At 31.9% G+C, this 144,179-nt stretch overlaps 3 protein-coding genes across 3 annotated transcripts; 2 read left to right on the forward strand and 1 right to left on the reverse strand.

Annotated features, from left to right (window-relative positions):
• The first annotated feature begins 12,965 nt into the window (after positions 1–12,965).
• On the forward strand, positions 12,966–74,550 carry LOC145327459 (hemicentin-1-like). Its single transcript, XM_080171007.1, has 37 exons — positions 12,966–13,025; positions 13,310–13,389; positions 18,161–18,285; positions 18,618–18,731; positions 21,213–21,275; positions 21,796–21,839; positions 23,554–23,593; positions 29,150–29,205; positions 29,617–29,669; positions 31,062–31,127; positions 32,102–32,127; positions 32,565–32,622; positions 33,252–33,331; positions 33,976–34,098; positions 39,212–39,361; positions 39,771–39,845; positions 40,288–40,338; positions 42,187–42,279; positions 44,178–44,277; positions 55,335–55,473; positions 55,823–55,948; positions 56,172–56,226; positions 56,611–56,661; positions 57,170–57,209; positions 57,583–57,701; positions 61,200–61,322; positions 61,787–61,891; positions 62,706–62,773; positions 65,956–66,031; positions 66,347–66,480; positions 68,478–68,571; positions 68,798–68,886; positions 69,412–69,476; positions 69,717–69,789; positions 70,383–70,450; positions 73,765–73,874; positions 74,407–74,550. Exons 2-37 carry the CDS (start codon positions 13,338–13,340, stop codon positions 74,548–74,550), a joined length of 3,048 nt encoding a protein of 1,015 aa, XP_080027133.1. The 5' UTR covers positions 12,966–13,025; positions 13,310–13,337.
• Positions 74,551–78,875: 4,325 nt separating this feature from the next.
• On the reverse strand, positions 78,876–85,480 carry LOC145327460 (uncharacterized). The gene is made up of 3 exons (XM_080171008.1): positions 85,181–85,480; positions 80,078–84,792; positions 78,876–79,982 (listed from the first exon to the last, which is right to left on the reverse strand). Exons 2-3 carry the CDS (start codon positions 84,539–84,541, stop codon positions 78,876–78,878), a joined length of 5,571 nt encoding a protein of 1,856 aa, XP_080027134.1. The 5' UTR covers positions 84,542–84,792; positions 85,181–85,480.
• A 655-nt stretch (positions 85,481–86,135) lies between these two features.
• On the forward strand, positions 86,136–87,798 carry LOC145327793 (uncharacterized). Its single transcript, XM_080171346.1, has 3 exons — positions 86,136–86,159; positions 86,786–86,822; positions 86,905–87,798. The coding sequence occupies exon 3, from the start codon at positions 87,028–87,030 to the stop codon at positions 87,460–87,462; it is 435 nt and encodes a 144-aa protein (XP_080027472.1). The 5' UTR covers positions 86,136–86,159; positions 86,786–86,822; positions 86,905–87,027; the 3' UTR covers positions 87,463–87,798.
• Positions 87,799–144,179: the final 56,381 nt, after the last annotated feature.

The raw sequence follows: 144,179 nt of genomic DNA on the forward strand, positions 1-144,179 counted from the left end.
AAAAATGTTATGCATATCGTTAGAATCGTCATAAGCTCTGTTTTTTTAATATATAAAAACCATTCCTGTGCTACGTATAGTATAGGAGCTACGAGGTAAAGTGTTCCAATTACTTAAAACTTTTCAACCTTTTTCTCACATTTTTCAATATAACTCCTAAACTACAAATAGCACAAAAACGGGTCTTATATTTTCAAAAACTAGAGCTTATGACGATTCCAACGGTATGCGCAACATTTTTCTACTATTAACGCAATTTGAAAATTAAAAATGTGTGTATTTTTTGCACAACCTTTAAATCCATAAATCTTCGAAAAAAAGGTCTTTGGAAAAACCGGTTTTTTGGGCATAATTTGTTGAAATAATAATTTTTTTATATTTGTAACATAAATGTCTCATAACAGGTTTTCCAAATATAAAAAGCATTTTACATAATTGTTTTATTTTCTATGCATGATTAAGTTTTTAAAAAAATCATTTCTCTTGAATGACCCTGTACAAATGTCATATACGAGGATTAATTATATATTCTTATGATCCTCCCCCTGGGTACGCTACTGGTCAGTCCTTAATAGAAAGATTTAACTAACAGCCTTTATCCTCTTGTTAATTATCCCAAAAATTGGCTCCACCAACATATAATCCTTCTTTACAGCTTTGCCTCTCTTTCATTCCCGCCTCTTTTCTATATTTATAAGATCTTTTATATTTCTATATTTTACTTTTATCTTTTTCTATCTTTCGTAAAATCTTTTTCAATGCCAAATTTCGAGCGTTTTAAAATTTTAATCTAATCTAGTCTGATGAAATCTTGTCTTTTAGAAAAGAAATTTATTGCAACGCTTCTCTATAATTAACCTTGTCTTTCCGTCATCCAGTATACAACTTATTTAGTCGGTCAATGTATCGGTTATGCTGTATGAAACACTAGCGATTGCCCCCAAATCACCTAGAGGCTTTGTATTAGACGGGTGCAGAAAAAAAGCTTTAAGCCATCCAGGGCGGATATGAAGCTTTTCTGATTTATCAGCATTTCTTAGTACTTGAGGCTAAGTCTGTAATTTCTAAGGGAAGAGCTGAAAATAAACCTTACTACTTTATATAATAGGATATGCATATATTTAATACATATAAATAGGTGGCAAGTAAAAGTTTTACTTTATGCACTTATGGTTGCATGTTATCAAAATCAATTTCAAACTTAAATCCTTAACTTTAGATGTCCTCTTCTTTGTTGAGTAAAGTGATAAGGAATAATGGGATATCAAATATTCAAAAAGAAAAATCATAAAATAAACGCATAAAATATTACATAATTTTTAAATTAAAGACAGAATCGTAGAAAAACAAGGATAACAACATTTATAAAAAAAAATCAACATGGTGTTTTTTTTAATGGAACAAAAGTATTGCTTAATTCAACCCACTTGCCATTGACAGAAATTAATAATCTATATCTTATTTCTTTATTGGGTTGGGGCAATAAAAAAACACCCTGTATAAAAATTGATTTTCAAAAAAAACTTTAAAAAAGTAAATATGGACTTGTGTTAATGATTGTAGAGTTGCTATGTTTTATAAATAGTATCTAACTTGGAAAGGAATCATCATAAAGTTTAAACTCAACAGGATAATTATATCATGCATAACTTAATGATAACGGTAACAGATGGACGTACGGACCAACCTCGAAAGTAGGAAGATTACCTTAAAAAAATAATATATGATTCTCCAATATCCTTTTTTAAGAACCCGCCTTAGGATATAGATATTTAATTTTATTTAGTTTGATTTTACTATCCCTGTATCCCAAACATTGACACCAATTTGTATTTAGAGAGTAAAGAAAGAAGATTTACAGTGTACTACACTGGGAGAGTAAATAAAATTTTGGCATCTAGTCTCCAGTATTTATATACATACTGTATTTAGGCTGACAAAAAGTTTTTAGTTTCGGAAACAGGTCAAGCCACAAGGTTTTTAAAATTTAAAATGATGGACCCAACATTTTTTCATAAAACTATAAGTAGCGAAAAAAATTATGAATGAACTAACGGTCTAAGTTAGTTATAGAGCAGATGTTGAATAGTTTTACCTTTTGTAGCATAACCAATAGATAGACATTCCTTGTGAGCAAGCTAGAAATTCTTTAGAGAGGGGTACCTACACACAAAAATAGCTATATATCTAAAATAGCATTTCCCCCTGAGTGTCCACTGTCCAGAAGCGATGGACAAACAAAGTGAATCATAGAGTTGCTTCAAGAATCAATACTTACAGAGAAATTTCGTTACTAAAGTTGTAATGTTTCATATTCATTTAAACTGAAATATTTAGAAGTTGTTGCTTAAAGTTAAAATAAAACTTATGTCATGCATTCATTCAAGAATAAACTTAAATATTCTAAGATTATCAGGGATTTATAAGGGATAAGACAATTAAAAAAAAGTTTTAAATCTCTTCTAGAACTGTAAGAAACTTAACTTTAAATCGAACCATATCGATTCAGCGGTTAAAGAGATCCTTTGGTACAAACACATCCCATTTCTTTATATCTATGATATTACATTTTAACAAATAAATTCAGTTTGTATGTTTAAATATTATTTTAATTTCATCAAAAGCGTTGTTAAAATCTAAAATCACATAATAACAAAGTACATAATGGTATATGCAACAAACTAATAATTGAGTGTTTAATTATATAAACTCAAACCCTATATATTTCTAGATAATCTTCCGACGTGAATAGCTCTTATCTAATAGTTATAAATGTTAGAATCGTCATATATTTTTTTTCACTTTACATGAGGATGTCTATAACACTTAGACAGATTTTATGATAGTAGAAAGCTAATTTTTAACTTTCTTCATAGTTATTGCGAAAACCTTTTTCTTAGGAAAGATATACAATTAACTTACTTTGAAATTGTAAATCCTAGAATAATTACGCATTTTAATAATAGCGAAGCATCTTTGTAATTTTGTCTTAGATATAGATACATACAAATTTTGAGTCCTGTATTTTACAACAGATTTAAAGACTAACCTACTTATTAACGTTCGCTTTTAGGACTGTCTTATTTGTTAAGCTTCGCTTTTATGGATTTTGTGATCCTTGTTGTGTTTATATTAGTTAGATATAAATGTATTTTCTTTATTTATCTTCATACCTCAGATGTTAAGTTGGTATAATTGAATTATTTATTGCAATACATATTGTAAGATAAAAGTTAGAGTACAAAAATAGACTCTAATAATAATCTTAGAGCTTTTCTATAATTAGGGTCGATCGTAAGTTCGGGACAGTTATCTTTTTTCGTTGATTTAAACAGGTTAGAATTATCCTATCAATTTCAAATATTTATGATGATTTCTAAAACAAATAGGTACGATTTAAGAGGCGTAGCAACTTAATAATCTTTACCATAAAGTCCGCACGTCCGTTTGAAAAATGCTGACTTTTTACTTTTTTTGACAAATTTATCTGATTTTTGGAATAGTGATTTCCATTACAACAAGTTAGAGTGTTAAAAGCGAAGCATCTCTACAACCAAGTCCTTAAAATGTAAGTATGTACAGTATCCTTTATTTAAGAAGTTTTGGAAGAAATTTACTTAAAATTTTGTTTCGAATTTTATGCCTTATTATTCTGCTTATTCAGTTCTGACACTCTGCAAGTGTTAATGTTTATTTGTTTTACCGTTTTAGGGCTTCACTTTTATGGATGTTGTCATCCTTGTTTCATAATCCATAGCCAAGCTTATTTATAAAATGGTCTTAATAGCGAGGGAACGGAACAATGTACTTTAACTAATAAGAAATGTTTTATAAACATGGTCTAGCATTCGTTGGCTTACAAACGTTGAGTACTTTTGTTAAACCTTGCTTGGGGGTTTCAAACTAGCAATGTCCTAACCAATAATTTCAATTTAAAATGGGGGTCATTTTGTTTATTATCATTAATTTGATGTACTATAAATAAGTCATGAAAAGTTGGGATTTTCATTACTGCGTTACTCATGAATGAAGATAGCAGCATTCACTTATTCATAATTAAATGCATATCTTCTTTATATGTTGCATAAATTATAATATAACAAGTAAGTTTTGTATTATTCATATTTTCTAGGAAATATATATTACTTTTTTCTTAATTATAAAGAATAATTATCTTAAAATAATTCTATAAAATAATTAGAATGATTGCTTATATGATATGTCTGTTACAAAAATATCTCGTTAATTACAGAAAGCTTACTATATGTCATCGGAAGTTTTATTCTCTATCCGTGGTAAAGCTATGTAAATCCTACTAAGAAAAAATATCTGAGTAAACTGTGTTAAATTGTTATGATACTGTTAAAAATGGTTTAATTTTTTAAGTATGAAAATTAGAATTATTATTTTTATGATTTTTTGCGTTAGTTAAATAAATATATCAATTGTCATATTACTTTACTTCGTGACTATTAGTTTTAGAATGTAATTAACCTTTTGGGGGGCGAAGCTTCAATTCACTTTGTCTGTCCGTCAATGGGGGAAATGTTATTTAATGGCTGTTATTTCATATTTTTGTAAAGATTCCATAAGCATCCAGTATATTTTACTTGGTTCGTCGATAATGCTTTAAAACCACTTTTTCCGTCTGTCCATTGATGATTTATTGATCGTCGCTAGTTCTGGATGTTGTCATCCTTGTTTATAAGACAAGTTGCTGATTAAAGGATTTATACAATTTATACCCTTTCTCATTTTTACAAACTATTTTATTCTCTTTCCTCTCACTCAATTTTAAGTGATTCCATTCAATGGAGTTAAAAGAAATTTTAGTAAAAGAAAGACAGAAAAACAGCATAATGATAAATTTATGAGTTAAGCTTTATATTTAACTGCATAGCAGCAATAAGAAGCTAAGACGATTTGATAAATTAAGAACAGTAAAGTGTTAACAGATAAGAAGAGAGAAATATTAATAAAATATAATCTACCAGTAGCTACGCCCTTCCCTAGAAGTCTTCCAGGGCACTTAAGGTATTATGGGAAAAAACGACTCACCTCTCAATATTCAATTTAAGTCTTAAAAGAAAGAGCAAAACTGAATTTTAGGGGAGGTTTTTTATTTTGGGGGAGGGTGAAGACACCAAACCCCAAATTGGTTAAACCTAAGAGGAACCATATCGGTTCAACGATTAGCGAGATCCTTCGCTACAGACATCAATAGGATAAAAATGATAGAACTAAAATCTACTTATGAGAAAATTCATACATAGATTAAAAATAGTCTTAAATTCTAAAGTAGAGAGAGTACTTAATATAAAAGTTTTGCTAACCAAATTTTCTGTTGAAATAGGAAACAATCCGCTTTTTAGGTCCTTATCAATCTCAATTACTCTAAAATGTGCGAGTATTTTGACGGAAAGGAGGGGGAGAGATATCCAAGTGAACGGATAATGCCGCGTTATTAGTCTGTTGCTCTTTATTCAGTTTCCCGCTAATTTGTCAACTATCTCCCCCCGCCCTCTCCCCTTTTCCATATCCTGATGTTTTAATTAACCCTTCCCCCAAATGTAATTCCCCCCATTTGTCTCCCATGAGAAATTATTAGCCATGAATATTACCCTACCCCATACCCCTTCTCTCTTTCATTTCTTTTCTTTCCCCCTCTCTATTTCTCTTTCTCTCTCTTCATATGTTACTTTATGTCTTCTATGACTATTTCTTTCTCTCTTCTCATTTTTTCTTCCATTTTCTTTTACCCTCTATGTCTCTTTCTCTATTCATGGCTCTCCATATCTCTCTCTCTCTTCCTCTCTCTTTCCCTCTCTTTTTCCGTTTCTCTCTCTTGTGATGAGCCCCATGTTCATGGTGAAGTTATTGTGCAAGTGTCTAGTGGTCTAAACCTTGATTGGTCCGTACTAACAGTGGTCTGTACTTCTTATAGTGTATAATTTAAAAACTCATATCATTAAAAACATCATTATTTATCACAAGTTTTATTTATTTATTTATTGTGAAAATGACACTTTTTAGGAGGTTCAGCTGCTCTATATATTTTATAACTTCATCCGTCCGATATACCGTCAAAAAATGTTATTTCTAGTCTAGAAAAGTTATAAACATCTTATTTTAAACTCTAAGATTTCTTTTTTGGTGATTGTACGTCGGTGCCTTACATAATATAAACTTGTATTTTTGTCCTGTCAATTTGATCATAACATATTAGTCCTTTTAAACCTCGCATGATTCCCGTACTGTATTGACAACATAATATTAAGGTATTTTGGCACCAAATATGTATCTTACAGAATTATGCTATTATTTAGCAGAGCAAAAGTGCTATAAGCAAAGCATCTCTATTATCAAGTCTATAAATAAAATTTGTTTTATTTAATCTTTCTTTTTCTGTATGGTATGTTTTTTTTTCAAAGGAGTTTTTGGTGGAGGAAATCTAATGAAGTAAATATTGTAAACATTTTTCTGATTTCAAAACTTGAGGAAAATTAAGAATTAATCAAATTACCTTGTTATGAAAGTTTTATAATCTAATGTTTACAGCAAGCAAGGATATGTGAATAGAAAATAAATAAACACAGAATTATAATTTATCTGTCATCCTTCCTATTTTGATAGTATTTAGAACGCTATCTTGTGAATAAATAAAAATAGTAATAAACATTGTTAAATGCTTTGTTAAGTTCAAACTGTTATTAAATTCAAGAAAATTACATTAGTCGGTGTGTGAGTTCCTACATACAATGCTTCATTTTTTTTATGAATAAAATCAAATATTGTTGGAATCCCTTTACTTCATTAGGCAAAGCCTGATTGAGTCATAAAGCGGCCAGCCGCTAAATTTTAAAACGGCTGTAGAGCGGCCAATTTTCTGTTTATTGTTGCTCAAGGATTTACCAAAAAAAAAGCTTTATAGGTCTCTAGCTGTAATAGAAGCCACGATATTTATGATATATGTCTATAGTAAAAGCCGGACAAAAAATCGGTCATAAATTCGGTCAGGGAGCGGTCAAACCGTCATAACACCACTTTTCTCAGAAGGTCATTGATATCCAAGTATTCACCAAAAAAATTTTAGGTTTCTACCTTATAAACAAAAGTCATAATGTAGAAATTAAGATTTATTTAGAATTTTTTCTAATTTTGGTGCTACCCAACCGACTTTGACCGGACACCACGACCGACACAGACCAGATATCGTAATAAAACCAACTCTTGCCGACGTATAATTACTAAACTTAAAAAGTCATGAAGTTACAGCTCTCCATCTTACATACAAAAAAAATGAGATTGAAAAAACTAGAGGGGGGGGGAGCCCCCCCCTGATATGTAAGGGTTAATTTTTTGTCTTTAAATCTCATTACCACTGAACCGTCAGTTTTCTCTTTTTTAAGTAAGATCCACAAAGATCCTTTTTCAGATTGTTTGGGATGATTTAAGCTTTTTTAGCCCCTCTCTTCCCTTACGAATACAAAGCTCCTGATTATTATACAAAGGGGTGTAGCAACTTGTTAAATAAAAACGCAAATTACAACACAGATCAGTAGGAGGGATGTGATAATTAGTTTTATAAAAAAGTTTTTTGTTTAAATTGGATTTCATCTTAACAAACTTTCTTTAAACTATTTCATTCTTGTTTTCTCTGGAATTCTCAGGGAGTAAGGGGATGTTCGGCTGTAAATCATTCTGGTACCTAATCTTTATAATGTAATTTGGCTTTTTTTTTATTTTAAATAGTTGGTTTTAAACTTTACACAATAATTGGATATACAGCAAGGGTAATTATATCATCATTGGGAATGTCCATCAATTTATCATAAATTATTTTAGTCCTTGAGTTCCCTGGAAATTCTAGTTAATCTAAATTTGTTTAAACAAAACTATAGTTGAGAGTCAAAGCTGTAATTTGTGACAACTTGCTAAAACTTTTTTCCAGTTTTTTGTCTAGTTTTCATAAAATTGTTGTTTTTTATTTGTTAAATACCTAAATGAATTCTAAAATGTTTATTTTGTGTTTCCTTTTTTCTGTTAAAAAATGTAGACATTCTAACCATTCAGAAACTAGCCTAAAACCTTCGCGTTTGATAAAAAAGACCAAAACAGTAAAAAATCTGAATAATTTAAAGCGGCCAGTCCAATCATTCAAGATATTTTAGTACAGAAAAACAAAATATATTAACATAAATTGGATTCAGCAGACAGACAAAATTGCCATAAAAAATGATTCCTATTAAGGTTCACATACATGTAATTCTACTCCAATTAGCCAATCACTTCAAAAAATCTTTAGACACAGATAAACAAACATGATTAGTAAAATAAAATAGAAATATTCCTGTTAAAATAGTCCATACTTGGTATAAAAACTATAATATTTAATAATCCTTGTATTGATTAGATTATAGATAAACTATAATATTATATTAATCAGGCACTATTCATTCAAAAATGCTAAATTTATCATTACAAGGTTAAGAAAGAGTTTATAAAAAAAATCTTTATGTTCATTACTACATATTAATATCAAAGTGTCTTCTTAAGTGACTTTATGTTTGACTATCACTACTTTGTTGTTTTAGAATTATTTTATTTTAAATTTATATTTGAAACTTATAAATAAATTTGGCAGTAACTTTAAAATTTTTAATGATTATCATGTTCTCAAAATAATATTTTTGCAATAATATGAGGACGTCTAATCAGACATTATGGTGCACTCTCTAAAGGTCAATTGTCAACCTTATATAGTAGACATTAGACAATTAGACAAGTTTGGTCTAAAAAATGCTTAATTTGATAGTCAGGAATTTAGTAAAGAAAAAATCGCAGTAAACAATAATACAAATTAGAACGATGTCTGTCCGTTTATCTGTATGCCCGTCCGGATGTAGTTTAAGTTCTTATTTATTACCGTGATTATTAGAAGTTATTATCACTGGTCTTAATATGGTTTTAGGCTATCTTTTTAGATTGTGTAAAAACACACCTTCCCTCTATATATTACAATTTTTACATATTATAAAAATAGAAACTAGGGATTTCCTACTAGTTGTCACTGAAAAAAGGTAAAAGATTAAATTAAAAACCTAATTACAGAAAAGTCTACATTAACTCTAATACCTATATAAGCATAAACCTATTCATAATTATTGGTTAAAAATATTAAGAAGCTGTAGCTTACTAAATGTTTCATTGTTGCAAGGGTTATTTGAAAAGACACATGACTAAACCATGACTTGTTATCAACAAATATTAATCTATTTTTTATTACGTATATTTTATTTACCTTTTAACATTTAGATAAGTGATCATTGCTGACATTTAATTGGCATCCAGTTATAAAGACAAGTTGTTTTAAATTTAATTTTCTAATTATGTATGTATAATAAAAATCTAAATATTCCAGAACCCTTATTGGAAGGATTTATAGGCTTCAACTATTCTAATAATGAAGCATTACTATAGTTGTATGTTGATATAATTACAGCAATACAATTCGATAGAAAATGACATCCGACGATAAATTTTTTGGATATGTTTCCATTTCCTAATATCACATGACCTTAATCAATTTTATTTGCTTATTAGTATAGAAAAACTTTTCTATTAATATTTTTAAAGGTTTTTTATTGTATAATTTTAGGTTCTATATATTAAGTAAAAAATCTCATGATCTTTCATATCCAAAATCATCAGAAGCTTGTTAAGTCTTACCTTTGCTGAGGTAATATGTTAAAACTAAAAGACTAGCCCGGGTTAGGGCAAAGCAATTTATATTGGTAATGGTAACAATGTGTATATTTGCATATATATTTTGCCAATTTATTTTAGATTCATGATAAAACTATATAAGCTTTAAAAATAACGTCATACCTAATCATAATTTTAGTATCGTATATCGTTATCCTTTTGACGTAAATAATAATATCTAATAACTGTAGGTTTTACATAGAAATAAAGGTCAGCATTGAAATAAAAATTAATTATATATTACCTTTATAAATCTTAAATTATAAGCTGTTAAGTTTTTAAAAAATAATTTTATTTTTACATTTGGTTATCCTTAGTTGAATAAAGATGTTTTAAGGTCTCGAAGAAAACAAAATGTATAAAAGTCTGAAATTCAGAATTTACAACCAAAAACAATGTTACAATATGCATGACTAAAACAAAACATAAGTTATCCTTATAGATAGATTTTTAGTTGGACATACATTTGTATTCTGAAAAAAAATAGAAGCTTTACTGTTATTAAAAGCTAATTAAGCCTATAATTTTTTCGGAGTCAAATGTGACATATATCTTTTATTAAAGCACTTTTATAAAACTTTTGGTCTATAATTGTATAATAGTATAAATTTTTATATTTTACTATACATACATTTAAGCCACACAGCCAGGCATACATCCAACTACTTTAGCATACACAATACTATCAGTGTCCAATATAGTTATGATGTTATTTTTTGTTTCTACTCTAGTAATTAAAAGTTGTAGTCTAGTGGTAACCACAAATAGTTTTTTTTTAGTTAGATACCATGTTATTATTTTGTCCTTATATATAAATTAAAAGCTTCGCCCTTAATATTTAGGGGAATCTCATAACACTCCAACAGCCTGTAATTTTTACAAAAAAAAATCTAACAAGGATGACAACATTTATAACTAGCGAAGCACCAAAAATCATGAATTTACGAATAACTTTGTAGCCGACTGATAGGCAAAGTAAGTTACTTACTGGATGCTATTTGGTCAGGGATATCTTCACCATAAATTCTAATTTATGTATAAAATGGCAGCCTAGAGAAACAAATTTTCCCGTTAAGAAAACAATGATTAGCGAACATTCATTTTGATTCCAGTCATGGCCTTTAAAATTGTTTAAATTTTGTTTATTTTTCAAAGCTCTAGAAAGCATATATTTAATTTTAAAATCATTATTATCATTTCTGTCAAATTTGTAAACTATATTTTCATAATTTTTTTAAAAAAATTAAAAACACACGCTAACCTATTTGTTAACTTAATTAATTGTGAGATGACAACATCCATGATAGCAAAGATTGAGACAGATTAATATAACTTTTGAAAGATAATAATACAAATGTTAATAAAGAAATAATGAAAAATAATTTGTCAAAAAATCTAAAATTAGCCAGAAACCATTTGGAGCTAGGGGTTTCTCAGCCTTACAAAGTACAAAGGAATTAATTTTATGTATATATTGACAAAACGATAATTACAGTCTAGAGATACCATGCTTCCTAGATTACTACGACAGGAATCCAACTACGCACGGACGAATAAAAGTATAGAAAAGCTTCACTTATCAACATTGAAAAATCATATAATAACAAGGATACTTGATAGGAAATCTAAGAGCTCTTACTTGAAAAATATTTTTCATTTATTATGAGAGATGTTATTCAATAAGAGAAATTATTACTTTTTTCAGGTTTCTTACTAAAGACTATGTGTTTGTATAAAAGGTATCTACATCATTCTCGTTTATTTTCAATTTATTTGTGTTTTTTTATTTACTTAAGATATGTAAAGTTGCCATGCTAAAATTACTTTTTGTAAAATCAAACATAAATTAAAAAAACAAAATTTAGAATTTTACATTGATCATAGGTAAATTATTTTATTATGGTGTACATTAAAATATTTTTAAAAATCTTATCGTAAATTTGAATGAAATGAAAATGGAAAATAAGATGAAATAATATAGGTTCTTTTGAACCATATTTTTTCTCTTTTTCTACCCACCTTGAACATATCAGGGAGGACATGGGAAATATTAGTTAAATTATTATACTGAGCTGGATCTTTAAATCATTTTAGTGGTGAGCCAGATCGAGTTGAGCGGAACCGATCTGGCTCAACCCTCGGCTCACCCCGATCTGGCTCATGACTAAAATGATTTAAAGATCCAGCTCTGAACACAACAGTATATGCGGTACTTTCACTCAACCAATTTCTTAACCACTGATCCCTCACCCAAAAACTTATTTTTATGTTTTGAAAAAATCTAATTCCCAGCCCATGCGGTGGGACCATATCATATAAGGCTCTAGCCCTTTGAGAAACCTTTACATAACTTATACAAACCTAACTTAATCTTCATAAATATTTTTTTCCCAAAATCCGAATTGGAAGATGAATTCACTATCACTTGTACTATCTCTGTATCATTGGTATTAAAAAGTACAGAAAAATTATTTTTCATTGTCCTTTCCCTAATACCCTGCATATAACTGAGTTCTCTTTTATGGATTGTTGACAATATAACTTGATATTTGTGAATGGGTTGTGATATTTACCAAGAAAAATAGATAGATAATAGGGCGCGTTGAAAATCCTCCAATGAAAAAATATATAAGTCTCATACTCAATTAATTTTAAAAAATCACTTCACATTTGTAAATAGTTTTTACACTTTACCTTAACTGTTACTGGAATCACCATGTCCAGTTTGAAATCAAAAGCACAATTCTAACATGCCTAAATAAACGGACGGACGAACAGACCATATTTGTGAAAGATATTTTCAACAAGGTAAACATAATGGAGGACGCATCAAAAACTTTTGCAACCCAAATAAAAAATTCGTTGTCAAACTAGAAAACTAAATTTACTGGCATAAATGTCGACAGCATATAATTAATTTGTCAATTTTTTAAAGAAACCGGACAATTCTAGGATTTTCAGCTCATTTACTTACCCTACATGCGAGGATATTTGGTGTAGATTATTTTCCCTTTTTATATAATTGGTTTATTCTAGAAGTATTTATGTTTATCAATACTTATGTAGACATGTATTAGCTAAAATTTTTGTATAGCACTGCAACTCTATATACCTTTATAAAAAAAACAGGTTAAAAGTGGGTTCAGTGCTCGATAGGCAATTTGAGGAAAAGAACCAAATTTTCAATCTCATCTATTTTCAGATAAAATGTGACACAAAGTTAAATTAATATCATGTTGTTATTGTTCAAATTTATTTTGGTGAGTATCATTTTATTTTAAATTATCAATGGATTTTTAATCACGGCTCTATTTAAATATATCTGAAATAATTCTGTTATATAATGGTTTTATGGAAAATGAAAAAAAAACGTTCGTAAAATTACCTAATCGTAGACAAGTGTCCATAAAATCATAAGATAAATTTATAATCTATTACTTTTGTGATAGAGTCTCATAGTTTATTTTCGTTTAGAGTAAAACCATATGCAAAGATTCATATATCAATTTTAATTACAAATTAAAAATATTTATTTCATTTTTAGAAATGAATTTGAAAGAAAGTGATAAAGAATGAATTGGTTAATTTGTCTTTTTTTGCTGATCGTCCCAATCTGCTCAAGAGGTTAGTAATCCTTATATAAAAGTAATATATATATATGTGTATGTCTGTACCAAAGGATCTTGCTAACCGCTGAACCCATATGGACGGTTTTCCATTACAATAGAACTACTCATAGATCCGTGGAAGATTTATATCTATTTTTTGGGAGGGTACCTAGAAAAAATAATCCCCTTCCAATACAAAATAAATAGCATAAAATTAATCATAAATTCTAATTGCAAATTTTCAGAATCTTTACTGCTACTACGTTATACTACATTATATAAACTTTCGCTTTAGCGGTGCAATGATATTTTGATTAATAAAAGATTAATAAGTAGTTTCTTAAATTTTAGATTTTTTTTCTATAAATAAAGAAATTCGATTGGAACCGTAAAAAGAAACGCCAACTTATTGTGTCATTTTAATTAAAGTAGGGGTTAAAAGAGCATCAGAGTTATAATATCCCTTACATCTTCAAAGAACTTCTCAAAAATAATGTGTTTTTAGTAAGTCTTTAAATTGGTTACCAAAATATACTAAATTTCTTTTCCATCTATTCATAAAAAATTAAATGAGATACGGATAAAACATACTCTTACCTAAAATCCTAATCTAAAGAATTAAAATCAGTGTTAAAGAAGTGTGTTAAATCTTTCCATTGCTTTATACATAGTTAAATCCCATAAAGTATTTTTTATTTATAAGTTTATTATTTTTTAAAACAAGATTTTTATATAATTGTTTTAAGTAGGTCTTTAATTGATTAGATATAAAAAAAATATAGTTTACGTACTTCATAGCCACCAAAGACTTTAAGACAAACGTCCTCAAAATTGGTCATCTTTAAAATGTCTATCTTAGACAACATCTATTGGTGATATTCCCTTGAGTTTCCAGCGATCACAAAACGCCCCCCCCCCCCGCGTTATTTTTTAAAAAATAAGGAGTAGGGATCCTTTTTTATGCCGAACCACTACGGACCTCAATCCTACAGGCTACTCTGTACCAAAAATAACTCAACCGAACAAAAACCTAAAGTTATTATACACAAACACACGAAAAACTACTTTGTTTTAAATAAGGATTTCTGTGCTCGACTAGGCATTTTAAGGGAACCAACCAACCTTACGAAAACGTCTGTCTTTAGAAACGCTTATCTTAAAAATGTCTTGGACTGAGTTTTGTCTTAGAAGGAAAAAATATTTATTTCAGACAAAAATTCGGTTTTAATATTCGCATATGAAGTTTCTTTGGTCTTCTTTGACTGACGATCAATTTCATGCAGTTTGAACTAAGTAAAACATTTGATAGGCGACAGATGCGTGGACCAAAGTTTATTATTAAAACACATTTTCGAAAAGGGGTCTGTTTATCTTTTCCTAATGGATTTCTGTGATTGCAAGCTAGAAGGCATATAAGAATCATCCTACAGATTAAAAGCTATGCATGGAGATCTAAGTAGCGATAAGGTATAATTATAAAATCGAACAATCATTATAAAAAAGTCAGTAAAATTGTAACGTAATTGTTTAGCTCTTTTTAGTAACAACTTTAATTTTATGTTTATCCCTTAAGTCTTGAATTATTCGAAGTAAGCATTGAATTTCTATTACTAAATACTTTCAAGAATCTTTCTTCAATTGTAATATCACCAACACTATATAGTTCTGTTAGCTGTTTTTTATTGCTCTAACTTTAGTTTATTGTTTTGCTATATTCTCTTTTATTGTTGATCATTTTGATTTTGAAAATAAGATCAAAATTCATATTTTTAAAAATCGTATTCTGAAGAAAAATTCTCCATCCTTGCAATTCAAGTCATCTATTTATAAACATCTTAAGATTTTTATCATTCTTATTTATATCATATTATTTTTTTTTATAAATATGAATGTTTTCATTTATTTCCTATGCACAATATTTCCATGATAGATTGATTAAAGGAAAATTATACCTAGACTTCTCAGGCATTTTAAGGAATAAAGCAATGGACGATAAATTGATGTACATTCGCAAACAAATATGATAAACATTATTGCTGTATATTAAATTTATTGGTGGAAAAATATGGGCACTGCTGATTTGTACATCCCAATCAGATTATGTTTTCCTGGTTTTATGAGCAGGTTTTTATATATTTTTGAGTGATCGATATGATTTACTATTCCCTTACATGACCCCTTACTCCCGGAGATTATGCTATTAATAAATTTATCATTTTTGTTGTCTTGGGAGTTGAACTAAAACAATATATTTAAATACAAGGATGACAATATTCATAAAAGTGTCGATAAAAAAAGTTTTGTAATAATAATATTCTACCTTATCTTCAAGGAAATCACCATTAAACAAACTAATAGGATAGAGCTTATATCATTAGGATTATTATGTCATATAATTTTTTTTGTCCAAATAGTTGTTGATAAATTAGGATGTTTAAATGGGTCTTAGTTAAACTTACTTTCTGATAATGACTATAAAATTGATTAGCTTTATAAAATATCTCAATTCTATTACTTACAGGTTCCACCATACTAAGTTTGACATCGATAGGACAATTATAACATGCCTAAATTAACGACAAGAAGTACCTGTTACCAAAAAATACAATTACTTTTTTAATTACAAAATTAGACAGGGGGGAGGGGCACACCCACCTCCCAATGGAGCGAAATCGTAAGAAAAAATAACCATTCTAATAATATAAATTTTTTCTCTTGGGTAGAAAATTGTCTAAAAGTCAATAAGTCACTTTTGTTAAATGCATCCTTAAACGAATAATAAAACTTAATTCTTATATTCATAAAATCTTTTTAAAAACAAATGAAATGCTATAATCACTTTACATAACTGTCAACCAAGGGTGGTTAACCAGGCCATGATGATGCACGTCCATATTTCTTATTGTAGAGTACCAGAACCTTAAAAGAAACATTTTAAAACTTTCTGAGTATTCAATTGTTATAGAACATTATTATTTTACAAAACTCATTAGAAAGGATATTTTAGCTTAACGGCTATTTTAATTTTTAGCAACTTAATGACTTAAGCATTCTTTCCTATTAAAAATGGTTGTAAGGATACTAATGAACCAGCAATTGACCTTACCCAAGGCATAGATAACAATAATTATTTTCTAATTATTCTCTAGCACTACACTGTATAGAAAAAGATATTTAGTATTTAGTAACTTTTAGTAGCGATGCTATCCTATAACTAGAAATATCCGTCCGTTAAAAACAAAATGTTGGACACGGACTTTCTCGGCTTTTATCCAAGATAGACAACTGAAACCCTTTGTAAACATTTTTTGTGCTTCAGTACTTATAGATGTGTTATCATCCTTGTTTATTCAATAATATCATGTTGGGCTTAATTAACTACTTATCTTTGTTTTGTTTACTATAACCTTTATATATTTGGAGCACACAAATTAGAAACTAACTTATTTCTGTCTATTCTTATTTTTCATTAGATAAACATGAAAAGATGTTTTTAAAAACATAACTTTCTGACTAGCTAAAAAGGCTTGCAAATAGTGCGCGCGCCACCATTGTGGTGTGCACAGATTTGCACTTAATATATGTTACAAATGATATTTGCAACAAACCTTACCATTAAGTTATCATATCTACATGCTGCATAGAAAATCTTATTTCAATGAAATTTTTTTATTTTTTTTCCTATAAGGAACTTGATTCTTTACCTTGCAATTGTTTGTCAAAACTCTTTGAGATGTTACTTAAATTTAAAGGTAGCCTCTTACAGTAGATGAAAATAAGTTTTTGAGAAGCTATAAATGCCTAAATAAATGGTTTTTATTTGTAAAATGTGTCTAAAGTTTTTGTTTATACATTTCAAAATTAAACACCAGGAAATATTCAAAGATGGTGAATTATTACATTGCACTGTGGGAAAAAAACAATACAAAAAAGGATTAACCTATTTAATTTTACAGGCTTCTTTTAGGATGAGTGTTCAAAACAAAATTAGGCTTTCAGTAAAGGGTTTTCAAGACTCTAAACACCTCTATAAATCACTTTTTTCTGTAAATTTAAAAAAAGCTGTAAATCATATTTTATCAATTGTAAATAAATAATGATCAAGTTCCTAGTCTAAGGCGAGTTGGAAATCTGTACTTTAATCATACCTTTGACCCACTCTGCAATGTTATCAAATTCAAAACACTTTAAATAAAAATTAGAAGTTGTATAATTTTATTTATCCATATGAATGCAGAATTTAACAAAATATTCCGCTTCAAAGAATTACATGTCAAAAAACAGGAGAATTCTTAAAATTACATGGAAATTGACATTTACATTTGTGTATCTTATATTTTATAATGTTATGACTTCATATTTCATAATTTCCTGACCAGAAATTTAAATTTTAAATATCAACATAAATTCAAAAACTTTAAAACTAAAAATAAATAGATAAAGTCCTTTGATATTTTAATTGGATGTTATATAGAAAAACACTTTTTAATTATTTTTGTTTGTGTGCATGTAATGATGTATCATTTTTAAGAAAAATACAATAATAAAGTAAACAACAAAATTTGATTATACCATCATCAACAAAGTATTAGGAAACGTAAAGGTATTCGTTTCTAGGTACTTTATTAATAGGAGAAGGTTGAGATAACCTAATATCTTATCATAAGAAATACAAAGTTTTTCTGCAAATGGTAGTCCAATAAAATAAAAGATTTAAATAAACATATTGACAGACAGACAAAAATTAATTTAGTTACTTAAAAGTTATAAATGTCTTATTTATTTAGATCATGATGAGCAGAGAGGGATGAGACGGAGAACAGTTGCCGCGTCTTATTCTATGACAGATCTAAGTCGTCTTCCAACAAACATCACGGCTATGGCGGGAGTTGGTATCTCTCTATCATGCAATGTGAGTAGAAAACTTTTTTAAAACTCTTATCTTAGTACGCAAGTAGTTTTTCATGCAAAAATCAATACTTCAAGGATCAAAGAAAAAATGGTAACATGGGGGAAGGAGTAAAGGGGTGATTACCCCCCCCCCAAATGAATTTTAAAATCCCCCCCCAAAAAAAAAAAATTTGAAAAGCTTGGACGTCCTTGCCTATATGACATAAAGATTTCCCCCACCCTCTAAAATTTTGAATTTCAAATTTCTCCCCCCCCCCCCTTCCAAAATGAAAAAGTTTAAAAACAACTAAGATTTCTATTTAATTTCCTATAGATGAATCCATTTAATTTCAGATTCGAGTGCATGAATGTGGAAATTTTTACTCAGTAGTGCTTTACAAGGAAAACTCTAGAGAACAATTTTCAGACAGAGTTTACATATACAGACACAACTCTGGAGTTTCTAAGGTATTAGAAGCTGTTTTAATTTTATTAATATCCTATTATATAAAGTAGTAAGCTTTTTTGTCTATAGCGAAGGTCCAAGGATCGAATAACCTTCCACCTTTGGTGCCCCTAGAGGCTTCTAGGAGCGAACCCGCTAGTATTGATATATCATAGAGATATGTAAGTTTTAAAAAAAAAACTATAAAGAATAGTTTCACAAAACAGTGTTGTGTTGTTTTATTGCTGTTAACAACAGTTTTAGCAGTTTTCTTATTTGTATTAAAATTCTGAATAAAATCCCATATTTTGACATGATTTATAACATGGGTAATATACAATTCAAAGCACAATCTAACTAATATAAGTAAGTTTTAAGTAAGTATAATTCCTTACATATTGACTTAAGTTCTTATAGAATGTTGAAAAAGTTTTTGTTAACTTTATATAATTTCTGATCAAAGTAGACAATTTTGATGTAATATAAACATAATGAACAAATTTTGTATCATATTTGGTTTAATTATACAACTAATTAACATATTATATATTTTTATCATAATTAATAATGTATTGAGATATATTTAGTCTGGAGTAAAGAATAACTTTATGCTAATATTAATACAACATAGAAGAAAATATCTATTTAAAAATGTAATATGAAATCAATTGTAATACTGTGCAAGGCTTACATAAGGACTTTGTCTGCTACAATTGTGATATTGTAGCTGTTTTTCAAAGAAAAATAAGAAATAAAAGCAATATGGTGGATTACCCGGATTTTTGAACATAAAACATGAAAAATAAAAAAAATTACAAAGGTACTATATCATAATAAGCTAAAATTATGAAAGAATATCAAAGAAAAAATGGTAGAATTTTATGATTCTAAAAAATAGGGAAAAAAGTAAAATGTTATTTAAGTTACAGAGTACCTTTGCGTCTACTTATAGTTTAACTTTGTGAAATAAAAGATATACATTTAAAAAATATCATACACACGCATAAATAACTAGTGAAAACAAATGTAAACCCAGTAAAATCATACCTCTCTTTAATTCCATAAAAGCAGAAAGTTATTTAGTTAAATTGTACTCATGATGCAGATGATACTTAATATACAAACAGTTTTTAATTCAAATACTAAATACTACATCTAGATGACAGTAATTGAAATAAACATTTTAGATTCCTTAATTTTGGGATTGATTGATGTAAGATGAAAGGTATAAAGTAGTAAGATAGGACTGGATGTATGATGACCTAGGTATTGCTGAAATATTTTGCATTTATTAATCAAATCACTTTCAATCAATCTTACTTTCTCATATTTTAGTAGCGCATGTACTCTACAACTTCAAGTATTTCCAAATGGAAATCTTTCCTTTCTCTGTAAAAATTGCAAGCATGCAAATGCAGTAGAGAAACAAACACACCAATATTAAAAATACTTTTTTTGTTTCAGAGTTATATTTTCTCTATAAGCTTTTATGCAAATATTGTATGCGTTTTGTAGTTGTGTGAGTTATAGACATAATTGTCCCTAAAAAATCAAAAACTTTAAAGTCTTTTTTTTTATTTTCTACTACCACTAAACTATTCTAAAAACCTAACTTTTTATAGTCTTCTAAAGATTTTATATACATTATACCTTAGTGAACAATTGGGTAAATATAACTTACTCATTTACAGCCTGCTTTCTTCTTATTAGATTTATTAAAGTTAAGTGTCAAGATAGAAAGTATAATTATTTCAAATCTCATTTCTTATTAACATAATCTCTGATATTCATATTTTTCTTCTAACCTAGCAACAAAAGCAAGATTTTATTTCTATTTGTTATATCATTTCTATAACTACAGAAAATTATATTTTGAATATTCTTAATTTGACAATTATCATTTAATTAAGATCTATATTTTATAGTTTTTTTCTTCGTGGATCCTTATAGGTCAAATTAAGCTTTATAACTATTCTTTTAGAGAGAAAAATTTGAAATGAAGTGTTGACTTGTTAATAATTGTTTTTATGACAAAAAAACAACATCTACAAAAAAATTTTAAAACATTTTTTTTATTGGTATTTTAAAATAAAAAAAATAGTGAAAGTGTATAAAAAGTAGGACACCTGCCACACTGAGGTATATTATAGTACTAATTTCGGGTCTCAATGTTATGTGTTAAATTATACATAGGATAATAGGACGGTGCTTTCACACAAATATGAACACTGATATTAACCCCCCCCCCCCCCCTACATTTTCTTAATGAATATAAAATAAGAGATGATTATAGTTTTATGTTCTGCCAAACCCTTGTGGAGGGCTCTAACCCAGCGGCGCCTATACTTATAATGCCCTAACCCTAGGTTACTTTCAATTTATCTGAAAAATAAGGCAGAAAGGGTGGGTTATCAATGCTCAATAGGATACTTTAAGTGAAAGCACCAATAACGATATGAGAATAAATAACAAACAGTTTTATCTACACCATATTCATATTTTAGGCTGAAGGTCCTTGGGCAGGAAGAGCAAGCCATGTTTATCAAACTAAAACATTCACTATGAAGGTAAAATAATATGACAAGAACAATTAAATCATGGAAAGAAAACGAAGTTGCCGGTTTCATCGTATTTTCACAGTAGCTTTTGAAGGGTTATTTTAGGTTAGGTTAGATTAAGTAAATGTTAATGATTGCCCCGCAGGGCTAGAGCCCCATGCAAGGGCTAGAAATAGGAGAACGGCTACTGTGAAAAAACGACGAAACCGGCAACTTCGTTTTCTTTCCATGATCCGAACAATCATTTTATATAATAGCAATTATGACAATTGAGTTGGTTTGAAGAATACTTCTAAAGATTGGAACAGTTATTCATTGCAACGTACTCTATTCAGCTTTCCGCGGATAATAATATGGAAAATTAAAATGCTATTACCAGTTTAGTTGGATTATGAAAAAGAAGAATATAATAACAAAAGATAAAACTTATGTATGTTACCAATAAATAAATGTAACACAAAGGCTTTTTCGTTTTCCTAATATTTGAAATTTAGATTTATAGTTTTATTGAATTAAAATGAATTTTTAGGTCCTGATATCTCCATTGTTACTTGAAGATCAAGGCAGTTACAGGTAAAAATTATACATTAGTAATGATAAATATAATACAATTAGATTTTTAACATATAAGCTGCTACGCCCCTATGGGTAATTAAGGGAAAAGGAGAGGGGTGAGCAGGTTTAGACATCTTTTCACTCAATTTTTTAAAAGGGACGGATTACTAGTGAGAGAAAGGGTTACCTCAGCCAAAATAGTTTTAAACATTTCCTGGAGATGTAAGAAGATTTAAAGGACGCCTGCAAGAAATACCACGCTTTCACTGCTGAAAGACTGCCACAAATAGACCCAATACCCCAAATTTAAAGGCTTCAGCTTTAATAACAAAAAAGTTCTAGGCATTTCAAAATAGCATTTTATGTACAATGAAGTTTTTGAAAGATTTCCAATGCTTATAAAAGAAAAAACAATATTAAATTACGTCGCCTAGACACAAAATTATAACCTTATCTTTGTCAGAAACTTAGATTGCCCGTAACTGATTACATTTTTACAATAAAAACACCACATTTCATAGTCAAAATCTATGAAAAAAATTCGATTTAAATTGCATTTTTAAACGAAAATCATAGCGGAAACAAAGGGGGAAACTAATACAATCTTAGCTGTGATTGGTTGTTAAGCTGATTCAGCCTTCTGATTGGCTACAGTACACTCGGTACAATACAAGTTAAACTTATTTTTTTTTTTACTGATTTTGACTATAAAATGGGTATTTTTATTGTAAAAATATAATTAGTTACTGGAAACCTAAATTTGTGACAAAAATAAGCTTATAATTTTGTTTCTAGACTACGTAGTTTAATTTCAAAGTTTTCAACATGAGCATTGCAATTCTTTCAAAATTTTCATTGTACATAAAATGTCATTTTAAAATGCCTAGAACTTTTTTGTTATAGAAGCTGAAGGCTTCAAATTTGGGGTATTTGGTCTACTTGTGGCAGTCTTTCAGCAGTTAAAGCGTGGTATTTCTTGCAGGCTTCCTTTAAAGGACAACGATATCGGTTATCACACACTTACAGACATCCTGTTACTTTTATATAAGAATACTAGTGGCTACTCCCTAAGCGGCCTCTAGGGGTGATTTCTCTTAAAATAGTGGAAGTACCCTTCCCAAAAATATTTATGAACCAGGGGCGTCCAAGCTTTTTTTTTGGGGGGGGGGTAATTCGTTTTAAGGGGGGGGGGGTAAAATGGCGCGCGAAGCGCGCCGCAAATTTATTTTACCCCCCCCAAAATTTTTACCCCGGGGGTAAAATTTGCTTGGGGGGGGGGTGTTAATTACCCCCCCCTGAAATCTGTTGGCAGGGGTAAATTTAGTTTACCCCCCCCAATTTTTTTTTATTAGAGATTTTCTATTTTGGGGGGGGTAAATTTTAAATGTGGGGGGGGGGGTAATCGCCCCATTACCCCCCCCCCCCCCCCTTGGACGTCAATGTTATGAACTTTACCTGAACCTATCAGAACCTATCACTTCACTAGTTAGAAAGATCCTTCGCTACACACACAGACAGACATTCTGTTATTTCATAAAAGGACATAATATGAATCGTACAGTTCTCGTCAATAATAATAAAAATCTAAACGTATAGTCTGCTCTCTTCGTAGGGTAGGTTGGGGTACTTTTAGGAGCGTTTTAATTAGGGAGGATGGAGGTACCCTTCTCTGAGAGAAGCTAAGCTAATAAAAAAATATTTAATGTAATGTTTCTAAGTTTCCTTATTAAAGGTGTGAGATTACTTATGAAGAGCCTGGTAGATGGTTTAAGGTAAGGAATTTCCAGTATCGCTTCGAAACCGATAAATATTGGAACCGGTTCTAAGCCATACTAAAAAATCATTTATCGTATCGTATTGTATCCAGTTTCTTAAGAATATAAAAATGTACAATTATAAGATTAAGAACAGTTTTGATATCCGTGCTTAGCATCTATAGGCTAACAAAACTGGTTTTAATCTTATAATTGTACATTTGTACATTGTAATTGTAAGTCCTTTGTTCTTCATAAATATGTGCATTGAAATGTAATACAATATGTGTAAATTTTTTCTGTAGAATTCCAAAAACTAAGAAGTATCAAAGTAGACTACAAATTTTCTGTAGGATTTTTGAAATGATAGATCAGTATAAAATACAACTTATTTATAAGTAAACAAGAAAAGTAAATTACAATACAGAAGATGATTTTCTCGTTTTTTTGGATGAATAATTGTAATTTTTGTGTTAGGCCGGAAGAGATTTAAGTTTTTACAAACATTCCTTTACAATAAAAAAAATATTTAATATTGATTGAGTTGTTTGAACAAAAATTTAAGATAGATTTATATTTCATTTTATTTTACGTTTATGTTACGAATACAGACTTATATTTTAATTATAGAGAAGCTGATATAATTTTTATTAAATCTTTTTATTAGTATTGTTGACATATTTTGACAATAAAAAGAAAGAAAGTATCACTTATTCATTTGATCATTTTACATCTTATTGTCAAGTGTACTAAAACTTATTCTAACACCCTCTTTAAATTTATCAATAGCACAGAAATTCTATATATACCAACAGTCCGTATGTCCGATAAATTAAATTTCTACTTTCAAAACTAAGATGACATATAGTTTTAATGTAAAATGTATAACAATAATAAATTTAGTCAGACTATAAGTTTTTAGACTTTGGTCTTTGATATCAGAAGTTTTTTTTTCAATTGTTTTATTTAAGTAACAAAAACTACCCCTTTTAAATTTTGTTCGTTTGTTATTGCTGTTTGCTGTGCTGTTTATGAACATAGGTAGCCCTTTTATTCATTTTCATAAACTAGAATTTACTCCACTCAAGTGTTATTAAGAAAATGAATAATTAGTAAGAAATCTGCTTTATATTTAATACTGTGATATACGTAATACACATTACACATTAATTAGGAAAATAAAATATGTATTATATGTTAAATGTTTTTTAAAGTCTGATTCACCCAAATTGTAACTTATAAAATAGAAATTTTTACAGAAGCTTTATATCATTTAGCCACCTTATTGTATTTGTATTTGCTGGTTCGAATTGCTGGTTAATTATGCCATTGGGGTTGTACATCAATTTTTCGTCTGTTACAATTTAGACTTTAAAACAAGTACGTTCATTAAAAACCCCCAATTATAAATGTTTTTATAATATTGTGTCAAAAAAAGATGCTACAAAAAGATCCCGGAAATACAGTACATATAAAATAAAAAACAAATATTATACAAAATTGTTTTTTCCAAAATAATTTTCATTATTTGTTGGTTTAATACATATTTGTAAATTTGTTAAATGGGTACAATCTCTTATTATTATTACAGGAATATATATATCCCAAATTTTATGTTAATAAAACTTTCTAAAACAATCAGATTTACTATAATTGCTCTAATTCCATAACAAATGATTTTTTTGTCAGACCAAACCAAAAACATATTACAAGAGCATTTTTTAACATAATAATTAAAATTACGTTCGTTAACCCTCCAGTCCCCTTATCTTTAATATGAATGGGAAAAAATAATTTTATTCTCTATGCAGAATCATTGCACGGAGCCATGTTGGGACCTATACCAAAAGTAAAAGTTCTGTGCTCAATTTTGCACTTTGAACCGCCAATAATATGAAAATTTTGGGAAGAAAAATAGAGATTCCTATCTTTGGGAAGGGTAGGAATATGCTACTGGAGAATTAAGGATTTTATCGTATAATCCTTGCATTTAGGTTTCTATAAAAGTTGAACAAGTTTATAATCCTTATTTAAACCCACCAAATACAAACAGGAAAATATACCCATATTAAACTTTGTACCATTTTGTAAACATACTAATATATCCAAACCTGTTAAAAAACATCTATTTTTTTCATTGAAAGACACAGATGATTTATCAAGAATTTTAAGGAATAACACTATGTTATGTAATCCTTCATTTATGATAAACAAAATTAAGCCTTATGTAGATTTAAGTTATGGAATGGGTTGAAATGTTTGAGAACTGGTTAACTCAATATCCAATGAAAAATTAGTAAAAGCCCCCAAATTTTTATTAAACATGTGTGATGGATTTAGAATGTTGTAAGGGCGTGGGGTTCTAGGGGTTTGTGGACCTCTTAAACACCCACCTTATTTTTAACATTAAGAAATAACACATTTACCTTCGCACGCCTCTGTTTTAAGACTTTTATCAGCGAAATACTCTAAAATTAACCTTGTCGGACCCGGTACGTACGTCCTTGACTCTATATAGGAAATGTTCTATTTATGATAGATTGCTTATTTTTGTATGATGATACCCCTTATTAAAAAGCACAGGAAAACAATTTACTTGGTCCGTCAGCCTGTCGGTTTTGCTACAAAGGACAATTATATTATCTTTTAGAAAGATTTCGTGATATTTACATACTTCATCACACTTTCTCTCTTTTTCAATTTATTCTTTTGACCACTGAACATCTACTCTATATGCCCTATTTTTAATTTGATCACAGCGAAATATAATTAGGCATATTTTGAGTTTAACCTAATAAACTTAGTTTTAAAATGTTTACCGGAAAATGCAAAATTGTAAATTATTTTGAATATTATATGTATATGTATATGTTACTATATAATATTGCTTTAAATTGTATGTATAAGTTTTGCCAATAATTGGGGGAAAAATCTTTAAATTCTGAATTCACGACGTGTCAGTACGTCCTAAATAAGCTTGTTAATGAGTTGTGCTGTTCACGGTCTAGGTCATTCCCCCTCTCATTATTTGTGTCATTCGCCAGGCATGACAGCAAGGCACGCAATATTTTACGCTAATATATTAAAAGAAAATATGATTTTATACTAATTTCATACTCCCACTATCTGTAATACAGAGTAGCTTGATGTCTGTCCGTCTGAAGCTTGAGATCTCGGTAACAACTAAACTGATTGTATTCTACTGGTCATGTGGTGGTTTTGAGCTATTTTCTTGGGGGTGGGACACCCCCCCCCCCTATCAAAAAAAACCCTACCCCTAAATTTTTAGGCTGGTAATTAAAAATTTGTTGGTCGCACCAACACCGGTACTTTTTTTAATTATCTCTTGGGGCAAAGCCCATAGAGGCTAGGGGAGAATCTGCTAGTAATGAATATAGTAGTATAAATAAAATAGAGAAAATGTGTGAGACTAAGCTTCTTAAAACTTTTAATGATGAATTTTATTTCCAGTGTGGCGTTGGATCCGATTAATAACCGCTGGATTTAAACTGGTTTTAAATCATACAGAAAAATCATCGTATAATAGAGAAATTTCTAGTATAAAACTGGAATAAATCTTTAAATCATCTAAAAAAAAACTGTTCAAAAGCAGAATCAAAGCCGTTTTTAGACCTTAGAATAAACGGTCAGAGGTATTCCTGGAAAAAGAAGTACCTAGTACATTGAGCGACTATGTATATTTACTTCTTGAACCATACATTCCATAAAGTCTCGTATATATTATATATTTATAGCAAGTATTTTAATTTGTTGTGAGTATTTGATGTCCCATAATACTATATATCTATTATTAGTTTTTGTCTAACTATACATGAATTTTCTGAGATGGTTTTAGGCTATTTTATTTTTTATAGATAAGTCTGGGTATGGTTTTAGGCTATTTTTCTGTCCTTCCATATCCCTTCGAATATAGAGCCCCTAGAAGCTAGGGCGCAGCTGCTAGTGAATCTTTAATGTATCTATTTGACAATGTATGGATGTATCTATCTATCTGTGGGTGTGACTCTTGTGATGTCCCATAACATCGGATTAATCAATCTCACCCTAATTCACGAATTTAGGGGAAATTAAGAAGAAACCTTTTTATAAAACCTTAGGCTTGTCAATATTTACATTTTTAACACACATTCGCATATCTACATTATTATACATCAAAGTTATAAAATGGGCACCTCCCCACCCCCTTATAATGGAGTTTTGTACTCAACAAGGCATTTTGCGGAAAACACCAGAAATATTCAAAAAGAAGTTTTAAATTTTGTATATACCATTGTAGGTTACTTAAAAAAAAGACTTTATAGTACTAAAACAGGAAATTTAATCTTAAAATCTTTAGTTAAATATAATCCCTATATCTCTGAATTTTATCACATGTATGCAAGATTGTTTACACTCTAAGGTTATGTGTGGTATGTGTGTGTGTGTCTGTGTGTGTGTAAGTTATAAGGGAATATATATAATTACCCAGATTGAATCCTTGCCTTTTTGCCCATATTCCTCCTTTCTGTAGCAGCGAACTAACCTTGGAATTATATGCTGTGCACAGTTAGGACTTCTCAGACAAAGGTCGTGTAATCAAAGGGTTGGTTGTCTGATGGGCAAATGGACACTTTACATCGCAATCATAGGGCTTAGGGCTGACAACCCTATTCTATACCCATAAAAAAGCCACATTGTTACAGAGACACTGACAAATTGTCAGCGGCCTATGCTTCCCTGTAGAGTGAAAACGGCTGGTTACTATTTTATGTTTTTAGTCAAAAATATTTTAACGATACCAATAGCTTTTCATTAGAAAAATGCACAAATATATTTATAATCTGATTTGTTTGTATTTGAGAAACCTTAAAGTTAATAAAATATAAGATGAAAATTACCTAAAAATTGACGTATTTATGATGGAAAAAACATAACATCCTTTGATAATTTTATAGTCCAACTAAATCTAATTTTTGAGAAAATTATATTTGAAAATTTTAAGCTAAATTTTCATCCCCTAGGAGTTACCGAACAATCACGATAAGATCAAATTTTAAGGATTTTTTTATAAAATTCGTTTTTTGTATAATTCTTTATCTAAAAGCGGAAATACAAATTAAGTTAATTAATTTTGGCATCTGTAATTGGTGGATTTAAAAAATCTGCGCTCTGATTGGATGTCGTACATCATTCAACCAATTAGAGAGCAGGTAGTTTAAAATCCACTTATCCTATTGGTCAAAATTAATTAACTTAAAATGTATTTTCGCTTTTAGATAAATAATTTTACAAAAAACGAATTTTATAAAAAATCCTTAAAATTTGATGCAGATTTCAAATCTACTCCCTACATTAAAATTCCGGAAAACTTATATCTCTTACTAGACATCCACTCCCATGACAATAAAATATCAACCATCTTGCTGTCTGTATTACATCTCCAAAAAGCTCACATCCCCATCAGTTTCAGTGGGGTATCAATATTTTCGTATGCGCTTCGCACAACTCTCTTGCGAAAACAAGGGCCAAATAATACTGTATCTACATGCTTTACATAAAAAAATTTAATTTCAGGACAGCTGTCTGGCCGGTCAAATATCCCACCTCACTGTGCTTGGAAAACCTGATCAAGGAATTTCATATTATACATATTTTTTAATTGGAATATTAACTACTTTTATCGATTTTATCAAGGTTTTTAATAAATTGATAAAAGAATAATTTTTATTAATTTCAATACGCCTGTAAGGCAATTTTTTGCTTAAAGCATTGTTATTTTTTGAAAGGAGGTAAAGTTTGGTAAAATATATTTCTTTGGATTAAATATGTTTCAAAAATTAATTTTGATATTACAATTTAGAATATCAGTATCATAACAAAATATCAACATTCTCCTACCATTTTATCTATCTCTTTTAAACAAAGAATTTCTCATCTTATAAAAGTTTTTATCTGATAGTTTATACCTGTCCAGGATGCTTACTAGTGGTTTTATTGTTTCCAAATTGTATGAAAGTATGAATAATATGAAAACCTTGTTTAGTACTGGTTTCCCTTGAGAATGGGACTACTGTTGCCAACAATACCAGAATAGGTAATAGTTTGTATTATGTTGGGGTTTCAAGGATTTTAAATTAAAAATAGAATCAACCATTTTATTTAATTATCAAAGTTTAGCTAGAAGTTGACTATTAAGAGTCATGAAGTGTAATAGGTCGTATTAGTAGGTCATTCATAAAAAACATCAAATAATTTTAAGATCTTAATGAAACTTTTTAAATTGTTCGTACTACAGTTAATTTGTGCATTGAAGGTTTTCTATAAGTATGATTTAAATGTATTTTTTATTTTAATAAATTTTTGGTATATTTCATAAAAGTGTTAACTGCCTAAATTTTTAAATCAATATAACAAGAAAACAGTTCTTCTATTGAAAACTGCGAAGTTTAAAATAAAATATGTCTAGCATTTTATCAATGCAAGAAAAAGCTGGATTATTTAAAATTCCTGTCTATAAAGAAAAAAATATGTAGTAAACCTTTCCAAATTCTTTTCAACACACAATAACATTAACTAAAGTAAATTTCCACATGTATACATAATATTTTACCTCAAATACTTGTTGATATTCCAAACAATATTGCGCACATTTTTGTATTGTTTTGGACAAATAAGAAATAAAAGAATGAAAACAATAATTTCATTGATGTAAAGTGCATTAGAATGTGTACTACAGAAAATCTGATTTTTTTATTTAATTTTAGAACAACTTGAATATTATTATAAAATAGCAATGTATGTCAAGTATTCTCCTAGAAAAAGTGTAATCACACATATCCAAAAAGAACAAAAGCTTTTTGCTTTGAATAAATTTTTAGAATCAAAATTAAATGTCACCATTGGTTTTACTTCTAAATTCAGAAGCAAATCTTATTAAATCTTTTCATAGTTTACATTTTTTTATTGTTATAAGTGTCTGCAGATAAGATATTTCTTATGTACTTGAGTTGCATCACTAACTTTTCAATGAGTTTTATCTCGTACTAATAATTGCGTTTTCTATTAGAAAATAATTATATAAAAAATAAACTAGTACTCAATTTATCTATATTACAAAGTAGAACGATGTCTGTCTGTTTGTTTGTCTGTTAAATACCCCCCCCCCCCCAATTTTTTTTAAACTAAAATTAAAATAGTGGGATCGACTTCCCCCCACCAAAAAAAAAATTCCTCTCCCCCCCTAAAGAAAACAAATTTTTCTTTAATTCTAAAATAAGAAAAATTGATTTGATCAAACCTCTTGGGGCAAAGCCCCCAGAGGCTAAGGGCGAAGCCGCAAGTAACTTTATAAGGAGCCAAACTATTATTATTTTTAAAAAAATAAATGGTTTCTCAACCCTAGAAATCTAAACACTAGAATATTCCTGTCAATAATAAAATAAATTTTTTTCTACATAAACTTTGACACTTAAAAATTATATTTTAGGACCGTACTTACCTGGAGATGTGATATCCTTGAGTTGCCTCGCTAAAGGTGGAAGACCCGTGCCTCAGGAATGTGCACTTTTTAAATATTTCAACAAAAATTATTACGTTATATATGACAGCTAACCTTTTTCAAATATACGTTAAATTTTTAAAGTAAACCAATCCTTATAAAAAAGTAAAAGGATCTCTGTCTGTGGGTTTATAAATATTTTTGGGGGGGTTACCACCACCCTCCCATTATAAATCGCCCCTAGAAAAATATGATATTCCCCAAATTTTATTTTCATATTTATATAGTACAAAGTTTTTTTATATTTATAATTTACTACTAAAAATAGAAATTAATTAAATTCAGTTTTTAATTGGAAGCAATCATTCATCTTGATATCAGTTTGAGATAAACAGCAAAATAAATATAAATTTTTATTGAGTAAAAGTCTTGGCGAATATTTAAAATTTGTTGAATAACTCTTTAGATATTTTAATTAGATGGTAATTAAATCTTTAGTGTTATATTTTATTTTATTAAATTTCTGAAATTTATATAACAAAATTTTATAACCATCCTTTCAATAAACACAAATTCTAACCAGGGATTTTAAGCATATTGAAATGAATATTTATTTTCCATTTTCCAAAAATATGAAGTTCAGACTAGTCATTAAGTTTCCCTAAAAATATCTCGCCAATTACCAGAAACGGGCAAGGATGTTGTCCATGGCACTTTTTAGTAGGTCCTACATCCTAAGATAATTAAAGAGAGCCAATTTCCCCTTTCCTATCCAAACACCCAAGGTATTAGGTTAAGCAACACCCAACAGAAAATCTTTTTAAATTCCCAACCTTTGTCTAAAAGTCTTACTGCTTTCCTTTGTGCCAAGGTATTTCCCCAACCAATCTTTAAAACTAATTGAGTTATGAGGCGAATTTTAGCCAAGATTAGAACCCATCGCCTCACCAACTATGAGCGGATGTATTTACTTTCGATTAGAGTATTTGCACTACAAAAATTATGATAAAAGTGTACTTGATTGGTCTAGGTTACATGGTTCAATGGGACAAAGGTAAACTTTTAAAAAGAGTTCTATAATCAGGTAGGGTCTGTACGTCCGTCCGTTACGAATAGCTATTATCATTATATAGGAATGTCAAATGGTACAATTTAAAAACCACATCAACTCTATAAGCAATTTGGTTTAATACATAAATATATTTTCCATTACTATAACCTTAAGATCCTTAACATAAGTTATTTCTTGGCGGACTATTAACTATTACCTATTTCTCAGAGTATGATAGCAGAACTAGATGGGTGGACTATTAACTATTACCTATTTCTCAGAGTATGATAGCAGAACTAGATGGGCGGACTATTAACTATTACCTATTTCTCAGAGTATGATAGCAGAACTAGATGGGCGGACTATTAACAGTTACCTATTTCTAAGAGTATGATAGCAGAACTAGATGGGTGGACTATTAACTATTACCTATTTTTAAGAGTATGATAGCAGAACGAGATGGGCGGACTGAACGAGAAAATGGAACTGGAAGCGCTGAGGAAAGACAATTATTTTTAATATAATCAAAATATGAAGAAAAAAAATGCTAAGAATCCTTCGAAGATAAGGGTTCCAAAATTCCTCAACATTTATTTCTGTTTCTAATTTCATATTTGTAATTATTTCATAAGGCTAATAAAAGTCTTGTGATAATTAGATCATAAAAGGCAATTCTACTAGATATTGATAATCTAATGGTTTAGAACAAAATAAGGTTTATGCACTATACTGCATACTGTATGTTATTCAAATTTGAATGAATTCCTACTTTAATGTTCTTTGTGAACTTTTTATTATTATTTTACATAAATGTAAAATAGGTTTCAACTGGAAATATAATTATAAAACTTAAAACTTTTAATTTTAAAGTAAATGATATGTTCAGTAAATGTACAATGTTCTTATTATAAAGTTAATCTTTCTAATTAGTAAAAGATTATCAACAAAAACGATAGCTTTGGTTAATATTATTTTTGGAGATTTAGTTTTGTTGCTATTGTGATCTTTTAGAAAATCACTCGACAATGAAAGGTTGATTTCCTTTAGGCTTACAGGCGGCTGACGCGCGGCTGCCGATCCCTGAATTTAAGACTCATACTTTAAAAATTATTGTTTTTTTATTTGACAGAGTATAATTCGTGTAGTTTTAAGTCGTCATGATTTGGGGAAAAGTTTGGACTGCATAGTCAACAGTACAGCTACTCAGGTCAAAATTCATTTTGAAAGCTGTGCTAATTTTAACACCTAAATTTTTAAAAGCGGTTCGTCTGTACGTCCGTCTGTCCGTAACGGATAGCTCTTTTCTTTAATTTAGACATGTTATAATTGAGCTATAGATTTAAACTTTGAATGGTGATTCCTATAACAATTAGGTACGAATTAAAAAGCTAAGCAACTCTATAATAGATGTTATATTATAAACTAGACTTCCATATAATCAAATCCTAAAAATAAAAGTATATCCTTTTAAAGTTTACTGCATACTATTTTACGCAATTTCGCAACAAATTATGTACAATTACCAAGCTCGTCAACCATCCAAGCTTTCTAAATTCGCGTTTTGTCCCTTGAAAAGCCGTAGAAAGATATATTTGTCATCTAGAGTATCCGCTATCTAAATACTTTAAATGTTCAATAATGGCCGCACTCCTAGCATATAAGGGCTCTGTATTAGAAAGGAGAGAAATATTGCTGAAAACCATCTAATGACTTATATATGAAAACAAAGTAGCCTAAAACCATCCCGTTACTTATGTGAAGATTCCCAGAGTAGGGTTAATGAATACATTCAGAATACTGGAGATCTGATGTGTTTTCATCTGAACAAATGCAATTTTGTTTTGTCTGTAGGTTCCTGTGATTTCTCGAGTGATTTTGGACGTACACACACCCCCTGAACAGTTGATAATGGACCCAATAAACAACCATCTATCTGAGGGGGGAGATGTTAAAGTTACGTGTAGAGCTTTACAGGTTAGATTTTAGATATTTCTTTACATCTATTTATCTATCTATCCATCAGAATATCCATCTATACCCAAATCTACCTATTCATTCAATATCTAGCTAACTATCTATCCATCAATCTGTCCATCTATATAACAATCTATGTATCTATCCAATTTATATCTATCCATCTATCTATCCATTTTTATCCATCTATCTATCCATTTATCTATCCATCTATAAATCCATCTATCTATCCATCTGTCTATCTATCTACCAATCTATAAATCTATCCATATATGTATATATCCAGGTTTTAGATCAATCCATCTATTTTCTCTATCCATCGGACTATCCATCTATATTTAAATCTACCTTTTCATTTAAAATCTAGCTAACCATCTATCCATCTTTCTATCCATCTATCTATCTATCCATTTATCTATCCATCTTTATATCCATCTATCTATCCATCTATCTATCCATCTATCTATCCATCTATCTATCCATCTATCTATCCATCTATCTATCTATCTATCTGTCCACCTATCTTAATACATCTATATATCTATCCATCTACTTGTCCATATATGTTTGTATCCTACCCCTTTATAAATTTTCTCTTTCTTTATCTATTTCCCTATCTATTCAATTATCTCCTTTTTGCAGGGAGAAAGGGATAGATCAATAGGAAATAAATTTTAAAACTTTTAGATTTTCTCTTGATTTATTACAGATTTACATTTTTTTTGGATATGGCGAATGTTAATTTATCTTTTATTATGCTATCCCTATGTCCCAAGATTTTGTGAGAGAAATAGTCTCCACAAATCTTTTCCAATTACTAATATTTGGCATGAAAACAAGAGACCCAAATTTGGCATTGTCAGAAAAATATGCTGTCATCCAATGATTGGGCTACGAACTTGTTATATTTATAAAAACGCCAATTAATAAATCCATTGACGTTATGATAATCTTTCCTTGTTTTCGTAGATTTTGTCTCTACCTTCCTGTCTCTTCTTCATATGTACTCTCTATACATACGGCTATAAATATATATCTCTTTTTTTCCTAGCTATTTCTACCCATTTTCATCTTTCTCTCTCTACCTTATTTTTACTATCTTTTTTTTTCTCTCTTTACCTATATATCAATTTGTATCTCATATTGTATTCCTTCATATTGTCTTTTTTTCCTTTTTTCTTTTTTATAAATTGTGATTTTTACTCCTTTGTAGTTTTGTATTCTCATCCAACCAAAAAACAAGACCATTAGGATATATTTAGTAGGATGTAATAATTTACAAGTAGGGATTCTTAGCCCACAAATGGTAGAAACATTTAGATGTCTATAATCGTTACATACAATTGTTCCATTCAATTAGAATTGCTAAATTTTAGAAAAGCTATCTTATGATTGGCTTTGTCTGTCCGTCTGTTCGTACTAGAGAACATCTATTTACTATTTACTTGGACCGTCGGTCATGTTAAAAATACATATTAAGGTTTCGTAGTTTTAACATTTACATATTTTGACCTAATTGATGAAAGCAATATAGTTATTATGCTAAAAGGTACAATAAATGTACTTGCAATATATTTTGCTAATTACATTATTAATTATTTTTATCTGTATAATTGATAATTTCGTGACTAACAGTTTTATCGTTTCCTAGTTTTTTTTGTGCATTAATACATACGTATTACATAATTGTGTTTTGTTAATATTTAAACTTGTAATGATTAAATATGATAAACTGTTACTAAATGATTATTAAAACAATAATTATACAATAAATTAAATATTTTACTAAAAATCTTTACATGAATTTCATTTAAATATTATTTAAGTAAATTAAATGTTATCCTTAGTACCAAAATTTGACGGTGTGGTTTCCATCACAGTGTTCCTTCTCTTTATTTTGAAATAAATTTAAAAAGGGTGGGGGTGTTTTTTCGTGTATTAGTATTTCATTTTCAGGAACTTTCAGAAAAGCACCGAATGGACAAGATAAGTTGCTCGTTGGTTAAATAAATCTTCACAAAAATAGGCCTTCTATGTTATAAAACAAACCTAAAAGTTTGTTGCCCCAAATGTTACTTACATAAAGAAATGTCACTGTCGATTCGATACTTTTAATCCTTCTTTGTTATTTTGTCAAGAAATTACCAAAACCTCTTTTACTGAGTTATCATTTAATATCATTTATCAGATAAAACACAGGAAAAAATATTTTTAAATCGAGTAACTAAAACCATAGGCTAAATTTTACAAATCTGTCCGACAGTTTTCCCAAAGTCTGTGTTGGCTATCACAAACGGAATGGAACCCAATACAACCGTGCATTACAAAAATAAACCTTTAATTTTCTAAATTAAAAAAATATATATCTATTTCCTTTTATTTTAGAACATTTTTAAATCAAATTTGGAAAATTTAATTTTTGAAAAAAAATTAGGACGTTTTACTTAAGAGATGTCGCATTAGGACGTTTGTCGTTTAGGATGTTTGTCGTTTAGGAGGTTTGTCGCATTAGGACGTTTGTCATATTAGGACGTTTGTCGGTGTACCTGTATATTTTACATATAGACAATATTTCTTTTTTAAATGACAAAAAAATAAGTTTTAATTTTATTTAACATTTGTCAATCAAAAAATGTAAATATGTATTAAATAATTCCCGATATTAATAATTTAAGACAGTTTGACTTAAATGTAGCCTTTGATTTTTATTATTTTTAAAGATTAAGTGATCAGAATTCAAACATTTATCTGTATTGTTCATATATCATCTTTTGTTTTCTGTATTACCATATGATTTCGTTCTCCTGGTGCTTTCCCTCAAAGTGCCTAGCAAGCACTGAACCTTCCCTATTTTTTAAAGTAAAATAAAAAATGGTGGTAATTTGGTTACCAAACGTCGGAGTGGAAAAACGTTGGAGTGGACAAACGCAGGAGTCCCAAACGTCGGAATGGAACCAAAGCAGGAGTGGGAAAACGTCGAAGTGGAAAAACGCAGGAATTTTGGGACAAACGCCGGAGTGGACATTATATAAGTAAAACGCAGGAGTCTCTATAACAAAATGCAGGATTGTCTATGATATTAAAAAGTTGAGGTTTCAACATTTGTTTAAGTATTTCTACACAAGTTAGGTCAGGTTAACCCTTACAGATCGGGGGGGGGGGGGGGGGGCTTAAAGAGCCCCCCCCCCCCTCTAGTTTTTTCAATCTCATTTTTTTTGTAGGTAAGATGGAGAGCTGTAACTTCATGACTTTTTAAGTTTAGTAATTATACGTCGGCAAGAGTTGATTTTATTAGGATATCTGGTCTGTGTCGGTCGTAGTGTCCGGTCAAAGTCGGTTGGGTAGCAAAAAAAATTAGAAAAAATTATAAATAAATCTTAATTTCTACATTATGACTTTTGTGTATAAGGTAGAAACCTAAAATTTTTTGGTGAATACTTAGATATCAATGACCTTCTGAGAAAAGTGGTGTTATGACCGTTTGACCGCTCCATGACCGACTTTATGACCGATTTTTGTCCGGCTTTTACTACAGACATATATCATGAATATCGTGGCTTCTATTACAGCTAGAGACCTATAATTTTTTTTGGTAAATCCTTGAGCAATAATATACAGATAAATATATTAATTTGCGCCGCCAACCGCAGTTTTACCGCCGTAACCGCCGAAAATGGCGGTTTCCGTTATTTGCCGTTTTTCGGCGATGATCAGAAAAAGTAATTTTTTTGTCATGAAAAATAAAAGTTCGTCCTAAAATTTGGTCATCCTAGCTGCAAAATTGGCCGCTCTACAGCTGTTTTAAAATTTAGCGGCTAGCCGCTAAAAAGCGGCTAAGGAGCGGTCTGACTGCTATGACTAGAAAAAGTAATTTTCTCTAAAAATACACATGAACCACCAGAAAAAATTTTTACGTCTTTATCTGTACCAGGAGCCGAGATAGAGGGGGGGGGCTCTTTGAGCCCCCCCCCCCCCCCCGATCTATTAAGGTGGGAATTGGGGCCCGATCTGTAAGGGTTAAGATATGAATAAACAAATAAGCCCCCTGCAGTTGTTAGGCATTTAGAAAACCTATAAGATGGTTTACAATAGGTTAGGTTAGGTTAAGATATGAATAAACAATTAAGCACCCTCTAGAGGTTAGGCATTAAAAAACCTATAAGTTTGTTTACAGTAGGTTAGGTTAGGAGAGGGACAATAAAGATTAGCAGGTGTTAGGCATTTGAAAAATATTTAAGATATATGGTTTACAATAGGTTAGGTTAGGTTAAGAAAGGGACAATAAAAATAAGGCCCAAGCAGAGGTTAGACATTTAATAAACCTACTTATATTGTTTTACAATAGGTTATAATCATTACAATATAAAAAAAAACATTTACATTTCAACTTTTTTCATTTTTATTAAACAACCATGTTAGAACAACAGGTCACTGTCATGAGAATAGGAACAATTTAGCTGAACAAGCATGTATGTTTTCTTATCTACAGAAGCAGTTGCGTGTCAGTTATGCATTTTTGCAATCACATTTGTAGAAACGCCTGCACTGAAAGTTGTTCGCATCATGGTGGTTCTTTTCAACTGCTTTGCCTGGGTATAGTTGGCAGGATACGGCGGCTGCATGGCTATCTGCTCACAACAAAATCTCTACACGTCTGATTGTTACCAAAGCCAAAACATGAATAAGATGTAATTAAAAATTACAAGATTTTTATGAAATATTTGGAAGATTTTTTGTTATACAATTAAAATAGCTGAAACTCCGACGTTTGTCCCACTCATGCGTTTGTCCCTTCCGACGTTTGGGACTCCTGAGTTTGTCCACTCTGACTTTTGGGACTCCTATGTTTGTCGTAGGAACGGTATTTTTTTTCCTGTGCCTAAAAGTGCCTGGCTACCTTGTTCACAGTATAACATAACCTAACTTCAACTTAAGTAAAATACAATTACAAAATAGCAACCCATTCTTTTTAAAATTCTTTTTTAAAAACGAGGTGGAGGGGGTTCTATGCTGTATTAGTCAATTTTAGGGAAAACAAACTTATTTTGCAACTAATAAATTACATTTTAAGTTTCGTAGCTGCTCTATAGCTATTCATTTTTCATGTGTTTAGAGTCGGCCTGCCGCGTATATTTACTGGAACTCAGACCCTGGCCTGGAGGACCTGGAATCTGCCAACCAAACTGTCCTAGCGGACATTTCAGACGCCCAGAATGGACAGACGGATGAGATATATAATTCAACGTTTACTACAATCAGTACGGTAAAAAAATATTTTTAAGACTGCATGTAAAAACTATTTTTAAAAGGAGAAACTTTCTAAAATCATGATAGTTCCTTAAAAACTTTACATAAACTTTTAATCATTACAATATTTAGTCTTTAAAACAATTTTATGTGTTTAAACTATCATATTCAATTTGTTTCTTAGATATTTATATATTTAGATATTTGACAATTAGGCATGTTGTTATATAGTAAAGTTTCTTTTATTCAAGCCTTAAAATGTAAGTAAGTCAATAATAAACATTTTTAGGATATATTTAAACGGATTTTGTTCAAACTTTAAAATAATACTTTTAAATATGTTGTTACTCACTTTTTGCATTATATTTTTAAAGATTAGTTTGTCTGACCGTCTGATTCGGATGTAATCATATTTGTTTACCTAGGTAACCATCAAAGCTACAAGAAAACTGACAAGTATATCCTGCTTTGCTGCTAATCAAGTTATTGACAATAAAAAGGTAATCTTATTTTAACTTGTGCTTTATCTTCATTTTTTTCGGTCTTAAGGCCCTACAAATCAGTAGTCTCTATAAAGTATTTTAATATGTGTCTCACTTTTTTTTTATAGTGAGCTATTCCTTTGCCATATATTGTGTTTAGTATGTTATTTTAATGTAATAAATACTTATATATGTTTTAGACTTAATATGGTGTAAGATATTATACCTACCTATGTATGATATCATTATTGTTGTAGAATTAGATAGAAATTAGAGCGTATATTTTAACCAATATAAATATTTTTCTGGCATATAAATTAAAGACGAAACTATTTATCATTACAGCATATCCAGGTATGTCAAGGAAATTAGAACTAATCAATAGACGGACGGACATAATACAGAGTATATTTTCATTATGTAAAAACAATTGCAATAATTCTTCTAAAAATAATTTTAGATGGCTCACTTATCAAAATCAGCTAACCTCAATGTCAAATTTCGCCCAGAGGTAAATTTTAAACATATTTCGATTAATATTCATTAATAATTTTGTAATTTTTCTTGTAAAGGGTGAGCAAAAAAAAATGCGTACCTTTTTAAAATTGAAATTGCGCGGCTTGTGTTAATAATAGAAAAATGTTATGCATATCGTTAGAACCGCTATGAAGTCTATTTTTAGGAAATATAAAAACGATTCCTGTGCTACGCATAGTTTAGGAGCTACGTGTTAAAATGTCCCACCTGACTTAAAACTTGACTTGCGAGTAAATTTTGGGACATTTTACTATCTGGCTCCTAAACTATGCGTAGCACAGGAACCGTTCTTATATTTTCAAAAAATACAGTTCATAGCGGTTCTAACGGTATGCGTAACATTTTTCTACTATTAACACAAGCTGCGCAATTTAAAATTAAAAAATGTAGGAATCTCTTTTGGCAAAATATCTTCTCTAATTTTTAGTTATATTTTAAAATTTACTCGCAAGTCAAGTTTTACATCAGTTGGGACATTTTAACACGTAACTCCCTAACTATACGTAGCAGAGGAATCGTTCTTATATTTCAAAAAAAATAGAGTTCATAGCGGTTCTAACGATATGCATAACATTTTTCTACTATTAACACAAGCCGTGCAATTTAAATTTTAAAAAGGTACGCATTTTTTTGCTCACCCTTTAAAATAATGAAAATCAAGAATAATATTAAGCATGGTAAGTAACAAGATACCATTCTTTATATAACAGTATGGTTTCTGTCTTTGTGCAGCTTAAGATCTCACAAACCGCTGAACCGATACTGTTATCCTTGTAGTGAAGGTAGGGTATTTCCACCTTCCTTTAAAACTAAAATTGAAGCTGGAGGTTTGATTTACACCCGTTGTCTCCGCCCCCGCATACTTCAAGTTCAATTGAAGCGCTGGAAAGTGTCATATGTGACGTCATAAAAATACGCCTAAATCCATCTATTTTAGGGTTTCCTTTCCCACTTGTCCTCTCATCCCTCCTTTTTAGTCGTATTATATGACGTTGCACATTACACTTTCCAGTGCTCACTTAGAGGCAGTAACTGTTAGTATTTTTATAAAGCAAAGCTTTGACAGACATTGTCGATAAACAGGGATCGGAAGCCTCACGTAAGCCGCGTGTAAGCCTCAGTGAAATCGTGATTTTATCACTATAAAATTCAGCTGGATGTATAAAACGGCTCTTTAGCAGACAATCCTTCTTTCTTAAATTTTTTTTCTGCTCACAAGCAGGTTTAAAACTGAGGCTTATGCGCGGCTTACGTGAGGCTTCCGATCCCTGTCGATAAATTACTAACTTTGTATAATACCGAGAAAGATTTTTTAAATATCCTGCATTTTAAACCAGGATCCTTTTTTACTCACAAGGATATGTCAGTTTGCATTGAACTTGAATTTACACTGAAAGGGGATTCTAATTGATAAAAGACATATTGGATTTAGACTGATTTAAATTGTTCTATTGGCTATTTTCTTTTATAAAATTTAGATTAGTGATTTTTTAAAGGTATGTGTCTTCAGGAATAAGGTATAATCAACAAGCGAAATAAATCTAAAATAATATTTGGGGGGGGGGGCAGATCAAGGTCACCAATTCTACGATGTGTTGGCCCCCAATGACAGCTGAAATCATGTATAGGTTCCGTGATTTTTTTTCCGAATTAATTTCGTTGTTGGTATAAGCTGATATGATTTTATTCGCTCTAGATCAAAACAAAATTATCTTTGTTTTGGTTTTTTATCTTCTTTAGCTAAATCAAGCACCTTATACTCCAGCTGAGCCTAAAATTAAAATTTATTTGTTTCTCTAATCGTATCTCTTTTTTTCTTTAGATATTCCGTGCAACCAATGAGTTACAAACAGAATATAAAGTAGTGGACGATAATATTTCACTTACCTGTCCTTATGTGGCAAATCCAACACAGGTTTGAATGCTTTTTTAAAGGGTTAAATAAACAGTGGCAGTGTTACTCATAGTGCCAAGGCGATTACAGAACCCCCTTCGCCCACCCACTTTAGGTAAGGTTAGGTATTTTAAAAATACAGGAGGAGTTCTTTGCTTGCCAGGTACTTTGAGAATAAGTGCCTAAACAGCTAAACAATATTTCAAGAAAATCACAACAAATATATCATGAATAGAATATTAAATAGTCGGTTGTAATATAAGCGGCTGTAAACAGCTAGGTTTAAATAATTTTAATTTGATTATTAAACTTGAGATATGGTTATTGATGTTGAAATGACATGATAAACTGAAAAGAAATTGTGTAGTAGTTTTAAAAACTATTATTTAAATAAAATGAATATCTGAAATATTAATTGTTCTTAGATTTATAAAAATGAAGGTTCTTCCGAAAGCTTAATAGGTTAATCGGTTAAATTTTTTCATAATCCTTAAATAATTGAAAATTTTGTAAATCAAAAGTTTTGGTGCATTCCCTCAAAACGCCTGTTTAACACTAAAATCAACCTTTTACTTTAAAACAAATAAAAAACAAGGTGACAACTGGGTTGGGTTACCTTTTTTTCTTATGCCTAACCCCAGCAGTGGACCCTATCCCTGAAGGCCATATAATAGCGATGACGTAGCTCTGCGGGGCTACCAAGCACCCATTATAAACTAACTTAACCTGCCCTATTTAAAAAAGGAATTACTACACATCATAAAGAGTTAATTTCAAAACTTTTATAATATAATCTTTAGTTTTTTTTTGTTGGTAAATGAATTTATCATTAGATATTGATAGTTTATTATATAAGGTGAAGTAACTGTTTTGTAAGAAAATGTGAAAATCTCCTTTATTAATTTTAGGATTAACATAGTGTTTACTAAAAATAGTAAAAAGTAGCTGTCTTTAGTGCCCTATCAAAATGACTAGATGTCACCGCGTTTGGCTTACGTGTTCTATTGACGTCATAGTAAAAGGAAACAGAAAGGGAAGGGGGAAAGAACCCCCTAGAAAATAGATGGGGTATAGGGTATTTTATGACGTCAATAAAATAGGTACGGCAAAAGTGGTGACATCTATCCCTATTTTGCAAATACACAGCCATAGACACGTACATATTAAATATATGTTTTAATGTCTATATTCATGTAGCATAACTGACAGACTATTGAAGCGACAAAATTAAATAATAGATGTTCAATAGAATAGGAAATCCTCATAAAAAATCAGCCGTTTATTAATGAATAAATCAAATTTCCCCCTTGCATTACGGACGGACAGACAAAGTGAAATTGTAGAGCATTTTCGCTACTAATAAAAATCGCAAACTACATTAAAAAAATATGATATAGAGAGGATTTACGGAGGGAAGGGGAATGAAGGGATTGGTTGTCTGCATGACAATTTTCTTGTCTACATGCTAAGAACACTGATAAGATTGTTGGATGATTTGCATTGATGCAATCATTCATTTTGCAAACTTGGGGTTTTTGCAAAGTAAAGTTTTGCAACATGAGCATGTGGGTATGAACTCAAATATTTCAAGTACAAGGGTGATCCTTCTCCAAAACTAATTTCCGCTTTATTCTGTATTGTATGATTTGCAGCAATATAAAGATCAGAAATGTAGTTTCGCTGTTTGCTTACCCTATTTTGTTGATACAAAAAAAATTCATACCATTTTTAAAATATACTTACTTTGTTTAATTAGATACAACAGATTTTAAATAATGCTGTACTTTATTTTTTTATCAACAAAATTTCATGTAATTTTATTTTTTTGTCCCTTGAATTAGAAATAAATTTTTTTTATTGTGTTCAACAACAATTTGTGTAAAAAAACATCTAATGCTTAATAATATGTCTTTGTTAAGGCAAACGTAAGCTGGTATCTAAACAACATACCCCTGGATTCTACCAAGCATCAGTTCAAGTCAATCACTCAAGATAATTCAGAAATCATTTTAACTAAAGGTAGGATTTACAGGGATCTAAAGGGGTAAGACAGTGGCTGAAAAATCCATTTACCTACCCAATGATGATTAAAGTTGCCCCTTGTGTAGATTACAATAAGTGGTTCAAACTTTTGTACACCTAACTTAATGAATCAACCAATCAATAGTAAAAAAAGTCCCTAAAGTTGTTGAGCCAACGAATAAATCAAGTGCTTGTAAAACTTTGGGAACTTGTGTAATAAACAGCCCAATGTCCCCTCCCTCCCTTTAGGATTTATTACTGGGTGCGTAGCTACTTCATGAAGTGCGGCATTGGTGTATTTGTTTACGTCTCGACTTGCTATAGAGTTCGAGTCTAGACCGTTAAAACGGGTACCTATCGCTGCTAACCTGGATAACCTCTAAATGACGGGATACGCCATTAGGTGTTATTGTGGTGTATCTCTGAACCAAATCTTACTACTGAAGTGCATGATAACGGACACAATAAAAACTGTCCCGAATTTGTATTAATTTTGAGGAACACGACTCCAGTGACGTCATATTTTTCTTTCCCGAAAAAGGGAAGGGGGGAAGAAAATCTCTTCAAAAGAGATGGGGAAAACCCCCTTTTCTCCCATCTCTTTTTTCTTCCCCCCTTCCCTTTTTTTCTTTCCCCCTTCCCTTTTTCGGGAAAGAAAAATATGACGTAACTGGAGCTGTGTTCCTCAAAATCAATACAAATTCGGGACAGTTTTTATTGTGTCATGATAACGCGGCCGAACCAACACCAACACTTTAATTGCACGACCTTTGTCTTAGAATTCCTAACAGTGCATAGTAGTCACGTGAGTTGCACCAAGGCAACCCTAAATATTTATGTCGCGCACCTGACATAGCATTAGTAGGAACCATTTTTATAAAAGAATAGAAAAATGGAAAAATGGATAATAACAATTAAAGAGTATGCAGTATTTTTTATGTTTCTTAGAGGCCTAAATAAAATTCAAATAGAGAGGACAGTTCTGTTATTCAAATGCACGAACGAACGTATGAAAATAATGAATATGAAAAAGCATCGCTTTTTAAAGCATAATTTTTTTTCAATGTTTTGAAGAAACTGCTTATAGTGCCTAAAAAATGACGTCATACAATAAATTGACTAATGATAGTATACATTGTAATTGACCAATCTGGCCTATCATTGGTCATTTGTATTGTTTGATAACATTTTTTATTGGGCACTATTAGCTGCTTCGGCATTGAATATCCCAAATAATTTAGTCAAAATCATATTTTACAAATATTATTTTTGTCTTTTAGTTATATTTGTTACAGTTACATAATTGAGTACAAACTATTTCAATATTAATATAAACTCTCAATTATTTAATTTTTTTTTTTTAATTTAAAAATCTAAATTATACGTAAAGATTTATTTTAAAAAGACAGTACATAAAAAACAAGGATTACTTACCATATCCACGACAGCAATTATTCTTAGTAATATACAGTGCGGGAGGGGACAATGGGCTGTTTCTTACACTAGTCCACAAAGTTTATAATAATGTTTTCTTATTCGTTGGCTTAACAACTTTGGGGAATTTGATTGAATTTTGATTGGTTGGTTCATTAAATTAAGTGTCCAAACGTTTAATAATTGTAAACAACAGAGGGTAACTTGTGTGTCATTATTGAGGCTGCTCATCATTTTAAAGGCCATTGTCTTATCCCTTTAGATACCAGCCTATACACCCATATAGTTATGTCTATGTCTATTATTCAACTTTATGTCATACTAAACGTAATTATATAAATACTTTGCTTTTATATGAAAATAGAAAGTTTGATGTTTGATAATGATTGTGAAATAAAATAAAATAAATGAAAATCTGAACTTCAAATTGAATTTCTCTATTCCTATTTAATTTAGTTGATTTCCCCCTCAAATTTATCTTTCTATCAATCTTTCTCCAAATTTGAAAGGTTTTTTAATTATTATTACATGCATACATATTATGCGTTTTAATTTGTTTAATGTAAACCTTTTAAAATCCCTTTATTTTATGACAACAAATTTTCATTCTCATTTCAATTTAAAAATCTGTAGAGAATGTATTTTTGGAAGAACACTGTTGATTTTAAACATACAAGATTTCTTTTTGATTTTTTGACTTTAGAAAGATTTAAATATTTTCAGAAATCAATATTGATTATTAATTCAAAAAGCACAGATTTAATGAACGTGATAAATTGTTTAAGAGTAAAGAGAGGTTAAAAATAATACTTTAAACTATGAATGCTCTGTACCTAGATTACAAATCCTGTTTACAGAATAGTGATCAATAATTAATTAATACTAAAAAGCCTCTAGGGGCATAGCCACCAGTATGATATAAAGCAGTAAGGTTCTTTGTTTGTACGTTAAAATCTAGTTTACCACTTAAGTGAGCAGCTTTACATAGGTCTCAGCATAGTTTCATACAAATTTGTTTAAATATAAGTTTATTAGTCTATTCACCAGTATCCCACCCCTAGATGCTTGGGCCACAGCTGCTGGTAGAAAATTTAGAAATAGGATGAAAATAGATTTTCTTAGAAAAATATGATTTGTGAGTATTTCAAGAAAATCTGGATAAAAAAATATTATTATAATAATTCTGTGAAATTTTATCTGATAAATGCACTGCTATTTTTTTATCTTTTGTTATTTTCAAACACATTTTTTAAACAAGTACAATTAGCCCATTAGTAATCCAGAAACAATAAGATTTGAATTCTATGTATAGTAAGCTCTTTATATTAAATTTTTTTTCATAAATTCTATATTAAATTCTAAGATTTAATTCTTATAAGTTACTCATATGAGTGATTCTCCCCTTCTTAAAGTCTATCTTTATCAAAGCCAGTACGTAAGTAATATGTCAAAGAATAAATATGATAGAAATTAGAATATTCTGAAATCCTTAACTTCAGACAAAAAAAATTCCACTGTATATTAAAAGCTAGTTGCTTTGTCCATTGCTTGTAGGCGAGGGCAGGGAAAACATGAAAATAGTATGAAATCCATCCAAGACTTTTTTAAAGCTTCACTAGAAATTAAAGCTTTTTATAGTGCTTATAAAAAATGACGTCATACTGGCCTACATTTGCATTGGTCAATTTTATAGGAACTAGAAAGAGCTTCCTGAAAAGTATCTAAATCAAATACGAAGCATTAATTCCAAGATCATTAGCTTCTCATAAAATGATGAGTTCTTAAATATAGGAACAAAAAATAATATGTACCTATATTCCTGAAAGGTATACATGACAAAGTTATGAATATATTCCTTTATACATTTAAGAACTTGGTATAACCTTAAACAGAATAGTAAATGAACCTTAACTATTTTCTCTCTCTCTCATGAAATTTGTCCCACACACTCTCTCTCTTTCTCTTTTGATTTTTTTTCTCCATTAATATATCATTCCATCTAATTATTTACATTTTTACTATTACTGTTTTATTTGTTTATTTTATAGATAATTAGCAGCTTCGCCCCTAGCCTCTAATTTTTTCCTTTTTGGGGGAGAGGGGGAGCGTCTGAAAACCATCACAGAATCAGTCTAGGTATATTGTCTAAAGAGTAGAGCCCAATCGGTTGAGTGGTTACTGAGATCTTAAGCTTCAGACGGACAGACAGACATCGTTCTAATTTGTATTATAGATAAATTATCAATCTATCTATATGTTTTCTGAATATTTTTCTAATTTGTCTCTTTTAGCATTTTTATTCTAGCTGTATACTCACTGCGAATTTTAAAAGAAAAAAAGTTGACCCTCAAAATTTCACCTTAAAGTGACACTTTTCTAATAGTTTATAGTCCACTAACTCATAAGCAGTAAGAATTCAAATCCATTAAGTCCCTTCTAACGAGATATTGGCAACTTTTTGCACACATTTTTGCAAACAGCAATTATTCCCATTATTTGAAGTTTTGGATAATAACATTTTCATAAAAGTTTTCAGTAATAATCATTTAAGATCCATTGTTGAGAAAAAATAACTGAAAAATGTGTTTCTGTGGTATCCGCCTAGGGTTGAGGGTGAGGGACAGCTGGACTCTCCCTGCTGGCTGGGGGCTCTGGCTGACTGGGGGTGACGGGTGTCACCCCTTCCTCTGGGGCTGCGGGCTCGTTCCGGGGTCCAGGTATCTCGGTGGCGGCGACGGTTGTCGCCCCAGGCACCAGCGTGGGGGCGCTGGATAGCACCCCCCAGTCTTCACAGGGGTCCAGGTCTCTCGGTGGCGGCGACGGTTGTCGCCCCAGGCACCAGCGTGGGGCGCTGGATAGCACCCCCCAGTCTTCACAGGTGGCGGCGACGGTTGTCGCCCCAGACATCAGCTTGGTGGTGCAGGGAAGCACCTCTCGTTCCTTCCAGGTGGCGACGCCGGTTGGCGTCCCATACATCGACTCAGACTCGCTGGCTAGCGCCTCTTGCCTCTCCCGCTCGGCGGCCGCCCGGGCCTCCCCGTACACCCTCCCGGTGGCGCTGGGTAGCGCCCCTCGGCTCTTGCTGGGGGTGACAGGGGTTACTTCCTCCTTCGGGGGACGCGGCCTGACGGGTACCATCATGTTGAGGCCGACCGGCAGAGGCCGCAGGACTTCTGGCTCCGCAATGTTGGTTGGCTGCACGAACACCGGTCCCATGTGGTTGAGGCTGAGGTCCAGGCCAACCCGGTTGGGTTCAGCCGCTCCTCCCAGCACGTTGATCCTGGCCACTATGGTCCCAATCTGAGACACAGACTCCTGGGTAGCCGCGGCCCCAGCGGCGGCAGCTGGTTGGGGTGACAGCTGGGCATCTCCCTCCAGGTGGACCTGGGTGTCAGACTGGTTGCATGCAGGTTGTTGGGCTGCCTGGTGTTTCTTCATTGCCTGGTCCCAACCGGTTCTACACTTGGCGGCTGTGTGGCCGTTGAAGCGGCAGCGCCCCTTCGTCCAGCTGGGTCCCATCAGGCCGGCTTCCCCGGGGTGTATCAACCTGCCAGGTCTCTCCTCCTCCAGTTGGGGCACCAGCTGACAAACAGGGTCTCCCCTACTAGGGGTCAGGCGGTGCTGGGCTGCTTGTGGTGGCTCCTTGGTTACATTCAGCCTCCTCCCCATACACACAGGTCCCTTCCATCCAACAGCGGCTCTCCTCTCCTGGGTGGCGAGGCCAGCCTCGGCCTTAGCTTCTGCAGGTGCTTCTCCACATGAGGGATCCTGCCTCTGGGTACGCCAGGTAGTTGGTAGCAAAGGCCGTTGATGGTGCCAGTCGGAAGGGGGGCTATGATCTCTGGGGGGTACCTGTGGCTGGTGTGTGGACAGGTACCCACAGTTGAACCAGCAAGGCCCAGAAGATGCCATACTGATGGTAGCCTGAACTGCATTCTGGACTGCCAGCAGGCTGTTGGTAGCCACCTGAGTTGGGCCAGAGTTGCCAGCTGGTATTGCGTCCCTGCCAGGCTCCGTCAGCTGCTGGTGGGGAGCCCCTGCGGTGGTTCTGGTTTTGGCAGGGGGTGCCCTTCCTATTGACTTCCCTAGTTGGAGCTCTGCATCCTGGTGGGCCTCCATCTTCAGCAGCATGGGGGGACTTGGCTGGGACGTGTGCAGTGGTTCAACAGAGTAGAGGCATCTGGTCTTGGAGTGTGGGGGAACAGCCTCACTGCTGCTGGTCAACCCTGCTCCCTCCGTGCTGGGTAAAGCCTTCCACTGCAGCAGGTCACCATTCCCCATCCTTAGGCCGGTCCCCAGTCGTTCCATGCCTGGGGGCTCCCAGGGAGGCTTGGGTGGCGGCTCCCCCACCCCCAGGTACGCGTCGGGCATCTGGGTGAAGAGCCTATTCCCCTGGGACAGCTCCCCATCCTCCAGCTTGGTGAGGCCAGCGCCAGGGAGGACCTTTCCACCCCAGAAACAGGTGGTACTGGCCCTAGGGCTGGGCCCTTTTGGAGTCTCAGTTCTGGTGGTAGTGTCCATCTTGGGGCTGGCCACTAGGTCTCTGAAGCTTGTCACCTTCTCATTAGGCTCAGTTGCGTCGTTCAACACCCCCAGGAGGACACCTACAGGTTCAACAATCCCCAGTCCAGTATCGCCATTTCTCGTGCGTTGAGCACCAACTGTACAGGAGCTGTGCAGCGGACATTCAGTCACCCTTCCAGACAAGGGCATCTCAGGGACCAGGGGTCTGTGACCTGGCATGTGTTTGATGTTTACTGTACTCAACACAGTAGGCCAAAGTAATAACAGAAGCAGTATCTTGTATGAAGAAGCAGAGAGTGGTGGGGTACAGATGTTGGTGGTTCTGGTCCAAATGAAGACTTCTGTCCACCACAGTGCCAGCAGCAGGCCTAGGCACACAGTTAATGCCCAATCAGGAATGTCTTCTATTGCCGCACGTCGGGCTAGGGGCTGACAATTTCTTATCTTGTAGATATAGGAGCAGAGTAGAGTAGCCGCGCCGCAAGGAGGTTCGAGCCGGCTCACCCCTATTATAAATACTATAGCTGTGTAATTAGGGTGGTAGTCCACGTAGCCGTAGGCTCGGTCCTCCTGGCTCAAGAGTTTCTGTGGCTGGCGCGTCCCCATGATAAGTAGCAGGGGGTTGGTCTGTTGGTGCCAGCATCTTGTTTAACTGTTGAGCCTGAGTTGTTCTCCTTTCCAGTATAGCTCTTGATTTCTGTGATAACCAGCGGATCTTAGCTTAGAGATAAAAGGGAATATGTTAGGTATCCATAGATGTCTCTAGGAGCGTATCCGCTAGTAGATATATGGATAGGTAGGCTATCTATATATATATGGCTACACTCCCATATATATATACGTGTATAGGAATATCCCCAGAGCTAGCTAGCTTTCCTCCTTGCTCCAAAAAAATCACGCTTCCTCTGTATATAGTTCACAACTATGAGGGTCGATGGTCCAGGTACACACCACCACTGCCCAGTGTGGGGCATCAAGTCAGGCTATATCCACAGGGTGGGCGTACTTTCGTTCAGTTACCATATCAGTTTCCAGTGTTGTATGGTGAGGTTAGTATTCACTTACTTGCACCCATGATACAAAACAACACTATTTATCACTTGGGTATTTATATATACATATATTTGTTTCACTAACCACTCAGCTTTGAAGTAGGGTTGGCAGGGCTAGGAAGATGTTGAGGGTCTGAGCGGGTTTAAGGAACTGGTTTAGTTTTCCTTATCACACTGTAGATAGGGAGGGAGGAGCTTGCAAGTTTTTCTCCTAAAAAAATATCTCTGTTGTATGCTATAGAGTGGCCCCTCTCCTGTGTGTGTGTGCGTGAAATCTCCTTTCCGTGCAGCGCGCTTACGTACCGTCAATCCGCGCACACAGGTAAAACGCGCACTTATCCCTCAACTCGCTCTCTCGTTGGTCCGCTTTGTCCGTTGAATTTTATGATATTTCCGCACTCCGTTGCGCTACCCGTAAATGGCGCTCTGTGTTCCCGGTCACTAGCTCCACACCGTGGGCGGACTTAGTCAAGTGTGGGTAGGAGGGGGAAGCGCGTGAGGGGACGGGGTAAATCCGTCCGTTCCCCCTGTGAGGAAGGGGGGAATGCTGTGGGTCTGAGGTAACTGTGTAATGAGGTAATGTTGCCCTCTCTCCTTAATCCTAGGTTTATTGTTATATCACCTTGATTGTATTCTCTTCAATGGAGAGTGAGCCCCTCCCTTTCCTCTGAAATAAGGGGTGTATTGTTGTTGTGCTGTAGGCTTGAGGTGATTAGATTGTGTATCAGGGCATTTGTTATATTACATCTAGCTTCTATTTTTTGTCCTTATCACAATTACATAACAGATTTGTTTACCAACCCTGTTCTATTTTTAGTTGTTATCACAATACACAGTGAATCCAAGCCTGTTCTATTTTTAGTTTTATCACAACACAACAAATTGTTTGCCAATCTTTGCTCATAAATCTATTGTTTAACCATCACACCAGGGTGGTAATCCCTGCAATGTGATATAATATCTGCTTTTCTAGATGGGTGGCTGCGTTGTAGCCTCTCAGGATACTTGGAGTTGACGTAGTTTTCTCTGCTTTGGTGCACTACACTCGTATGTTGGCTCGCAGCTCGCAGCTATGTGGCGTGTTTCAGCCTATCGGCGGCAGGGAATGTCCCGTCCTGCTAGCGCCGCTTGCAGCTATGTGGCGTGTTTCAGCCTATCGGCGGCAGGGAATGTCCCGTCCTGCTAGCGCCGCTTATCCAAATCCGGCTGATGGCGGCAGGGAATGTCCCGTCCTGCTAGCGCCGCTGGTTCGGATCCTGCTATCTCTTGCAGTAAATGTTGGCCTATTTTCAGCCGTTTGCACTTATTTGGCTTGTTTCAGCCAGTCCGCAGGCCTGTTTCAGCCCTTTGAGCGCTCAATTCTCCGTTAGATGTCGGCGCTTCTCGCGGTTCTCCGTCAAGTTTCGCTGTTTCACTTCCACAACTGCCGGATGCAGAGTTAGACCTTGCTATCCAGGGTGGGTAATTCAGGTTGCTTGTGTCAGTTTTGCCAGTTTCGCTTCCACAACTGCCGGATACAGAGTTAGACCTTGCTATCCAGGGTGGGTAATTCAGGTTGCTTGTGTCAGTTTTGCCAGTTTCACTGCTGGGAGTACCTTAGCCTCAGCTGCGCGTCTGCTCTACACTTGTGGTTCGCCGTAATCTCACACAGCTGTCACCAAAAGTTGTGGTATCCGCCTAGGGTAAATGGCAGACACCAGAGTTCGAATAAAGACTACGGCAGTGTGAACAGACGTGGACACCTATACTATAGAGAAGCTACGCTTCTCTAGCAATCACTAAATAATAAACATAGTCTATTCAGTTGTTTCTTTATTGCAGGTCTAAGGATAACTAAGGTTGTACAACATAATATAAATACATATGGATTAGGAATAGAGATAGTTAAAGATAAATCATACAATTAAAACATAGATAATTGCAATGGTTAGGTAGATGGCTATCCCTGTCCGGGGAAGGCAGGATAGCCCATGGAACAGCACAATAGGTAGATAAGCATAGAGGGGTTGAGTGGTAGGTCTGGGTACTAAAAAGGGAAGGTTTGATGATTACTGTGACAACAGCAGTCTGTGTGGGGGTGATTCTATCAAGTGAAGGAAGGCTTAGATCCTTTATCCTCAGGGTTGAGGTGGTGCTGATAACTTGGTGGTTGAAGGGGAAGGTTCCGGTGCTTAAGATGGGAGAGGGAGGGGTAACACCCCTCCCTCCATTTGCAGGACAACTGAGAGATGAAATCAGTACCGTTATCTGACATATTTTCAGGTGGCTTTACAATTGTAGAATAACAGGATTTAGCTGGGTGCGTAGCATCACTATAATGTCTTGGTTTCTGCATGGTCCAGAGTTGCCGCATACCACATTTCCATGCAAAATAAGCTTAAAATCTAATGATTTTAAATATTTGCGATTTAATGGTAAAAAAGAATATTTTTTTCTTTTTGATAGCCTGAATATGTTTAATTTTGTTTTTTATATAATCTATTCTTTGAATAGACATGCATATTCTTGCAGATTTTTAAAAAAATTTAAAAAATCAAAAATCGAAATTAAACAAAATTTATCTATAGCCTTTGAAAAATACTTTTGATATTTTTAACCTATATAACCAATAAAATCAATGAAAAATAAAAAAGTTTTATAAAACAAACTTTTGGAAAAGGTTTAAGATAACTTCATAAAATTAGCATTTAAGTAGGATATTTTTCTTGTCTATTTTAAAAATGCAAATTAAACATAGTTAACGAATATTTAATTAGCAAGAATAGTAATAGAATATTTCAATAACTACTTAAACCTTTTTGTGGCTATGTTATTTATTTAAACAGAAAATCTATTTTGTCAGAATTATAAAAATAATGAAATATTTTCAAACAAGCTTGCAAAATAAACATAATTTTATCAAACTTCCTCACAGTTTTTAGAAGATATTGTTGTAAAATATTAATTATTAAAATAAAATCTTTAATTTACAATGTTTAAAACACCTAAAAGTAAATTCTAAGCAAAATTAGATTTATTCTCTAGATTTAGAGTAGCTGCGCTACTTAAAAAAACATCTAGTATTGAAACCTACAGCTGATCAAAAATCAATAGTCATAAATTGGTGGTTTACAGATATCTAAACATATATATACACCTTACAGATTTATTTTTAAGATTGAATGTAAAGTATATTATACGAGATGTCATTTAGTCAAATTTTAAACAAAATAATTTTCATTAATTCATTAACAAAAAATAATGTTATAAATTTAAACTCACAAAGAGACTATTGTGTATTTTATTATTATGTTCTTTCTGCAATCTGATTCAAAACAAATTTTTTCTCTCATTCAAGTCAGGGATGAGTTTAGTACCAAAAAAAATAAAACAAGTTGAAATACTTTTAATTTAATTTGATATTATTGTATAATATTTTCTTTTATATATAATTTAAGAAATATATTTATAAAATATTTACCTGTCATAAAGACGACATATAGAAACAACATCCTTATAAGGAAATTAAAATCTATTTTCAAAATTTTCAAATTCATTTTATGCTTAAGAAGGGACGAGAAGGAATTGAAATTCAACATTAACTTGTTATTTTGCTTGTATATTTATCATATTTGTTTACAGTTTATTGGTAAAGTTTGGTAATACTTTATTTCGAGTCTATCATGCAGTGTACTGTCTATCTATCTATCCCATGTCTCCCCTATCTACAAGTTAAAACAGATTATTGTATTATGTAACTTGTCTTTGAGAATTAAAAGTAGTTTTCAAATATCTATTTTGCAATTTGATTTACTAGCAGATTCGCCCCTAAAAGCCTCTAGGAGGCACTTAAGGGAAGGAAGGGGGATCGATTTGAGGAGTAATATATCCTCTACCAAAATAATTAAGAATCATCCCTGGACCTACAAGAAGCATCACCGCAAAGGAGAACCATATTGGTCTAGTGGTTAACGTTACTCTAACATACAGACAGCCAAACACCTTGCTACTTCTATATAAACTAAACATCTTTTATATAACTCACTATGTTTGTTTGTATTTCAGCTGTACGAAACTATAGTGGTATCTATAGCTGTATGGTGTCTAATGTAGCTGGTAGCAGTGAGATTGTGGACATACTTGCTGTTTATGTTGAAGATGTTCCTAATGTTCGCCTTACTCTACATCCTATCAAGCCAATTAGGTAATATATAAGTAGATTTTTAAAAGCGAATCTTTTCTATAATAAGGGCCAGCTCTTTTCGTTAATTTAAACAGGTACAGGTAAGTATTGTCCTATCGATTCCAAACTTTGCATGGCGATTCCTGTAGTAGTCAGATAAGATTTAGAAACTGATTCATAGTACAGGAAAGAACATTGTTATAAGCGAAGCATCCCTATAATCAAGTCCGTAATCTTATATTTAAACACCTTTTCAACATATTTTTTTTTACTTTTTTACATTTATATTCTGATTTTTCAGTTTGTCCTACCGTTTCAGACATTCGCTTTTATGGATGTTGTTATTCTTTTTAACTAATATTTTTTACAGTGAGGAAGATAAGGAGAATGTTACGCTGCGCTGTGAGCCGTTACCTCCTGACACACGGCTGCTGGCGGTCAAATGGTTTCTGGATGGCGCTCTGCTTAAAGAACTACCTGACTGCTCTATTAAAAGGCAAATATATAAAAATGATAAAATTACTTTAAGCATAATTTTACATATATTTCATTAGCTGTTTAAAAGAAGGGTCAAAACTTTTAGAGGGTTAGATCCTACATTAATAAGTATGAAGAGAAATTTAGGAAAGTCAACTAAAAAAGTGAAAATTGAAAAAATGTATCTTTATTGCTTTAAATTATTCAATATTTACTTCTTGTCTAAATGTGAACTTATTTAGGAAAGTAGGTAATGAAGAAGTTACCGACGAGCTTTGCAACATGGATCCTTCAATAGTAAGTTAATTTTTACTTATTTTGTAAAGTAATATCCTTACATAAAAGTAACATGATGTCTTAGTGTGTGAGTATAGCCAAGAATTTTGCCAACCACGGTTATCTTAACCGCTGTATAGTACTTTTTGGTAAAAAAAACATCTCATAGATCAAGGGAAGTTTTATAATTATTTTGGAGGATAAATATAAAATGCCCCCATGAAAAAAATCACCTTCCTCCCTAATATTCCTTTAAAAACAGAAATTGACTTTGATGGAGGTCGCCTTTAGCCCGCGATCCCCTTACGTTATAATCTCCTTAAAGGCCTCTAGGAGCGTAGCAACTAGTTAACATCATAACCATAAAGAGAAGAACAAAGATGTAAAATTATTATCTTTAATTAGATCATCCTGGAGAATGTTGGAAAGAACTTTCATGGCAATTATTCCTGTCAGGTATCTATATATAGTTAGTCAGAGGTTTAGTGACTTTAATTTTTCATTTAGATATTTACTTGAAGATCATTCAAATAATTTTAATAAAGACTAAAATCATAAATGCTTTATCGGTTAACCCTTCCGTAAAGTCCTAAGTTTTTTGTCTTAAAAAAATAGAAATATTGCTATTATTTTCTCCTTGGGAGGTTGAAAGGCAAAGCAATAGATTGATAACTCCTAGATACACTATAATCCGTCAAAGGAATTTATAGCAGAAAAAGAATTTAGTTTGTATTTAGTCACATATGATTCATTATAACAATGCGGGCGGGGAAAATTATATTCGTTGGTAAATATTTAAAGATAACGACGAAAATATAGAACGTGTTGGTTTTTGCAGTTTCTGATCTAGCGGGACTAAAATAACAAACTTTAGGATACTAAAAGTAACGCAAAAAACGCTAAAATACAGTTTTTAAAAAAAGTGATTTAATAAGTGGGTATAAGATTGTTATTTTTTTTTCAGGGAAAAAACAGAGCAGGATGGGGTAAAACTTCAAATAGAGGTAAGTCACATATCTGTGTGCTTTTCTCTGTCGAGCACAAACCCTTCCCCTCTTTTTGAAATAAAATGAAAATATGATATAGAGTAGTTTTTGTTCTCCTATGACAAACTCCTGCAGTTGGGCCTAACCTTGCAGGGCTACCCAATATCCAATATTACCTGACCTGACCTAAAGTAATAAACAAACAAACAAAAACAGCACCCCCCCCCCCTTTATTTTCGGGTTAGTTTTTTCTTTAAGAAGCTGTTATTTCTCAGAACAACGTTGTAAAAAACATTATTTAAATTAAATGTTATAGATATATTTTGTTTTATACCAAATAAAGATTTTCAAAAAAGGCTAAAATTAGATTTTAATTATCATTGTTTTTCAGAGGGGCTTTATATCTACTTTGGTCCTGTGTCTGATCCTACACCAAGAGCGGACGTTGTCGTCAACAAAGGGGAAAATTTGACAATACCCTGCGCTATGAAACATATGGGAAATCCTAAGGTAGATGGATAGATAAATAGTAGAAATATCTATAGTTTGGTAGATTGATAGATTTAAAATTGATTACAGATAGATCAAAGATTGATTACAGATAGATTACAGATAGATTACAGATAAATTATAGATAGTTTACATATAGATTACAGATAGATTACAAATAGATTACAAATAGATTACAGATTTCAAATAGTTTACATACAGATTACAGATAGATCACAGAAAAATTATAGAAAATTTACATATAGATTACAGATAGATTACAGATAGATTATAGATAAATTATAGATAGATTACAGATAGAATTCAGATAGATTTCTGTTGGATTTTAGATAGATATCGAATATGTTACTGATACAAATAGATTGATGAATAGATTTTTTGATCGATTGATAGATTCAGAGGTGTGTAGAAATTAAGGGGAGTAAATACATCCCCTAGGTGTCCAGCCCTCTACACCCAACTTAACAAGGGTCTATATCTATATCTACAGCCAAGGGGGGTGTAAATGTGAAAAAGCCATAACCCCCATGAAAGTAAGTTAATGAAGTAATAGATTAAAGAAAGATAGATAGTTATTGAATCAAGAAATAGCTAATTTGCTATATAAATTAACAAACAACAATGAAAAAAAATATAATTATTAGCCAAATAGGTATATAGATTTTAAAAATTTACATGTAAATTTTGAATTTTTTAAACTATCCAAAGTTTAACTTTGATAGTCTGCTTCTCTTACTTTTAGGGATGTTTCCACCAAATTATATTTAAAATCTATTCTATAATAGCAAATCAACCCTACTTATCATTTTTTGCTTTATAAAGATTAACCTTTTACATCTTGAGACAAAGTGGCTAAGGGTTAAAATCTAGTAATTTAATGTAGTTGAATTTGTTTGCCTTTTTGATAAAAGGCATATAGCTTTTACTTTTCCACCAATCCAAAAAAAAATTAAACAGGGAACTCATAGGAGATACCTATAGGTACTCTAACTATGGCTGTAGTAGAGCTAGAAGAGTTTTGATTGATGTTTAGATTATTTTATCTTTTTGTTAGTTGCAGAAAATAATTTAAATATATGTTTAAGGGTTTTATGAATTTATACAAATATCCAGTATCTTTTTTCATTGAAAAAAGGCTCAGTTTCATGAAAAAATAATCTTGTTCAAACTTGTATCTAGCCTTGCTTCATGTTAGACAGTAAAAACTCCATGAAAGTTGAAGTTTAAAGTAATCTGGCCTGTGTTATAGTTCTTAACTTGTTTATTTGCTTAAGAACACTTTAATACACACACACTCACACCTATACCCTCACATACACACACCTAAACCCCCACTTAAATACACACACACACAAATACCCCCCACATACACACATATATACTCCCACATACACACACATATCCCCACAAACACACACCTATACCCCCAAATACACACAAACAAACACTTGACTTAAAACTTCAAGTGTAAAGTATAAACTGATCTTTTAGACAAGCTTTTAAAAATTGTATCTGGTTCTGTTTGCGGTAAAATCTTACTGGAAATGATTTCATTACAAATTAAGATATTTAAAGCTACCAAACCGATGAAATAATAGTTTCCAACAACATTTTAGAGTGGAGTTTACCAGATGCAACCTTTTGTGTAGTGTAGGTACTCTATGTTTTTAAAAATCAGTCTTTCATTAGGATTGAAACAGTTATAGGGACAAATAATTTTCTCAGCAGTTTTTTAAGATGCACGGCTGAAATGTTAGTATCGATTTTATAACTTTGCTATTTGATACATTGGCCGATAAGGAAATGAGGTTTACTACTCTGCTTTTAAAGATAGTCGTATGGATAAACAGCTGGAAGACAATTACATTCAAGCAAAAGATTTCGAAAGTTGCTGATCTGATTGAGTTACGATTTTTAGGATTATACATTAGGATTCTTTCTTTTTCAATACAAAGCCCCAAGAGGCAAGGCTAAAATCCCTTGGATTTGGTAACTTTTAGAGAGATAGTAGAAAAAAAACTTCCAAAATATGCATAAAAAAACCATATTATCCAGGGCCAACTAATTACGCATTCCCTTTCAAAAATAAATCTTTTTTAAAAAGAAAATATGAATAATTTTGTCCATAAGTAGCACAGCAACAACAAGATACTAAAATAATTTGAAAGAATTACTTGTAAATTTTTTTTTAGATGATTATCATAGACATGGGTTAAAGTTTCTGCAAGTGTGTTCCTTTGTATGTCGTTCAATGTGATTGGGTGTTTTACTCCAAAGTGCCTACCGACTAATCATCTATTTCCTTTATTTCCCTATGCCTGTGGAGGTATTAACCATGCGGAAAACATACGGTTCCCAATCCCCGAAGGGCTACCCAACTACCAATACAACCTAACTTACTTGGCCTAAAATAACCCCCCCCCCCCTCCTTAATTTCAATTTATTTTAATATAATGAGTGGGTCTGTGTGCTCGACAAAGCATTTGGAAGGAAATTGCTTTTAGACTGAGTTATTTCAGTGACGGACTGGCGTAAGGATATATATTTGTTAAAGCGTAGCTGCACTTCTGAAACCTCACTTTAAAGAAAATATAAAGTAAAACTTTCTCTCAAATAGAATTTATGATTTTTTTGCAGAATTTTCTTCAACTTATGTAAGAACTCTGATTTTCTACGAATTTTTCAAAACATGGGTGAAAAAACATCAGGAATGAGATTTTATTCTAAAAAAATATTTTGGATAGTAATTTTAAGTCTTAAAATTAAGAAGTTGTTTTTAGTCAAAATTGCCAAAATCGTGTTTTCCCTAAAAGTGCTTAGCGTGCAAAGTAACCTAACCTTAATTTTAAAATAAATTGAAAATAATTGGGGTAGTTTTTTATTCCTAACCTTTAAGGGGTCCCTATCCCGGCTGGGTCTATGCTTGCAGGACTACCATGTACCCCATTGCAACCTGACCTAACCTATTCTGACATAAAATAAATAAGTACCCTTTCCCTTCTCATTTCTAATTTTATTGAAAATAAGGCGAATAGGCTATACTAGGCACTTATGTTTGATTTTCCTTTTTTTAGTTTGTTATTAGTTTTGATTTAGAGCCTCAAACTTATTTGCAGAATCATTTTCTCTGTTTATCGATTGAGGAAAAGTCAATCTCTGAAACAAGATTTTATTTGCATTTGAGTTCAATTTTAGTGTTTATAAAAAAAAATAATAATTTGAAGCTGTTTATAGTGTCTATAAAAAAGATGACTTCATACAATACAAATGACCAATGATAGGCCAATACACGGACTAAGTTACCAATGATAGTATGCCGTAATTTTTATAGGCACTATAAAAAATTTTAATAGTTTTACTAGGTGGTATTAAATCGTGTAATTATATAAATTTGAATTTCGAGAGAGAAAAAAATGAGAGTAAGAAAAAATTATATAATAACTGCCATCTATCAAGCTTAGGTCTCATTTTTTTCAAGAGTAGTTCTTTTTTATTTAGGCTTCTCAAGCAATCTGGTTAAGAGATGGAGTGAGGATAAAAGACGAATCTGGCATTAACCTAACTTTGGTAAATGTTGGGGCTAGACATAACAAAAACTTTACCTGTATACCATTCAATAAGGTAACTATATTTGTTTGCCTATTGAGGGCTTTGCACTAAAAATAGTGGGTAGGATATTCCTCGAGATCTAAATAAAATTACATTAAAATAACCTTAATATGTAAAATTAAAATCATAGTTCTTTAATATTATTATATGCTGGTTTTTTATTCAATTTTAACCTATTTAACCAATTTTAAAAGAAATTTCTTTTATGGCTTCTATCCTGTTTTTACATAAAGAACATATTATTGAGTTTATATTTTATCATATAAAAATAATCCTTTTTAACTATTGAGGTTAGTGCGTTTGAGACAAGATCAGTAATACATTTTGACGTAAAAGAATTGAAGCAATGAACATACTTTTCAAACCCCTACAACAGTTTAAATTAAATATTATCCAGAAATTTTTCATTTGTGGATTCACGAGATTTGCTACTTAGGATAATTTTATTCTCGTTTAAAATATATTTATTTGTAAAGGTAAGCAAAGGGAATGGATCGAGTGTGGTGGTAAAGGTTGTAAATTCCCCCAACTTTGTGAAGCCGCTTCCGCCCAAATCTGGCGCCCCTGTTAATAGGAATCAGGTAAACTGTTTTTTTTTCGAAGCTATTCTAAAATGTCCGTCTGTTAGTACGTTAAAGGAAAAGCATGATTTTTGTGAAGATTCCTTATACTTGCAGAATGAAATTAACTTGGTCCGTCAGTCTCATATCATGGATAGTAGCTGGCTAAATATTTGTGAATATTCTCCTGACAGATGCTACAATTCCCTTATTCAGTCTGTCTGTAATGTCCTAGCTAGTGAATAACCATATTCAATTGGAGAAATGTATTTTTTTCTGTTTTTTGTATGTAATTTTTTCTTAAAAATGAACATTAGAGACGCACATTGTAAGATTTGTTCATTATACATATGCAATAAATGATTAATAAGAAGAACTATAGTAAACAACTGAATAAAGATATTTATGTGCAAAGTGCCATTTTTAATATTGTATGACAATGAATAACTATTTATATATTTTTTCCTGCTATTCCTACTTTTTAAAACTTGCTTTTTTTCACTCTGGTTTTTAACATGCCTCTTTACTACACTGTTCTTTATAGGAAACTATTTTACTATTAAAAAGCAAAAGATATTAAAATTATTCTGTCACCAATGAAAGGGCATTATTGAAATAAAAGTGTTGTTATCTAACATAGCATTGACTTTAAGGGCAATTTTATAGTAAACATATATCTTATAGCGGTATACAACATTTCTTTGTGAAACGTGAACATTTATAGAGAATATAGATGCTATAAATGTCCTAAAACTATTGTCCCACTGCGTTTAAATAGTCGAGGAGTAGCTTCGCTACTTTTTTTTTTAAGAAATCGTAACTTTTGCATACTTAGGTTGAGTTGGTATGTTCAGTTGAATGTGATCCGCTGTGCACTATTGATTGGTATCTAAACAATACAAGGTAAAAATATGTTATATTGATTTATGTTTTATGCATAGATTATCGAGGTATTGCTTATATGGCCAAATAACAGGTGAAGAAATTGATGGTGGAATTCTATTCCAAATGTTCTAGAGGGCCTAAAATATAGAATTTTACCATCCTAAGACTTAAATCTAATAATACTATAGCTTAAGAACTTTATTTCTTAAAATGGAGATTTCAATCGGTTCATCAGTCATTGAAATCTTGAGCTACAGGTGAAAAAAAATATGCTACTTTACATAATAGTATACGTAATTAGGGATAGTCTTTGTACAATTAGGACAAACAGAAAACAATTCATATATTTTTTCTTTGTAAATATCAAAAGGAAAAAAGAGTAATAAAAGTGCACTTACAAATCACAAATTTGCACCGAAAACACATTACCATAAAATAGAATTGTTTAGTGTGAAAAATAATCAAATATTTTTCAATACTCAGATTTAATGTACAAAGTTTTTGGCAGTTAAATTAAAGGCAATTTCGCTGATTTTTTGAATTGTGTGTACTTTGCGCTACCTTTCTCATTTAAATATTTTTAAATATCAAAAAAAGCTATTTTAATTTTATAGCTTGTTAAGGGGTTTGTAAAGGGGGTAGAGGGGGGGGGGGGGGCTCAGAGAGAGATTATCCACCTCCTTAATTTTGCTAGAGGGTTCAACCTGAAAGGGTAAGGCATTCTATAATCTTCATTATTAAAATTATTTAAGCAGAAAATATTGTATATATTATAAAAAGGAGTGCATCCAGTCGCGCGACTGCGGCTGATAAGGCTACACTTGGGCTGAAATTTTCTTGGGCTTTAGGAGCTTATACTAAGTATAGTTAAGAGTACGGATGCAGTCAGAGTAGTAGAGAGGCTTATAATTTTTATCCTAAAACATTGATTTATATTACTTTTTAGAAAGGGGGGTACAGGGTGGGTCCACTTTTTTAATAAAGAAATTTTCTTGGAATTAATTCCAAGGAGTTTGTTTAAGTTAAAAAGTGTTGTAATAAGTTTAGTTAAGGTAATCTAATTCTAGTTAGTTCAACCAGTGTGTAGTTAAAACAGTAACTTGTTGAAAAACAGCATCTAGTATTACTTGAAATATCGTAGCATTGCAGAGTTAATTATATTTAAATCTGATAAGTAATTGACATTTCATCTAATTAAACATTTACGACAATGAATCCAGCTGATCATACTGGGAATATGATAGTACCACAGATAGAGTATTTTTGGTTAGAAATTTTTTTAAAATGTGTGATTACGCCGGCTGTACAAAATGTAAACTTTCGCAGATGATGCATATTTAAATAAATTGGAACTTTACATTTCCAAAGAATGTTTCTGTTTTTTATGTGTAACTTTAAAGAAACAACTTCTTGTTAGAATATTGTTTACAATTCTTTGTTGAATAATAATAATCTAATGCATTTTAAACTATTCTATTTTAGACTAATTTTATTACAATAGTGTAAAATAAATTGTAGTAAAAAACTGTATTTTATAAAACTTGTAGGTATTCCGTTTGCTGAAAAGTTTTTTATTGTTTTTAACGAAGATATGCAAAACAAGGATGACAACATCCATTAAACGAAGCTCTGAAATGTAATGACAAACGAACATTAAAACTTGTAGAGTGTCAGAACTAAATAAATAGAATTTAAATATATAAGTTTAAATAAATTTTGAGTAAATTAGTTGCAAAACAGTCTAAATACAGGATACTGTTTAAGGACGTACTTAAATTTTTAGGACTTTATAGGTAAGCTTCGTTTATAACATTGTACTAAGTTGTCCTAGAAATCGGTATTCGAAAAATCAGATTATTAGGATAACTATAGCACATGTCTAAATTAAGGACAAAGGCTAACTTTTACGGACGGACTTACTGACCGACCCTAAATAAAGCTCAATTAGAAAGGTCAATAGCATAAAAAAAATTATTCCGTAAAATTTTTCTGTGACTGGTTGAAATAAAAATAATAATAAAAGAACTTTCACTGCTGGAAAAGTAGAGGACAAAGAAGTATTTCATTCCTTGTCTAGGTATAACTTTTTTAATATCTGGGAACAATATACATAAAATCTTTAAATTCTACCTTCTACTTTCTACTGGAAATATAGGTGAGGCAAGTAGAACTAAACGCCTATCATAAACATCTTATTTTTTATAGATACATTATGCATTTTTACATTTTTTACCTACTTAAACCTATTGACGTTTTCTAATATATCATATTAACGAAATTTTGAATCATAATAAGTCGATCTTTAATTAGAAATTAATGATATTTCCACATAAAAAGAAATAACCTTTTAAATAATATAAGGTTAAAGGTTGGGTGATTTTTCTGTTTTGAAATGATTTAATAAAAGAAATAGAAATATTATTTTTATATAATACAAATACTAATATACTAATTTTGAAGATAATTGGTCATGATTATCATGATTTCTCTTAAACCTTATTAAATTGACAATTTTCTCTGGAAATATTATTTACATTAGTTAATAAGGTTTCATAGCCGTCCAAGGGGGGGGGGTAATGGGGCGATTACCCCCCTCCAAAATTTTTTTAATTTTACCCCCCCCCCCCCCATTTAGAATTTACTCCTACCTTGGGGGTGCCGTAGGCACCCCCAACCATTTATGAGGGGGTATTTACCCCCCCCCAAAAAATTTTACCCCGGGGGTAAATTTGGGGGGGGGGTAAACAAATTTTACCCCTACCAACAGATTTCAGGGGGGGTAATTACCCCCCCCCCCAAGCAAATTTTACCCCCGGGGTAAAAATTTTGGGGGGGGTAAAAAAAATTTGCGGCGCGCTTCGCGCTCCATTTTACCCCCCCCCCCAAACCGAATTACCCCCCCCTTAAAAAAATTTTACCCCCCCCCCAAAATAAAAAGCTTGGACGCCCCTGTAAGGTTTCATTCAGGAATCTAAAGGGATAAGACAGTGGCCGATAAATTAAGGTACATATCCAATTATGATTCACATAGTAACTCGTTCTGTAGATTAAAATTATTTGTTTAAGCGTTTGGATACTCAACTTAATGAACCAACCAATCAAAATTTAATAACAGTCTCCTAAGTCCTTGAGCCAACGAATAAGAAAACATTATAACTAAACTTTGGGGACTTGTGTAATAAAACTTGTCTTTATTTAAGAATTGAGCCAGATGAAAAATATGCAGTTGTAAATGTAGTCAAATTACCAGATTACAGTACCAACACGCTTACTCAGGTGAGACATATTCCAATAAAGAAAAATTGTACTTTGTGATTCCATGTTTTTCATCAAGTCCATCCATCTAGCTATAATTTAAAATTAAGATAGAATTGAAAGAGCATTTACTAAGAATAAATGTCTTAAAACATTTTCTTACTTCATCTTCTTCTTTATTCTTTATGGCGGTTAACATAAGGAGATAACATACTCTTTCTCACCTTTTTTAGTTTTATTTCAAGAATAAGGGGGTGGGGGGGTTTAGGGCCCTATAAACACTCTGGTATATTGGACTAAAAACTTTTTGAATAACATTTGATGTATTTCTTCAAGGTGGAAAGTCAACTGTTAATGAACATATCTGCCTGGAGCGAGGGCCTGGTTCCTGGAAGAGATAATGCCAACTATACCTGTGTTGCCTCTAATAACACTATTGGGGAAGGAGTCGCAAGTTCTACTTATTTTAAGTAAGATCTGTAAAATTTAATTTTTATAGTTACACTGTGTGTAACAAGCAGAAATGTGCTTAGCATACACCAGAGATCGATTTTTTGAAACAAGAATGCCGCGTTTTTTTGACCTGTCGTCTTCGGTCAATCAATCATTATTATGAAAAGGATTTAAACAGAGTATACAACTATTTATTTAATTATTTAGCTTTTGTTGGTATGGCTTTCATAGAAGAAAAATAAATAATCTTAAATCCATTTTTGCTGTATATTAGTTAATGCATCATTTTAGAGCTTTATTAGACATTATACAAATGGCTAAAATAATAATTTTAAAATTTTGAATTCCTAAGTTGTATACTCTGTTTAAATCCTACAGGACCTTTTCATAATAATGATTGATTGACCGAAGACGACAGGTCTAAAAAATGTCGAAAAAACGCGGCATTCTTGTTTCAAAAACCCAACTCAGTAGGATGTAAAACCATTTAGGGGTTAAAGGGTAAAGCAGGCCTTCCAAATTTCAATTTTAATGGTGGTGTTGACACCACTCTACACCCCCTAATGGACGCCACTGATGACAAGTTTAAGTTTTAATATTGGAGCTATTTCAAAATCGTTCTAGAAGCTTAGGCTTACATACGACTAGTCCATCGAGGCACAGAAAAAAATATGATTTTGAAGAGTTTTTTTTATATCAAGGTTAAGTGGGACAGTTTGAAGTGAAACTAAGCAGAAAAATGAATACTGACTAATAAATTATGGAAAAGATAACTTCAATCTTTCTTGGATACTGGATGTTTTCAACCTTTTTAAAGAATATTTTCAACTTTTTTATTCTTTGTTAATTTAGCATAACATCTAGTTAATAAAATCTTGAGAATAATTAATTTAAAAGTACTGGTTGTGTCACAAATATAAAAAAAAACGGCAGCTATCGTCAATGAATCACTAAAACTGACATTGTTATCAAATATTTTAACATTAAGGGTTAACGTAATTTTCTCGACTGCTGCTTAAGATAGACGGCTACTTTTTGTCTACAGATTTCCAACGCTGATGTTTAGTTTAAAACAATTCAAGTTTTGTAATTTATAAAAAGAAAATAAGGATGACAGCATCCATATAAGAGAAGCTCTGAAACGGTAGGATAAACGAACATTAATACTTGTAAAGTGTCAGAACTGAATTTCAGTAAAAATTTTAAACTTCCTAAATGGAGGCTACTGTTTGAGGACATATGTACTTACGTTTTTAGGACTCTATTGTAGAGATACTTTTCTTATAATATTTTAGATGTTTTATATGGACGGAGGGAATTCTGGTAACGATTATGAGTTGCTACGCCTTCTAAATCGTACCTAACTAACATAGGAATCATCATGCAAAGTTTGAAATTGATAGGTTAACATGTCTAAATTGACGAAAAGAGCAAGCCGTTACGGACGGACCAACTCTAATTATAGAAAAGCTTTGCTTTTAAACATTATAATGGTAGGAAAGTTCAGTCGGTCATTGATTGTAGGGTACTTTAAAAAGATATTAAGTAATTAAAATTGTAAAAGGACGAATTCAAAGATATTTTGTATCACCATTTTTGCACTAGGTAAAGCAAAGGAGGCTAATTCAAATTACTTCAACAACAACAAGAGTAACTTTAATTTCAATTAAACTTACATTTCAAGTTACTTACTACTTCGTTCTATTTCATTATAACAAACATTTTTTCATAATTATACATAGAATGATAGAATTCTATTTTTTGTAACATTTTTTTATAATTATATATAGAATGATAGAATTTTACTTTTTGTATATTAGTGGCTTCCAACTATAATATAGTTGAATAATTACTTCAAAAAGACTAAAACCTTCATAGGGCCAGAAAACATAAAATATTAGTTCTACTGCTATCTGTCAAATGGTTTTATTAGATATACTTTAAAGGAAAATGAAGCATAACAATTTTTCATTTTACTAACCGCGGAAATCTGTCTTTGATACGATTCTTTCAGGGTTCACTATCCCCCCCGGAACATCCAAGTGACCCCAGAGGAACAGCAAGTCAGAGAAAATGCAAGAACCAAGAACTTTCTCTGTGAAGCTGAGGTTTGTTATGCTTTTTTAAACAAGGATGAAAACACCAATTTCAAAGAATGATTAATGTCTTTTTGGTCTGTATGGCCCCTTGGAGCTCTAAAACAATTTAAAATATTTGTCTGTTTATATGTGTCTAAGTTCGGGTTTTCAATCATTTGAGTTTGTAGGAGGTATTTTGCTTTAGATCTCTGTATAAGCAAATTTGATAGCATATAAATATTGATTTTTGTTCCAGTCGTATCCGAAAGCTAAGTATTTCTGGCAGTATGAAAATGGAACACGAACAAGGTCTGGGCAATTTCTACATTTCAAATCATCAATCAGGTTTGTTAAATTTAGGTTGCAATGTATGCAAAACTAGAGGCTGGGCCCCTAGTATCTAGAGGTTCTGTATTTAGAAAGGTTGCAAACAAATAGCCTACAACCATTCCAAGACATAAATCTAAAAATAACATGGACTTAAACCATCTTGTGACCAATGCAAAGCTTCCCTAAAAAGAAGATCTAAATCAGTTTAGTAGTTATTGAAATCTTAAGCTTCAGTAGCTTCAATTTATGCTCATTAAAGCACCAAAATATCAATTTGTCGACCATTGTCTTAACCCCTAAAATCACCAAGTATACCTATTTCTAATGCTAAGTTAATCCATTTCCAAATTAATTTGAGCTTTTTTAAATTTTCGTCGTCTCATCTTTTTCCATATTCTTTAAAAGAACATATTTTTCAATGTATTTGGAAATTTGATTTAAAAATCAAACAATTTTTATAAGGAACCATTTTTTTAAATCGAAACCCAACATCTTTTATTCTTTTCTACATTGAGTTACATAAAAATTATTGTTTGTTAGTCGTACAGACAGTGGGACCTATACCTGCACAGCTTTTAATACCCTTGGAAACCTACAAAAGAAAGGTAATTACTAATTTTTTAAGTATAACATCTTATAATTGTTGTGTATTTTCAACCTAATTTTTATTCATAAAAGGAAAACTTTTTTGATAATTGTATTATGCTACTTTACCAAAAAATGGAAGGATTATTTAGTCTTAATTTTATTCTAATTACAAATAGTGCGATCTACAGACGACATACCAACCAAATTAATTGCATAGACTGCTTCTCATATAAATAATACTTATGATAATGTTTTAGTGAGATTGAATGTGTTATACAAGCCCGACTGCTACATTGAAAAACGTATCACAGATGGAATGCTACATTTAAGGTAAAAATGTAAATATTTTTATCATAGAAACACTAATTTCTTTTTAAAAGATGCATGTAAAAAATGTACCATGCTTCCTTATTCAAGAATTCAGAAATATGTACATAACTCCGTTTTTAACTAAATTATCAATTATTATTAAATCACAAGAAATGTAACTTCCATTGTCCTATCCCTGAAATTGATTTAGCGCTTTCCCTCAAAGCACCTTGTCTTGCATATTACACCTCTTCCCCCCCCCCCTCTTTATTTTTAAAGTAAATTGAAAATAAGGGCTGGAGAGTTTTTGGTTTGTTTAATACTTAATTTGAGAATAGGTTAGGTTATATTGTTTACTTGTTAGCCCTGCTGGGTTAAGGCCCTTTTTTTCTCTGTACATAACCCCCCTCCCCCCTATCTTCAATTTATTATAAAAGTAAGGGATAGGTTCCAGTGCTCGATAGGCACTAAATGGGAAAGCATCTAATATTTCTACTTTATAGATGTACATAACCCCCCTCCCCCCTATCTTCAATTTATTATAAAAGTAAGGTGTAGGTTCCAGTGCTCGATAGGCACTAAATGGGAAAGCATCTAATATTTCTATTTTATAGATGTGTAGTTGATGCGAATCCGCCGAATGTATCTTTCTACTGGTATCACGGAGATAAACTTATACCATGTAAGTTTTATTTAACAAATTTGTACTATAGAATGAGAATACCATGGATATAATCCGGCGTTGCTACAAAAGACCTACTCTACAAAAGACCTACCCCTACAAAAGACCTACTCGTCGGTTCTACAAAAGACCAACGCCTACAAAAGACCTACTCTACAAAAGACCAACGCCTACAAAAGACCTACTCTACAAAAGACCAACGCCTACAAAAGACCTACTCTACAAAAAATCGTAATGCTAGAAGGTCATGGCCGCAGTGCTCGGCCCCCTGGCCTGCCTAGCCGCGGGTGCTCGGCCCCCTTGCCTATAACCTAACTTAACCTAACTTATATGTAATAATGTATGAATGTTTATCGTACATTAACTTAATTATATTTTAGAATTTCGTTGATTTACAAAAAGTGGTTGGTAGATTTTTTCAAATTTTAATATTTTTTTTTACAACATTTAGGTAAGGTTAGGTTAGGTTATAGCAAGGGGGCCGAGCGCCCGCGGCTAGGCAGGCCAGGGGGCCGAGCGCTGCGGCCATGTATTGATTATGTATTACTTTATTAAAAAAATTGATGTTTATATAACAATATATATTCGTAGGTATAATATAATTGAAGCTGTAAATTTATTGAACTGGCTGAAAAAGTTTTCTTTTATAAAAGCTACGCATCTCTTAAAAATCGATTGATGAAGTTTTTTGTCAGAATCTCATGTTATTTTTGTAAAAACTGTAGATTCTTTATCTACATATTAGACAAAGTATTTTAGAACAACCAAAAATTTATAAGATTTCCTTACTCTCTCCTCCAACCCCGTAACATTATCCGCGTATGCTTTCCTAGAACGTTTGAACCTCCCCAAACAAACAAAAAATAAATAAAAGATTTGGCGCATCTCACTGTACTGTACAATCATACTTTAATGTCCCTAGTTTTCATAAATAAATGATCTTTTTGGCAAGATGGCAAAACAAAATTATTAAATAATCATTTGTCATGTGCAAAATCTCTTTTCTATGTCACATAAGAGCTGATAGAAAAAATGATAAAGATTAATGTTTATACAGGTTGGGGTTTTCCCATTGATTCAAATCATATCTATCATGTATAATATATATTATCATTATAAGAATAAGAAAAAATAAATAGATGAGAACATGCTTTTGTAGAGCATATAGAAAAGAATTCATTTGAAAAAAAGGTGATTTATGAAGAGGGTTAAAGTACCAGAATAGAGTGTAAAATCGGAGATTTCACAAGAATTATAAGGCATCTATCTTTAATAGCACCTGATAAATTATTATTCTTTAGTAGTTTTCCTTTATTCACAACAGCAATATGGACAGCTTGACGAACAAATTGGCTTATAAAGTAGATGCTTATTGGTTTATTTGTCATAGAATCTTTAAAAAAATTCTACTTTATTTTTAAAAGCGAAGCTTTTCTATAATTAGGGTCGGTCCGTCCGTCCGTCCGTACGTCCGTCCGTCCGTACGTCCGTCCGAGATAGATAGCTTTTATTCGTTAATTTAGGCATGTTAGAATTGTCCTATCGATTTCAAACTTTGCATGATGATTCCTGTAGTAGTTTGGCACGATTTAGAAAGCGTAGCAACTCTATAATCATTACCAGAATGTCCGTACGTCAATTTTAAAAATGTTGATTTTTATACTTTTTTAACAACAGATTTTCAAGTGTTCTAATTATCCGTTTGATCTGATTTTTGGTATATTGATTCCTGGGACAACAACGAACAATATTATAAGCGAAGCAACTCTATAATCAAGTCCAAAAATGTAAGTATGTCCATAAACATTATCCTGCTTCAAGCAGTTTTTTCAACAAATTTACTTACAACTTTGCTTCGACTCTAATACTTTTAAGTTCTGATTATTCAGTTCAGATACCATACAAGTGTTAATATCCGTTTGTCCTACCGTTTCAGTGCTTCGCTTTTATGGATGTTGTCATTCTTGTTAAGCTCAACTTTTAAGAAAGAAGGACGGACGGTCATTAGGAATTATAGATTAGTTTCACTACAAAAAATTAAGTAAAATATTTTTAAGATTTTGATAAAATTTTATTTTGTTAAAAATTAAACTTAGGATAATAACTTAGGGAACTTTTTAAAAGCGAAGCTTTTCTATAATTAGGGTCGGTCCGTCCGTCCGTCCGTCCGTACGTCCGTCCGTCCGTACGTCCGTCCGAGATAGATAGCTTTTATTCGTTAATTTAGGCATGTTAGAATTGTCCTATCGATTTCAAACTTTGCATGATGATTCCTGTAGTAGTTGGGTATGATTTAGAAAGCGTAGCAACTCTATAATCATTACCAGAATGTCCGTACGTCCATTTTAAACATGTTGATTTTTCTACTTTTTTAACAACAAATTTTCAAGTGTTTTAATTATCCGTTTGATCTGATTTTTGGTATAGTGATTCCTGGGACAACAAAGAACAATATTATAAGCGAAGCAACTCTATAATCAAGTCCAAAAATGTAAGTATGTCCATAAACATTATCCTGTTTTTAAACAGTTTTTCAACAAATTTACCTACAATTTTGATTCGACATATTTACATTTATGTTCCGATTTTTCAGTTCAGATACTATACAAGTGTTAAGGTCCGTTTGTCCTACCGTTTCAGTGCTTCGCTTTTATGGATGTTGTCATCCTTGTTTTATTGATAATTTAGCCAAAAACACAAAGTTTTGCTATTTTTATATTATTCAAATTCATTAGTTTATGATTAATATTACTTACGTTATGTATTATAACCTATGAAAAAATGTTTTACTTGCAGTAATACATTATTAATTATTTGCGGCTACGTCCTTAAGAGATCCTGTTACTTTTATATAAGAATTACGATGCTGTGAGAATTGGTGCAAAAAATATGACGTAACAAAAAAATTAGCCAATGAGAGGCCGTTATTGACCAATGGCGGCCACTACCATTGCCGCCATTGGTCAATAACGGCCTCTCATTGGATAATTTTTTTTGTTACGTCATATTTTTTGCACCAATTCTCACAGCATCAAGATTTACTTTATTTAAGATTCATATAATAAGAGCAACAGTAGAGATATGAAAACATTCTTTTGCAAGCGCCTTTTCCCCATGGGTCAAACAAAACAGAAACGAACCTGAAGCTTTACAAAGTGTCTTAAAAATCCAGCCATCTGACGTCATAACCATCAATCTTTTTTGGAGATTTTCTTTCCCACTTATCCTCTCATCCTTCATTTTATGACGTCACATGACTGATTTTTAGACACTATGTAAAGCGTCACGAATTTTATATTTTTTATGTTTTTCAGCCGCTATATTTTCTGAGTCAACAGAGTTTGAAGTATCTGAAGGACTGTCTGGAGAATTTTCTTGCCAGGCCAGAAATCTAGCTGGACTAGGAGATAAATGCTCTGTTCAGGTGAATATTGTTTTCCAGTAACGCTTCGAAACCGATTAATATCCGGAGGATTAGAACCGGTTCTCAGTCATACTGAAAAATTGTAAATCATAAGATAAAAACCAATTTTTTAGCCCGGCCTTATGCATCTCGGGACTAAAAATCTGGTTAATCGTATAGTTGTACATTTTTATATCCGTTAATTGAAAGTTGTTTATGATACGATGCAATATATAACTTTTCCCCCTCAAAGCACCTATCAACTCCAACCCTTTTTGAAAAAATCTAAGATAATGTAGATTGGTTTCTCAATCATAATCCGGCGGGACCTATACCTGTAGTGCTTGAACTCTGCGGGGCTACCTAGTACACAATATAATCTAACCTAACCTGACATAAAGTAATAAACAAACAAACTCAACCTCCACTTAATTTAATTTTTCAAAACAAGCAGTCGAGTGTTTTGTGATCATTAGGCACTTTTGGGTGAAAGCATGAAGTTAATCCAAGAACATTAGCAAAGAAGATGAAATTAAGACTGTTTTATTTTCAGATCAGTGATGCCTCTCCCCTGCTTGTTGAAAGTCGAGGCATGACCCTGCTGACACTGGGTGGTGTCTTCCTCTCAATCTTTCTGGTCTCATTAATACTGAGCATTATATTTTGCAGGGAAGCATTAGCAATTATAAAGAAGTAACCCGCTGCATTGGCGTAATTGGTAATGTGTCGGCTTCCTGTGATAGGTAGATGGTGGATTCTCATGGATCAAAGGGATAAGAAAATGGCCGGTAAATCGATGTACATCCTCAATAATGATATACAAATTATCATTTCAGTAGATGAAAATTAGTGATTAAAACGTTTGAACATCCAACTTACTGATCCAACCAATCAAAATTCACTTAAGTACCCAAAATTGTTAAGACAAAGAATAAGAAAACGTTATTATAAAACTTTGACTATAGAATAAAGACACTGGATCATAAAAGAAAATAAGGATGACAACATCCATAAGTAGCGAAGCAAAAAAAATCGTGGATAGGACTACGTAAAGGTAGATTTAAAGTGTTTTTTTTTAAATCAAGAATAGATTTATTGGAGAAAATAAACACGAAACCTTGATTTGATGACGACGGTCAAAGTAAATTACATAAAAGATGCTCATAACAATGGAGAAAATTATTTTGATACTGATATCCCAAAAAAGTTTGAAAATTAGACCAAAAACACCAAAGATATGGGTGGGGAAATATGTAAAACATATAACCTGATAAAAAAAACCTGATAAAAGGAAGTCTGACCGCCATGGTTGTTTTCTTAAAACGACAGAAAATTTAATTTTTACATCCTTAACTTTAAAAATTTTGAAAATCGGACAATAAACACTGAAGATATGGAGAAAAATGTGAAAAATATAAAAAAAATAGCCTAAAACCTGCTTTAAGCAGTCTGGCCGTCATTGTTGTTTTCTTTACACGACGGGAAATTTAGTTTTGATATCTATAACTGAAAAAAGTTTGAAAATCAGAATATATACACTAAAGATATGAAGAAAAATGTGAAAAATATAAAAATAGCCTAAAACCTGCTAAAAAGCGGTCCTACCGCCATTGATGTAATATACTTAATTGTTCTCCTTATTGATGGGATTGTTGTAAAAAAAATTTAGTATTCTATCTTTTACAGGAGCTGAGTAAATTCCATTTCTCCCATAGCGTTACGGACTGACTGACGGACGGACGGACAAAGTGAATTATAGAGCAGCTTCGCTACTAACAAAGTAACGGATTTCATTGTATTTTCACAGTAGCTTTTCTCCTATTTCTAGCCCCTGCACGGGGCCCTTAACCTGCGGGGCAATTATTTATAAATAACTAACCTAACCTAAAATAACTTATAAAAAGCTACTTTGAAAGTTTGACAAAACCCCTTACTTCGATTTCTTTCCTGGATCCAAGATACTTTGTTAGAGTCAGTCCAATCAAGCAAAGAGACTATTAATTGAATAACAAAAATAAAAAAAAATATAAAAATGTTAATGCAAATTTAAACAAAGGAAGAAAGGTGGAGAGAAATATGATATTACGGTCATACATGAGCTCCAGGATGATCTAACTATAAGGTTTGTATAGTCTTTATATACATGAGCTCCAGGAGGATCTAACTATAAGGTTTGTATAGTCTTTATACACATGAGCTCCAGGAGGATCTAACTATAAGGTTTGTATAGTCTTTACATACATGAGCTCCAGGAGGATCTAACTATATAGGGTTAGTATAGTCTTTACATACATGAGCTCCAGGAGGATCTAACTATAAGGTTAGTATAGTCTTTACATACATGAGCTCCAGGAGGATCTAACTATATAGGGTTAGTATAGTCTTTACATACATGAGCTCCAGGATGATCTAACTATAAGGTTAGTATAGTCTTTATATATGTTTCGGTACAACGGCATTTGGCTGGCCGTTTACCAGATCTTTGCGTACAGACGTACGAAACCTGCTACTTCCCACAAGAGACAAAACCAGCATAGTTACTAATACAATTTATTGTATGAAAACGGTCATGCTGAAATAGAAAATAACAAAATTAATAATCAAATATTAAAATGTTAAATACATGATAAAATAAATCTTGTAAAAGAGAATAAATCTTTTCTTATTTGGAACAATCGTCTTTTTAAATAAAGTAAATATTCATTATGAGAGGTTGCGTGCATTCGAAATTATATTTAAAATATATAAAATACTAGGGTTACTTTTTTGCTTAAAATTAATCAAAAATTAAATACGAGTTTGAAATTCATAAACAAAATCATTATAGACTATGATTAAAATATTCTGATACAAAAATAAATTAATTACTTGGTCTAATTTAAGTAAAAATGAAAGATTAATTTACCGTCTTTTAAAATTCATTCAATTCCATTAAAAATGCTTAAAGAAAGAATTCTTACCGAAGTTTTTGTTCCTGTAAAGCCGGGAAGCAATCAAAGGTATTTTTCAGTACGGACAACACCACAATTCTGATTATACATGGTTTTTCATCACGCATATAATCCGCACATTTTGAAAGAAAGATCAAAGATGGCTACGCTCGCTTTGTTTATGGTCCATGCGCAAGCATTGTTTTGAATGCCGCGTTCAATTATGAACATTTGAATTTCACCGCTTTCCAAACTGACATTAATGATAAGGAAAACAAAAGGATAAAGGTTCGAGTTCACAAACGCATCACACTATTATACTTCCGATACACACCCGCCTGAAAGTGGGGAATCGAACACCACACTATTCAACTTTTCAACTTTGTGTGCAGACAATGTCCACAAAAGTCACAATTCAAAACCACATAAATTACAAGAGTTTTAAATTTTGGCCCTTTGGCCTCAAGTTTGCTAGTATAATATTCATGAATACTCGCAATAACACAAAATGACACAATTCCACAAAAATGTAGGAATAAAGGAATAGGAAATAAAACATTCTTCATTGAAAGCTTACACATTCACTACTCACTCATAACACTTATTCTCATGGCCTCACAATTTTTCGAAATAAACAAATGGTTATTTGAATTTGTTAGACCATGTAATGCAATACATAATAATAATTTAAATAAGTACCCAAACTTTAATTAGGTACCTAATCAATAATAATATTCTTAATATTAAATAAACTTAATGCTAAACATATTCTGCATTAATCATCAAATAATTCATTCATACTTTTTTAATAAAAGAAGAATAATTACTTAAAAACTTCTTTTCAAACAAATATTTTTTGCTAAAGAAAAGTGAAAATGCATACGCAAATCTTTCTTTGATCAAATCTTTATGTAAAAGATAGATAAGAAACAATCCTTAAATCTAGATAAACAGAATAATCAAATAAAGTAAAATTATCCTTAATCTAAACATATCATCAAAATAAAATATCCTTATATCTAAGAACATATAAAAGAACTGTATTAATTCATCAATAAAACATCAAAATGAAAATAAAATTGCATTTTTGCATATGCGAATTTTAAATTAAGCTCAAAGTAAAAGAAAAGTCTCAAAAAGTGTTTATTTGGCAATTTCTCTTTGGCTGAATAGATAATAAGCTTTTCCATGTACTTATTTATACAGTCTTCTTAAAATTAAGAGCAATTGGGGCCTCAGTTTAACCTGAACCTCGAAAGCTAGCAGATCAAACCGACGCACTACAATTATAATAATGCCACGTGCGACGAGTCCTGTTAATGGTTATGTTTTGTTTCTTTTTTGTGTAACCGTGAACAGGATTCCTGGCGCGGGGCTCAATTCACGAACATTTCTGAAAAAAATAGAATGAAAAATGTTCCAAAGTTAAAGTCTTCAAATAAAGAAGGAATCAAAGAAACTACGAAAGAATCTTTTTAAATCATCAGATATTTCTTTTAAGCTTTAGTTTCCATGCGATCTAGGTTGTTCGGCCGAGGAAACAGAGCTGGAACACCCCGGATCGCATGACTATTGGGCTTTATCCTTCGAATTAATCAAACGAATCAAAGTGCATCTGCTATGTTCATAAAATTACTGTTTTTTTTTGTTTTTTAGGTAATCTTCAGAACGAAATTAAATATAATAATCTTAATATATAGTTAATATTAAATTATTTTGTATGCATGTAATATAAAAAGATATTTTTAAAATGATCAAATGTGTTTCATTTATATTCTTATCTGTATATATCATATTTCACGTCTGTTAAACAAGAAACGACAATAATGCTTCGCATCCAAAATTAAAAAAATACGTACCTAAGATTTTTTACGCGAAAAAATCCCAGGTCCCGATCAAATAAATCCGTAAAGAAAACTCATGTATTCGAATAGAAAACTTTAGTTTTATGCGTTGGAAATAAAATTCTGAGCTCATTTATAATTTTAAACGAATTTGTAAGGAAATTTGCGTCAATTATAAATTTAAAAAAATATGCAATTTGTTGAAAGTTTAAAAATATACGCGATAAGAACGATACTAATAAAAATACTTAATCGTCTTGGGAATCATCTTGGGGTAGGTTTACTTTCAACAATCGTCTTGAAGAAATCTCGTTATCCGTGGCTTCAACATCATCGGACAATTTGAAACGGGCTACAACTGTACGGCCACCGCCTCGTACGTCTTGAACTCTGCCGAGGCGATACTTCTTAACCAAGTTGGTGCACCCGTCGACAAGAACAACATCTCCAACGCTCAGCGGAACTTGATTGCGCCTCCACTTTACCGTGCGCAATAGCTCAGGCAGCAGCTGCTGCTTGTAGACTTCATGGAACTGTCTAGTCAGCTCCTCCAGATGGCTTAAATGGCGTGTAATTCGATCTCTGCAACCGGTCTCGAACGAGCAAATCCCGTCGTTAGCTCTGCCACCCAACAAATCAGCAGGAGAAATGATTCTCCATGTATTAACATCATTCCCTTGTGTAGCATAGCTCAAGGGTTTAGAGTTTAAAACTCTAGCAGTTTCAGCAGTCAGCAGCAACAACTCGTTGTGATTGACAACAGCTCCACACAACTTCTTATTGAGGACACGCTTGACCATGGCGACCTGGCGCTCAACACTTCCTACATACGAATAAGCGCCAGTCGGTACAAGGTGCCACTCAAAACTCACACCAGATTTCTTCATAACTTCATCAAGTATTCTTTTCGAGCCAAGAAAGTTGGTGCCGCGATCAGTAGTCACGACTCTGGGCATGTTGTAGAATGCTTGAAGCTTTCTGAGGCCAATAATGACAGCCTCAGTACTATAATCCAGCAGAACATCAATAAACACTGCTTGTGTAAAACGACAACAAACAATTAGCAACCAAACCTTGTACTTGGCTGGATTCTTTCTGGTGCGGACCCCAGGCCTTGTAACTTCCATCGGGCCAGCAAGGTCCAGATGGACATGAAAGAAGGGAACTGAAGATTGTAACCTGTCAGGCAGGATGTCTGCCATAGTTGGGGCTGAACGACGTGCATACTCTAAACAACAACTGGAACATGACTTGACAACCTTCATAGCTTCCTGGCGGCCACGTGATATCCAAGCATACCTGCGACTCTGTACCAAAGTCTTTCTATGACCGGCATGGCCAAGTTCATCGTGGGCCTGCTGTAGGAATAGTCTGGCCAAGTTATTGTGACGATCAATCAAAATAAGGCCAAGGAATCCTTGAACAATTTTCTCTTCCCCTCGGCTGCTGCCTCCAAGGCCTCATCTCCACGGGAACGCATCTTGAGGACTCTGAATTTACGAACAGGATAATAGCCATTATTACCAACGATAGGCCAGTACACCTCAGTCTCGTGATAATAAGGTTGAAGACTATCATATTTACCTTCAGCCTCCATAACCATCTCCTTCTCCTGGTTGTATGATGCCAGGAATAAATCACACACCACATCTAGGTAGGTAATTGAAAAAGTGTGGTTGCTATAAAACTTGGAATCAACTAGCGGCTCTTGTCCAGCTGGAACCGCAACATTCATTGGCTCTTGCCTGGCCGGAACTCGTTTCTTAACAAGCAACAACTTAAAACAGTTGGCAGCTCTGATTACCGCCTGCATAGTTTTACGTGCCTGCCTGTAGGTACGTCGTGCTAAAGTTCTCCAGAAATCAGTATCAACTACCTGGACGGTCATACATTTCAATCGGACCATACGCTGATTCATCTCAGCCTCTGGGATGGGGTGATTTACTTCACCCGCCGTCTTTACAGGCCACTGGTCCTGCTCCAGGCACAGCCATTTAGGCCCATCCTGATACCTGGATCCTGGTGAAACATCTTGAATGGTACAAGCGCCTCTGGTGGCAAGATCTGCAATGTTCTGATCTGTAGGAAGCCAGCGCCAATCCTCTGGGCTGGTCAGCTGTTGGATCTCACTCACACGATGACTGTTAAATATGTTTAACATCACTGATTCAGACACAATTTGCGATATAGCGCAAGTGCTGTCGCTAAAAAACATCTTGCCTGCTACTGCAAAGGGTAGGGCCCGGACAATTGCATCCGCCAATCTTGCCATTAATAGACATGACAATAACTCAAGTCTTGGAATAGACTCAATTTTAACAGGAGCCACACGACTCTTGCCACTACATAAAATCACTTCGAAGCCTCTGGCTGTTGGCCAACGTAGGTAAATGATGGCTGCGTAGGCTGAACTTGAAGCATCAGAAAACCCAATGATGGTTGGGAGCCCCAGTGGCTCATCAGGAACTAAAGAACGTTGAAATGGCACTTCTGCAAGCTTAGCTCTGTCGGCCAAACTGTCAACAAAATCATCTCTCAGCTTGGCAGGCACATGCTCATCCCATGATACGCCACTAATGCAAACCTCCCGAAGTATAAGCTTGGACTTCAGGAGTAGTGGGCACAGGAGACCAAGGGGGTCATATAACTGCTGTACAACCCGCCAAATCTCTCTCTTCGTTACACATTCTGGCATGGCTCTCCATAAATCTAACAGATCAAGGTCCTCCAGCAATTTTCGGCCCTTTATCTTGGCGCCATGATTCACCCGAGCAGGTAAAGTAAGAACATCTTCTCTGGGGGCCCATTGTATGCCCAGTACCTTAACAGGATCAACATCATCTCCAGAATAAATAACTGATTTAAAACTGAAGTTACCAGGTTCAATCATTTCCTTCAGCTCTTCGACCATTTTGACGGCTTCTGGCTTGCTATTATGACCGCCAGTATGGTCATCAATGTAGGTACACTGCTCCAGCTTGATAGCTGGAGCATCCTGATGCAGTACAAACTTGGAACTGGTAGGTTGTTGCTCACTTCTCCACAGGTCCTGCTTCGCAACTACCTCTGCTCCCTTGACGTATTCAGATCCATAAACATCATGAACATCTTGGCGGCTGCGCCCTCCAAAAATCTGTGCTGTCAATCTCAGGGCTGTGACGGCGAAATCGCCTGCCAATTTCTCCCCGAAGTTAACTTTTTTGGTCAAGTAAACTTCGGGGTTGGCATGTTCATCCTCTGCAAACCACACTCTCTTCAGCTGCGAATCTTCATACGTGGCCGCCAAAGAATTGTAAAATTTACAGACATCACACACGCAGGCACACTTGTAACTTCTGAACCGAATAAGATTGTGAAACAAAGTGTAGGTAGGTGGTGGGCCGTCCATCATAATATGGTTTAAACTTGTGCCATTGCAGGTCAAGCTAGAATTTGCACAGATTCTCAAGGGGGTAGAAATACTATCCTTGAAGGCCGTCACTAATGAATTAAAGTATATTGGCCCTTCATATGCTAAGTCTTGTGGCGTGGCTTTGACGTACACCCCACGGGACACCGCCTCCTTGAACACCTTCACAAACACCTCATATTCGCCGTTTTTTAACATGCGCCGGCGATCACGAAGCGCTATATTATACGCCTGCCGCGAATTGTTCGGCAGCGTATGTGTTGGCAGCCGATATGGATAAGCTGCCGTCCACTCTTTCTTCACAAGATCCAATGTTAAACCTTCTTTTATCAGATCCTGTTTTTGCTGATCAACGGCTGACTTGCCTGACGCAAGTGCCAGGCAATGCCTGCAGCCCGTGCATCCACTGCACAGCCGCGGCGGCTGCACGCCTAACGCCTCCGACGATAGGAAGTCCATAGCTGCAACTTCCAACTTAGTAACTTTGCAAACAACTGGTTTGCTAACAGGCTTTCCATCGGCTGAAACAACAAGGAAACCTGTACCAAAAATGCTGCGGTATAATCTTGACTCGCCTATGAGTTTATCCGCCGCTGGGAACGTCGTGGGCGTGACATGCCCGAGGAGAATATCAAGTGGTCCATTGACCAATGAAAAATCTTGTGGCCTCATATCAAACAGAGCAGCTGCGGCAACTGGGTCCATGCTGCGCAGCCCATCTGTATGTCCAATTGTGTGCACAACAGCTGCTTCCATAACATGCTTGTTCTTGTTACGGTCAACCAGGCAGAGTTTAACTGTTGGGCATGACTGAACTTTGCCATCAGCCATTGAAATGGTAGCTACACGTCCAGTAGAGGGCAACTGCAACTTCTTGGCAATAGACTGTGTAACCATGGTGAGGTTGGCACCTGTGTCCCACATCCCAGACACAGGCACCTTCCTCTTGTAGACATCCAGGGCGTCCAACTTCTGGAGCATCAACATGTAATTATTCTCACCCAAAAACGGCGCTTCATACACAGCTGAAACCTGGGCGACGGACTCATGGAGGAGGGAGTTATGTTTCTGTCCACAATTGTTGATCCTGCAGCCTCCAAGCTTCTCAGCACGCGGACACTCTGAGGCGCGGTGCCCTTTATTAAGACATAAAAGGCACCTGCCGATTTTCATCACAAAATCTTTCCGTTCTGGAACAGACATGGTTGTAAACTTCGAACATTTAAACAAAAAATGATCTCCACTGCAGCCGTCTGACGGACAGGACTGCTTCTTCTTGAACTTGCTAGGTGTACCAGGTTTACCTACGGCGGCCGCAGCTGCGGCAGGATTACCTTTCTTCTTGGACGGCGTGTCCAAGCCGTGACTGGTACGCATCAATAATGCTCCACGCTGCTGTTCTAGTATATCCAGCAGCTTAGGCACGTCGGGAACGTCCATTGACCCGAGTGCAAGGTCGAGCTTATCCTGAAACTCTTTTGGCAGTTTCTTGGATAACATCTCCAACAATAAAACTGTGAGCCATTGGCTTGTAGAAACTGCATCCTTACCATCAGCCTTGGTCATCTGCTCGAGCTGGTTGATGGCACCTGAGAACTCGGCAAGAGCGCTAACAATCTGGCCGCTCTCGGACAATTTACCTTTCTTGTCCCAGCTGTTGAATATACACAACATCTGTCTGGTTCTGGATTTGAATAACTGGTCCAGATATGTCCACTGCGCTGCGTGCGTGGCAATCTGTTGCAACTGCAGCCTCAACGGTTTATCCTTCATAACTCGTTCACAACTTAACACCATCTGCAGGTAGCTGGGCTCATATCCAGTAGTAAGCTTCTGGAAATTCTCCTTAAATTGCGCATAAGAAGATTCTTGCCCATCAAAGCTGGGAAGGAGTTTTTCGTCTAGGCGTGGCATGTACCCATGAGACGAAAACATCGGACTGGCAGCAAACGATTGGGCGCCAAATGACGGCAGCATAGGATCTACCGAGGCACCCGAGACTGGCGTAACAGGCTCTTGCTTAGCCTTTGCCAGCGTCTCCATCAGTTTAGTCATATCACTAATGATTTTAGTTGGTAAAGGTATATAATCACCTTTAATAACTTTCACTATTTGCATACAACGTTGTTGCAAACTGTTTTTGTGAGCTGCAAGATCATCACCAAGAACTAAGACCTCATTGTTTATCGCTCTTAGCTCATCTATAGCACTTAATGTAAGTTTTAACTCGCTATAGTTCTTTCGTGCCATGATAACGTCACTATAAAAATCCTTTAGGTTAATATCATCTTGGATTAACACATCCAGCTGTTGAAGACCGCTCATGGTACGTTCCAGATTTAGGTTCGCATCATGGACAAGGATGCATTCCTTGGCGAGATTAACATTAATGTCTGCAGTGTCTGAAACTACCTGCATCACTCTGGCTAACTCTGCGGTTATCACTTCAACTGCCATAGGCAATCTGCCCGACAATAATTCATACCTAGTCTTTTTAGGTGCCATTTTCACTTTTGTTAACACTGATTACAACTATAGTCACGTGTAGAATTTTATTCACATTCAACACATACGGTAACTGTCACTGGCTTTGACTGGCTGACTGGACTTCATACCGTTTTCATTGTTTCGGTACAACGGCATTTGGCTGGCCGTTTACCAGATCTTTGCGTACAGACGTACGAAACCTGCTACTTCCCACAAGAGACAAAACCAGCATAGTTACTAATACAATTTATTGTATGAAAACGGTCATGCTGAAATAGAAAATAACAAAATTAATAATCAAATATTAAAATGTTAAATACATGATAAAATAAATCTTGTAAAAGAGAATAAATCTTTTCTTATTTGGAACAATCGTCTTTTTAAATAAAGTAAATATTCATTATGAGAGGTTGCGTGCATTCGAAATTATATTTAAAATATATAAAATACTAGGGTTACTTTTTTGCTTAAAATTAATCAAAAATTAAATACGAGTTTGAAATTCATAAACAAAATCATTATAGACTACGATTAAAATATTCTGATACAAAAATAAATTAATTACTTGGTCTAATTTAAGTAAAAATGAAAGATTAATTTGCCGTCTTTTAAAATTCATTCCATTCCATTAAAAATGCTTAAAGAAAGAATTCTTACCGAAGTTTTTGTTCCTGTAAAGCCGGGAAGCAATCAAAGGTATTTTTCAGTACGGACAACACCACAATTCTGATTATACATGGTTTTTCATCACGCATATAATCCGCACATTTTGAAAGAAAGATCAAAGATGGCTACGCTCGCTTTGTTTATGGTCCATGCGCAAGCATTGTTTTGAATGCCGCGTTCAATTATGAACATTTGAATTTCACCGCTTTCCAAACTGACATTAATGATAAGGAAAACAAAAGGATAAAGGTTCGAGTTCACAAACGCATCACACTATTATACTTCCGATACAATATACATGAGCTCCAGGAGGATCTAACTATATAGGGTTAGTATAGTCTTTACATACATGAGCTCCAGGAGAATCTAACTATATAGGGTTAGTATAGTCTTTACATACATGAGCTCCAGGATGATCTAACTATAAGGTTAGTATAGTCTTTACATACATGAGCTCCAGGAGGATCTAACTATAAGGTTAGTATAGTCTTTATATACATGAGCTCCAGGAGGATCTAACTATATAAGGTTAGTATAGTCTTTATATACATGAGCTCCAGGATGATCTAACTATAAGGTTAGTATAGTCTTTATATACATGAGCTCCAGGATGATCTAACTATATAAGGTTAGTTAGTCTTTACATACATGAGCTCCAGGATGATCTAAATATAAGGTTAGTATAGTCTTTACATACATGAGCTCCAGGATGATTTAACTTTAAGGTTAGTATAGTCTTTATATACATGAGCTCCAGGATGATCTAACTATAAGGTTAGTATAGTCTTTATATACATGAGCTCCAGGAGGATCTAACTTTAAGGTTAGTATAGTCTTTACATACATGAGCTCCAGGATGATCTAACTTTAAGGTTAGTATAGTCTTTACATACATGAGCTCCAGGATGATCTAACTTTAAGGTTAGTATAGTCTTTACATACATGAGCTCCAGGATGATCTAACTATAAGGTTAGTATAGTCTTTACATACATGAGCTCCAGGAGGATCTAACTATAAGGTTAGTATAGTCTTTATATACATGAGCTCCAGGAGGATCTAACTTTAAGGTTAGGGCAGTAATAAGATTGGCAATTTATTTACTTTCTGACCAGATTATCATTTTAGATTATCAATATTTTGGTAAAAATCACGCAACCTTTCTTTGGTAAAACTCAAAAAAATCACGAAATCTCTCACTGAATAAGCGATTGCGTCTCTAGCCTTTATTGGAGGGCGGGGAATTTTTTTTAAAATAATGCTTCACTGAAAAGTACAACAAATTTGGACCATTGTTTTCACAGATCTTTAGCTTCAGACAAAATGTAGATGAATAAGAAACATATGTTAATTGAGATAAAAGTAAACTTTTTCCAGTATGGCTTCTAAGCCATACTGAAAAATCATGTATCGCAATTTATCATATTCAATTTTCTACGAATTTAAAAATGTACATTTATAATATTTAAAAATATGTTAGGCCGTACCTTCGGCATCTCGGGGCTAATAAAACGGGTTTTAATTTTATAATTGTACATTTTTATATCTGCGGAAAGCTGTTTATAATATGATGCGATAAATAACTATTCTAATTTTAGGACAAGACAAGAGAAGACTTCAACATTGGAAAAACAGGTAAAGTTGCATTTCTAAATCAAACAAATATTGCATGGCTTCCATTCATTCTTTATTGTTAGTATTAAAATATGAATTTCAGACATTAACAGCACACTCCAGTACAAACGGCGGAACGTTGACCCGCCATTCTCGCCACAGCAGCTTTAAAACCGCCAACCAACAAAGCAGCTACCAAAACCGCGGCACCGGCTCGAACGGCACGATGTCCCGAGCGGGCAGCCGAACCGTCACACTTGTCAAGGGTGACCGTACCGGTACTTTAAATCGTGTAAGCAATGGTGACCGATTAGGTACACTTGTCAAGATTGACCGCAACCTCGGTCAAAAAGACGTCACCCTTGGTCGGCGGGTCTCTGGCGACGGTATGTTAACGTCTCACTGCGACGAAATGAACGGTTATTACGGTGAAAATCTACAGTTACAACAAACGTTGGCGGACGAATACGGCGGGTATAATAACGGCGACGCTATAGTGAATAATTTTGAGGACACGCTATCGGACCAGAATTCAGGAAGATTTTTGTTGACCCGCGAATCGTCGGGCAATGGAACCATAGGTTGTGGGGGCGGGGGCGGGAGCACGCTCCAGAGAAATCGTAGGACATTGGCCTCCCCAGCTGAACTATGGCTTGTATAGATCATTTAAGTTACACAAACAGTGAAAATAAAAGGACATTTTTTACATTTAAAATATATGATATTTCCTAGCTGAATTATTTTTTCGTTTTATGTATACAAATCAAGAACTTTTTTGAATAATCTAAGTGTACACCATTAACAATTTTAAAGCAATTAATTTAGTTCAATACTTTATAATAAAAATAAAAGATTATTTACAGAAAAATTATTTCTTTTTTTTTGTTATTTTAAATAACAAAGAATGTTTTAAGATTTGTTAAAAAAAGTAGTAAGATGTTAAAAATGTAAAATTATGACGTGTATTACGCATTATTTGCCAAAGATTATAATAAAACTAATTATGATTTAAAAATATTAGTATTTTGTTTTACTAAGATCAGGGTAATAAGCAATATAATGTCCCCCTTTAATTAATGTAGTTTTAAAAGCGAAGCTTTTCTATAATCAGGGTCCTTCTGTTCGTGAGTCCGTATGTCCGGAATGGATAGCCTTTTTCATTATTTTAGGCATGTTAGATTTGTCCTGTCGATTTCAAACTTTGCTTGGGGATTCCTATAGTAGTTAGGTATAATTTAGAAAGCTTAGCAACTCTATAATCGTTACCAGAATGTCCGTACGTCCATTTTAAACATGTTGATTTTTAACTTTTTAACTACAAATTTGTATGTAATTAAATTATCCGATTGATCTGATTTTTGGACAACAAAGTACAATATTATGAGCGAATCATCTCTATAATCATCCCTAAAAATGTAAGTATGTCCTTAAACATTATCCTGTACTTAAGCAGTTTTTCAACAAATTTACTAAGAATTGGGATTTGAAATTTATATATTTATGTTCTGATTTTTCAATTCTGACACTCTACAAGTGTTAATGTTCGTTTGTCCTACCGTTTCAGAGCTTCGCTTCTATGGATGTTGTCATACTTGTTAAAAAGCACATCGAGTTCTAAAAAGCTTGCCTTTTTTACTTTCTGTGTAACGCTTAGTTACCTTTGAATCTGTTATGATTTAATGCAGAGTTAATATTTTTACTTATTTGAACCAACAAACCCTCATTCCCTTAATTCAATTGTGTAACCTCCTAGGGAGACCCTAACATTTAGCCCCTATTCCTCTCGTCTTCACTTACTTTACCCAACCTAAATAAGCAACCTACAAATAAAACAAGGGCTCCGCAACAGACTGTAAGCCACAGGATATTTCACCTTTTACAATTTTAAACTTGACCCAAATATGGCCATACCCTTTTCAAACAGTTTCCAAAGCATCCGAACGGATTTAAATTTAAGAGCTAGTCGCGGCTGACACATGGCTGACAAACCCAGAATAAAACTTTTGTACGTGCTTTTTGTTGGTTGTATGGTCTACGAAAACCTATAGACTAATCTAAGAAATTTCATTGGTTAGGACCATTGTCTTTGCGCGTTATGACTGTGTTAATCTAATCTTAAATATGTAACATTAATAATTTTATTTAAGTGTTATTTTAGGATTGTTATTGAAATTTTTTTCCAAAAGAAATATAATAATGGTTTATTGATATTACGTTGTTAAATTTTGTAATTAATTGATCAAATAAATAAAAATAACAACATTTAGTATTAATAGGCAGAAAATAGTTCATCCAATAATAGTTAATTACAGAAGAGATGACTTTTAAGTTTTTATTCTACAAAGTCAAGTTGATTTTACTTGTGTTAAAATTAACATACCTACCGACATGTAGGCCCTACTTTTAGAAATTCTGCTCTACTAATAAAAATTCACCTGCTATAATAGCACGAGTTACCAAAATAATCTCCGTAGCATCTGTCCAAATCTTTTTATCTTTCATTCAAAATAATCTACATACACGTACATGCATATGTTAAGCCTTAAATTAGAACACAAATAAATCAGGGAAATGGCACTGGAGAAAAATATTGTTTAATTTATAATAGTAAGAGTAAGGGGGAATGCCTAGGTTCAAAACAGGCGCAACGCATTAACTTTTTATAGTTTGGACTTCCAAATCGTAAAATCAAAGGGCATGCTTCTTGGATATGATAGATTGAATGTTTGTGGCTTGACAAACGTTTTGCTCTAATATAAACAAAGACATAAATGTCCAACAAGCACATCCAAGCTTTTTTATTGGGGGGGGGGGGGGGGAATATAGGCAAGAACCCCCCTTGGACGTTCCTGATGTCCAAACTATTTTGAGAGTTATTTGCTAATAAGAATTGTAAAAGGATAATCCTAAAATGATCAAATAATGCTTATATTTTATATTCCTAAAGAAATACAATATTGAAAGTGTCTTATTTCTAATCTAATAAAATTTCTACTGGTCAATATAAAAAGTCTTAAATTATAGTGCTCAAGTAAGGCTACATACTTACAAAAATATTATTGAACAAAGATGACATCATTCATAAAAGCTAAATAAAAAGGAAAGACAACCGAACATTAACACTTTTAGAAAATCAGAACTTAATACGCAAAACATTATTTTATAGGTCTAAACAAAATTGAACATAAATTTGTGACAAAATTGCGGTTATAGGAAAGGACAAACTTTCATTTTTAAGATTTGATTATAGAGTTGCTTGCTTATAATACTTTACCTTGTTGTCCTAGGAATCATTATTCCAAAAAACATATGAATAGGATAATCATATCATACAAAAATGTTGTAAAATGTTAAAGAATCAGCATGTATTTAAAGGTCTACGGACTTTCATGTAACGATTATAGAGTTGCTACGCTTTCTAATTCGTACCTAACTGTAACAGGAATCACCATGCAAAGTTTGAAATCGATAGGACAGTTCCAACATGCCTGAATTAACGAAACGAGCTAAACGTTACGGACGGGCGTACGGACGGACGAACCGACTCTAATTATGTAAAAGCCTTGCTTTCAAAAATGAAAAATGTAAAGAAAGATTTTTTAATTTAGATTGTTAAATTTTTAGATACCTAATTTTATAGCTTCCTGATTACGCCACATGTATGTAGTATATACACTTGTTTTGTATGATAACGATGCTACATAGAGTGGTATAGAGGTGACATATGTGCAATTATATGTGGGCAAACATCACAGTTAAATTAGATGTTCATCCACGTCCGCATATTGTCATATCCAAAAATCTAAATAATGTGTCAAAATCGCTGAAAGACATAATGCATATAAGTAACGGGATGTCTTTCTGTCTCTGTGTGTGTATCTGAGATATTTCCTTTACTAAGAAGCTTCTTGATCGAAGGTCTACGGAATGTTTTTAACTGTACTAGGGGAGGGTACCTCCTCCCACCCAAGATAAATCGCCCCTAAAAAGAAATAAACCCCTCTCCCCGATCTTTTCTATATTTTTTTTTTTTAAATTGAAGTTGAAAATGGAAGGTCGAATTTCTCTCCCCTCTATTCCCTAAAAGTCCTAAAAAGGACTAAAAATCCTAAATAAGGAAGAAGTGAAGGCACATTTTTAGATTTATATTAGCAGGTGCCCTCTACCTTCAATCTAAATATCATTTTAGTTAGTTTATAAATTTCATAATAACTTCATATTTACAGCCTTTATAATAGTCATATATTCTAGTGTTATACTTTGTAATTTACATTTTAGGGAATAAAATGTAAATCTAAACCATTCCCCTCCCTCTCTCCCTCTCTCTGTATATGTAAAATACATGGTGCTTTTTTTAAACACTAGAAGCAAACAAAATTGTGTTTAATGTGTTTTATTAATGTACCTGCTTCCAAATTGAAACTGCAAATGAGAAAAAAAACCTTCAGCTTTTATTTTCTTGACTCACCACACATAATGAAAAACATAGTTTCAATTAGAAAAGTAAAAATAATATGGAAGAATGTTTTAATAGAAAAATGAAGTCACATTATATAAGGCTTTACTCAACTTAAATTACGAGTTTAAAAATAAGAACAATCATTCTAATTTTATAATTGTAAAAATCAGTTTTTAGGAATAGTCTACAAAAATTAAAGAATTGCAGCAAGTGTAAAAAGCATAAGGGAAAAATTTTAAAAGTGAAGCTTTTCTTCTTGTAATGTCGGTCTGTAATAGGTAGATATGATTCTTAATTTAGGCCCACTAGAATTAACTAATTTATTTCAAACAAATTTTATTGTTTTAAAGTTGCTGCAAAGGAGCAAAAAGCAATTTGCTAGCAGACGAAAAAGGTCTCCAACAGGGGGATCCAGGTTGTTGTCTGGTTATACATCTATATACATATTTAAACATTTATTATTGCTAAATTACATATATATTTTACATATATTGACATATGTGTATGATGCTATGGACCTGAATAAAAAAAAAGACTTTAAAACCAACATGGATATAAGAATAGATAAATTGGGTTAAACATATAAATATTTTCTTTGGCTGTCTTTTTTAGTAGCAAAAATACTCTTTTATGCTCTGTCCGTTTGTTTTAGTTATTAATATGACTCACCATCTTGACTTTTCAACAATTTTTGAAGTTTAAAAAAAAAATTTCCTACAATTTGAATACGCTATCAAACTAAATGACTATACTTACCAAAAAAATATGTACTTTTTAAACAACCTTCTTTTTATAAAATTTTTTTATAAATTGTAAGCTTTTCATTAGGTGGACTTAATCAAAGCATTAATATTTTAATAATTTGTATTTATTCGATTTTTATCAATTACAAATTTCTAAACATTTAAACCATTCTTACTCTCCTGACTAATTTACAATTATTCTATGTATCCATGCATGTGTGTGTATATGTATGGGTGTGTATGTGAGTGTGTGTTTGTGTGTGTGTGTGTGTGTGTGTGTGTGTATATGAATGGTTTAATTGTTAGACACGCGCGTAACATATGTTACAAGCGTTTTTAGCATCAATAGTTTTAATTTCATACACAAATAATGGGCAAAATGGTTTCAATTTTTTCTTACTAGCGGATGCGCATCTAGCATCTAGGGGAGAGCGGGCAGTAAATTAGCCTGAAACCATCCCATGACTTAAGTTTGAAAATAGAATTGCCTCAAATTATCCCAAGACCTAAATGAAGATTCCCTAAAATAGTGAGATCGATAATTACAGTGGTTAGTGAGATCTAAACTATTAAACAAAACAAAAATTTACTACTTTAAACTTTAAGATATATAGGATTTATCTTTTATACATACTATTAAGCAACAGCCATTATTTAATGAAATAGAATGAAATATTAAGTTGTGCTTTTAAAGGAAGCTTCATAAGTGCTATAATATGATATTGGACTTCTTTCCCTAAAAATGTCTCTTTTTATGTTTTCCAAAGTTTATAATTCGAAGTAGCAGGGGGTTCCTGTCTACCCGTTTAAGCTTAAAATCTCGATAACTACTTTACCATTGAGAACATACCGACTAGTTTTTAGCGTTTTTTTTTTTTTTTTTGGTGGGTTGGACAACAGCCTTATCTTTATTGGAATACTTTTTTACAATTTATAAAGCATAAAACTTATTTACAGTTCTACTAATCATGATTAAAAATCAATAAAATAGTTAGAGTAAACAAAAATTTCAATAAAAGTTCCAATTAAATATAGCATGCTGTACACAATATGTTGAATAAAATTAAACAAGGATGACCTAATTGAAAATTAGCGCAGCTAAGTTTTAATCATGACATTATTGTAAGATTATTTAAATTTGCATTTGAGCATAGCATGCATTATACAATAAATATGTAATATGAAATAAACAAAAATGGTATATCTTATGAGTAGCACAGCTGTAAGTTTTAGGAGATCTTAACTCTTTTCATCAAAACTTAACTTTAAAAAAAACATTTTTAGAGACTATTGTACTCCGTCTAAATAAAGATGTATATAGTTCCTGGGGTGGTTTAAGGCTATTTTTATGTCTCCTTCTTATAGAGCCCCTAGATGCAAAAGTGCATTGATAAAATAAGCCAACAACACTACAAAAATAGAGTAGCTTTACTTCTAAAAAAAATGTATATACAGGTTCATAATGATATAATAAAGCAACCAGATGGTAATATTTAGATCATGCATCATATGTACTCATAAACCAACCAAAAAAAAATAAATAAATTTTATACAAAAAAATCAAAATGAGAAATAAAAGAAGATGATATTTTCTAATACAATACAGAGACAATTTTTTTAATCCGACTTATCTGCCAGTAAAATTAATCATTATTGAGAGGGAATGTACTGCTTTTTCTGCATATTAATGTACAATTTTATGCTAGTACTTACTAACAAATCAACATCCATAATATTAGCTTTAATATCAGCATAACACCACATGAAAAATATTTAATCGATGAATATGCTATAATAATTATTCGTAGTTTTGTTTGATACAAAACAGCCTTTTTAGAGTTAGATGATTCGCGTAAAAATATACTTTATTAATGATTATCGGATAAAGGCCGTTCCAGAAAAAAAATTTCAAAAAATCCACCATATCTTTTTTCATAAATATCATCATTTGAAGACGATTTTGAACAAAATCTATGTTTCAATTGTAAACATTTATTTTTAAAATTTTCGGTAGTTTTGGGTTCGAATCTCAGCCTTTATCGCGTTTTAGAAACATTTTACCTTTTGCTGCTATCTCAGCCGGGTATCTCTAAAATTAGTATTAACATTTGGACTATCAAATTAAAACTTTTTTTCTGCTGAACGGGTTTATCCAATGATAAAAATAGTAGTACTTGTAAAATTATAACAACATACAAGTAAAAAATCTGTCAAAAAAGATATAAAAAGAATGAGAGAGAGAGAGAGAGAGAGGAAGGAGAGATAAATAGAAAGAAGGACAGAGAGAGATATCGAGAAAGAGTGAGATGAGAGAGAGAGAGAGAGAAAGAGAGAGAGAGAGAGAGAGAGAGAGAGAGAGAGAGAGAGAGAGAGAGAGAGAGAGAAAGAGAGAGAGAGAGAGAGAGCGAGAGAGATAAAGAAAAAAGTGATACCTTAAACACCTGCTATACTAAAGCTATAAAAATAATAAACAATATAAATAAATTAAACATATCAATATAATTTTTTGTAATAAATATAAACCTTTTTATTTTAATTGTGAAAAATTTAAAATTTATTATTACCTAAAGTATTCTTAAACTAAAAATTTATGTTAGACAATAAATTGTTAATGAGTGGAAAGGATTTGGACTAAATTGTAATAGAATGATGGCACTAATTTTAAAAAATTTCAGCAAATTAAATAAAGTTCCTAATTAGGGACCCCAATATTTCAACCAATGAAATTAAACATCTTGAAATATTACAAGGAAATTTATAGGTTAATGACATCCTAGCCTCCTATTAGTCAGTAATCGACCAATCAGAGACGAGAAAGCGCAGATGTTATGGCGCGGCACGGATTATCGAGCGTTGGCGTGGATATATAAAGCCCGGTAGACAAGTGATTGATCTCAGTCGGGGGAATTCCCCCGTGGGGAAAACACTCAACATCGGGATTCCGAGGCATTGTAAATAAAAGCAGTAAAAATCTAGTCAGATTTTAATTTTGTATAAAACCAAGGAACATTTGTAACCAGTGAATTAAAAATGACATATTTTTGTTATTTTTAAGTGTAAATAATTCATAATAAAACCAAAGAAAATGGCCGGACCATTGCAATATCTGTACATAGAAGAAAACACCAGTCAACATTTTACCAAAACCAGTATTACATAATTTTGTTCCCACTTCTTTATTTATAAGTTGGATGTACTTTTCTAGTCATAACTGTACATAAATCCGATGTCCTGTATATATAAATCCTACAAAAAGGTAAGAAAAATCTGCCTAACATGTCCTCTACTACCAAACCTAACCCACCAAGCAGTAAGAAACCCTAACTATTAAGCGAACCTACCAATAAGTTGCTAAAAGGTTCATATTTTATCTACCATATTTACCCTACCAAGAAGAAAGAAACTCCCACTGATAACCACCAAACCTGCCATCATACCTTTTCCACCAAGAAACCTACCCAAAGTAACCTACCATCCTAAAAAGTTATCTGCAATTAACCTTCCAGGAAACAAGATATTTTTTGCAAAATTTTTCAAAAATTCTTGTTAAATTTTCTTATATTTTTTTCCTTATGTTGCAAAATAGTGTAAATCGTGTAAATAGCTTCGAAACATTGCCATGTAGAGTAAAGAGCTTTTAATTGTACATAAACTTAATTATAAAGTAGCGAGGCTACTGTATAATTTTTGTATATAAATATGAATGTACGTCCAAGACGTGCAGCCAAAAGCAGTGCAGCTGGAAGACCAAAGATATTAGTCATTAATCTAATCTAATCTAATTAGTCATTATTCTAATCATTAAGAGATTTTAGTCAAAATATTTTTAGATTTTCTACAATTTTGTTATATTTTAAACAAAATAGGTGTACATAACTACAAGAACTAGGGAAGGATATATCTTTTACTTAAAATCAAAATAATTTTCGACTAAAAACTCTTATTGAAACTTATTCTTTTTCTTAATTTTTCTCTTTTTGATCTCATTTTTCTAATCTTCTTTCTAATTTCTATCATTTTTTAGAATATTTTTATAACATATTTTTTTAAAATAAAAACCGAGTGTTAATCTAGTCAATGGGTCTAAGAGAAAATTCATTATTGAATTATAGCTTAGAGCCTGTAAAAAAAACACCTCGTTTAAGTTTTAGTCATTTTTTATACCAAATGTTCGTATTTTTGTGATATTTTTTATTATTTATTGATGAAACTTGTAACATTTATGATTATAAAATATAAAAAGAAATCAATAAAAATAGAAAAATTATTTATTCCGCGTTTGTTCTTAACTCGTAATCGCGAAACTATTCTATAATTTAATTACTTGTATAATCTTTTGAATTTCTCAATTTGGAGTTTTAATGGATCATTATCTATAATACAAAGTCTGTCTGTCTCTTAAGATGTCGGTAACCACTGAACCGATCGGATTCTACTCTTCAGGGAATATATCTACTGGTCCTGTGTTGGTTTTAAGCTATTTTCTTGGGGTTGGGACAACCCTAACCCCCACAGGCTAGTGGCGAAGCCGCTTGTTATTTTAAAAAGTAACAGAATGGGTCTGTCTCTCTATTTGTACCGAAGGAACTCGCTAAACGCTCAACCGATATCGTTTTCCTTTACAGTTGAGTAAAGCTTCTCATAGGTCCAGGAAAGGTTAATAATTATTATAGGGGAGGGTACTAAAGCCCTCCCAAGTGAAATCACTCCTAAAAAAATCATCGTCTCAAATAATTTTTCATTTTAAGAAAGCCTGTTTAATGGTGTAGTTTCTTGGAAGTGTAAATATATTGCAACATGGTTTGTTAACAAAGGCTTCAATAAAAAAAATGTTTAATTCTAGAATTTATTACTTTCATACCACATTTTGTTATTAAAAATCCTCTCATTTTTCAAAAGCTTCTAGTCTACAAATCACTCGTTACGTCAAGTCAGTAAATTCGCAATGTGCTAGAAGACATTTTGCTTAAGAAATTTTGGTGAAAATGCATAACTATTCTATAAAATTAGTTTATTCGTCGGTCTTTTGTTAAAAAAAGCTAGCTAATATTTTGATTAAACTGACAAGTAAGCATCTATACTCTACAACTTATCATGTCTGTCTGTCTGTTATGCACACTGTTTTCTACCACCTGCTTAGCTTCTAGTCTACAAATTACTCGATACGTCATATCAGTAAATTCGCAATGTGCTAGAAGACATTTTGCTAAAGAAATTTTGGTGAAAATGCCTATCTATTCTAAAAAATACGTTTATTCGTCGGTCTTTTGTTAAAAAAAACTAGCTAGAATTTTGATTAAAATGACAAGTAAGCATCTATACTCTACAACTTATCTCATCTGTCTGTCTGTTATGCACACTCTTTTCTACCACCTGCTTGGCTGTTTTCTTTACTTTGTTATTCAAATGCTTTGCTATTTATGGACGTTGTCAGCGTTATCTATTTCTTATTCACAAACAGTATAAATATATATTGAATTACAGGGATCTAAAGTGATAAGACCATAGACGTCCAAGGGGGGGGGGGGGTAATGGGGCGATTACCCCCCCCCCCAAACGAATTTGGGGGTGCCGTAGGCACCCCCAAATTTTTTTTCATTTTACCCCCCCCCCCCCCATTTAAAATTTACCCCTACCCTGGGGGTGCCGTAGGCACCCCCAACCATTTAGGAGGGGGTATTTACCCCCCCCAAAAAAAAACAATTTTGGGGGGGTAAATACCCCCCCCAAAATAAAAAATCTCGAACAAAAAAAATTTTTCCACGCTTCGCGCGCATTTTTAATACTAAATTTTTAATAAAATTTAAATTACCCCCCCCCCCCAAATATTTTACCCCGGGGGTAAATTTTTTTTGGGGGGGGTAAACAAATTTTACCCCTGCCAACAGATTTCAGGGAGGGTAATTACTCCCCCCAAGCAAATTTTACCCCCGGGGTAAAAATTTTGGGGGGGGTAAAAAAATTCGCGCCATTTCACCCCCCCCAAAACCGAATTGACCCCCCCTTAAAAAAATTTTACCCCCCCCAAAAATAAAAGCTTGGACGCCCCTGGATAAGACAATGGCTGATAAATTAGTATACATTCCCAATGATGATAAACAAAATTACCCCTTCTGTAAATTACAATCAGTGGTGGAAACGTTTTGACTTACCTAAATGAACCAACCAATCAAAGTTTAATAAAAGTCCATAAGGTTGATACGCCAGCGAATAAGAAAACATTATTATAAGACCTGGGGGACTAGTGTAATAAACAGCCCAATATCCCCTTCCTCCCTGATTGACTAATGTCATCCATTGTCCATTATTTATCTATTGATTTTTCCTTCTTTTTTTTCTTTCATGTAACTGACCTAGGTATGGTTTCCTATATAAAATTAATAGGCATGGGAATATTTGAAATTTGATGAAACTAATATATTATACATAAGCACATCAGGGGGCCTTTTTAATTTTATAGAATTAAATTCAATTTAGCCCCCCTTAGGATTAGTCATTAACCACAAAGTACCTTATTTATGCAGTTAATTTCAAATATTTTTGAATAAATATGATACTTACATTTGATGAAAGGATAAACGAGGGTCTGATATTGTACAGTACACATTTTGTAAATATATTTTTTTCGAATTTTACAAATAAATAATCATTTTTGACGTAGTATTTTAGTGGTTAAATATCTTTGTACTTTTTTAACTTTCGTACATTCTTGGTATACTTGGTCTCTGTAATTGTATATTTTACTTTTTGTTTTTGATTTTGAATCGTATTACAAAAGGTCTTTTCTTTTATTGAAAGTCACACAAATGAGGTTAGTAAGTTTTTTTTTGTGAATATTATTATTTAAATTTTAAGGTTTTTTTTATATAAATAAGTAAAGTAAAAGATTATTAAGTAAATTAGAATGAGATGCGAAGCTTTCGGATTCACTGAAATCGCATAAACCACAAACAAACTTTTTGGAGAAGACATTTTCGAATGGATATTTACAGTGGATTCTCTTAGTATGGCAAATATATAGATTGGTTTATCATATGGTTTTATTATTTCCCTGTAAAGAGATTTCCTAAGGTCAATTCTTTTAAAAATAAACGGTACAATTGGAGCCTTCTTTAAATTTATAAAAGTAAGTGTTCCAGCCGTAAGATATTATGCAGTTCTTGGAAGATTTTCAAAAAACTAACAAAAAAAAATAATTTGTTTTTTTAAGAACCCGACTCTGAATTTTTATTACCCGGAAGTTTAAACAAATGTGTGAAGTTTGCAATTTTCATATTATCACTGCGTGTGAACCGGATATGTGTTTTACAATTTGCTTGGACTTGCATTATTTATTAGCATTTTTAATATAAACTATTACAAGTATTATAATGTTTGTCTGTCTGTGTATCCCATGTAATTTAAATTTATTTACAAAACAAGTGAATTGAAAGCGATGTCATTCTGTAAATAAATTTTGTTATTATTACCTGGAGGCCTCTAGGGACATTTGAGGGAAGAATAAGGAAATCGACCCTTCACTTTAATCTATGTTGTTTAAAAAAAGGTTAAAAAAATGTCAGGGGGTGCATTATTTTTTTTCTAGGAGTCATTTCTCTTGGTAGGATGGAATTGCCTTACCCCTACCCCGAAATAAAAATAAACCTTCCCTGGACCTAAGAGAAGCTTACTGTAAAGGAGAAGCATATCGGTGTACATATAAACAGACATCTTGTTGCTTGATATAAGGACTTTTATGTAAGAGTTGACAGAAAAATGGTATAGACGTTTGGCATGTAAGATTGTTAGTAAAATTTTCCACAATTTGTCATAGAAGAATTTCATTATTTGTATGTTTGTAAAGTTATAATCTTGATTTCTCAAAAAAATGAACAACAAAGTTCCTTCTGGTGAATTATAATCCTTTAATCTATATCTGTAATTTGAGATATGTTCATTTTAGTCCTAAAGCTATGAGGAAGTATAGAGGACTATTGGAGCAAAGCTAAAGTACAAATATGGTTTTTCATCTATACTATTGTTGGTTTAGTCCTTTATAATACTGATGACTATATGCCATTTAATAGAAGTGGTCATGGCTGACACAACACGAACCAAAAGTGTATATTTTAATTTAAATAATTGAATAATACTTGAGTCAACTGTAGGGAATAGAATAAAATTGGTCAATTCGACTTGTTTTTTTTTTGAGGGGAGGAGGGGTCATTGGAATGTAAATTATACTAATAATCAAAGTTTTTAAACACGATCTCTCATCAGTTGGCTTAAAAACTATGCGTACTTATATCAAATCTTGATTGGCTTGGTTATACAATCAACATTTAAACTTATTAACCAATAATCTTTTTGCAAACAAGGGGTAATTTTGTTTTTCCTCTTTGGATCTCTGCATATTATAAACAGCTTTGATTTATATCATCCTTGTTCAATTTGTTTTTCTATAGATTCTCCTTTAGGAGCATCTATAACCCCCCCCCCCCCCTCCAGCTCTGCTAATGTTCCATACCCCCTGCAAAGTCTTTATATGTAGGATTGTTGAATCAATCCTTTACAAACCAGGGAGAGAGGTGATTTGCACTGTAAATTACAATAGTGCCAATTTTTAAATATTCTAATTTATTGGCTTAAAAACATTTTTTTATATTGATTGGTTGGTACAAAATGGTAATTTCTGTCTATAGAATTGTAAATTTAATTTGATCATCTTTAAGAATGTACATTAAAGTATCGTCAATTGTCTTATCTCTTAATATCCATGGAATTGTTAGATCAATCCTTTGCATCCCCTTTTGTTTCCTCTGCCATTTTCCTCTAAACCCCCTTTTTTGTTCCTATTTACTATCTATATGAGTGTGCATTAATTTCCGCATAATAATCATTAAAACCATTTATTACAACAACTTTTTAATTAAATTAACTTACAAAATTATCTTCTAAACTACTTGCTTTGTAGGCTGCGGCCCTAGCATTGAAAGACTCTGTCGAAACGGGACGGAGGGCTAAACAATGACAAGAAAATCACATAAATTAAGAAAAAAACCTACAACCATTTAAATTTTTCCTAAAACGGAGAACATAATTAGTTTGGTGTTTAGCAAAAAAACTTTCAACTTTAAAAAAAGAATAAATTCAGTTAGCCAATAGGTAACACTATGTAGGTGTTATAATGTGCAGAATTGAATACACACCCTTTTTATGACGAATCCGGAACTATTATATGTATTATCCCTTTATTTCCCATTTCCTTATTTATCCTATAACTCAAAGTTATGGATGGCAGCAGGTATTTTAGGTGATGGGTTCGAATCCCGTTTGAAAATTGCATCATAACTGAGAATTTTAAAAGTGAACCCTATTGCATTAATTGTGAATTGATAGAACTGCCCTTGCCGATTTACGGGTAAAATTTATTAAATTTTAGAAACAAAAGTCGTGAAATCAAAGAGTTGGTTAACTGTTTATCCATAAAAAAAAACTTGAATAGACTTTATAGTATTTATTTTATTTAGTTGATTTTTATTATTTGGCGCAACCCCAAACAATTAAACTTTATATATCACCTTGATATATAAAGTATAAATTCGGAAGTGGTTTAGTTTTGAAGCCATACATGCACATACAAACACACACACACATACATGCATTATTTATTATTACTAGGATAATGGTTTGTTTCATGTCATGTGAAATAGCCCACCTATAGTTTGTCAGGGATCTTAAGGGATAAATCAATGGAAGACAACGGGTTATACATCTTATATAAGAATGGACGAAAATGTCCCTCATATATATTTTTTTTGTTTAGAAGTTTGAACATTACTGGTTTTGGAATAAACAATTACAATTTGTGAAAAGTACCCAAAGTTTCTGAGCTAACCATTAGGATAAAGTGTTTATTAAACTTTGGGTACCAGTGTAATTTACACTTCAATGTCCCCTCCATCCCTGATAGTTTTGTACACCTTACCTATGTGGTTTTAATACAGGGGGAACATTCTATTTATAAAAATATTATTATCAAATTAATACAAAAGATGTTTGGGAAATTTTCATAATATTGCTCTTATTAGTATGAACTCGTTTGACCCTTTTAGAAAGGCGAATCTCTTCTACAGATTGGGTTTGGACGTTATGGTACGTTTTGGCTATAATATAGAAGTGAATATCAGTTAAACTCAATTTATGGTATACATAAACTGTATTAATCACTGTTTTAATCAAATATCAATTGAATGCTCTAAGCTTTAATAAGAATTTTTTTCACTATCAATTTTATTCTTATATTTGATTGTCTCTGATCTGAAAACTTAAGAAGTAAGACATATACGATGAATTGAAGTCGGACACTGAACCTAGTAAAAGTTTTTGACTCAGATTATGACGTCAAAAAAAATTAACCAATGAGAGGCCAGAATACACTGTAATTGAACAATGGTAAAATTTATAGTTGCCTCTTATTGGTTAATTTTTTTGACGTCATAATCTCAGTCAGACACTTTTACTAGGTTCCGGACACTTCTTTAATTTTACCAAACAATTTAGATTTAACAAAAGCCCCTAAACAGTTTCATACCAACGAATGAGAGATCATGTTTAAGAGTTAAAATTTTAATTGAATTTATTATGTTTTATCATTAATATTTAAATGTAAGCTTCTTTTTAAATTGGCATAAAAAAGCTAATTAGTTGAAACCTTTTTTTCAAAAATTAAATAGTGCCTTTTTAATACAATTAAAGCAAAACATTTCCTATAAAAGGTAAAAAAACAAGGATGACAACATCCATAAAAGCGAAGCACTGAAACGGTAGGACAAACGGACATTAATACTTGTATAGTGTCTGAACTGAATATTCAGAATATAAAAGTATAAGATTCGAAGCAAAATTGTAAGTAAATTTGTTGAAAAACTGCTTGATACAGGATAATGTTTATGGACATACTTACATCTTTAGGGCTTGATTGTAGAGTTGCTTCGCTTAAAATATTGTTCTTTGTTGTCCCAGGAATCAATATACCAAATATCAGATCAAACGGATAATTAGATCATATAAAAATTCGTTGTTAAAAAAGTAGAAAAATCAACATGTTTAAAATGGACGTACGGACATTCTGGTAATGATTATAGAGTTGCTACGCTTTCTAAATCGTACCTAACTATTACAGGAATTACCATGCAAAATTTGAAATCGATAGGACAATTCTAACATGCTTAAATTAACGAATAAAAGCTATTTAAAAAAGTAAAAAAATTAACATGTTTAAAATGGACGTACGGACATTTGGGTAATGATTATAGAGTTGCTACGCTTTCTAAATCGTACCTAACTACTACAGAAATCACCATGCAAAGTTTGAAATCGATAGGACAATTCTAACGAATAAAAGCTAACTATCTCGGACGGACGTACGGACGGACGGACGGACGTACGGACGGACGGACCGACCCTAATTATAGAAAAGCTTCGCTTTTAAAAATTATTTAAGTAGGAAACAGTGGCAAAAACATGTGCCTTTTTGTTATTTTGCAGTAAGCCTATTAGCATAATAAGATACTTTACACTATAGTTTTCGCCTCATTTACTAAAAGCCTATTATTAAAAATTGCTCAATCGACACCCTTTACTATTTAAGGATAAAGTTAGATATTCTAAATATTAGATTAAAAATATCGCAATACAAGGACAATCATAATCATATATAACGCAACAATGAAAAATCCAGAAAGGAAAAAGAATTACAATACAGTTTATCAAATATTTAGATGACAAGTAATAGCAAACCTTGTAATAGATAGTGCACATTGAATTAAACATTTAATATAAAATTAAACAACTAATTAAAATTAGTTGTTGAAACATTTGAAAAATCAACTTTATGAAACAACAAATCAAAATTCACTGAAGTACCCAAAGTTGTTAAGCCAACAAATAAGAAAACGTTATTATAAAACTTTGGGGACTAGTGTAATCAGTCCATTGTCCCCTTTCTCTGAAAAGAAATAGTGGAATGTTGGATAGCTAACTAATTATTTATCCGATTTTTGGTTCCTGTCCTTTCATTCGTAATTCGATCAAATTTTTGTATGTTTAATTACACGTCTAGCATAAAAGGTTTCTGTGAATATTAAAGCTAATTTTCCAATGTAGTGGGAATAATGAATTGAAAACAGTGTACTAAAGTGGATTACCTACTTAATACAACATACATACATTTTTATTTACATTACTTATTCGTGTATATTAAAGCAAAACTTTTCTTTATTGGTTCAACTGGAATGTGTCTCTCTGATTGAAAAGGATCTGCTATACTTTTCAATAATATATCATTTTCCAACTAATTATTACTAATTCTTGAAAATTGAATATTTTCTATTTTAGAACAATAATTTCTTTTACTTAAGTTCATCCTCCATACATTTAAACAGTATCAAAGACAGATTTTCACACATAAGAACTGGAATGAAGACGATTTTCCTTTGATTGCCCTCTCCCCTTACCACTCTTTAATACAGGAATCCATTAAATATCCTTACTGGAATACCGCCGTAATTAATGTCATTCCATATCAAACCATTGATAATCAATAATAATACCAAAGTCGGTACATATGTGAGCGGTTTTTTTAAGTAGCGAGGCTAGGCTATTTTTGGTTTGTTTGTTAGTATGTGGATCACTAATTAATAGGTAGGTTACTGATTAAATAAATAGACAGCAAAGAAAAAGAAAAAAATTAAAGAAATTAGGGTTCAAAAATGTAATATGTAATGACATGCTTTTAGACCATCAAAAGACCTATTTTATAAAAACATTGAGTATTAAATTGAATACTTTAGGGTGGGGGGGGGGGTTCTACAACCCTTAATTTTACCAGGGGATTGAATACACCCTCTTACACCCCCCTCATGCACACCTCTGTGTGTGTGATCAATAATCAACCTATCACGCTTCGTTTTTTATTAAATGAATAAGTTGGGGTACAATGTTTGGCACTATCGATATAAGTAAATGATAAAAAAAAAACCATAGAATGCAATAATAACTTCAGATAAATCGAAGAAAATAGTTTTCATACTTAATTAACGTTTTTAAGTTTTTCTTCAAAAAGTTTAGATAAGATGCCTTTAAAAGTCGTCTATGATTTTGTCAGGGATAAAAATGTAACTTTAAAATAAGAATTACAACATATTTTTTCAATTAGTACAAAGTAAAATTTTGAACATTTTATTGATCAGTATATTTTTTAAAATGTGAAGTAGAAACCTGAAATATTTATCATGAAAATTGTGTTATGATTTGATTGTCTGCTAGATTACAAGAAAAAAGACACTGACAGTACTTGTTGGTTCTTTAAAAAAAATTAGGTAGATTACTTTCAGAACCCCTCTTTTTGCAACGTTATTTCAATAGAACAGAGCCGTAGTCTTAGTGTGCTCAATATCTAGACAGCCATCCATTGTTTTAGAATTGTTCAATTTTTTTAACTTCTGATAAAAACAGAATTAATGGTATTTTTGTAAATATTATACCTCCAGGAAATGGCTATACTTCCCAATCAGATGTTGTGTGATATTTAAGAGGAATTATTTTGATATAATGTCATTAAAATATGCGTTGAAAAAAGTGCTATTCTAGCTTATACTTCACATTTTAATGTGTATGATAATTCAAATAAAAGATAATGAAGATTTATATTATATTTAATTGTTATAATTATAAAGAAAAACCTGGAAACAGTAAAAAACTGACTTTATTTTATTGACGTAGGAAAAATTTTGTCAAATATTTGAATAAAAAAACGATATAAAACAAAACAAATTATTTTTAATATAGTCACAAAAAGGCTTAATGAGTTTAGGAAATATTTCATTCACTAATCATGTCATTTAAAGTCTATTACACTGAATACAGTGTAAAAAGATGTTCTCGTTTTAATTTTAAGTAATTTGAAATGCATTTTAATACCTTTTAATGATTTATTTTTTGAAACATCTTTTTATAAAATGTTATTGATTTTTGAAGTTATATGTTAGAATGTTTTTAAATTTTGTTAACATTTTGTTTTAAATGTAGAAAATTGGTAATTCTAAACATTCAAAAAATGATTTTATTAAATTTTCATCACTTAAATTGCATGTTTGATGAAATTTTCAACTGATAATTCAAGAAAAATCGTTTAAGTTTTATTATATTTTACTTTGAATTGTTAAAAAAATATAATTGTTGTCAAAAATGTGGAAGTTATACTTTCCTCAAAAAAAGACCTAAAACATGCAAATTAACACGTGTAATGAGAATTTTTTTCTTTCAGGTTTAATCTTAAGAAATTATTGATATTTTTTGTAAAAAGGATTTTATATAAAAAGTTTTAAAACTCGAGTTAAGTAGTGGTTCTAAAAAAGGTTGCGAATTTATGCAATTTTCTTGCAAAAAAAATTTTCTAGGATTTTAAAAATAGCAAAGGGTGTTATTAGACGTACTTACAAATACAATTGCTAAGTCATTTTGGCCAAACACTAAAATAAAGTTTTGACATCTGAGGGTCCAACCGTGCTATGTATGATAATAAATAGAATAGTATATGTATATCTCCCCTTTTTATGTGAAGTATCTCTATAAGTATTTTAGTTGTTTAATTTATCATTAAATAACCTATCTTTGATAATGAATATGATAAAACAGATGTATCTTTTTGTCTTATATGATGCATCCCCTATTAAGTATTTAAGTTCTTTAGTATTCAATAAAAATCAACCTATTTGTTGTGATAAATAGAAAAAATATAACTGTTTTCGTGTGAGGTATCTCTTTAAGTATATTAGTTCTTTTATTTGTCGTACAGCTTCAAATATTTTCGTTCTTGTTAAACATATTATTAAGGAACAAGTACATATATAGCATGTGAAAAACAACGGTAGCGCATTTCAGAGGCATAGACAAATAAAAGAATGTAAATTATACATCTTTCCAATTTCTTAAAACATTATCATTAAATTTTTCTGTAACGTCAGCTATATGTGGGCTTTGTAAAAAATTACGAACGACCGTTTATAATGAAAATACTGGTAAAAGGCGAAGGCATTCTTTATAAATCTGACTTAAAATCAGTAGTTACTGAACAAAGAATTGAAACAGGATAAGAATATCAAAAAAAAATAAAGCAAAATCATTATTTTTTCAAAAATAAGAGATGGAATGTTGTTTGAAGTTTCATTTTATTAAAACATATTCCTTGCTCTGATTATTGATCTGGTTAGCTGTCTATTTCTCCTTTTCTTTCCCCCCTTGTTTTGTATATGTGATTTACTTTAAGATTGGTTCACTTTTATCGTTTTGAATACAATAGCGTAAAACCTTACCCTGAACCATAACTAAACTTTTCATGGAACGAACGAGTTTTTAGTATTGGTACATGTATGTACAGTATATTTTTTTCTTATTTCAATCTTGAAATTCAATACTCCAATTAAACCTTTTACTAATATTTTATTCTTATAAAATCAACGCAGCTACTCTACAGAACAAAATCAGGAAAAGTGGACCATTCTAAGCGTAATCTCCTGAGTAAGGTGTATTTTTACCCGTGGAATATATTTTTATACCAGTATATCGATTTTTTATCTTCAGAGGGCGTCCCTAGCCTATAGGCGCATTTCAGAGAGGTTAGAAGTGGTGGGATATGTTGGTTAATTCCCAAAATCTTCAGTTTTATTTTATTGAAAATATATTGGATTTTAAAAGCTTGCTCCCAGACTAAAGACTTAAATAAAAGCTATTATTTTAAGATACCTCAATTAATTCTATGATTAGCAAGATCTTAAACGGACATACAGACATGTTACTTCTTTTATATTATTAGAAGCAAATATGGATGTATCTATTTGTACTATATATCGATTTATTCCTTATTAAAATGTCAACGAACGACCCTCTAAATCCCCTGCGCTTGTGTTAGGACCTCCCCCTGCAAATTGCGCACATATGAGCAATAACCATATAACATCAATTAAACAAGGATAGAAATATCAATAAAAGTAAAGCTCAGCAAATAGGACAATCGAACAGACTCAGAATTCAATGGCTTGAAAATTTATGTCTAATTTTTCTGGAAAGAAAATCCCTAAAAAAGAGATGGATAATCCCTCATTTCTATGACGTCACATGGCAGATTTTTTGAGACACTTTGTAAATGTTTATAGAGTTGAAACAATTTATATGTTATATCCTAAGAATCATGATGCAATGTTTTAAATCACATTTTTAAACATTTTTAACCTTATTTATTTTATATGTTTACTTTGAAAAGCGCGCGCGATTTGAAAATCCAGCCAATTTTCCTAACCGATTTTGCCGGTATCCACGCTTTATTATCAAAATTATTATTATTAGGCCCTTTAAATTCAAATTATCAATAGATGTTTACTTTCTATATAGTTACATATTGTTATTGGCTTTTCTGTGTGTGTGTGTGTGTGTGTGTGTGTTGTGTATGCTATTGTGTTTGTCAAAGGGGTGCACAAACGCACACCCGCATACACACACATTCATGCACATATGAATGTGACCAATTATTAATAGATTAGTCAGAAATTTTTCTCATTCCCAAAATTGTACATATATATATATCAAGCTGAAAGTGTTATCAATAAAGAAAATTTAAAATAATCTATAAGAATGATTTATAGCAATGGCGTGTAGAAGGGGGCTGTAAAAATGTGCAATACACCCCCAAAAAAATATGTGCAGTTTTGCCTTCTTAATTTTATCAGCCATTTTCTTACAAACGCTCTTAGTGATTAGACAACTTTCTCATGCTATAATTTAAATTCAAAATACTATTATGAGTACTCTAGCCTTCTAAATTCGAATATAAAATACACATATGAGGCAGGTGCGTGCAGGAAAATTGTCAATTTTAAATAAATCTGATTGTATTTATATTTTCTTTAAAAAATCAAAGCAGTTCACTAATTAGGGTTTAACGTTTTATAAACAAGGAGGCTTCGTCCAATGGTAGAGAGATATACAGAAGATATGCATACCAAATTAAGGTGAACAAAATTACCCCTAGATTATTATTAAAATTATTTCTGTGTAATTTTGTACACTCTTCATGATTTCTACCAACAATCAATATCAAGTTCCCAAAGAGTTTTATGTCAAGGAATGAGAGTGTTTCTAAACATTGGGTAGCAGGTACCAGTAGAAATAAGAGTCCCAATATCCATTTCCTCTCTGGAGCTACCTCAAAATAAGTAAATATCAAAGTCACAAAGAATCGATAAAACGCGGATCGAATCATAAAAACTAACCGATAATTTTTAACCACATTCTTTTGGCTATATAATTGACTAAATTGCTACTCTATTAATTACTTTGTTTATAAGTTTGTACCTTGTTGTTTGTTAGTGACGTTTTAGGTTATCTATTTCCTTGTAAATATAGTTTTCCCTCGCAATTTTTAATGGTGTATGTCGACTATATTGCTTTGATATTTGAAATGCAGTTTCTATAAGATACAAAAAAAATTGTAGTGCAAAATTTTGCCTGACAAAATATCAATATCAGTATACTTTATATTGTCCTATGACTAGTTTTTTCGATTGACGTAATTAATACACAATCTTTGACAGAATGAAGTTTAAACAGTGTTTTTTTTATGGCCAAAATTACTCTTGTTTTAAAAAACTTAATTTGGAATTAAGGCTTATTTATAAAGTTACAAGATATCATATTTTATACAGCCTTGAAAAGCACATGCATTGTTAGAGAAAAAGTCAAAGTTATCATATTACAACTTTATATAAAAACAAGGACAAGTATGAAAACAAGTAGCACAGCTTTCGAAGTTAATAATGGCTTTGAATAAATAGTACACTTAAATAAACTGTGGATACTAAAATATGATAATATTGACGGAAAGATTGAGCGTACCCTTGTTACAGAGTGGCTGCGCTACAAATTAACAGGTCTTTTAATATTATACCTTTTTAAACATAAAGAGAAAATTTAGAGAAAAAGAAGAGCTTGGTTATTTTGAATGTAATGGAATAATTATTTCTCGCATCGTATTATAAACGGCTTTCCGCGGATATAGAATGTACAATTATAAGATTCAAACCAGTTTTTTTAGCCCCGAGGTGCCGAGATGCTAGACATAGTTTTATTGTATGGATGAGAACCGGTTCTTATCCACCGGATTCGAATGAATACGAGAAAGTATTTTAAATATAAAAGACGCTATCATATATTCATATATATATTATCATAAAAAATTAAGTACCAAACATACTGTCACCATTTTATAATTCCAGCTTAATCTACAAATATGAATTTTTTTATCCGTGTTTTAATGACAAAATTTAATAAAGGTGCACCTGAATAATTTTGATAAAAAATATGAAAGGGGTATAAACTATAAAGCCTAGATAGTAAAGTATCATGTTTACAGATTTAATAAGATAAGACCCATTCAAGCATATGCTTTACTTTTATCTATCTATATATCAACTACTTATCTATGTTTTTAAAAACGAATCTTTTCTATAATTAGGGTCGGTCCGTCCGTCCGTCACAAACGGATAGCTTTTTTCGTTAAATTAGGCATGTAAGAATTGTCCTATCGATTTCAAACTTTGTATGGTGATTCCTTTAGTAGTTAGGTACGATTTAAAAAGCGTGGCAACTTTATAATCATAACAAGAATGTCCGTACGTACATTTTAAACATGTTGATTTTTTTTACTTTTTAACAACAAATTTTGATGTGATCTAATCATCCGATTGATCTGATTTTTGGTATGTTGATTCATGGGACAACAAAGTATAATGTTATAAGCAAAGCAACTCTATAATCAAGTCCTAAAAATGTAAGTATGTCCATAAACATTATCCTGTATCAAGCAGTTTTTCAACAAATTTACTTACAATTTTGCTCCGATTCTTATACATTTATATTCTGATTATTTAGTTCGGACTCAATATAAGCGTTAGTGCTTCGCTTTTATGGATGTTGTCATCGTTGTTTTACTATAAAAAAAAGATAATATATTTGATATATCCTGTTTTTATTGATATCCAAATAATACAAAGTAGTAAAGGTTTTTGTTTGCCAGTTAAGATGTTACTTGTTCTACATATTTTAGGGAAGATTCTTTGAGGTCTCGGGATGGGTTATAGGCTATATTTCTAAATTTAAGTCTTGTGATGGTTTTAGGCTGTTTTTCTGGCAATAACTACTCCTTTGCACTAGGATTATAAAGACGCAATCACTACTCAATAAGATAGAATTAAGTCCGCTCGTTCTTCCTTGGTTCAGATTTCAGGCTTAGCTTAAGTCCCATAGTTTTAAGACAACCACTTCCCATAAAATTGCAATTCTTATGAAAAAAATCTACTACTGTTGAAAAATTGAACTTTTAAAGCATTTAATTGCATGGGAACCAAAAAAGTATTGACTTATAACAGCCACTTGAGAAAAAACACAAGTGACTATTTTTGCTTATTTAAAAGCATCATTGCCTTTTTATTTTGAATTGTGGTTTAATTGGCATTTTTAAGGACTTTTGATTTACAAATTTTAAGATAAGGATTGAATTTTCTCATTGTTTTTTAAGCAAAGAGTTAGTACGCCAGAAACGTTATAAGCTTTTTAATTATAATTAAATAAATTATATTTTTAATCATATGATTTTTAAAACAAATTTATTACAAAACAAGTATATTACAGTTAATGACAAGTAAGGCAAGAACGAAAAGCCGGATCATTCCCTCAAAGTGTCAGGTGAGAACAGAAAATCAATTAGGGGGGAGGGTCTTCTTTTCTCTTTTGCCCTCTTTTTGAATTTCTTTAAATAAGGTTAGGGGGTCTGTGAATAACTAGGTACTTTGAGGGAAACCATTAAAATAGAAAATTACAAGCAGTCACCTCAACTTTTATTGTAAGAGGCGTGTCATAATATATAGATAAGTCTTCAAGTAAAAATTCCTACGCACACACCAGCTGATTAAAGTCATTTTTCGTCCATTTATTTGAACATTTGTTCAAGCATCTCCACATCCCCTGAGAGGAAATAAAGATTTGTTTTTGTGATTTCTAAAGCCGTGTTTTCAATAGTTGATATAAAAATAACAGTTTGGTTTAGGCTTAAATTCAACTGTCACAATAGGGTAGAAACATCATCTCCCCTAGGAGTTTTTAAAAATGCAGGAAAAAGGGGGTGGAAGGGGATGGTTAGGCAGATGGTTTATATTTGATGCTCTACTGGGCCTGGGTGTTTAGTCAAACCCGCTAAATTAGTTACAATAGTTCAGTAATCTTAACAATTTTTTTCTCTTTTGATAGTCGGTAGTTTTTAAGGGGGTTAGCTTTTATTTAAATAATTATCAGTAAAAATACTTAAAAAGCTAGATACGAAGATAATTTATATTTTTTTGTGTGATTAAAATGCATTTTTGCGCGTTTTTATTGAACACTCTACTGGCAAAGCTGAGCTAGCCAACACACACACTGATTTAATCACAAACTTTTATTTTACACCCTCCACCCCCAACCCCAGTCTAAACCCCAGTTCCTTTCCAGAAATAAGAAAAGGAAATTTTTTTATTATGGTTTAATTATTACAGTTTTATAATAAAACGACTCCTATTATATAGAATTTGTATAAGCATTAATGGTTCATATCTGCTGAACTCCTTGCCTCTTGTAGCTACATCTCTTAGACGTTTTGTAAGGTGGAACCATATCAGGTTCTAATAAAGCATAATTAAAACAGATTAATAGATCGTTTGCGTCAAGTAAAATGTTAACTTACAAATATGTTAATAAACTCAATTAATATATATTTTTAAAAGTATAGTAATATTTCTTTTTTAGAAATATTAATTTTTTAAGATTATATAATTTGACCTACCCGTTTATCCCGACTTTATTCTGGAATAGTTATTTCTCGCATCGTATTATAAACGGCTTTCTGCGGATATAATACGATGCTAGACATAGTTTTTTCGTATGGATGAGAACCGGTTCCTATCCACCGGATTCGAATGAATACGAGAAATTATATTATCACGCCTACTCAGGAATATTAAGGGATAAGACTATGAACGATGAAAATGTGTACCTACCATCCCCCTCCCCTATAATGATTTTATTCTTCATTTGTGTATTAAATTATTTCTGGACACTGTTGCTTTGAATAACCCAGTCAAGCTAATAATAAAATCCATTTATTTTAGACCAACGAAAGAGGAACGAGGTTATAAACTTTGAGGGTTATTATGATTTATTAACCAATGTTCCTTCCCTCCCTGAGTGTACCCTCCTATTTTTATTTTTTTTGTTAATCTCTAGTGGCAAGTGCATATGTGTTTTCTTTATTGTGGCGGCTGCAAATTTTAATCTAATTTGGAAAATAAAGTTTGCATCTGAGTAAGATTCATTTTGATTAAATCAATTTTTCATGGAGAATTAAGAATTAAAAAATTAAAAGAAAAAGAATAATGGGGCATTTGTTTTGTTTATTTTTGGGGGGGAGGGGGCAGGGGGATTTCTCTTTGAATGGTTGAGGCATCCTCTCATAACTAGCTATAGACCTTCTCTGGACCTATAAGAATCTTCACTTTAAAGGAGAACCATATTGATTCAGTGGTTAGCGAGTTCTTTCACTACAATGGATGAACGGTCGATATTATGACAGAAGAAAAATTGTCGTTAATTTAGTTTGCTAACATGGAGTCCCTTATAGGCCAGTTCTTTCATGCAGCATGAAGGGAGGGAATGGGGTAAAGGGGGGAGTTATTTTTGCCCGCTACGAGTTTCACTTTATTACAAAACATGAAAATCACAGTAATAATATCCATTTTCATTACACTGCACACATTCATACAGATTTTTAAATTTTATTCATGGTAATAGATAGATAGATAGCTCTGCATAGCAGGTGCAGTATAAAATCACATGCTTACAGAGCACTCTTTAACAAATCTGCTCGCAGAAGCTCATACAAAATTAATGGTTATATCTGGGTTAATAAGGGATAAGACAATGAACTTTAAACTGATGTACACCCCAAATTATGATAAACAGAATTTTTCTTTTGTAGGTTAAAATTATTAATAGACATTGAAAATGTATACCAACTAATCAGTTACTAAAGAACCCAATTATTTAATCCAAGAATAAGGGAAGGTGTTTATATAACTTTAGGTACTAGTATGATTTACATTCTTATGTACCCTCACTTCCTGAGTTAATTCATGCATAGAAAATAAAGAATTTAAACAGTCTGTACGTCCATTCGTGATGTTTTAGAATATATTTATATTGGTTATACTTCTAAAATTCATTGTAAAAAATCCCTCACTGGTTAGTATATATTTTGTAACAAGGATGACAATATCCATAAGTAGCGAAGCTCAAAAATTCTGAATGGATATCGGGAAAAAATTACTATTAAGCAGTGTCATACAATAAACATAAATCTTGGTAAAATAGGGAAATCATCAAACCTTTAAAATCATGCAACCTTATAATCATGAAAACTTGAAAATCTAGGAATCGATCTACACCCCAATTGATAGACAAATCTTAATGAAACTTGATGAAAATATGTAGAATATGAGTATATTTCATCCCTGGTGATTTCAGCCGTAAATCCTGAAAAAGAATCGAGAAAAATCATAAAATCAATCTAGCACCCTAGTTGATAGACAAATCTTAATAAAACTTGGTGAAAATAGTAGAATGTAATATTAATTAATCCCAGAAAATTTCAACCCTCTATCTTGAAAAGGAGCGGAGAAAATCACGATAACTTTAAAATCGGGGAATTGATCCCAAATAAAAGACAGATAGACAATACAATGTATAGATTAGATGGGCATATGTCATAAGAATCTTTACTAAATATTTCAGCTGTCTATCTTGAATAGGAGCCACGTTTCCCCTATAGTGTTACGGACTGACTGACGGACAGACAAAGTGAATTATAGAGTAGCTTCGCTACTAAAAACTTGCAATATCGTAGCATTTTCAATATTAATTTTATCCTACAGATTGAGTAATTTTGTGAAACATCATTGAGGGTATATCAACATCAATTTATCTCCCAATTGTCCTATCACTGGTTATTTGGCTTTGCTATGCTCATATTTATTGTAAATGTTGTCATCCTTATTTTCTAGGTTACATAAATAAACATGATATAATAATAAGAAGTTGTTATCAAAGGCAGTTATTCATCGCACCGTATTATAGACAGTTTTCCGCGGATAGTATAATTCAAAATTGGAGGATTAATTCTTATTTTTATTTCCCAGAGGGACTGAAAGCCTGGGCCAACAAAACAGTGATTTATTTTAAGATTTTTGTTCTACAAACTTTATGAGGAAAATTGTCTGTAATGTGTGCGATACATGATTTTTTCATATGGCTCAGAACCAGTTATAATCCAGCGTATCAGATTTGTAAAATCTTTACAAACATGTACATTTAAACTTATCACAAATTAGTAAATTATACAGATAAAATAGAATCATCAATTTTTTTTGGATCATATGAAGGAAATGAAGTCATTCCTAAAAAGGACAGAAATTCCCTTCCAAAAAGGACAGAAATCATCTTCCTTTTTCTCTTAATTGAAATTAATCAATTTGAGTGTAGAAACTAGATAGATAAATTCATAACATGAATGGATAGATAGAAAGATCTAAAAATCAGTTAGGTACTTGAATGTAGGAATAGATAAATAGTGCAGATATTTAGATAGATCGACAAATGCTTAAATATATGTATGCATGGATATAAAGATATCTGGTAGGCGTAGGAATCCTAAATCGTCATATGAACTCATCAACAATTAGATAGAGAGACAGAAACATGAATGATTAAATAGAAAGATAGAAAAATACTTGGATAGATAGATAACCGGCTGAAACACCAGAAATGTTTGATTATAAAAATGAAAAAATAATTGGATAGATAGATATACAGATAGACTTATACAAACATACATAGATAGACACACAGAGAGATAGATAGTCACATTATAGATAGATAGACACACAGATAGATAGATAGATAGATAGTATATAGCAGGTGTAAGCATCCTAAAATCTGCACATAGGGATCATCAACAATTAGTCAAACCCGGGCTTTATCCTTAATATTCAATACAGTTAGGGTTTGGTTGTTCTTGAGAATTTTAAACTCTTTCTTAGCTGTTCTAAGATATTAATTAAAGAAAAGTTTTAATGTTGTTTTGGTAAATTTTACTGAGGAATTACTGAACAAGATAAATATTTTTAAAAAGTTATAAAATATATAATCTAAATCTATTTAGAATTTATGGCAATATAAGACGACAATTAGAATAACAAAATAAAAATATCACTTTTATTTATCTTAGAATATAATGAATATTATTTTCTTTGTATTTCATTATCATTATATTATTTCTTATATAAAATCTGATTAAAGTATTTTTTTCAAAAAAGACCCATTGAAGCATACATCCCTCCCCTAACCAAGTACGCAGATTTGTAGTAAATCTAATTTGTAAACTGCTACCAAAGGACCTACCGCTGCTTAATCGAAGGATAGGAATAGAGATTCTCAATTTATGAACGATTATGCAAACTTAACGTAAAAAAGAATACATTTATATATTTAAACTAAAATAGTGTCTCACAATGATCTCGCAAAATTCTGAAACATTAATTATTTTTAACGGGAAATCGTTAAGTTCTATAAGTGCTGGTAAGGTTTATATACAATTTATTATGAGTTTAATTATTTACCTTAAACTACGTCTTCTCTAAAACACTGGTTTTCAGAATAGCATTACATGCTTCTAGATAATTTCACTTCCTAAAACATGCGGGCATCCTTTTTAGGGTTTCCCCCAACCCCCTAAATCCACTGAACCCTTTATAGGGACAGGTGTATAAGCGTGCTAACCCTAGGGGCATAAACAACAAGGCATGAATGAAGACTTATTTATTCAGGGAGGGAGGGGACATTGGACTGTAAAATTGTACTTGTACCCAAAGTTTTATAAACAAGATTCATCATTCGCTGGATTAAATACCCTGGGTGCTTTTATTAAATTTTGATTTCTTGGTTCAGATTTGCACATTATTTTAATCTACCGAAGGTGTAAATTTGTTTAACATCATTGGCGAGGTTCATCAATTTATCTCCATTGTCTTATCCCTCAGTATTCCAGTATTGATCAAATAGACCAAACCAATTCAAGGTTCCCAAGGTGCTAAAAGTCTTCTTACTGTTGCTATGTCAGAAGGGTGACATTTATTTCAGATTATCAGGAATGTATTACTACAAATATACATTTAGGACTTTCATAGAAATATTTGTTAACATTGAGATTTAAGAATTGGTCTAGAGTCAGTTAATTATTATTTCTGATATATTTATGAAATCAGCCAGCATGAATTTTTACTAGCAACGCTACTCTATAAGTTTATTTGCCTGTCTGTCTTTAAGCTTGTAATGCTAAGGTTGTTTACAAATATTACGTTGGCTTCTATTTGATTTTTATATAGTTTATGTTCTAATGTTGAGAATAGAATATATTCTTTGATTGCCTAATTTTCTCTATTTTTTCTTGGGATCTAAAGTGTATATCAATGGCCGATAAATTGATGCCCAACGATATTACACAAAATTACTCTTTCTTTAGTGTAAAATTAGTGGTTGAAACGTTTAAACGATCAACTTAATAAACCAACCAATCATAATTCACAGCAGTTACCAAAGTTGTTAAGCAAACGAATAAGAAAATGTTATTATGAAACTTTGGGGACTAGTGTAATAAACAGCCCATTGTCACTTCTCTCTTTGTATTTGTTCTCTCTTTTTTTCTAAACGATACGTTAATACATTATTCACTTTCTAACATCTTCGCTACTATTGGATGAACATAGTCATCCTTGTTTTGTTTTCAAATCAAAAACATTATTACTTGCACATGTTATTTGTCATAGATAAAGTTTGACTCGATTAGCTTACTAGCATATGTCATTTAATTGATGTTGTCATTTTTATTTTTTCATCAACCATTTCCAAGCCAAACCTTCTTTATTTTCAACTTGCAGCCTCGCTCCTTGCATCTATGAGCTCTGTATCCGAAGTAAAAATTTAAAGTATGAAAATAGCATAAAATCAAACTTAGATATAAAAATAAAATATCCTGAAATGATCAAGGGACCTGTAAAAAGCCTCCATATAATGCAGAAATCCATCTGTTTAGTAGTTATCAACATCTTAAGCTACAGACCTTACTACTTTATACAATAGGATTTATTATAAAAATAAGAAAGGGGGGAGGAGTTGTGCTCGCATGGAACTTTTAGGAAAAGCACAGAAATTCCGGCTTTCCTGTTTGTCATTGAATCATTTGTAATGCTACTTATAATTATTCAATATGTTCTAGATTTCAAAGGAAGCCCTTTTCTTTCACCCCTTTTCTTTTGTAACTGCCTACACAATTATAACATGGCTAGCGACAAACAATATTGGCGGGATAAGCAAGTGCATCCATTTGGAAATTAAAACAAACACACTTTACTAAAATTATATTTTTTGATGAAATGTACAAATATCCAAATGGACTTTAGTCATCTTATTTCCAATAAAAAAAATGTTGGAGGGTTTAGTGCTAGACTTGCACTTTAAGGTAAATCCCCAAAAAACGAATTGCCAGGAAGAAATGTGGATCATAAAAAAAATCTTCTAGCTAAAGAAGATGGTATATCGAAGCTTCAAATACTTTGATATTTTTAATCAAAGTAATTTTTAGTGGTATAAAAGTTTTTTTTTAGGTGCCATATTTACAAGGATAGAAGCAAATATAAGCATGGTCCCTATTAGTATTACTCATAATCTGATGGCGAATTCATTAGTAAAATTATTACATCAGTAAGTAGAGGTTTGGGACAACCAAATTTTTGAAAGATTTTTTTTTATTGTATTTAACATCCTTCCTTCCGTCGTTGCCTCGCTTTGGCTTGTGTTCAATTTAACAATCAAAGGGTTGGGATTCAGAGTGTTATTATGAAATAACCAATTTCTAATAATTTAGAAAAAAATATAGCGACAAAAATGTCCGCTGTAAGTTTTCTTGTTTTATCTAACTTAATATTATATATTAATACTAGTGGTTGCGCCCCACCAGCATCTTAGGACTCTGTCTTCAAAGGGGTAAATAGACAGACAAATAGTCTAAAACCATCCCATGGCCTATATCTAAAAATAGCCGTAAAAGTATCCCGGGACCTGTGTGAAGCTTCCATAAAAGGAAGAACACAATCAATATTCAATTCTATAGTAATAGAAATCTTAAGCTTCAGACAAAAACCTAACTAATTTTTATAATAGGATATTAATTACAGCATCTCAATGTGTAAAAATAAAACAATTAATAGTTAAAGACTTATTGATGATTTTTTTGCCAGTATATACAACTGAGCAAAAAAAATTTTACCAGCAAAGTTTTTACGGGCAATATTTAAAATATTTTCTCGTATTCATTCGAATCCGGTGGATAGGAACCGGTTCTCATCCATACGAAAAAACTATGTCTAACATCGTATTATATCCAGTTTTCTACGAATATAGAAATGTACAATCATAAGATTAAAACTAGTTTTTTTAGCCCCGAGGTGCCGGAGGCACCGGCTAAAAAAACTGGTTTTAATCTTATAATTGTACATTCTATATCCGCGGAAAGCCGTTTATAATACGATACGAGAAATAACTATTCCTTAAAACAAATATTTTTGCTATCTTTTTAAAATGTATTTTTCATAATGTATAAACATGAAAAGTAGGTATGTTGATGATGTTATTATACAAAAGATTTTATGGATTGCTTTAAGATTAGAATTTCCAGTTCATACGCACGAAATATGATTATGTTTACAATCTAAAATTTAATTCTTTGCATATTTCACTATTGTAAGTAAGGATATAAGTTTATTTTTTACATATTTGTCATTATTGAATTAAATTATACAAGTAAGCAAAGGCCTCATAGCTATGGTATACATTTCTAAAAGCGAAGCTTTTCTATCATTAGGATCTTTTCTATAATTAGCTCTTTGCGTGAATTTATACATGTTTTATTTGTCCTATCGATTTCAAGCTTTGCAAGACGATTTCTGAAACAGTTAGGTTCAATTTATACAGTATAGCAAATCTACAATTGCAATCGTTACTTTTTTGACAACAATATTTCATGAAATATAATTATCCTATTAATCTGATTTTTGAAATACAAATGACAATATAGTACAATATTTAAATTAGTTCTATATCCGCGGAAATTCTATTATTCGTAAAATCTTAAAATCAGTTAACTAGTTAAACTTCATAAATTATAAGATTGTCTTTATCCAAAAACTCATAATTAGCTTTTTTATTTCGCACCTTTAGTGAACTTTTTTCATCCTACTGTTATTTCCATTTCATCAATTGTTGACTCACTTTTTCCATAATTTTTTATCTCTAAGTAATCTTTCCTTTCTTTTGTTGTTTCCTGTTTTCCCAGTTTTTATCCTGCTTTATCCACGCATTCAATTTTTAAAGCTTTTTCTCTAAAAATCTGTCATACTAATATAAAAACCTGTAGTAAGAGCGATACTAGGGGGAAAGCCTTGGCTATTAAAGAGGCACAACTCATTACTTAGAAGAATCAAAATTACATGCATGAGCAGAATGTCTTTCTGTTTATATTTACTTTAAAATCATTCAAACAGCAAGGACGATCGCTCCATTATATTAATCAAAGTGAAAATGTTTAGACATTATCTAGCATAATCTTTGATTACCATGTGGTTTTACTTATTTTTTTCAAATACGGAAGTAGTAATCTTTGAGTTTTATGTTTGTATATGTGATTATTTGTTTAACCATCCTTCCTCTAAAAAAATAAAAACATACAAATTTTTTATTTCCTTTTCCTGTTGGGATTAATTTCCTTTTGGCCTTTGATTTATCCCCCTCTAGATAAATGGTCAGACAGCTAATTCTTTCTTTAAAAGTTTATATCATAATTATCGACGTAAATAATATTTTTAAAATCCTAAATTCAAGAAATACAGTTTTAGATGAATTGCGCCTCTACAACAGTTCTATTCTTTACATTCTTTCCCTTATTCCCTTCATCCCTTTCCTGATATTTTCTCTATTGTAGAATCATATAACTGAACTCATTCATGGAATACTAGTTGTTACGCCCCTAGTCTCTGAAAGTGGGCGTGGGGTTTTAGGAAAAAGTCTTTTAAACTTCTCTGAAAAGTACAAATCATTCAGTCAGAAAAGTAATTTCCGAGATCTTTAGCTCCAGACAAAAAAAGGACGGACCTTACTACTTTTTTATATGTAGTGTGCTTTATTTCTAATACATATTGAAGAAGGCATAAGAAAATTGGTTTTTACCATGCAAACATTTTCAATACATATATATACATATGTATATGAAGTGATGTCAGTCGGGATGGAAATGACAATTACAAAAATCAGCAAATCTAAATAAAAATGTATCAAAATCATGGAGGTATAAAGTTTCAATCGTTTTCCTCCAAAATTCTGCGATTAAAAATATTTTTTCCGTGTCGAAAAAGAAAATAATGAACTCGATAATTACTTTAAATAATTTTATCATTCTTAGCTTTCTTGTGTTTGTATTTTTACTATGTTTTTTTGAATCCTTATTCTAGTTTCTTGGTAAGCAATATGTCAAATTAAAGATCAAATTTAATTTTTACTGTGTAAATAACATTTAACAAATTTCCATTTAAATTCAAAGAATCTTAAAAAGAAGAAAAACACTTCATACAGTTTTTAAGCCATATCGTTTTATGAAACTTCTTTGTAAACAAAAAAAAATTGAAATAGATAGTACATATGACTAAATTAAATAGATATCCGTTACGTACCGACAAACGTACAGGCCCTATAATTATCGAAAAGGTTTGCTTATGACATTGAAGCCTTTTACGTGTCATTGGGTAGTTTTATGCTTTATTTTTACCTCAACTTTGAAGTAAAAGGAGGTGTAAAACGAACTGCATGGAAAATTGTTAACCTTCTAAATATGAAGCAAATAAATTTAAATATATAAATAATGCTGGATGCAAAATATCCTAGAATCAAATAATTTGGCATTTTAAGCAACATACATATTTAAATTATTTCGTTGTTTTTAGCTATTTTTGTGCGTCTTTGTGTATTTTCTACAAGGATTACAACACCATTAAAAAAAAGTAAAGTTTTTTAAATTAATTTACATGTCGTAAAGTTGATGAAATTTAATATGCTGTCTAATACGCAATGACAATTAAAAGAATACTTTAATTATAATATTTGATCTAGTCGTCCCAGGATTCAAGTTTCTAGCTTCATTAGAATAATCAAAATGTTTAGATTTATACCACATTGTCACAGAAATTCTCACTCAGGATTAAATGTATGAATCTAACTAACAGTATTTCTGATGTGAGAAATACGTTTCTGACTGACATACCCCAAATAAATTAATCCTTGCTTTTTTAAAATAACAAACTGAAAGGTTATGTTTAAATATCTTTTTACACAAATTATATCAAAAAATGTAAAAAGAAATTTTTCTGCGATTTTTATCAATTTATCAAAATACCTAACTGACAAAAAAGGTTTTGAAATGAAGTTTTAATTAAAATTCAATTAGAATAATTTTGTTATTGTTAAACCATATCAAATTTCCTAACACTTTCCTAGCATATGCCATTTCTTATTAACAAAAAATAGATTAAATATTTTGTTTTGTTATTTTATGTCATTTAATAAAAGGATAATTTTAGTATTAGATAGATTAACGCATTTTCCCCAAAATATATTTTAAACCCCTATGTAACTTAAAAGTAAGACCTATTGTTAAAATCTATGATTTTAGGAATGATAAAAATGCTCTATCGACTTGAAATTTTGCTTTCTGGATTCAAACGACAAGGGACGGAGGATGTAGTCGACAGGTACCCAAAGTTTTATAAACAGGCTCTGTAATTCGTTGGATTAAAGAATTTGTGTACTTTTATTAATTGGTTGTTTTTTTACAAACGAGCAGTGTAACACTTTTAAATTACATGGAATTGTACATCAATTTATCGGACAATTTCTTATCCCTTAAGATCCCTATTTTGAATCCCGGAAAGTCAAGGCTACGGATCAAAAATTTGGAAATCTGGATTAGTTATATATTTAAGTTTATATAATTTAAAAGGAAAAATATGTTTTTGATAATTGAAAATTATAAATGGTAAAAACTAATTATTAATATTTTTACAGTTATTATAAAAATAAATTAGAACAACATATGGAGAGGGATGGCCGTTATCTTGAAAGGTGGGTGGTTAATTCAGGAGGAGGGGTACAATTTAGTTTTCAATTGGTTTTTAAACTTTTTGGGGGGTTTCATTGAATGTTAGAGTTATATCTAGAGTATGTTTCGTTTTGGAAATTTCTTTTCTAAAAATTTAGAATAATGTATGTTCGGACTGAGTCACGCTTAAGATGTTAAAAGTGCTCCTTGTATGTTTTTAACATCTTTAGTATTACTTATACGTTATTCATAATATCTAAGAAGAGATTGATTTCGAGACTGCCTTGGCTTAGAAACAGGCACAACTAAAACTAAACAGGACAAACGCAGAGTGGACACTTATCCTAACATATTTTAAACCATCTTATAGGTAGAGAAATGCTTAATTAACTCAATATTTCAGACACTCCTTGTTTGTCCACTTTAACTCCTGCGTATGTCCTGCAACCAGGTTTAATACTAAAATGTATTACTGAAATAATCCTATCTTGCTTGCTCTACTATAACTTCATAATATATTTGTTTAATTTTGTCGCGTGTCACACTGGAAAAGCAACAACCACTTATTATGTCACCTGGACAGGGAAACCATTATAAAACAAAAATTATGAATGTTGAAAATACATTTAGTTAAAGTTGAGTATACTGTTGTTTTCTAAAAGTTTTAGTAAACGGGTGGACAAATCATTCCACATTTTCCAAGAAAGTTGAGCACTGGTGAAACTAAGTGTTTAGGCTATTTATAAAAAAAAAAATTGGGGGAGGGTGGATGGAGTGGCGAACCCTCCAACACCTATTAGAACAGAGCATATTGAGGAAAATTAAAAATGATATATCTGCATACAAGATAAGTTTAAATTGAAGAAAATAATATTAAAACTATCTAAGAATATATTTTGCAAATCATCTGCATCGCTGTTCATTTATTTTCTGGAAAGCTCGTCCCTTCTTTTTAAAGGCACTCATATAATCAGCTGATGTAATCCATACTACCACTGCAACTAACCTCTGACAGGTGGGCACAGGGGTACCTTAGGTTAGAAACTAGACAGGTGGTCAACTAGTCAAGAGAAACTACGCTCCTTTTATTTATTCTTTGGAGTATTAAATATTTCTCTAAAACACATTAAAAGAATAAGTAGAAGGTAATGCTTATTTTTTTAGGTAAGTTTCTTCTAAGGTCGTTTTAGACTATTTCCCTTGGTTTGTAAATCCCCTGGCAAGGAGCCAAAGATCTCAAAAACAACTGGTGGTTTTTTAGAGTGTGCTTTAAGGAAAAGCTTCTTATTGTTCATGGCATTTCTATCTTTTTCTTAATTAAATGATGAAAGACAAAGGACAGAGTTCCCTTTTAACCAAGTTTTGATAAGGATATCCCCTATCCACCCTCCCCCCCATCATAATTTTTTGCCTAACCCGATCAGATAGAAATGGATTACTGTAAAGCTTTTCAGGCTAATGCCTTGTTGATCAACTACTAATAGCATATGACGTTCATTCAATCATTCAAAAAATTCTATAATTTTTTAAAGTAAATATATTTTAGGTTTTTTCTTTGTCCTTTTATCCTCAAAATTACAAATTTTGTTGAAGATTCATTAAACTAAAAGGTATAATAATGATCAGTGTATTTATTTAAAGCCATTTGAATGGGGATTAAAATGTTTAAACGGAGATTTCAATGACGATTAGGCGTTCTGTCTTAAAAATATCATCTCTTCAGATATGGATGTGACAAAATTAGTAGGATACTTGCAAATACGAACAAAATTTTTAAAAATGTAATGCAAAATTAAAATGTTTGTTAGGATGCAAAAACTCCCTTAATGCAGGAAACCCTTTTTTTGTCTGTAGATGGAATTATAGAATTAAATACATTTAATATTAGACCATTTACATATGTTTTCATATTATTAAAACAGATAATCTCATTATTTTGCCAAAATTATAGAAAATTGTAAAAATGTCGTGTTTTATTGTTGATTTCTAGGCTTTAAAAGTTTAAAGAATAATACAGTAAGCAAAATAAGGACAATGATGACAACATCCATAAAAGCAAAACTTAATACCCCAGATCAACACAAGTTCCAGAATTACGTAAATACAGGATGCTTATATTTTACACTTGATTTTATAGAAGCTTTATTTGCCCTGGAATTAAATTTACTTTTTAGTTGACACACTTTATGAATTGTTTGTATCTAATAAGAGAATCATCTTGCGAATTTTGAAATCGATAGGACAATTCTAATATGCCTCAACTATCAATCAGAGCCACCCATTATTAACCCTCAATGTATAAAAGCTTCTCTTTTAATTAAAAGGATTAAAATAATACTTTCTAGAAAGGTGTAAATGACAATAAGTTGCCAATTTTGACTTTGCTATTGCAGGGATGTATTATTTGAGTGTAAGCAATTTAATATTTGAATTATTTATGATACACAAAGAAGAATTTTAATCATTGAGAACATTCATAAAAGCGAAGCTTTAAAATAAAAAGATAGAACAAAGGAACATTAACACTTATCTGTACAATATCAACCCAATAAGCTGAATATGACTTAAGAAATTTGTGGACGATGACGGGCAGATTCTAATTAAAGTGTAGCTGCACTATTTAAAAAGAAGGAAAGGATTACAAATATGAATGAAATATTTATTTGTATTTAAAGGAGTTAATATCATATAAAATAAACATTTTTTCAAAATTTCTTAGAAATATAATTAACTTTTAATCTAAATCTTTCAAATTTGATCGTCAAATGAACTAGGAATGGACTAAACATTTTCACAAAAAAAATTTTAATTGAAAAGCCCGGCAATTTTTTGGGGCATTCTTTTCCACCAATATGATTTACTTTACAATAAGGTGAAATAACCCTTTCTTTAAAACGTTAATATATTTAAATATGTAAAAATTATTTCAAATTATAGCAAGGAATAGCTTAAAGGTAGCGGAGTAGTTTTGAAATTCTATGTGACAGGTTTTTTTAAAATTCATTTAAGAGCAAGAAATATGCAGTAACTTTATACATCTTACTTTACAACGTTATTGTTAAGTGACCTAGGGACATACCCTTGCTTTAATGTAGCTACGCTTTTTATAAATCTTCATGAATAATATTATGTTATTCCTTTACACATTCAAGAATGTTTCTAATAAATACATATTTTAACAAGAAATATTAACAAATTTTGTTATTAGAAAATTTTTCAAAACATATTTAAAATAAATGTGCTTTAAAAATATGGTTTATTATTTTAAAGATAACAAAACGTTTTCAGCAGTACTGGAAAGTCATTATTGGCCGTTTATTAGGTAAAATGAATTAAAATTTTAGAATAATTCTTATTTTGTTGAACCACAGTAACTAATTCTATGATTTTGTTTTTATTTTGTTTATTTGTTTTCATTTATACTCGGAACCGACTTTAACCCGGCTGAAAAGACTCGGATTCGAAGCCACAATGAAAAAAACCTTGGATATTTATTTTAGCACATTTGAGTTTATTTTTATAAGACTTGATTTAATCAACTTATTTTTATATTTTTTGTGTTAACGAACTTTAAACCAAACAAACCATCATGAAAGCGAAAAAAGTGGCATATGTGATACCAGCATTTAAATACATCTGTGCATAGCCAACATCCAGTAATCAAAAATACATCAAAAACATTTGTGCCATTTTTAACACATATGTACATTATACACGTACACAGCATCCAAAATTGGTTTTAATCCCCTCTAAATGATCTCCCCCCCCCCCTCTCCCCTAGGGTGTGTTAATGCATCCCCCGATTGGCCTCTTACGCGCCTATCCACATATGTTAACTTTTTGGTCATATACACACTTTGGTGTGTTTCATTTATTATGTGGCTACAATAGCAGGTATTGGCTATTCATGTCGCATGTTAAAATTAACATGAATGGCATGTGTTGTACTTGTTCTAAAATGGATATTCCACCCCCCCCTCGGGCCCTCCCCCTCCGCTCTGCATAAAGTGATGAATAAGCAGGGATTTACCCTCCCCCTTTTGTTCCCTTTTTTTGTAACAAAGCTACTAAACAATTATGTATGTCTGTCTGTACGTTTAATCTTCAATTTAGGCATGCCAAATCGTTAAATCTATTCTAAACCTTACACAATGATTCCTGTAATAATAAATAGGTATTCTAGAAAAAGCGTAGCAACTCTATACCTATCATCAAAGTTTATCACAGTCCGTTCTGAACTTTTATTTTAATATTTGTGGAAAATTGTATGAAATACGATATTTTACATGATTTATAAGTATGACTAAGAACCGGTTCCAATCCACCGGATATAAATCGATTTCGAAGCCTTACTATAAATGTTTTACTCGTATTCATTCGATATCGATTAATATTCGTTGGATTAGAACCGGTTTTCATCCATACGAAAAAGATATGTCTAGTATCGTATAATATCCAGTTTTCTACGAATATAAAAATGTATAATTATTGGAATAAACCAGTTTTTTTAGCTCGTTACTTCGGCATCTCGGGCGGGGCTAAAAAACTGGTTTTAATCTTATAATTGTACATTTTTATATCGGCGGTGGCCTGTTTATAATACGATGCGAGAAGTAACTATTCCGAACTTTGCTTCTTTGATTCATGTCATCCTTGTTTCGATATAAATTCACCTGCTATATGAAGGGGAGATGGGGAAAAGGGGATAGAAAAGATGAAAGCACATATGATAGCATCCCCCCTCTCCTCAAACTTCCCTCCCGCATTTGTCCTCAATGATATTAGAGGATTTTCTATATATATGAATAATGTAATAAATAGAGGACATATGTCCCAACCATCTGTGCAACTAAATAAAACATTTATGCTAATTAAATGACTTGGTAAATAAAAGTTTTATTTTTGAAAAAGTTTGTTTTTGGAATGAATATAAAGGTTTTATACAGTATTTTAGCTCTTTTTTTGTAGTGTTTGCATCTGATGCTTTTTAAAAAATAAATGTTTTGGGATGATTTTGGGCTATTTTCCCGATTCCTCTACTAAAAGTCTATGGGAGAAGTAATTAAGAAACATCTCAAGTAAGATGAAAATAATGTAGTAAATAATAAGTAAATGGTTTCTTTTCAAAACAACTTTTAAAAATTACATTATATATTATTTCTCTTAAACATATCAAAAATAATATATCAAGTGATGACAAACATATTTCATAATGATTATACGACTTTACACATCTTAAAGATTGATGGGTTAGGTGGGGTGGGTGTTTTCGCCACCTACACCCCCCCCCCTCCCCCAACGATTTTTAATGTTTCTTTTCTATGTGTAAAATATAGAAGGCCTTAATTAATTGGCATTTTGTTTTAGAATCTTTACAAAAAAAGGAAGCCAAACAGTGTTTTTTTAGACCTCTATCTCTAACAGCAGTCTAGTTAGTAAAGAAAGGGGAGGAAGGTGTCCTCCACCCTCCCCGATCCGACTAAGAGCCCGATCTTTTAGGGTTTTCATTTCTTATTCTTGTATAAGACAATTTAAGAGAAAATTATTTTATTTCTTAAATGAATGTTTTATAATAAGTTGCCCCCTACAACATTTTTATCTTTTTATAGAAATATGGGGAGCTTTTTGTGCTATTTTTAGGGAGATTGAGATATCCCCCCTTTAAATACCCTAAATTTTATTTTACCAATAAGAAATCAAAGAAAATGTTAAAATTATTCTAATTTCTTGAGATTTTCTTACATTCTCAATTGTTATTGGCCAAGGCAATGAAATGTCGACCAATGAGATACGAGAATGATTCTCGGCGCGCGACAAATGGTATCGCATCGGGGGAATATAATAAGGGAAATCCAAAAAGGGAGGGGGGGCCCGGGGGGTATAGGAGAAAGTTGATAGAGGGGTGACAACTTTCTGCATAGGGGAAATTCAGGAGTATAAAATACAGGTGCCGAAGGTTTTGGTTTCAGTTTACTCTAGCCTTTCGAGGCAAAAAGAACCAAATCCACAAAAAAAAATTAAAAACCAAAAATAATAATGAAAAAAACTTTAAAGTGAAATAAGAGTTTACTCTAGTCAAAAAAAAGTGTATATTCTAGTCAGAAGAAGAACATTTTCATCATAAAAAGTTAATTTCTAGCTTTCGAAACAATAGAGAAGTCAATTCTAGTCATTTTGTATGAGATTTGTGCAATTCAAACAAAATATTAGTCAACATTAAGTCAATAAATACCAAAGGGACGTGCAATCTAGTCAAAACCTGCAACGAAAGTCAATTTTAGTCAACTTATTAATGTGCAAAAACCAAAGAATCGTAAAATCTAGTCAACACAAACCAAAGCTAAGTCAATTTTAGTTAACATTTACCGTGTTTATGTCCACTTTTAACCAAAGAATCGAATTAACTAGTCAACACAAACCAAAGCTAAGTCAGTTTCAGTAAACAGTAAAATTATCAATGTACAATTTAACCAAAACATCCAAAGAATCTTATAATCTAGTCAACACAAATCAAAGCTAAGTCAATTTTAGTCAACATTTAACTTGTTTATGTCCAATTTCAATCTAAGAATCGTAAAATCTAGTCAACACAAACCAAAGCTAAGTCAATTTTCAAAGAAAACCAAAGAATCGAATTAACTAGTCAAAACAAACCAAAGCCAAGTCAATTTTAGTCCACAGTGAACGTATCAATGTGCAATTTAGTCAAAACATACCAAAGCTAAGTCAATTTTATTAAACAGTCAATTTATCAATGTGCAATTCAGTCAAAACACACCAAAGCTAAGTCAACTTTTAACAGTCAACTTATCAATGTGCAATTTAGTCACAACAAACCAAAGAAGCGTATAATCTAGTCAACACAAACCAAAGCTAAGTCAATTTTAGTTAACAGTCAACTTATTAATGTGCATTTTAGTCAACAAAGAAGTGTTTTTAATCAATTTAAATCTAAATGTAGTCAATTTTGACCAAAGATGAGTGCAATCTAGTCAAATTGTAGTCACCTTTTTTTTGTAGTCCAATTATTACTTTAGTCAATGTAACCTTAACACGTAGTCAATTGTAAAACCAAAGATGAGTACATTCTAGTCATATTGTACCATATTATAGTCAAGTTTTAGTTTATTTTTGTAATAATTATTCTATCTAAATTGGCTTTTAGTCAATTATATTAAAGATGAGTCGCTTCTAGTCAATTGTATATTTTTTTGGTTTTTTTTGCTTTACTGGTTTTCTATTAAGATTTAACCATAGGCCGACAGTTGCAATATTAAATGAAATCTTCTTGTTTATTTTGTCTAAATGTTTTTTCGTACAGAAATAACTAAGTCAAGGTTATAAATGTGAGTCTAGACTGTTTAAAATAAAGTGTTGGTGTCAAAAAATGTAATAAAAAATGCAAGTTATCATACTTTGTCTAGACTTTTCAGATACTGACACTTAAATTGTATTTTTTTTATTTTTCTTTACACTTTTCATTTTAAACTTATTGAAATTTGTAAATATAACTAAATGTTTGGTATCTAATATTTGTATTTCGTTTCATAAGCATGTAAATATTTATTTGAAATGAAAACTGATGAGTGAATTCTAGTCAAAATATCACTTAAAATTAAAATTATTATATTAATTTTGAATTTGTGTATATCTGTATAAATTGAATTTTGTAAATAAAGTGTTTTGTATCAGAATTTTGTAGTTTTTTTTATTTACAATCGCAACTACTCTATAAAATAAAGGGTTTATTCAAATACGGTGCTTTCAAGCTAACATTTTTCTTGCAAAAAAAGATCCAATCCTGCGGCGGCGCCATATCCTTACAAGATACTAATGAAAGGTAAGTGGGGAAAACACCGAATATACATTTTTCATTGTGGTAGGTTGCGTGAATAATTAAAGAAAGAAAAATAGTTTTGGTATCTTTCAATTTTGAGGATAGATATACTTCCATTGATATAGCTCTGTATTCATTCTGATAAAAACAGTAGAAAAAAAAACAATTTTTTTGATGTCTGTTCCGGCTTTAGAAGCCATATTTTATTAAAGGATATCCCGGTAGAGTTAGGATTAAAAACAACTTTATTTTTATCTTGAAAAAGGAACTGTGTTAAGAAGAGCAGCTGCTCTATAATTTAAAAAATCTTGCTGTATGTCTATCACTGTAAGAGAAAATGTGGTAGATAGATGATTCACTCGGCTGCTATAAGAGATAGGATTTACAGTTACTTTTGAAGATTCCTTGAACCCAGCTTATACCAATAACGAAATTAATTCGGGAAAAAATCACGGAACCTATACGTGTTTTTCAGCTGTCGTTGGGGGGCAACACATCGTAAAATTGACGACCTCTCCATTTGCCCCCCAAATATTCTTTTAGATTTATTTCACTTGTTGGTAATACCTTATACCTGCCTTGAACCAACGAACATCAAGTATAATTTTCTTGGTCTGATTGTCATTAGATTTGTATATGAAAATTTATTTATTCAGTTGCTATTATTTCTTGAAGGCTAATTTATTTGTGTAGAATTACAATATGAATGACCAATACACATCTACTCCAGGACTTTATCAATTATCTCCTACGAGCATGACACTCAAATGCCAGGTCCAACAAATAAGGGGTGACAAATGTTAACTCTTTGATTGCACGACCTTTGTCTGAGAAGTCCCAACTGTGCATGGTAATGAGTTGCGCTAAGTTTTGGGCCAAGGCATTCCTCCTACTCTAACTATTAATGTCGCGCACCTGGCGTAGCAGTAGTAGGAACCTTTTTAACATCGTTAGTTATGATGCGGTGATAAGCCGAGATTCAAACCTTTCCCCTCCCCGACGACAAGCGGATGTTGAGCCACAGTCGCAGGTTAACTGAATGACTTACAAGGTCAGCCAGTCTGTATGAGATGCATTAAGTAATATCAAATTTCCATAGTAAAAATGTGTTTTTAGCTTTGTAGCTTAAGATGTTGTCATCCATGTTTATTTGAAATCCATGAGAATTATCTGAAATTTCCCATCCTTATTGCTGATTCATGAAAAATATAAAATCTTGCATATTAGATTATATGTCAAATAGGCTGAATCTTCACTTCCGCATATAATTAAGAGTGTATGAGAAACAAGCGTGCACAGAACTTCCCCCCCCCCCCCACACAATAATTTTTAAATAAATTGAAAACAAAGGGATTATATTTTTTCTTTATTCATAGCCCCGGGGGGGATAGGGGAATAGCCCCTTTCGTGGTAACGCCCTTTAAGGGGCGATTCGTCGTGTTTTTAAAATGACTTTTTATAGGTTACTTTAGGTTAGGTTATATTGGGTTAGATGATTGCCCCACAGGGTTAGGCAATTGGCCCTGCAGGGTTAGAGCCCCCCGCAGGGGCTAGAAATAGGAGAAAAGCTACTGTGAAAAATACGAAGAATCGCCCCTTAAGGGCCTTTGCCACGAAAGGGACTATACCCAAGAAAAGTAGGGTTGGCTCTGTTGTGTGTCGATTCTATATTTGAGGAAATGAAGACCCACCCCCCCCCCCCCACACACACACACAAATAGATGCAAACACTTCATACAGATAACCAACACTAAAAATAATGTTTCAACATTACAACTTTTTCTTAAATATAAGCGTTGAAGACCAATGAAATATATTAGGATAAAAAATCATTATATTATTATTATATTTATCGTATCTTATTAGATACAGTTTTCCCCAGTAGGTAAAATTATGGGATTATTTCCAGTTTTATTGGCCCTTATAAATGTGAAAAATTCTCTATGGTATATAACTGGTTTTAATATAGCGGAATTTCAGTTCCTGTCTAGAAACAATTTTAATTCAAAGTAAAGAGTTGTCTTCATTATGTCCAACTCATAAATGTTGATATTCATTAAAAAAATGTTTTAGCTTTTTTTACTCTTTTGCTCTCGTGTGAAAACTATAAACCAAGCAAGCACATCATACTTATAATAATACAAAAAATAGCGTGTTTCTTTAATTTAGGATACAGGGTTACATCAATAAAAGATATTCGTTGAACACAGGTGCAATTTGAATACATACAATATGATAAACAATAGAAAACCACGAAAAAAAATTTCAAAGTGTCTTTTTAGCTTGACCATAGGGACGACCAACCAAAGAAGTTGAAAGCGAAATGTTCTTTGGTTAGAGTTATCTTCACAACAAGATTTAAACATTCCCAGTATGACTTCGAAACCGATTAGTATCCTGTGGACAAGAACCGGTTCTTAGCCACACTGAAAAACTATGTATCGTGTCGTATTACATCCCGTTTTCTTCGAATATGAAAATGTACATTCATAATATTAAAACCAGTTTTGTAATTGTAGATTGTAGATTTTTATTGTGATAAATAAATATTTACGGACTGACGGTTAAAGCAGGCAAAGTAAAATATAGAATAGGTTTGCAACTAATAAAATGCAACGTACAACAATGATATAAAGATTTGATCTAATAAAAACATACAAGGTGTAAGTATCCCCCTCTCACAAAATAAATATTTTTTATTAAATCATCATCATTTTTGCTAACTAATACTGATGATATGTTTGATTAAATAACAAATAAAAACTTTTTTTTGACAAACATTTTTAATGTTAAAATAAATTTTTTTTGGAGGGAGGGGCATTATTAAACTTTTTAAAGACTATCAATCACTATTCAAGACAAAAGAGACAGACGAACATACAATCTATTTCATAAAAATAATCACGAAACCTAATAACTCAATAAGAATAACAATATTCACATTTTTACTTTTACGGACAGACTAGTAGACGGGCGGAGAGACCAAGTGAATAATAGAGTAGCTTGGCTACTTGTTTTGTTTGATGACAATGCATTTAGTGGTCTTTAAATGTGATTCCATTATCATTTGAGAATAAAATGTTTGGTTTATAAATAACCAGGGATGATAACATCCATTCTACACACAGCAATAACAAATAATTTAAATTCAGTATACGTGGAGGATTATATTTCAAATATTATTGTATAATGTTTTGTAAGAAAACTATACAGAGGCATGCAAGATAGGGGGTGTAAGGGAGTGAATCCAACCCCTGCCATAGATTCTACGTATCTACGATAGGACATTCCTAGGTTATACAGTAACCAAGGTTCTTATGGGATAAGGATAAATTGATGTACATCACCTATCATTAGCCCTTTGTAGATTAAGACTATTGGTTGAAAAGTTTATACACTACTGATTTGTACAGCCCAATCAAGATTTAATGAAATTCCTTTATTTAAATCTAATATTTAAATATTATAATAAACCTTTGATATTCGCTTTATCTATCTATATTTAAATCAAAAGAAATACTTTTATGTTTTCTAAAACTTCAGATTAATTATTAAAAGAAAATACCCAGTATTCTTATAGTTTATTTAAATAACAAAATTGTTAAGACTTAAAACATGTGATTCTTTCAAAGTTTTATTCTAAGTCACATTTAAATTACATTTGCAATAACAAAATAAGTTAAATTTTGACATATCGCTTAACCTAAATTTTTTTGTAAAGAAAAAAATTAGTAAACAGAAAGGGAAATTTTTGTATATGTGAAGCTTTTTTGGTTTCTTCTTGAAGTATTTTAAAGATTTAAAAACGATTGAGTTTCACTTTCTCTAAATGTATTTAGGTACGGCTGATGTCATACGGAAGATTTTAAAAGCCTTCCTGCTGTTACTATATCAGGTGTGTGACGTTAAGTGTAAAAATACGGGGTAAATCCTTGTACCAGAAACAGGCGAAAATTATTATTTTATGAAGGTGACAACTTCAGAATTTTTATGGACTATTAGAGACTAGTTTGTGTCTTCATGACAAATTAGTCTACATCCTGATGATTCCTATAACATTTAAGAACGATTTAGCAACTCTACATATTATCATTACCACAATGTCCGTACGTCCATTTAAAACATGCTTATTTTAAACATTTTTGATAATAATTTTTGTATAGTATAGGTATCCTATTTATATTTTGATATTATGAAGGTATTTACTATTTAGCATGCTATCTCTTTAATCTAGTCATGAAAATAGAAAAACGCAAAAAGTATCTTGTATTTAAGCAATTGCAACAAATTCATAAACAATTTTATTTACACTTTAATATTCGACTAAATAAGTTCTGACACTTTACGAGTGTTATGTTCAGCCGACTTATTTCAGAGTTAAAGAATCTATCGGATATGCAAGAAAAGGAAAAATAAATAAGATTCAATGCTGTACTATAAAATACTTATATCTTTTTAAAATTTGTATATATTATCTTTATAAAAAAAAACTTGAAGAATGGGCTATTTTTATACATAGGGTTCTTATAAATAACTGCAGGAAAATGTATTAAACTAAAAAATAACAATTTAGTTTATAATAAAAAAAATAGTAACCCGTATAGAGACTAAAGACCTTAAAATTATTCCCATTGCTGCTATGTTTAATGCGTTACCCAAATATTATGGAGATGCCCTAGACCAACAGAGGCAACGTATTTAGATGCACAGATAAAACTTCTAGCAAATTGCTTTCTGCTATTTTGTAGGCACTTGGCTGTGTTTTTATTTCCGACGCAGTTGGCTGATATTCAAAGACTTAATTGGAAGTCCTCGTGGGTAGAGTTACATATATTTCATGTCCCTCTATTATTTTACATTGATATTATTAATATTAGGGATGATCATACTGATAAAAAGCAGTTACAGAGTAGTTTTATGATTTTTACATATCACAAGGTTGCGTGAATATCATAATAAAAACTAAATCTTTTTAATTTGCATAGTTATAACATAATCAATAGACCTTTTCATGAAAATACACTTTTTCAAATTTTAGTCTTCTGCTAACCTAAATAGTTACTTTAGGAGCCTAGAAACACATGTACAAAATTTCAGTTCTCTATCTCTACTGGCGACCTAGCGCCAGGCATGTAAAATATCAACAGATAACGGTAGCACGGCGGTTTTAACAATATCTCAGCAATGTGCAGGTTTTAAGCTCTTCTGCATATTTCAATTTAAACACATAAGGACAAAGGTATATTACCCCAAAAATCTTTTGTCAAAGTCTACTCTACACCTAGCGCCAGTCAATTTTCTAAAATCGTGCATTTTATACCTATAAAATAGAAATCGCCAGCGCTAGGTGTAGAGTAGACTTTGACAAAAGATTTTTGGGATATTATATCTTTGGCCTTATGTGTTTAAATTGAAATATGCAGAACACCTAAATTCATCTTCCAAGCCATTCTCTAAGCATTTTAATTTTTTTATGAAATAACGGGATTTCAAAACTGCCCTTTGAAAAGGCCTAAAAAATATCTTTTTTTGTCACTTTTTTCAATGCTTATAGTTACAACTTATTAAGATATTATGCTCAGTTAAAAAAAAATCGGCGTCTCCAGCACCAAAACCAGCAAAAACTGGCAGTTAAACTTCTGTGCCACTACTTGCCCCCCTCTTCGGCCAACAGTTGTCTCAACCATGACACTTTGGTTGAGTGTGACTTCCGAATTAGCGGGAAGTTCTAGAGATCTTGTTGACGTACACACAAACCCCCAATACCAGGAACCATCAAGTTTCAACAGCAGGTTTGATTATAGATTTATTGAGGCAACTATTTCAAAGTCCTGAAATTACAAAATCAATTAATACAAAATTCCAGTTTTTATAACCACGTAATCTTATTTGCTTTTTAAAATCATTTTTTTTTCTACGGTTAAGAATCTTTGGAAACTTTGGCTTTAAAGGAAAATTATTTGGTTTAATAAATCATTGTTAAATGCAAAAATAAAAGCACATAAAAAATTACTAAAACATAATAATTAATCATAATAAAGTTTCATGTTTAGCTGGCTAAAGCCTTTTAAACTAAATATAATCGTCCTATACACCATTCACTTTAAATAAAATTTACAAATTCTACCTGAAGTTCTTATGGTTTCAAGCCCCTGGTATACTAGGGTCGTTCACGCACTATGAGACCAATGATAGGCCCAATTTTGTTCTCCGAAATCTTCACACACTCACATATCATTCAAAAGTAACGAACGTGGACGCATCAAAATATAAACAATCCATGCCGCGTCTCTTTAGAAAAGGAAAGTCAAACAAGACGACATTTGCGCTTAATTTGGGATAATGAATAAGGAATTAATTTCGATCTTGATAAACACAAAGCTTCCTCGAAAAGAGGTTAAGACAACAGTAGTTATCTCAAGAAGTAAAAGAGATATCACACAGAAAGAAAACTTTTTAGATAAAACTGAACTAAGTAACCATTACAGATTTCATTTTGGGACTTTCCTTTTAGGGGCTTGTGGAGCAAAAGACCCCCCAAAACACTAAAATATGAGTTCTGAGCTTATTTTTAAAGATATCAACCTGATTTTTTTTTAAAACTTTGTTAACATAATGGAACTCAGTAATATTTACAGATTTCATTTTGGGACTTTCCTTCTAGGGGCTTGTTTGGCAAAAGACCCCAAAAACTAAAAATATGAGTTCTGGACTTATTTTCAAAGATATCAACCTAATTTTTTTGAGAAAACTTGTTTCACATAACTAAACTCAGCAACCTATACAGATTTCATTTTGGGACTTTCCTTCCAGGTTCTAGTGGAGCAAAAGATCCCCCAAAACACAAAAAATATGAGTTCTGAGCTTATTTTTAAAGATATCAACCTGATTGTTTAAAATCTTTTAAAATAAAACTGAACTCAGTAATGTTTACACATTTCATTTTGGGACTTTGCTTTGAGGGGCTTGTGGAGCAAAAGACCCCCAAAAACTCAAAAAATATGAGTTCTGAGCTGATATATAAAGATATCAACCTGATTTTTTAAAAAGAAAACTTAATAATGATATATAAAGATTTCCTTTTGGGACTTTCCTTCCAGGAGCTAGTGGAGCAAAAGACCCCCCAGAACACAAAAAGTATGAGTTCTGAGCTTATTTTTAAAGATATCAACCTGATTTTTTTAATGAAAACTTTAAAAAAAAAACTGAACTCAGTAATGTTTACAGAATTCATTTTAAGACTTTCCTTCTAGGGGTTAGTTGGGCAAAAGACCCCGAAAACAATAAAAATATGAGTTCTGAGCTTATTTTTAGAGATATTGAGCTGATTTTTTAATGAAAACTTTTTGAACATAACTGAACTCAGTAACCATTACAGATTTAATTTTGGGACTTTCCTTCTAGGGGCTTGTGGAGCAAAAGACCCTCCAAAACAGGTTGATATTTTTAAATATAAGCTCAGAACTCATATTTTTTGTGTCTGGGGGGGTCTTTTGCTCCACAAGCTTCCCAAAGGAAAGTCCAAAATAAAATGTGTAATGGTTACTTAGTTCAGTTTTATTTTAAAAGTTTTCTTTTAAAAAATCAGGTTGATATCTTTAAAAATAGCTCAGAACTCATATTTTTTGTGTTTTGGGGGGTCTTTAGCTCCACGAGCCCCTAGAAGGAAAGTACCAAAATGAAATCTGTAAAGGTTAATGAGTTTGGTTATGTGAAAAAAGTTTTCTCAAAAAAAATTAGGTTGATATTTTTAAAATATAAGCTCAGAACTCATATTTTGTGTTTTTGGGGGTCTTTTGCTACACAAGCAACTCAAAGCAAAGTTCCAAAATGAAATGTGTAAACATTACTGAGTTCAGTTTTTTAGAAAGTTTTCTTTAGAATAATCAGGTTGATATCTTTAAAAATAAGCTCAGAACTCATATTTTTTGTGTTTTGGGGGGTCTTTTGCTCCACTAGAACCTGGAAGGAAAGTCCAAAAATGAAATCTGAATAGGTTGCTGAGTTTAGTTATGTGAAACAAAATTTCTCAAAAAAAATTAGGTTGATATCTTTAAAAATAAGCTCAGAACTGAGTTCCATTATGTTAACAAAGTTTTTAAAAAAAATCAGGTTGATATCTTTAAAAATAAGCTCAGAACTCATATTTTTAGTGTTTTGGGGGGTCTTTTGCTCCACAAGCCCCTAGAAGGAAAGTCCCAAAATGAAATCTGTAATGGTTACTTAAAGTTGATATCTTTGAAAATAAGTCCAGAACTCATATTTTTAGTTTTTTGGGGTCTTTTGCCAAACAAGCCCCTAGAAGGAAAGTCCCAAAATGAAATCTGTAAATATTACTGAGTTCCATTATGTTAACAAAGTTTTCAAAAAAATCAGGTTGATATCTTTAAAAATAAGCTCAGAACTCATATTTTAGTGTTTTGGGGGGTCTTTTGCTTCACAAGCCCCTAGAAGGAAAGTCCCAAAATGAAATCTGTAATGGTTACTTAGTTCAGTTTTATTTAAAAAGTTTTCTTTCTGTGTGATATCTCTTTTACTACTTGAGATAACTACTGTTGGCCGAAGAGGGGGGCAAGTAGGGGCACAGTAGTTTAACTGCCAGTTTTTGCCGGTTTTGGTGCTGGAGGCGCCGATTTTTTTTAACTGAGCATAATATCTTAATAAGTTGTAACTATAAGCATTGAAAAAAGTGACAAAAAAAGATATTTTTTAGGCCTTTTCAAAGGGCAGTTTTGAAATCTCGTTATTTCATAAAAAAATTAAAATGCTTAGAGCATGGCTTGGAAGATGAATTTAGGTTTTCTGCATATTTCAATTTAAACACACAAGGCCAAAGATATAATATCCCAAAAATCTTTTGTCAAAGTCTACTCTACACCTAGCGCTGGCGCTTTCTATTTTCACAGGTATAAAATGCATGATTTTAGAAAATTGACTGGCGCTAGGTGTAGAGTAGACTTTGACAAAAGATTTTTGGTATAATATGCCTTTGTCCTTATGTGTTTAAATTGAAATATGCAGAAGAGCTTAAAACCTGCACATTACTGAGATATTGTTAAAACCGCCGTGCTACCGTTATCTGTTGATATTTTACATGCCTGGCGCTAGGTCGCCAGTAGAGATAGAGAGCTGAAATTTTGTACATGTATTTCTAGGCTCCTAAAGTAACTTTTTAGGTTAGCAGAAGACTAAAATTCAAAAAAGTGTATTTTCATAAAAAGGTCTAATAATCAATTAGATCAATTAAACCGTTATTAAAAAATATTCCGGATATCCTTTTCAAACATTTTTATAAAAGAAAAGTGAATGAAAAAATTCCTTTCTGGTCGAAATAATTTCATTAATACAATAATGAAAATTAATCTTTTTAATAAGTTTCTCATCCATTGTCATTTTTTAGTAGCCAATCTACTCTAGGATAAACATACATCCATCATTATGTACAACAAGATCAAAATTTATGTCACAATTAGGATTATGAAGATAATCATTATTGGGGGAAAGGTTTGGAAACTCAAATTTGTTCAACTAAATCCAATTGAAAATTAACTCTCAAATTTTTAAGCTATCAAATGACAAAACGTTGATTGGCATTGAACCCCTCTTCCCTGGAATTTTTTTACATTATTTTTTACTTTATTATGACCAGGGAGGGAAGGAATTGTTGAACTGTAAATTATACTGGTACCCAACCTTTTTAAACCCATTATCTTATCCGTTAGCAGTAAACTCTGGGTACTTTTATTAAATTGTGTTTGGTTATTTTTAACCAATAAATTGCTACAAAAGGGGTAATTTTGTATATCATTATTAAGGATGTAAGTTAATTTATCGTCCATTGTCTTGTCTCTTAAGATCCCTGATTATAATACACACATTTTACTACTTTGTTGAAGAAAAATTCATTTTGCATCGCTACGTTTTGAAATAATTTCTCTTGTTTTAATTTTGTATGGCTGACAACTTGACCATAAAGAGCATATAATGAACAATTTAGAAATTCCAATAAGTTTAACAAATTAAAAATAGCTCCTTTTTGTTAAAAATATATTATCAAATTCTTTTTAAAGATAATTTACATTTGTAAAATAGCAACTGCGTAGCTATAAGATCCTTTATTAAGAAAAAATAAACTTTAAAGTGTGTAGGGAGTGTCAACACCACCTGGTGAATTGATGTGCACTCCACTGTAATCTTTTTAAAATTATAAATATAATTTTTAGCAAACTCTCTGGTAGTTAAACTTAACTTAAATACCCAGGGAACTTAAGGGATAAATTAATGAACATCCCAAATCAAAATTTTTAAAATTCAGAAAAAAATCCAACAAATGAGTGATTGCGATCATAAAACTTAAGGGCAGTATAATTTACATTCTACTGTTCGTTTCTTCATATGTTTACCTATTTTATTGTCTAGAATAATGCCATAATTATCCTTATATAAAAGTAACAGGATATCTGTCAGTGTCTAAATATCTGTAGCTTAAAATCTCGCTTACCGCTAGACCTATATGGTTTCCATTTACAGTTAAGTTTCTTCTGTATCTAGGGAAGGTTCATAATTATTTTGGTAAAGGATACCTTCATCCTCTCAAGAAAATCGCCTGTTGAAAAAATACCCCCAAATCATTTTTAAAAATTAACTTGGGCTATCCCCTCCCCACATTCTTTGCCACAAGTGCCCCTAAAGCACATAGGGCCGTAGCCGATAGTCCTATTAAATAAAATAATTTTTTTATCTGTCCAAACTATCTCACTAGCCACTATCCAAATTAATTTGTCCATTGAAGGGAAGTTTACAATAGGGCTCGTGATAAATTTAGGTTTATAATAACTACCTCAGTAATTACCATGCAAAATTTGAAATTGACAAGAAAATTATATTCTAACATTTCTTAATTAACAAAAGAACTACCCGTTCCGTAATTACGTACGTACGGAAGGACATACGGAAGGACCTACTCAAATTATAGAAAGCTTTGCTGTAAAAAAAATAAGTATAAACCTTTCCTTAAAGTTTAATGCAATTGATCCAGGATTAAAGAGAACAATAACTTGTAAGAAAACAATTTACAATTAACACTTTCATTTCTCTTAATTTGCATAATATCCTTGTTTATTAAGTGCAGTCAATAATTTTTTTTGGGTGGAAAATGGTTGAAGCTACTTTAAAAAAGGTAGTTAAATAAAAATTAGTTTATGAAAAAGTAATTTTATGGTAAAAGGTCCATCTAAATCACATTTGTAGTTCAAAAATTTTCTTAGAGTAAAATTTTCATTTCGAAGACGACATTATTATATTTATAATATACGCAGCATTTATAACAACTTTAAAATCATCGTTACGTGACAACCAGTAGACGGATTTTAGATTGGTCAACGGATTTGAATTTATTACGACCAGGACTATTTTTTTGCCACCCTGGCCGATTAAATCGGCCAAGGAATAACCGGCTACGGTATTTTTAAACTTTACTTCTATTTTATGCAATTATTATCATGTCTACAACTTTAAAATCACCGTTACGCGACAACCAGTGGACGGATTTTAGATTGGTCAACGGATTTGAATTTATTACAACCAGGACTATTTTTTTGCCACCTTGGCCGACTAAATCGGCCAAGGAATAACTGGCTACGGTATTTTTAAACTTTACTTCTATTTTATGCAATTATTATCATGTCTACAACTTTAAAATCACCGTTACGCGACAACCAGTGGACGGATTTTAGATTGGTCAACGGATTTGAATTTATTACGACCAGGACTATTTGTTTGCCACCTTGGCCGACTAAATCGGCCAAGGAATAACCGGCTACGGTATTTTTAAATTTTACTTCTATTTTATGCAATTATTATCATGTCTACAACTTTAAAAACATCGTTACGCGACAACCAGTGGACGGATTTTAGATTGGTCAACAGATTTGAATTTATTACGACTAGGACTATTTTTTTGCCACCTTAGACGACAAAATCGGCTGAGGAATAGCCGAATACGATATTTTTAAACTTAACATGAAGAAAATTTGGGCCGATTATGTTAATCGGCCAAATCCGGCCGAAGTCGGCCGATTTCCGGCCGGCCGATAACGAAAACAGCTTGCTGATACTGTTCCAATTTGGTTACACTTTTAAGGGAAGGTTTACCAATGTCTTAGGGTTGGTCTTTGTTCCTGACCTCCATCAGACTCCCCAATAGGATAAGGATCAAACAACTAATATTCTAATATTATAGCTTCTAAAATCCTTATTTCTGAACCGATTTTTAAAAAATAAAGGTCTAGCAGCACAGTTATGGGACCTGGAAAATGATTAAAGCAATCGTTATATGCGTGGATTGAATCATAACAAAGATATTAAAAACCGCATGAAGATTTAGGGTTGGCAGAGTTATAAAATTAAAAAAAAATTTTAGCTCAAGGATATAAACTTTTCAGATAATTGGCAATTAAAATCCTTATTTGTATCATAAAAGGTAATAGCTGCACTATCATTCCAAATGTTATAGCCATTTTAGAGAATATTGACAGCACTTATTGTTTATCTTTACGTATTTTAAACCAATTGCTTTACCTTCCAGAAAATCTTTAAAACAAGGATGACAACATCCATAAAAGCGAAGCTCTGAAACTGTAGGACAAACCATCATTAACACTTTCAGAGTGTCAGAACTGAATAATCAGAATATAAATGTCTAAAAGTCGAAACAAAATTGTAAGTAAATTTGTTTTTAAAAAAACTGTTTATATACAGGATAATGTTTAAGGACATACTTACATTTTTCGGACTTGATTATAGAGATGCTTCGTTTATAACATTGTACTTTGTTGTCCTAGAAATCAATATTCCAAAAATCAGATCAATCAGATAATTATAGCACATAAACATTTGCTGTTAAAAAAGTTAAAAATTGACATGTTTTAATTGGACATACGGACTTGCTATGCTTTTTTTAATT

The sequence above is a fragment of the Acartia tonsa genome, chromosome 9 (assembly GCF_053477335.1).
Source record: "Acartia tonsa isolate MP-2025a chromosome 9, ASM5347733v1, whole genome shotgun sequence".
NCBI classification, from domain to species: domain Eukaryota; kingdom Metazoa; phylum Arthropoda; class Copepoda; order Calanoida; family Acartiidae; genus Acartia; species Acartia tonsa.

Bases quoted from the DNA above. Each gene is read 5' to 3' on its own strand.
- LOC145327459 (XM_080171007.1), top strand. From the start codon at position 13,338: ATGAATTGGTTAATTTGTCTTTTTTTGCTGATCGTCCCAATCTGCTCA. The intron at 55,949-56,171 runs GCAAATATATAA...GAACTTATTTAG, and splicing joins CCTGACTGCTCTATTAAAAG to GAAAGTAGGTAATGAAGAAG. The intron at 70,451-73,764 runs GTAAGTTTTATT...TATGTTTTTCAG, and splicing joins CGGAGATAAACTTATACCAT to CCGCTATATTTTCTGAGTCA.
- LOC145327460 (XM_080171008.1), bottom strand. From the start codon at position 84,541: ATGGCACCTAAAAAGACTAGGTATGAATTATTGTCGGGCAGATTGCCT. The intron at 79,983-80,077 runs GCAGCAGCCGAG...TTCCTACAGCAG, and splicing joins GTGGAGATGAGGCCTTGGAG to GCCCACGATGAACTTGGCCA.
- LOC145327793 (XM_080171346.1), top strand. From the start codon at position 87,028: ATGTCCCGAGCGGGCAGCCGAACCGTCACACTTGTCAAGGGTGACCGT.